At 58.0% G+C, this 137,830-nt stretch overlaps 3 protein-coding genes across 23 annotated transcripts; 2 read left to right on the top strand and 1 right to left on the bottom strand.

Moving 5' to 3' along the window:
* Nucleotides 1-1,449: 1,449 nt before the first annotated feature.
* AGXT (alanine--glyoxylate aminotransferase) lies at nt 1,450-11,515 on the bottom strand. Its single transcript, XM_047722713.1, has 11 exons — nt 11,160-11,515; nt 10,870-11,062; nt 9,648-9,712; nt 8,940-9,040; nt 7,680-7,750; nt 6,080-6,164; nt 5,064-5,159; nt 4,371-4,440; nt 2,941-3,036; nt 2,242-2,370; nt 1,450-1,800 (listed from the first exon to the last, which is right to left on the bottom strand). Exons 1-11 carry the CDS (start codon nt 11,388-11,390, stop codon nt 1,693-1,695), a joined length of 1,245 nt encoding a protein of 414 aa, XP_047578669.1. The 5' UTR covers nt 11,391-11,515; the 3' UTR covers nt 1,450-1,692.
* Nucleotides 11,516-34,121: 22,606 nt separating this feature from the next.
* KIF1A (kinesin family member 1A) lies at nt 34,122-124,735 on the top strand. 21 transcript variants are annotated; one of them, XM_047721748.1, is made up of 51 exons: nt 34,122-34,242; nt 54,774-54,938; nt 62,364-62,440; nt 62,987-63,166; nt 63,844-63,909; nt 64,488-64,666; nt 65,254-65,365; nt 66,783-66,860; nt 67,574-67,639; nt 68,161-68,178; nt 73,567-73,642; nt 75,339-75,417; nt 76,175-76,317; nt 76,747-76,773; nt 78,005-78,138; nt 79,084-79,163; nt 79,475-79,550; nt 81,474-81,553; nt 81,855-81,961; nt 82,779-82,862; nt 83,384-83,564; nt 83,644-83,716; nt 83,890-83,983; nt 84,967-85,115; nt 85,450-85,628; nt 87,188-87,325; nt 87,897-88,163; nt 94,556-94,674; nt 96,852-96,937; nt 97,746-97,884; nt 98,074-98,245; nt 98,327-98,417; nt 99,759-99,877; nt 100,832-100,887; nt 101,021-101,129; nt 101,360-101,426; nt 101,519-101,603; nt 104,099-104,204; nt 106,670-106,696; nt 112,319-112,342; nt 113,601-113,715; nt 114,650-114,783; nt 115,804-115,865; nt 116,191-116,336; nt 116,602-116,802; nt 117,273-117,350; nt 118,089-118,213; nt 119,058-119,210; nt 119,775-119,967; nt 120,873-120,991; nt 121,297-124,735. In XM_047721748.1, the coding sequence occupies exons 2-51, from the start codon at nt 54,833-54,835 to the stop codon at nt 121,337-121,339; spliced, it is 5,418 nt and encodes a 1,805-aa protein (XP_047577704.1). In that variant the 5' UTR covers nt 34,122-34,242; nt 54,774-54,832; the 3' UTR covers nt 121,340-124,735. The 21 variants fall into 21 exon arrangements, with proteins under 21 accessions (XP_047577704.1, XP_047577700.1, XP_047577706.1 ...); XM_047721744.1 differs by having other exon boundaries at nt 77,927-78,138; XM_047721750.1 differs by lacking the exon at nt 76,747-76,773.
* A 6,108-nt stretch (nt 124,736-130,843) lies between these two features.
* LOC125096274 (aquaporin-12-like) lies at nt 130,844-136,813 on the top strand. The gene is made up of 3 exons (XM_047723080.1): nt 130,844-131,450; nt 133,407-133,523; nt 136,611-136,813. The coding sequence occupies exons 1-3, from the start codon at nt 130,844-130,846 to the stop codon at nt 136,811-136,813; spliced, it is 927 nt and encodes a 308-aa protein (XP_047579036.1).
* The last annotated feature ends 1,017 nt before the right edge of the window (nt 136,814-137,830 follow it).

The raw sequence follows: 137,830 nt of genomic DNA, 5'->3' as shown, positions 1-137,830 counted from the left end.
AAGATGAAAATCAAATAAAAGGAGCAAAATACTTAGGCCAACAAGTCAGAAAAGACCTACAGATGACCAGTCCCCACCCGGAAAGACGGTCCATCATGAGGCATCAGAGGAATGCAAGTTAAAACCAGATCAGACACGATCTCACCCCCGCTAGAAAAAAAGACACCCCAGGTGTTGGCGGGGATGGAGCAGCTGGGGCTCGAGGGCACCGCCGGTGGGGATGGCAAGGATCACAAGCCCCAGGGAGCGTCGTGGCATCTTCTAGCGCTAGAGCCGGACCTCCTGTGTGACCCCAGGACGCTCCAGAGCGGCACAAAAACAGATGCCAGGACCATGGAACAGCCCCGGAAGGGAGACAAAGCGCGTCCCTGCTTCTCGCAGCAGCATGTGTGACTGTCAGTGCCACACAGAAGTAGCAGACACACGACAGAATGTGCTGTGTGACTCCGTGGATATGACACGCAAACACCTGCAGGACTGGCCTAATCAGATGGGGGTAGGGGACGCTGCCTGGTGGGGGCACGGGGGACCTGCGCTGGGTTCTCCTCCCCATGTCTGCTCAGAAAGAGCCAACCTGGACAGGGCTGCTGTCAGCACGAAGGTGGCCCACAGGGCCCCGTCCGATTCTCTCTGGAAGAGCCGCCCTCCACCCAGTCTTCGACTTGGGGGTTTCAGACCCTCGGGCCCTCTCTGCTCCTGCACACGTCTCTCTTGGTGGCCGTGAGCACCCGGGGTGGGCTGAGTCCGTCGGCTCAAGGCTCTCCCCAGTGCCCGGTGGGCACCTGTCTGAGTGATGGGGGCCGAACCAGGCCAACCCAGGCCCTGCACAAAGACACGGGGCCCACTAGGCTCTGGGTGTCTGCCTCAACCTGGGAGAGGCCCTGCCCGGCCCCCGACCTGGGGATCTTAGGATGGGTGAGGACTTGGAGTATGGCTGTGGCTGTGACTGAGCCAAGGTGTATTCTGAGACTCCTATAAAGGGGGAGGAAGGGAGCCAGGCACAGGCAGAAACCCCAAGTGAGGGGGCAGTTAAGGGACAGAGGACCAGAGAGGGCCAAGCTGAGGGGGTGAGGGGCTGGGCTGGGGGCCACCTTGGCTGTCCAGCTGAGGCCCCTAGACTTCTGGCACCTGCCAACCTACACGCACGTGTGGTGACCTTTAGCCCTCTCGGCTTCTGTCCTGGCCCTGCGCCTGGGGTGTGTTGGTGCCATAACATGTGTGACTCAAGTCACGAGTCAGCTCGGGAGGCGTGTGTGCAGTTGTCCTTTGCAGGTGTGAGATCTGGGGCCACAGTGTACAGTGACAGGTCCCCCATCTGTCTTCCAGCCCCCCGGGGGGGGGCAGGCAAGGCTCTGTCCCCCAGCAGTCCCCGAGCCAAGGAGCCTTTGGCGGCCATGGTGACTCCCTGCCAGATATCTCTGCCACCCACCCTCCATGCAGTGAGGACAGTGCCCAGTGATTCTTTATTGAGTATTCTGGGTGGGCCAGGGACCTGGGGGCTGTGTCTCTCATGGGAGGTTCTGTGGGACCTGAGCCCACGTAGTCCCCTTATGGGAGGTGCCCCTTAGAGAGGAGAAGGACGTCTGGGGCTCCCGTGTGCCTCGCCTCTGCGGCCCGGCCATGTGGCGATATCTGTGTGCTCCGGGTCCCCCATCCCCACCCCTCTGGGAGGTTGGGCCACAGGCCTCCAGGTCACATCTTGCTCCGGGGGCAGTGCTTCAGGGCCTCCTGCAGGGCGTGGATTACATGATCCACGTTCTCCCGGGTGGCGTTGCAGCCCAGCAGGCCGATGCGAAGCACCTGTCGGAGGGGCGGGACGTGCAGATGTCAGGCAGGCCCTGAACCAGGTCCTCCAGTGGGGACGCCCCTGTCCCGGTCACACAAGGAGCCCCTGGCCCTCTGGCCATGCAGAGCTCAGGAGGAGAGGCCAGGATGGTGGTCAGTTAATGAGCACTCAGGATCGCCTGCTTGGAGGGCACAGCCGGACCCAGGCCTGGGGCCTCCAGCCTGGTCGGTCCACCCGCAGCAGAGGAAAGCCATTTCTGGGTGGGATTGGGGGTGCTGCACCCCATGACATCACTGAGCTGGGGTGAAAGGGGGCAGGAGCTGTCCCTCTGCCCGGATCCCCCCTAGGGACCCCATGACTGCCGGCCTCAGCTGGGTCCTGGTGTGCACTGTGCTCCATGTGGGGGATGGGGAAGGCCGCTTCTGTGGCAGGTGGCAAGCAGCCACTCCCCTTACCTTCCCCAGTGAGGGCCCAAGGCCGCCCGTGATCTCGATGTCAAAATGGTCCATGACATAGTTGACGATGTCTCTCCAGTTGTAGCCAGCGGGTGCAGCCACCGTGGTGACAGTGGGCAGCCGGATGGCCTGCAGGATATGCCTGACTCAGCCACCTTCCCCATGGCGTGTGGCCAGCACCAGTGGATCTGGCCCAGCCAGCCCTGGTCTCAGGGTCCAGGGGGGCCGGGCAGAGATGGGGATGTGCAGGGAGTGGGGGAGCAGGGACCAGAGGACAGTGAGGTCACCACCTCCCCAGCAGCCCGAGCACGCTGGGTGTGTCTGTGTGTCTGTTCCCTCCGACAGGTCACGACCCCCCTGGGGCTAAGGAGCTTCAGTTTCCTAAGAAGCCTGGGCTGACTGGCTGGTGACCCTACCCCCCCACCCCCCGCCTGGGGGACTGCCAGGGCTCTGGAGGCTGATGGGTGTGTTCTGGCTCAGAGATCACCCATAACTACTTCAAGTGGGGAGGCTCTCAGGGAGAGTGGGGGCGTCAAAGTGTCCTAAGATTCAGAGGTCAGGGAGCTGTGGCTGTGACAATGACCGCCCGGGTGACCACAGGACATTGTGTCCATTCATCAGGGACTGGGCAGAAGCTCTCCCTACCCCCCCACGACCTCTGCCCTCTGCCCTCTGCCCTCTGCCGTCCGCCCTCCTTACTGGATCCTTCACGAAGAGCTGCAGACCCAGTCCCTGCAGGCGCTCGTGTAGGTATGCAGTGACCTCCCGGTGCTGCCGCCAGCTGCTCTCCAGGCCCTGGGAGGGCAGAGGGTACCCAGTGGGCAGGGCCGGGGAGGGTGGGGGGGACACCTCCCTCGGTGGTGAGAGTGGAAGAAACTGGCTCTCATCCATGACTGGGAGGTGTGGGGGCAGCTTCAGACCATAGGGGGCTCCTGGGCCCCTTGCTTGGCCTGGACTCCCATCCCCATTGAGACCCCCTGAGTCCCCAGTCTGGTGGCCTGGTTCTGCCCCAGTAACCAGAGCTGGAGCCACCTCAGGACAGTGGACATAGTCTAGGTCTGGGGGACTTGGGAGGGGTCTGGCCAGTGGACGGACCTTGCAGCTCCTGGAAAATGTGAGGTGGGAGCCCCTTGCTCTCGGTGTGGAAGTGGCCATGGGGCAGGAAGGGGCTTCCGAGCTCCCCACTGTATCTTGTCTTCCCAGCACATGGACCCCCACAATCCCTAGTCCATGGGCCTCGCCCTCTCTCAGCCATACACCCCCGAACCCTTGGCTAGCCTGGGTGTAGGGACGACCCAGCTTCCAGAACACCTCAGCTTCTCCTCGCCCAGCCCCAGGGTGCAGCTCTGTGAGCAGACCCAGAAGGGCAGACCTCGGCGTGAGGCCGGCCACAACTCCAGTGCTCATTCCTGCCCCTGGGCTGGTGGCAGGCCGTGGCCCCTGGGAGATATTGGATGAGAAAGCCCTTTGTGCTGGGGGCAGTGTCTTCTGTCCTGTGTCCTGCAGAGCCAATACGCCCGGGGCCATGAGAGTGTGGTCGTGGCACTGGACAAAGTCACCACCCACCCCCAACCCCCACCCCCAACCCCCACCCCCAGTCACACACGCCTGTCCCTGCTCGGCCCCTGCCCAACCCTGGGAGCTGGCAGTGGCTCTAGGACAGCGCTGAGCCTGCTGGAGTCAGTCCCTCTGACACTCAGGACCACCAGCCAACTCCAGTCCCTCAAAGCCCCTCACGCTCAGCTGGGCCTTCATGGAGCACCTCACTAAGCAGCCCAGGGGGCAAACAATGGTCCACACCTGCCCCGTCACTGTGTCTGACCCCAGGGCTCTGTCGTCCTCGGCCCCCTCTGCTCGTAGCCAGCCCTCCCGCCCCTCTCCCAGTGCTCCTTCGTGGAGCCCAACCTGTCCAGCTCAGAGCCACTGTCCTGCGATGCTCTTCTCCATACACTCAAGCCTTGCTTCTCTGCAGGAAGCCCTCCCATCTGTTTCCTCAGAAGGGCTTGGGGGTCCAGAGAAGGGGCCTTCCTGGGGGAGCCGGCCTCATCACAGGGACTCCTGGAAGCTGCTGCCCCAAGATCTGCCCCTGCCCCTGCTCCACACTGCTCTCTGCCCCGTGCCCCCCTTACCTGTTCCGCAATGAGGGCCAGGCTCTCTCTCAGGCTGAACAGGCTGATGACTGGGGTGGTGTGATGGTATCTGGAAGACAGGACGGGGCTTGGTCCAGCGTCACTGGGCGGGGGGCAAGTCAGGCTCTCTGACAATGGGTCCAGCCTGCTTCCCAGGGGGCTGCTGCCCAGTTTTGGGCATGACAGACTCTGAGCTAGAGAAACAGCTGGGTCTGGAAAGAGCAAGGCTCAGAGCAAGGACATTGGCCAGATAGCTTAGGGCGCGCTCCCCCTCCACCTGGCCTTTCTTAGCCCCAGTGGCCCCAGAGTAGGGCACAGTTCCTGGAGCCCCTCAGCCCCACGTGTGTCATAAGGGATCTTAGGTTGTAGCCAAAGCTGCTTCACAAGGAGCCCCCAGCTCAGCTCCTCTTTTTGAGAGGTGGGTAAACTGAGACCCAGGAATGGGAAGATGTGGCTGGGCCAGGTCCAAAGGGCCCAGAGATGCATGGGGACTCTGAGAGGAGAGGGCCCAGTGGAAGGGTGATGGCGGTCGTGCTGCTGGACATGAGCCCCCAGGCCCAGGGGCATCGCTGGCCTGACCCTGGTGAATTCTGGGGCTCCAGCTGGGGTCTGGGCTTAGAGGCCGGTGTGAACAACTGGTGAGAGGCTGGGTGGTGAGAGGCCACCAGACGTGCGCCCCGCCACGGTCCTCACATCCTGGGTTGGTCGTCACAGCCCCAGATGTTGGCAAGCCACTTCATGTCCAGGTAGAAGGAGACAGGCTTCGTCTTCCGACTGTAGATCTTATTTCTGGGAAGGAAGGACCAGCCTGAGTGCGTGCCTGTCCGGATGGAGCGCCGGGAGCAGTCCCGTCAGGCTCTCCTATTTCGCAGAAGTGAGCCAGAGGTGCAGGGTCCCCCAGGACCCCTGTGGTTGTGCTCTGGCCCAGGGGGGCTCTGTGCCTCCCCAGACCCCGTGCCTTCCTGGGCCAGGCACAGCTGGGGACTTCGGCTCTCAGGCCCCCTGGTAATGCAGCGGGCCTCAAAGCCTTAAATTACATCAATTGTCCATATCGATGTGAACAGATGGGCCTCTAGCTGAGCTCTGAGCCCTGCACTCGGACCCAGCCACCTCCATGGCCCTCCCACAGGCAGCTCAGTCTTCCCACACCCATGTGCAAACCCTGACCACATCCGAGAGAGTCTCTGAGCTGGTAAATGGCCGAGGGCTGCCTACGGTAATCATCTTCTGGGGCCAATCCCCCGTCCCTGCCCGACCTGGCTCAGGGTCTGGACACTGGGGACGTGGGAGACACTGGGGCTGTCGGACAAAGCGGGTCCATGCCCACCCCATGAAGCATCAGCTCCTGGATGCTGAGCTGGGGGTAAGGGCACAGGGCATGGCCACGGAGCCCCCAGTCCTTGGCTTGAAACTGGGGAGCTTCTAGAAAACCAGCCCTGCATCCTCACACATCATGATGAGAATCTTCTGAGGCTACTAGGCTCATACCCGTGAGACCCTCACTGTGCCCCAGCTACCCGCTGCCCTGTGAGCTCAGAGCTTCAGTGCACCTGTCCAGGGTGTGCACCTGTCCCAGCTGAGTGGTGAGCATCGGTGTGTCTGAGCATGGCCCAAGGAACCCCTCCCTCCCTTGTTCTGACCTTCCCTCCTCAGGGGCCAACGGCCTCACTGCCCATCCAGCCCCAGGTGGGAGGTCCCGGGTCACTCACTTGGCCTTGTCACTGAAGGAGAGGAGCGAAGTCCCTGGAGGCGAGTTCAGGACTTTCTGGGAGCCTGAGTACAGGACGTCAATGCCTGTGGAGAGGAGGGGCGCGTGCTCCTGGGGGGCCGAGCTCCACCCAGGGCGGGCTCATTGCAGGTGCCGTCTGAAGCAAGGTGGACAGTCTTGTCGGACTCAGCCCTTGACCTCTGCGACCCGACGCTGTGTCCAGGGAGATGGAGTTAAATTTTAGGCCACCTGTTTGCGGTGGACTGGGTAGAGGAGAAGCCCACGCAGGTGGCATCAGGGGTGGTGGGCATGTGGGGGTGGCCGAGGGGATGGGGAAACAGGTTTTCTTGCTCCATCTCAAAGTAAGAGCCTTCTGACTTCTGCGAAAACCGAATTTTTTTTTTTAAAGATTTTATTTATTTATTTGAGAGAGAGAGATCACAAGTAGACAGAGAGGCAGGCAGAGAGAGAGAGAGAGAGGGAAGCAGGCTCCCCGCCGAGCAGAGAGCCCGATTCGGGGCTTGATCCCAGGACCCTGAGATCATGACCTGAACCGAAGGCAGCGGCTTAACCCACTGAGCCACCCAGGCGCCCCCGAAAACCGAATTTTATGTGAGAGGCTGTGAGTCTGAGCATCGCGCAGCCTGGCAGGGACAACTGTGGGCTGATGTGGGCTACTGGCTCACGTGGACAGCAGCACTGTCCACGGTTTACTCCTGAAAGTGCACAACTGGAAAGAACCCAAAGGTCTGCCACCTGGAGAGGGGGAGCTGTGGTACGTTCAGGGAGTCAGAGGACACTGACGGACAGACATGCCAAACGACATGACTAAAGCTCGCCGGCCTGAAACTGAGGTCCGCAGCCTCTGCTGAGGACGGGCTGGAGGGTTAGGGCAGATGTGTGGAGTGTGTCCTGGGTTCACCCCAGCTTCTCCGGGGACCTGGGCTGGAGCCTCCTCTCTCCCACGGTGGGCTGGCTGGCCTGGGGGGCACAGTGTGGGCATCCTGGATAGCCCTGCCACCTGCACTGTGTCCCCAGGGCCCCCTCCCTGAGCCCCTCCTTGCGCCCCTCCTTGCAGAGCAGCGATCTGAGGGTCAGCCCAGAAATCTCTCCCTCACCTGCCCAGAGCTCCCTGATGGAGATGGTTTTGGGGGAAGTGTGGCCAACCAAGCTGGGTGGGTGGCCGAAGACAGGCACCACCCATGTGGATCAGGACTTTCCTCTGGGGGGAAATGCTGGGCCTGGAAGGCTTCTCTGCAAACAGTGCTGGCTACACATGACAGGCTGGTGGGTTGCCGGCCAATGGGGAAACTGAGGCCCAGCCTGGCTGACAGGGGCCCTGGCACTTCTCCCACGCACACCTGAGGGGCTCTGAGCACCTCTCCAGATGCTGGAGGGGCTTCTCCCTCCCACTTGCTCCCCACATCGAGGCCTGACAGCTCAGCGGAAACACTGGGGTGTTGATTAGCTGGTGGAGGGGGAGGAGATGAAATTTCCCTGGTGCCCTAACCCACAGTGTGGGCTGACGGCGAGCTTGCGGGCACAGAGGGGCCTGCAGGCTCCGGGCCCCCCAGCAGCAGCGGTACAGGTGCGTGGCTTACCTTGCTGGTCCATGTAGATGGGGGCCCCGCCCAGGGATGCCACTGAATCGACCAGGAGCAGGCAGTTGTACCTGGGCGTGCAAGGCAGCAGAGTGAAGCCCGGGACATTTCGGACTCTCTGGGGTTTTGGGAGGGGCCTCGAGAACCCCCAGAAGGCCAGCAGGAAAGCTCAGGAGCCTTTGGCCTCCTCCAGGGTGCACCCTCCTGGACGGCCAGACCCCCAGGACCAGCTCTGTGTGGGAACCAGGGTGAGCAGAGGGGCGGAGCAGGTGTCCGTGAGGGGAACCCGGGGAGTGTGGCGGGCCCGGTTGGCCTGCACATAGGGCCCCCCCCACAGGTGTGTTTGAGGGCCGCCGCACTGAACTGTGATCCTGCTGGACCGCTGGGGCTCTGAGCGGGGCCCGGGGACCAGAGCACACGAGGCTGGGCTTCCCTTCTGCCAGGGAAGGACACCCAGGGAGGACAGGGTTCAGAAACAGCTGAAAGCTTTGACTCTCCTCCTTTTCCATGTTTTCTCAGGAATTAAAAAAAAAAAAAAAAGGCATGAGGCCACCTGGCCAGCTCAGTCGGTGGAGCGTGCAACTCTTGACCTTGGGGTCATGAGTTTGAGTCCCACGTTGGGCATAGGGATTACTTAAATAAAAGTTTTAAAGGCATAGAACATAGCCCACGCTGGGCGCAGAGGGGACAGGTGGATGTCCTGGGGGGTCATAGCCCAAGCTTGATTTACTAGACAAGACCCCAAGGTACAGGCTGTCCTGGCTTAGGGTGGTGCCAGGTATCCCCCTCTCCCCCAGGGTGCATAGCAGCCCTGCCAGGGCAATCCTGTCTGGCTGGGTAGAGCTTCTTTTCTTGCACCCTGTGGTCAACTCTCTAGGACGGGCCTGCCGGTCCCACCTGACGACACCCTAGGTCCTGCCCATCCCGAGCAGGGGTGGGGAGGCTGCAGGAGGGTAGTGGAGGTAGGAGGCCGCTCTGGGGCCCTCGGATCTCAGGACAAGGTCGGGGCAGGCCCAGCAGCTCCTGGGACCCGGGGAGCAGAGGCCGCCTCAAGCCCTTCCTGGGTCCTCCTCTCTGGTGGGCAGAGGACCCCCAAGGGGCCTTATGCTCTGTGACAGAGGCTGGAGAGGGCGTAGAAGATCAGAATGGGATCTGGGTCTTGCCTGCTGCCTCCCAGACTGGAGGGACCTGCCAGCGGTCCCAGCCCCCAGCAGACTCCCATGCACTTGGCTCTGCCCCCAGCGCCTTGGATGGGCTCACCTGTGGCAGAGCTCCCCGTAACCGTCGAGGGGCTGCAGCACGCCGCTGGATGACTCCCCCTGGGTCAGAAACAGCAGCACTGGCTTGTGTCGGGCCAGGCCCTGCGAGGGACAGAGGTGACTGTCGTGGGCAGAGCCAGCAGGCTCGGACTCCCTCTGGGCCCAGAAAGATTTTTGCTGGGGACAGCAGGTCAGAATCCACCCCCCCACACTATCCTTTCCTCCCCATGGACGGTAGAGATCTGGGCATCGGCAGCAAGCCTCGTCTCCTATCTGCGTCCCTCCCTGCGCTGAGCCAGAGTCTGGGCTCTGGGAGGTGGGCTTGTCCAGGAAGACAAGGACTTTCTTCCAGAGACCAAGAAAGGATGGCGCCAGCTTCCCACCTCGTCCTGTTGGGGCTGCTGGGAGGTCCGCTGAGTCCCCAGGGTCTTGGCTGGTTGGGATGGACCTTTCCTGAAGGGGCGTCCTGAGCATCAGGGCATGTCCTGCCCCCCATATCCTGCCTTCAGCCCACAGGACCAGGATCCTGACTCAGCTTCCCTGCCAGGCAGAACCATCCCTATCCCTTTCCACCAGCTCCCAGGTACTAGAGTGCTCCTCCTGTCCTGGTCCCCCGGTGCTGGGAAGAGCTGAGGTTCTGCCACCAGCCCTGGTGTCCTAGCCCTGAGCCCCCTCTGTGGGCTGGCCCCTCTCCTCCCTGGGGCCCTACCTCTTCCAGCTCCTGCAGCGTGTAGTGGCCTCCAGGGTCCTTGATCATTGGGTGCACTCGGGCTCCTGGGGGAGGGCAAGGGCAGAGTGAGTGGCGAGTGCCTGGCCCCCCAGTATTGGAGACAGGGTCTGGCTGAGCCAGCAGGCCCTGTGAGTGCAGGAACCCACCCACCCCAGCCCAAAGAAGAAGCCGGAGGGAAGTGGAAGGTGGGTATGAGCATGTGGGGCCAGCTGCACTGCCCCTTCCTGGGGTGAGCCTCCCCGAGCCCAGCCAGGCTTCTCACCCAGGAAGCAAGCAGGCATTTGCACAGGCCCGGGTGCCCCGTGCCTTCCCAGCAACATTTGGGGACCGAATGGAGGAGGAATGGGTGAGTGGGGGCTCTGGGAAGGCAGGCCCCTGCTCCCTTTCTTGGACCGCTGCAACCCCCACAGTGCGCCCCCCACATAGCCAACCCCCAGAGAGCCATAGGTGGGCAGGAGGAGGTCCCAGGACCCCCAACCCCATGGGGGATCCCAAGGCCAAGGTGCGGGCTGTGGGCAGAGCATCTGCCCCTTGAAGCCTCCCTCTGAAAGCCAGTGTGTGCACTTAGGGGACCAGGTGAGAGGTGGGAAACCTTGGGCCACTGGGGGTTGTCCATTAATGAGGACCGAGTGAGGCCATGTGTGGAGCTGACCATGCAGGAGCTGCGAGATGGTTCCAAACACCAAGGTCAATCATTAAACCCACGGCACACTCCTGCTTTTGACTCTTGTCTCTCCAGAACATTGTACTCGGGAAATGAAAGCCTTGTCCGTGCTGCTCCAGAAAGAGGGTTGTTTCTGAGATATCGGTACTGGGAGGGGGTTTCAGCCTCTGGCACCTTGTCCTGTCATAGGGTGGAGGTGATGCCTGGGAGCCCAGGAGAGCTGCAGGGGCTCTCAGATTTGTGCTGAAATCCGTAGCTTCCCCCAGCGCCGTCTCCCCACGGAAACTTCTGTCCTCAAGCTCTGGGAGCCTGGGAGGTGGGAGTCTCTTAAGCACCCTGATGCCCGCTAGGAGAAGGCAGCCGCTGGCCCAGCAGGGATGTGGAGGCACAAGGGGGATGGGCACGCCTGGGGAAGGGCCACGATGGCTCAGTGGGGTGGGTGGGCTGGGTCTGCCAGCTTCACCTGGGAGGCAGGCTGGAGGTCGTGGGGAAGGGGGAGGCAAGGGCCCACACCGCACCCTGTGCCCCACATGTTACCGATGCGCTCCCCGATGTCCGCAGCCCGCTGCCCCCAGATGCCATTGGCCCCGACCAGGAAGGAGTCCCCCGGCTCCAGGAGGTTGAAGAGGGCTGCCTCCAGGGCACAGTGCCCTGAGCCGCTGATGGCCAGCGTGAGGGGGTTCTTGGTCTGGAACACGTACTGGATGCCCTGCTTGATCTCATCCATTATCTGGGGACAGAGGGCACATGGGTCAGGCCCTGCTCCCCTCCCTCGCCCAGCTGAGGAGGAGGCTTGGGGACTGGCCGCCGCCCCCTGCTCGGCCTACCTGGAACATCTCCTTGTGCATGTGTCCGATCATCTGCAGCCCCCCAGCCGCCAGCACGCGCGGGGCCAAGTTCGAAGGGCCGGGCCCCAGTAGAAGCCTGTTGGGGATGGACAAGGGCTTGAGCAGGGCCTTCGGGGGGTGCACCAGCAGCTGGTGGGAGGCCATGGTGCGCACCCGGCCCGCTGCCTGGGGCCCCAGTGCCGCAGTGGCCCTGGCCAGTGCTCGGAACATGTCCCAGGGCACCTCGAGCTGGTGTCTGGAGGCGAGGCCAGTCGATGGGCTCCCACTAGAGCTTTGGACTTTTGTTGTTTGCCGTCGTGACCTGACCCCCTATCGACGTGTTTCCCGCATGTCAGGGCCTGACAGCCGGGGTGTTGAACCCTTGCTAGGGAGGAGGAGCCTCTGGAGTCCAGTCAATGAGAAACAGAGCTTGGCGCATTGCCCTCTGCCCTCCCCGCACCCTCCCCCAGCTCCTCTCAGCTGTCAGGTGCCCAGCCCCAGCCAAATGCATCCTGCCAGGCTCAGGGGACCCTAAAGGTTTTCTTAAAGGACCAGTGAGCAGCTATTTCTGGCTTGGCAGAGCTCCTCGGTCCTGCTGTGATAGTGCAAAAGTGACAACAATGTGGTTGCTGAGTGCCAATAAAACTTTACTTATAAGACCAAATGGTGGGCCCAATTTGGCCCAAGGGCCATAGTTTGCTAAGCTAAGGGAAAGGCTCAGTTTAGAAAATATGTATGCCCTGTGTGTATAGACGCGTGCGTGTGCGCATGCACACACACACACACACACACACACACACACACACACACTGAGGACATGTTCCTTCCTCATCCTTCTAGAAATAAGTATTCCTGTGCCTCTTCTTTCCCAAGGGCCCTGAGGTTTGGTGTTCAGTCCCGTAACCAAGGGCACGCTTGCTTACGGAGCCGTCTCCGATTTGCTAAGCTGACAGGTGGGTAGAATAAATGCAGGTCACGAAGCAGGAAAAGGGGCCAGACCCAGACAAGCCAGGGACATGGGCACAGAGAAGCTGCTCATGTCCCGGAAAGGAGGAGAAGCCCGTGTCACCAGCAGCCAGGAGAAGGAGGCGCCCAACTGGCTGTTCCCTGCGCAGCACCTGCTTACATTTTCGGGGGGCCTGGCTGGAGCAGGGACAGGACTTCCTGTGTTTAGGGCCCTGACCCCGTGGCCTTAGTAACCAGGGGAGCATCAGGGCTTCCTGTAGCATTCTTCACGGTCACCAAGGAGGCAGCACCCTCCCCCTGGGCCTGGCATGGGATCTTCCCACATGACAGCTCGGTCCCCAGCTCAGCAAAATCCCTTCATTCAGCTCTTGTTGCTGGGTCTGGGTTTGTCTGGCAGCTTAGGGGTGCAGGGACCCGAAGAGCCTTAGCCGGGCTGGACAGGCATGGTCTGGGCCCCTGGGGACCTCCACAGCCTTGCGGAAGTGGTGGTGCTCTGTCCATCTGATGGCTGAAGAAACAGGCAGAGGGAATAAGCCCCACAGGCTACGCAGAGGGCAGCCCAGCTTAGCCCCAGGGCCCAGCCCCGGCCCCAGGGAAGATGCGGTTCTAGCTGGCCAAGGGCATCCACACCATGACCGTTAGCCTCAACTGCCCCAGCATAACAAGGCCTAGTGGGAGCTCCCTCCTTCCTCCTCCCCTCCTCTTCCTCTTCTCCCCCTTCCTTCCTTCTTTTCTTCCTTCCTTCCTTCCTTCCTTCCCTCCTCCCTCTTCCTTCCCTCCTTCCTCCTTCCCTCCCTCCCTCCTCCTTCCCTTTCTCTTTCCCTCCCTTCCTTCCTTCTCTCCATCCTCCCTTCCTTGCTTCCCTCCTTTTTTCCCTTCCTTTTCTTTCCCTTCCCCTCCCTCCCTTCCTTCCTTCCTTCCTTCCTTCCTTCCTTCCTTCCTCCTCTCCTTCCTTCCTTCCTCCAACCTCCCTCTTTTTCTCCCTCCCTCCTTCCCTTCCCTCCCGACCTCCCCTCCTTCCCTCCTTCCAGAGCCCTTGCTTTGGACCAGGAACAGGACCCTGCCGGCTGCTCCCACTGATGCAGTGTCATCAAGAAGAAAACCAGAAGCCTAACAGGTGAGGGAGGAGGGTGGGCCAGAGGAGTCCCAGGTTTGCATGGCCTCCAGGGAGATGAGAGCCTGGAAGGGAGGAGAAGCTCAGGGGGCTGCCAGGGGGAGGTCAAGGGGGAGTGGGAGGCATGGGAGCTGGGCCTGGAGAATGAAGTGGGCCCATGCCAGGGCCCGGAATGCAGGAAGTACCCAGAGGAATCTGCAGGGGCCAGGGAATAAAGGGGGGCAATCTCCCTAGCTAGAGACCCATGTGTGGGGTGCCTGGGCAGAGCCCCCCTAAGAGAGCTGGCGGCCTTGGGTCCTGCCCTACCATGGCCTATGGGGCCTGGTGGTGATCTGGGGACATCTGTGTGACCCCAGGCTTCTGGAGTCATAGTGTGGAGTCAGCCAGGCCCAGCCCTGGCGAACCCTTCCTCCAACCCGAGCTGATCACCATGGGCACTTCCTGCCTGCAAGAAACCAGGGCCCCACTCTCCCCCAGGACCAGCCCCCTCACTCAGCTGCCGACCTGGCTCCTTGTCTAGAGCCCCATGGGCCCTGGGCTCCTTCCTTCAGTGACAACCCTCCCAGCTGGGGGGCTGTACCCCCCACCCCCAGGCACACGGACCCTTCATTCCAGGCTAACAAGTGCATCTGTGCCTTTGCATGTGTTGTTCCCTTTGCCTGGAATGCTTGTCCCTTTCTTCAGCTTGGCTTGCTCTCCTCTCAGGGCTATGGCCAAGCCTCCTGTCTAGGAAGTCCTCTCAACTGTGCGGAGCTCCTTGGATGCCCTTCCATCATGTCACATGGGTCATGCTGTTTATGGTCTGCCCCCCGCCCCTCAGGGCAGGACCCACTCCAGGCAGCACCACATGTGCGGCACGGCACGTGGGAGGGCGGGAGAAGCCGGGGCCCAGGGTTGGATGTCCAGTCCTGGCAGGTGGGTGGGCGTGTGCTGCCCAGGGAAGCTGGGGAGGGGTGTGGGCCTTGTTCCCAAACAGGAAGATGCCCTGTGTTCGCATACCTGGGAGGAGGCTGTTGCAATCCCGAGAGGCGTTTCCTCAGGCCAAGAGCCGATTGGGAGCCGAGGAAGCCTGCGAGGACAGCCAGCGGAGGGGCAGGTACCCGACCTCTGTCTCTGGAGTCCCAGAGATAAAGGCCACCTGGGCAGGTGGGCCAGGCAGGTTTAAGCCTGGATGCCAAGACCAGTGGCAGTCCCTGCTCCCCGGGGGTGGGTGTCCCATGCTTCCTGTGCATCCGCCAGGGCTCTGGGTGGGGCATGAAGTCCTCCGCCTTGCTCCTGGGCCAGCTCCCTGCAGACTCAAGGGGGTCTTCCTTCTCCGTTCAGTTGTGGGCCCCTCGACCACCACCTGCCATGATACAGTTGGTTTTTTAAATTTAACTCCTGGTTTTCCATAACTGATGTGAAAAGGACAAATGACTGCTTTGCCCATGGGCCTGACACCTGCCAAGCCCCAGTGCAGTGTCAGGAAGGCAGGGTACGGGCTGTCTGTCCCCTTGGTGCTCCAGCAAACGATGAGCTCGTCTATGGGTGGCACAGGCCCGTTGCCCCTCTGCCAGCGGCCTGCTCCTGCCGGGTATCCAGGGGTGCTCTGTTTTAAATCTACAACTAGAGCCAGGCTGTTGTGGAAAGGCCAAGAGAGGGCCTCATACTCCCCTTTCCACCGACAACCTGCCTGGTCCCAGATCAGTGGGGGAGGGAGGGATTGGCCAGGAACCAGCCATCTCAGTCTGCTTGGCCTGCCTGGTGTGCCATGCAGCTCCGGCTCAGGGTGTCCAGGCCACAAGCAAGTAGCAGGGTGGGGTCTCTCCCCGTGGGTGTTGTGCAGAACCTATCCCACTGACGGGTCCCTGAAGAGCATGGTGTCCCTGGATAAGTGCTTAGTGGCCATGGGCAAACGTTCCTGACATCATCTGTCATCGTCAGTGCCCCTGCTGCCTGCTGAGCTGCCCCTGGGGGCTCAGGGAGTCCTGGGGTGCAGGATACAAGGGTCTGCATGTGAAAAGCCTGGCCCCAGGCAAGCAGCAGCTCAGAGCGCATCCCAGGGCAGCTGTCACACCGCTCGGGTGCTGACCGTGGCCTTTGGTTGCAGCTGCTTCTGTCCTGCGCAGCCCTGTGGGCCGGGCACCGAGCAGGCAGTGGGGAGGCTGGCCCCTGGCCACACCGTAGGACCCATGGCTGCTCGGTCACGATGGCATGTGTGCTGGATGAGACTGAGTGGCTCCACCGACAGTGACTCTGTGTCCCTGGGCCACCCAAGGTGCCTGCTCGGTGCATCTCGGGCCTCGTGGGGGCTCTGCCCCTTCCCATCTGGGGCTCCCCGGGAAGCTATTTTTTCATCATGTGACAGTTGTGGCAAAGCAGGGAGGATGCAGGCTGACATCTGTCCCAGTCCGGAACCTGGGCCTGCCTGTGATGTGGGGGCTGTGGCCAGACTGCGTCCAAGGGCCCCCTCACACCCCCCCAAACTCCCGCGTCCCAGCCCCTCCTTGTGGGGCAGCTGCAAGACCGGCTTGGCTGGATTTACCAAAAACAGAAACATTTAAGGAGTTTCATATTTCACGCCTGAGAGATGTTTTTCGCTGACATTTGGATTTAAATACTGCTTTTAACAGAGGAGCAACCTGGGCCAGGATCACCCAAGTGCCCCACCCTCTCACACCCCAAAACCTGGGAGAGCGGCGTTTTGCATCCTCACAGAGAAATGGTGAGAGCTGGCTCAGGCCGGCTTTCATGTACGTGGAGCAAGCAGGCCAGGCATCCTGGAGCCCGAACTGGATGGGTCCCTCACAAGCCTTAATTCCAAAATTCAACTGGAGGATTGTAGAAACCCTGGACACGAGATTTTCTGGAGAAGTCTGATGGAACTCTGGCACCTAGATGCGCATGTCTGCCCCGCCCCCCAGCTCCACAGTGCGGACACCAGCCCCCTCTGGCCATTCTCCTGCAAGCGGCAGGTGGCATCCTAAATGTGTGGTGAAGTGAGGGTGCCACCCTCGGGCATCCCCAGGTCTCAAGACTCCTCCTGAGGGATGGGGGCCTGGCTCCTCATCCCCTCCGCCGAGGGTTCGTCCAGCTGGTCCTCACGGAGGTGGTGAACTCGGGTCCCAGGGAGGGGACGCTGGCCCAGGCCCCATAGTGGGACCGGCGGGACCAGCTACACACACACACGCATTACATAAGGGAGTTCCTAAGGCCTGGGAGTTCCTCGGGGGTCTTATGGGCACCTGCTGAACCACAGGCCGGACTGCTGAGCACACATACAGCCCTCGCCGGCCTCCTCTTCCTTCAGGACCTGCTGCCTGGCCCCTGGCCCCGAGGCAGGCATCTCTTCCACAGCTTCTCCTGGCTCCTGCCCTTCCCACACCCTAAGGGTTTGACACTTCAGGTCAGCAAACATACAGAAGGGGAAGCGATCCTTGGCTATGTCTCTTGTGTCCGGGCCCGGCTGGCGGAGGCTGGGGCACCCCCGACCCAGGCTGCCTCGTAGAAACACAGCCCAGCGCTTATGGGAAGAGGCTCCGACGGACCCCTCACAGCTGTGAGGACTGACCCCCTGGCCCTGAACTTTCGTCCTGTTCCCACAGCCCTTCCACATCTGACACTCAATGAGAGCTTCATGAATGTCCATTCCCCTGAACTTGGTCATTTTCTAGAGGGAGACTGCGTGTGGACGATGTTGGAGGAGCAGAATGGACAGATTCTTCTTGGGTCTGGGTCCTGGTCCTGATCCAGGCTCGGACGCCCTCAGAGCTCTGTCTCCCTCAGAGTCTCAGGGCTCTGTCTGTGGTGGTGTGGGCCCTCGCCCTCCCCTGCAGCTCTGCAGATGATCGCCCTGAACCCCTTATCCGGATGCTCTCCAAACCCAGTGGGCTCTGCTGTTCTGGGGAAATGAATCCCATGCGTTCCTGAGATATGCTTTTACAGATGAATTTAAAATAAAGGTCTTTATGCACTCACTGTAAATAATTTTGAAAAGGAACAAAATAAACTTAAAACAAATTAAATGCCTAGAAACCCTCTATTTACACGAGGCCACTTTCATAACAGGAGGAGGTCACTTTCTTGTGCCCATTTTGCCAGATGTTTGCCCAGGTCACAGCAATCACTCGGTGTAGACTGGTGTTTGAGCAGAGTCAGTGCCATTCTTGGGTCCCTGACAGAAGGACACAACAGGCCAGAGCCACAGGCTATCACGTGTTCTTCTAAGTGCTCCCGGACACTCGGAGTTTGGCCCCCATTCCAATTTCTTTTTTAAAAGATTTAATTTTTTTAAAGTCCCTCTACATCCAACATGGGTTCAAACTCATAACACCAAGATCAAGAGTCGAATGCTCTACCGACAGAGCCAGCCAGGCGCCCCTCAAAGCATTTGAGCTTTGACATATAGCAAGCTATGGCCTCCTTCATCAGCTTGGCCTGGTTGCAGGTGTGTTTGGTTTAGCTGCAGCTTCAATTGAGTATGTTCCACAGTGTTTCTACAGCAGATTTCTTTTCATCGGCTTTGCCTGACATTGGGAGCTGTTTGTCACCTGCTGTGCAGAAAAGGGTCAAGGATCAGGCCCCACTGCCCTCCTGGGGGGCCCTTGGCAGGAGTTCCCGGCAGAGTTCCCTGCACCCTTGTTCATGAGAGGACCTCGCTGCCCCCACACCTCTGTGCAACCTGGTTCATGCTAAGCACCCATTTCCTCCTGGGTACTCCAAATCGTCAGCAGGTGGGGGTGCCCCGTGCCTAGTCCCCAATAAAAACCCTGGGTGCTGCGTCTCTCACAGGCTCCCCTGAAGACAGCACCTCACACATCGTCATGCCTGCTGGTGGCCTGTGTGACTCCAGGGGGAAGGGCCCTGGAAGCTCACCCCTGGTCCCCCCACTTCTCCCTTCCTGTGCGTTGCACTGTTTCTCTGTTGTGAATCCCAGCAGGGAGCACAGCTGAGTGTGGAGGGCGGGGCGCTAGTGAGTCACCGAGCCGGGTGGCCCTGGGGACCCTGGCTAGCGTGCACAGTTGGCTTTATAAAACTGAGGAAATTGAATGTTTTCCCCTAGCACAACAAGTCCGTGAGCAGACCCACATTCCTGTGCCTCATTTGTGTCCCATTCTGGGAGAGGTGCGGACATTTGGCTCGTTAATTCATGCTTTCGTTTAGGTGTCTTCTCTGTGTCAACCGTATGAGGCCAGACTTCTCAGTGGACCCACAGGAGGGGAAGGTTCAGAGCGGGTATGTCTGGGGTCGGAGGTCACCCAACTCCAAAAGCCTGTGCTTGGACCCCACCTCCCAGGGAGTGGCGGGCCTGGGAGACCTGACGGAGAAGGTGGGACCGCCAGGCGCCACCCCGCGGGGAAACAGTGACCCCCAGTGGCCAGATGGAGGCCCGGCGGGAGCTGCTCCTTCTCCCTCAGAACAAAGCTTTCTAGTTCTTCTGCAGGTGAAAGCCGCCCAGGATGCTTGCTGCGGGTAGGGCAGAGATGGGGATAGGGGTCTTTGCGCAAGGCTGCCAGCAGGCAGGAAGTCCCAGGAGGTAGCTGGATACTCACTGTGCTGCACGAGGAATTTTGAGCTTGGCTGTGCTCTGGGCATGAGCAAGGACACATCAACCTCCTGTGTCCCGTGTCTGTGGGGCCCCTTGGGGGCAGTGAGGGGGACACAGGGAAGGGCAGGGTGATTATCTTTACATTACCTTCAGTGGGAGTCCCGATGGAAATCCCCAGGCGCCGGGGCAGAGCACCGTCACCCGCCTTTGTCTCTTTGACCTGGGCCCTGGGCCCCCACTCCCACTTGTCTAATTTCGCTGGACAGTTTTTTTTTTTTTAAAGAGTTTATTGATTTATTTATTTGAGAGATAGAAAGACAGCACAAGCAGGGGGAGGGGCAGAGAGAGAGGGAGAAGCAGGCTCCCCGCTGAGCAGGGAGCCCAATGTGGGGCTTGATCCCAGGACCCCGAAACCATGACCTGAGGTGAAGACAGACCCTTGACTGACTGAGCCCCCCAGGTGCCCCTTGTGGAGAGGTGTTTTTTTTTTTTTTAACATTTTATTTATTTATTTGACAGACAGAGATCACAAGTAGACAGAGAGGCAGGCAGAGAGAGAGAGAGAGGAGAAAGCAGGCTCTCCGATAAGCAGGGAGCCCGATGCGGGGCTCAATCCCAGGACCCTGGGATCATGACCTGAGCTGAAGGCAGAGGCTTTAACCCACTGAGCCACCCAGGTGCCCCCCTTGTGGAGAATTTTAAAGCAAATCCTACACTGCGTCACTTCACCACCATCTTGCGGAGTGAGTGCATCTAAACAAACAGACATTTTCTGAAACACATCCCTTGGTCGCATCTGGCTCGCCCAAGGTGTCTAGACAATGTCTCTCCAAAGGTAATTTGTTCGAGTTGGATGCAGATGAGGTCCCGGTACTGTGATGAGAGCAAGCCCGCCCTCTCATATGCACATACATGTGCACATGTACATATGTGTGTACCTATGTGTACACGTGTGCATGTCTGTACGTACCTGTGTAGGGATCCCACCCCACCTCCTTTTATTTTTCCGCACCACTGACGTCTTAAAGAACCCAGATCTTGGGGTGCCTGGGGGGCTCAGTCAGTCAAGTGTCTGCCTTTAGCTCAGGTCATGATCCCAGGGTCTTGGGATCGAGACCCACATTGGGCTCCCCACTCAGCAGGGGAGCAGGGGCTCCCCTCTCATCCTCCCCCTGCTTGTGTTCTCTCTCTCGCTCAAATAAATAAATTCTTTAGAAAGAAAAAAGAACCCAAGTCTTGGCTCGGGAGTATTCTTCCTTCAGAGCTCAGCACTGCCCTCTGTCCCCTGGGCCTGGAGGTATCTGCGGACCTCTGCCAGCTTCATTCCATCCTGGTTCTGTTTTTGTCTTTTATAGATTTCACCCCAGGATCGGGACCCGGTGGGTCTGGGGGCTTTCTGATGCACGGCTCTGGACATGCGGGTCAGGAGGTGTCCCCTCGGTGATGCTGAGGTGAGGGGGTTGTGGGGACAACCTGTCACCCCTTATTTTCCAACTGTGTCATAGAACGGACAGTTTTGAGGGCAAGGGGGACAACTGGGACAGGTGAATGAAGGGGCTCCTGATTCTATTTGAATCGGGGCATGAGATCCTTAAAGGGTCCCATAGTCTTCTGGCCCAAGGGAGGGAACTGAACCCACCAGGGGGAGGCGATTACCCAGAGGCCCTGGAGTGAGGGGCAGCTCAGCTCAAGGACAGAAGCCAGCTCTTTGCCCCAGCCACCTGGCCAGCCTCTGCTCTGAGTTTCTCTCCTGTGCCCCGGGCACAGACCTCCTGTCCCTGGAGCCTCTGGGCAGAGGGGAGGGGGGCCGAGGGTACAGGGCAGCAGGGACACTTCCCCCAGGGTGTGAGGCTTGGGGCCCAAGGCCAGGTGTGGTTTCCTGGTGGGAAAGGTCAAAGCACTACAAGAAGTGTCACCCCAGAGCAGGAGACATCCCCTTCCTCAGAACAGAGCCCTCCCTCCAGGCTCAGACTTTCACTCCATCACCCTGGAAGACCTGAGGGTCAGCTCCTGGCCCTCCTTGTCCCCCTGCCTCTGCTCTGCTTTGGTGGGGGGGGGGCTGGGAGCTTCTGCACACCCCTCTGGGCTGCCCCTGCCCCTCAGACCCAGTGTGGGCGGAGGGGTGCCCTGCAGTTAAGAGCATCTTGCTGACCTCTCCGTGGGTACCCACTCCCAGGGAGCCATTGCCAGTGGGGCTACTGAGCTCCTGAGACTCCAGACATGGCCCAGGAGGTGGCAGCCAAGGCCCAGGGAGACATCGGGGAGATGTCGGGACCCCTGACAGGAAGCTTGCTCTCCCCACCTGGCCGGGAGCACAGGTCACAGGGAGTGCTGGGGGTCCTGGGACACCCTCTTCTGCCAGATCCAGCTGAGGCGGGGGCTGAATCCCAGAGCCCAGGTGGGAAGTAGGCTCCCGTGTATTCTAGAAGCCCAGGGGGTAGCGAGTGGGCCCTCGGTGCACTCTGTCCTTGTACTTTACAGAACTTAACTCAGCCAATCTTTGACTCCCCTAGAGGGAAGTCTGGTGTTATTCTCATTTACGGATGAGGCGAATGAGGCATGAGGCGGGTCATCAGCCTGGACCTATCTCTACCGGGCCAGCGGGCCACCATGGGATTCCATCAGTGGTGACCAGCTTTGGGCTGTTCTGAGGTAGGTGCTGGCCGACAGGGACCTGGCTGGTGTCTCCCTAGGAGGGAGGCAGTTCTGCTCTGCTGGGACAGGGTGTGGGGCCCCCCAGAGAGAGACTGGGCCAGGCAGAGGCTGCTCCTGGAGGCAGATGGGGGCCTTGTGCTGCTTGTGGCTGATGCAGAGCCCTTACCTGTCACTTCTCATTGTATTCTGGGCTCTCCCTCTTTTTCTCCTTGCTCCCAGACAGTGGCTTAGACCTCGAGGTCACTGGGATCCCATTCCCAGCTGCTCTATCCGAGGCAGCATGCTCGTTAGGGCTGGCACAGGCCATGCCCCAGTCCCTGAACACCCCGCTGGACCCCTGCCTCTGCTTCACCATTGCCTGGGGTGCCCCTCCACACGGCCCCTCCAGAGCTCACACCTGGGGTGGGGGCGTGTGGACCCCTCTTGAGGAGGCCCAAAGCCCTGGGGAGAGCAATCAGCTCACTCTAGCTCCCAGTGAAGTTTTGCAAACAGCACTGTCACCGTCCCTGGGACTTGCACTGGGCTCCTGGCTCCCGCACACAGCCTCTCAAATAACCAATGAGAGAGGAATTGATCCCCAAACTCCTTCCTCCAAGGTCAGACTCTCTCCTGCCAAGATCTAAGAAAAGATTTAATTTCAGTCACTTTTGCTGCCAGTTTCAATTTTGCGATGTCATCCTCTGCCCTCTGAGGCTGAATTCTGCCCTCCGCATGCCGTGTTTCCTGGGCTGAGGCAGAACTGAAGACCCTCCCGGGGTCTCTTTCCACTGAGCCTCCCCGGGAAGGCTGTGGAGCATGCACGTGCGGTTCCGGTGTGCAGAAGGGGTCCCGAATGATTGCCTGAGTCCTTGGGAAGATGACAGGCACATTATCCTGTGGGAAGAAACACAGATTTGGGTAGGGGGACACAGACGGGAAGATCCCAACACAAGCGTGTGAAGGAGAATGGATGACCCCTGAGAAGGAGAACTGTGTGTGTCGGGGATGTGGCCTCAGGCTGTCACAGGGTTGCCTCCAGGGGAGGGGGCTTCTGGTGGCCCGCGTGTAGCTGGCCGTGCCCATGCTCACGACCCTCACAACCAGCGACACAATGTTGGTTGGATGAACGTGGGACATGCACGCAGGGGCGGCCACTGGACCTGAGACACTCACATGATACCAGAGGAGAAGGAAGTCTGTTCACACTTCAGTGGAACAGAAGCCAAAGAACTTTGCCAATGCAGCCGCCCCCTGCAGAAATCAGTGCGGGGAAGCCAGATGCCTCCACCACTGTCCGGTGAGGCTCAGGCCCGGGTATTCCTCGGAGCCCCTCACGGTGGTCTCAGTGCAGCCATGAAAGTGACCCCTGATTTTACAGTATGTGTCAGTGTCACCAGCACTGCTTCTGGTGGGTGACACCCGTCTGGTGGTCCCTCATGCCATCACAAGGTCCTCAGAGGAGGGAGATGGAAGGAGAGCAGACACACAGAGAAGGCAGGGACATCGTGGTGACCGTGTGTCAGGCCACACGACAGAGGCAGGAGCTGCGAGAGGACCATGTGGCCCTGGAGCTGAGAAGGAAGTTTCTCCCGGAGCCTCTGGAGGGACTCCATCAACCCCCAAACTCTGTGGGGAGTCCTTACACCAGCCCCGTGGCTCAGGAGCAGTCAGCAGAAATGAAGGATGCCAGTGCGCGCTCAGACACGGGTCCTGGCGCGGGGGACTGGCCCTGGAGCCCCCGCCTGACTCGGGGTGCGGCCCCCCAGCCGAGGCCGCCCTCGCCGTCCTGAGTCCTCACGAACCGTTTCTCAGCGTCATCCTTCTTCATAGTTTTTCAACATTTGGTTCCTCATTTTCCAAAACATCAAAGTTAATACCTTCTTTTATAAACAGCCAAACACACTGAAGCCTGGACTGAAGCTCTAGAGAGAACTCGATATTGGGGGTACAGGTCCGTGATCTTTCACCGACGTCATAAACCTTTCTTCCTTGCTGAATTTTTTTTTTTTTTTTTTTTTGTCCTTTAACTCTGTCACTGTCATTTTTGTCACGGTCTTATTCCAGAGTTTGGCCTGGCAACATGGGCTGTGCTCATTAAGTGTGGCTTCTGGAACCCCTGTACCCCCTAGACAGGTCTTCTGCCCTCATGACCGGCTCGCTTATCAGAATTCTTGCTTCCGAACCCCGGCCCACAGGGGGCTGGGATTTCACCAGTACATAACCATGCAGCTATCAGCACCCTGTGAGAAAATCTTGGCGATTCACATTTTCTTGGAAAGTTGTCCACTTTTTTAGATTCCTCACGTTTTGTATAAATATTTAACGTGTTTATTTCCATAGCTCTATCTCCTCCTTTTCAAGTCACGCATCCTTTTGCTCTCCGTCAGAGGAGTGTTTCTTTTCTGTTCCATCACTTCAAGGCTTAGCTCCTTCCTTCGACTCCCCGCGGCTGCGGTTTATTGTTGTTATTGCTTATTATCTGAGCTCAGAAGCTGAATAGAGAGGTCCATTGTTTTCAGTCTTTCTCAAAGCTTCTTGCCTCTGCCTCTTGGAATGTGGCCGTGCCCCCCACTGGCAATAGGGACCATCTCCCTCATCTCCAAGTACAGTGCGGCTTCCCCTTTTCTTCCTCCTTAAACCAAACACATGTTTAGTTTCCAAGGTGCTTGGTGTTTTGGTGTTTTGTCCTTGGACTATCCTTCTCTGGTTCATTTTCCTTTTTATTACCTTGGACTCAGGAAAAGACGGTGTGTACGATTTCTTCGATTGACTGGTATTTGCGGGAGGGGCCTGAGGCCTAATTAAAATGACGTCAGTGTCCACGGGCCGTTGTGAAGGGCCGGCATGCATCGGTGGCGGTCCCCTCAGGAAACTCGCTAGCACACTGAAGTGGGGTATCGCAGAGTCCACGGGGGGCATCTACTCAAGGTGGCTCCAGGCTTGAGCAGGGCTGAAGCCTAGAAGTCAGCTGAAGCCTAGAAGTCAGCTGCACTCGGGATCCTCACCGGTGCTGGAGGGCACAGGGAGGGGACCATACTGGAACCGGAGTAGGCCGTGGAGGGGCCAAAGCCCTCCACAAGCGTGGCAATCCACCAGGGGTGCTCTGAAAAGGGAGGAACTGGGGAAACCTGCTCCTACCTGCACCCCGGCCTCTCCTCCTGCCTCTCATCTCCTGCTGGAGCCTCCCACTGCCTGAAACCAGCCCAGACCAGGGGAGGCCAGCCTCCAGGGACAGAGTAGACAGAGGCTGACCGGGGAGGGGGAGCCAGGTCTGGAGGGGGTCCCACCCTGCAGACTCCTAGGCATTGCCACGGCATAATGTCCCCCCTGCCTTCACTGTAAGTCCTTGTGGAAGGTGATTCTGGCCATCAGTCCCGGGCAGCAGCTGGCTGTGTGCTGGATGGCCTCCGCACACAGAACCCCAAGGAGCCTCTAGTTCCCAGTGCTTTCCCCCAGCTTTATGTGCAGGCTGACCCAGAGTCCCTCCAGGAGTCACTGGGGAATGTTATATCTTCTTCCTTTCCACCCTCACTCTAGCTCAGGGGGGCAGTGGGAGGGTCCTGACTTAGCTCCCACCTAACAAAGAGCATGTTAAGGACATAGAGACAGTCCCTCCTGTTCCCTCACCCTACATGTCCCACACCCAGCCCAGAACTTGTAGGGTCTTTGTGGATGCGCGGAGGAGGGCAAACTATGGCAGGGTCTTCAGGGGTGAAGGAGAGCTCCATGTGGGGACTCTGATTGACTTTTAAGAAGCCAGTGACTTCCTTCTGGCTGGGTCACCGCAGGAGCCCCCAGAAGCTGCTGCTCTGTGGTCCCAGCCCCCCACAATGGGCTCTGGCCTCAGCCCAGCTGCTGAGCTGCCAGCTGCTGTTATTCAGACACTGAGTCAGCAACTGGCTGGTGAGCAGAGCCCCACAGAGCTGTCCACACACAGTGCAGATCCCCTCTGGGCCTCCCAGGCCAGAAGCTCGGGGCCTGCCAGTCTCTACCCTGCTCTGCTCTGTCCCACCCACTGCTCCAGGTTCCTGAGTTTGAGTCCCAGCAATGCAGCTCTCCTGCAGGTCTGTTCACTCCTTCATAAAGGAGTACAGAACATTGGTCGTACCTCCTAGGTGATTCGGCAGTGACGTGACATTAGGTACTGATGAGAGGCAGGTGTGTTCTTACAGAGATTTCCCCGGCCTCATCCCAGCCCCGCCAGCTCTCCCAGGAGGGGCTGGGAGGCTGCTGCCAACCAGGGCTTCTGTTAATTAAAGCCTGGCCTGGGAAACCGGAACCTGCTTTCCCCCTCCCAGGGTCTGCCTCACCCTCCATGGCTCTGGCCCTTGAGAAGCTCCTAGAGTCTAGATGTGAGTTTTTAGTCAAGGTTCTGACTGAGACTGACTTCATGTACCCTGATCCTCTGGGGCCTTTTCAAGTCTCTTAGCCTCAGTTTCCTCATGCACAAAATGGGGTTGAAAACTGCCTCCTTGTGCAAGAGAGCATGTGTAAACCAAGCTCAGTTATTCAAAGGTAAGCACTTTGGAAGTTCTGCTTTCTGATGCAGGTGCTGGGAGGGCCCGGGTTCCTGGTGAGAATCCGGAGCAGGGCTCTGGAGGCTGGGCCTGAGGCTCTCTGCTGGCTGTCCCTCTGTGGTCCTACATGCCCAATGTCAGGCAGCCCTCAGGTCACCCCGGTCGACAGTCCCAGACCCTAGGACCTGAGTCTGTGGTCAGCTCCAGGGCCCCAGCTCTACCGAGTCTCCTGAGCCAGCGTGTGGGGCTCTGTGGGGCCTCCCTCCACTGCACCCAGACCCACAGCACCCCATCTCTGCAGCCCCATGAGCTGCAGGAAACCTGTCCACAGCATTACCGAGGTCCCTGAATGCTCTGCACAGGGGCTGGCCTCCCAGCCTGGGGAGTCTGGGCCCTGACAGCCTGGTTCTCAGCTTACACAATGCCTGTTGACTCCTTTGTTTTACTTTTCCCCAAACCCAAACAAGGGCATTGTCCCCACTCTAAACACAAGGACCTGAGGCTCTTAAGAGTTGGAACAGATGAGAACTCAGGATGGGAATGTTCCATCCAGTGGTGGAGGCAGAAAGGCTGCATGGAGGAGGTATCCTAGGAGGGCTTTGGAGGGTAGGAATTCTCAGTGCTGAGGGAAGTCTGCAGAAGCTAAAAGAGAAAGTGTGACCTACAGAGTGGGCGAGGCCTGCAGTGGTGCAGCTGGGCAGGAGTCTGGAGGGAGAAAGTGAGGGCCGGTGGGCAAGGGAGCTTCCGCCAGTTAGAGGAGCTCTATGGCCACAGGGAACTGGGAAACTGTCCTACCGAGGCTGCCCATAGGGCCTGGACCTGCAAGAGTGAGCTGAGCAAAGTTGGGGAGAAAAGGGTCCCTGCTGGGCTGGGTGGATCCTGCCCAGACACCAACTGCATGGCCTTGGAGCAAGTCCTCCCCTGGCTTTCCCATCATGGCCTCAGCTTCCCTATCTGGAAGAGGCAGCTGAGGGCCTTCCAGCGCAGGTCTGGAAGCCGGTGGCAATGCAGGTCTAGCCCAGAGTCCCCGCGGCTCTGGACCCCAGCAGCAGGAGAGCCCCAGGAAGGCCAGCGGCCCGCAGGTGCGCAGGGGTCCACGGGGGACCGCTGATCCCTGCTCTGCAGCGCAGGCTGGACACGCCCGCTCAGCCTGGTTGCTGTGGCAGCCTGGTCCCCCCAGCGGCAGTGCGGAGCCCGAACCGGCTGCCCGGGTTGCTGAGGCAACCAGGGGCTCCTCCTCTGGGCGAGGCCTGCACGGGGCTGGGCCTCCAGGGCCGGGCTCCTGTCCCCCAGGCGCTGGAGGCAGATCACCGGTGGTCCCTGCACAGCCCGGCGCGGGCCGGGGTTCGAGGCCTTGCAGCATCTTCTGAATTGCACCTGTCCCCTCAGACACCCCTGCGTCCCCTGCTCCTGGGACTCCCACCCAAGGGGAAGGGTAGCCAAGGTCTCCCTATTTGGGGCAAGGACAGCTGTCTCAGCACTTCCCCAGCTGTCCAATGTCGCTTCTTTTCGGGTCACCTGTCTTGTCACTCTGCTTTCTATTTATTATTATTATTATTATTATTATTATTATATTTCTGGTGTTCTGCAGCTTTGGTTTTATTTTTCTTATTCTGGATCATGTTGATTTTCCACTGAGCGTTTTCTTTCTGCATTTCTGGAAAATTCTAAGCCAATATCTATTCACATATTTTTTCAATGTCTTTCTATTCCTCCTTCTGGAATTTCAAGAATCTTTCCCAAGCTCAGGTCACAGGCTAGCACCCGGTTTCCCGCTGTCCCCATGAACCCCACTCCCCTCCTCTGCTTTTCTGCTGTGTGCTGGCCTGACCCAGACTCCCTGGACCCACAGGGCAGGAGGATTGTGGCTCAATTTTCTTTCCAGTTTGCTTGGACAAGGGTGACCCCAGTGGGACAGTCACTTTCCTGACCTGGTCCTTCCATCCTGGTGCCTACAGAGCTCTCCCAGCCGACGGGGAACCTCCTTCCCCACTTTATTCTCCATGTCCCCTCTGCACCTGCCAAGTTGCTGTCCAGACATTACAATCCCTCCTCATCCTGAGTGGCTCGACTTGGCTGTGGCCATCACCATAGTTTTGAATTTCCTCTTGGCACGTGGCACTTAGGGGGATGATCTTTTCCGTTTGCAAGCCTGGCTTGTGTGTTTTGAATTTAGTGACAGATTTTTCCACAGGTTATTTTTATTAAGTTAAACCATTTGAAATTACCATTTTTCATGTAGGTCAAAAATAGCTGAACATTAGCGATTTCATGATTAAACCTAATATTTGGAGTGCCTGGGGGGTCTTTCCAGATTGTTTGTCTATACAGAAGTCTACAGCTCAGATAGGATTCTAAAAACTTTTTATTTCTAATATTTATTAATATTGTCAATTCAGAATGGTAAAAAAAAAAAGAAAGTAAAACTGAAAATGGGTCTTAGTCTCCACTTTTAGAGACATTGAAATAAAAGAATACACCCAACTAAGATTAGAAAATTCAACCTGGGCATACAGAAAAACAATATATAAATTTTTAATAGTGAAGGCCTCCCCAGCCCCTTTCCCCCAATGGCAGCCCCAGCCTTGGCAAATACTGTCTCCAGTTTTTTGTGCTTCCTTTCAGGAAAACAAAGGTGGGGGCAGATTTGATGCACACGCTTCTGTGCCCCTTTTAAATAATTTAACATCCTGGTGATCTTTGCATAGCCACACATAACTTTTGAGACTCACTGATTTTTAGTAGCTTCAGAACAATCTGTCCTGTATTTATCCCAGTTCGTTCAACCAGGACCCATGGGGGAACACCTGGATTATCTCCAGCTTTGGGGGACAATCTTTGTGTGTAGAAACTGCAAGTCCAGGCTTACTGAACCCAGGATAGGAGCAGTTTTGGGGCACCTGGCTTGCTCAGTTTATAGAGGAAGCAATTCTCGATCTGGGGGTGGTGAATTCGAGCCCCACATTAAAAAGGACAGGAGGACTTTAAATGGGGAACCATTTTGACAAACTGCCCTGCCGAAAAATAGTGCCTCTGGCCCTGGCCATTGCCACATTGTGGAGGGGCACTTTTCCCCACAGCCTGGTCTCACTGGATCTCTCCTGGCATTTTGCACGGTCTGATAGGTCAACAAAAAAACTCACTATTTCAATCTGCATTCCTTTAAAGGTGATGACCTTTGCTTGGTGAGCCATTGTTTCTCTGTAAAGTGTCCCTTCATAGTATGTGGCCATTTCTCTGGTGGTTACTTACATTTTTTGCTATTAGTTCGCACAGGCTTTTTATAGTTCTAGAAATTTCCCTCCACCTTCCCATGTTCTGAAATATTTTTTCTGTATGAGGTTGGTGTTTCAATCTTGCTTAGGATGTTTGGGCTATACAGATGCCTAGTTTTTCTGCGGTCCATCGGGTTTCTCTAGTGTTTTCAGGTTATGGGTCCTGATTTCTCCATACCGAGATACTGAATATGTCCAATCACACTTCATTCTACTTTCCTAAAGTTTCATTTTTTTTTCACAGATAAATGTTTACTCCATCAGAAATTTTTCTTGATGCCATGTCAGGTGGGAGCTTTGTGTGTCTCTCACAGTGGCCTATACCTGTTACTATTTTCCCCACATTATTTGACATGATGCCATAAACTTTTGATCTATTTCTTTCAGAATTTAGAATTTTTAGCGTTTCATCACATGTTTTAAGGTCTAACAGGGCAAATCTTCCTCATTTGTCTCCTTTTAAACACATTTCCTGGCTGGTCTTGCATGTTTGCTTTTTCCATGTAAACTTTTGGTGCTATTTTAATTAAGACGGCATCAAATGTGTACTTTTAATTTAGGGAAAACTGGGCTTTTAACAATATTGCCTCTTCCTTTCCAAAAGTATGCTGTGCTTTTCCATTCCTTTACCTCTTTTCGGTGGATTTTAGTTTTTCTATTGACTTCTTTACAAATAAGAAACATGCACATTTCTTGTTGTTTCTGGATGTTTTACGTTTCTTAGTGTTATTGTGCTCAGACTCCTCCGTAAGAGGCTCCAGCCGGTTACTGTCTGCTTTACGGAAGCTGTTGTCCTCTCCATGATGATGCTTCCTAGGGCCCCTAACTTCCTGCTTCCTAACTGCCCCTTCCTACTGCCCCTAACTCACTGCTTTTCCCTCATTCCTAAAGTTTTCTAGGTAGACAATCAAGTTATCTGCAAATAATGATAATGTTGTTTCTTCCTTTCCAATATTTTTACCTTTTTTTCTCTCATTTGTCATTGCAGTGGCTGACACCTCTCAGAGGAATGGAGGTGACCGACAGTGCAAATCGCTCATTGTCACAGGAGTCCTCTTGGCGTCCCTCCCTTGTGGCACGTGGTTCGTTCGGGGCTCACCGCGTGCCCAGCCCTGCTGTTGGCATTTCACGTGTGAGGTCGGTCCTGCTCTTATCCCTTCTGAGGAGCCCGTGATGGACATAGCGGGTAAATGAACTTGCCCCGGGGTCACACAGCTGATGGAGACGGAGCCCAAAAAAGAGCAAAAGAAAGGGAATCCTCGTGTGGGTTGCAAGAACATAGGGGAGTGCGTGGGTGCAGAGCTAAGATGTGAAGGATCTGGTTGTTAGCCCCATCTTGTTGCTGGAGGGAGGGGCCCTGATTTCCACCATCATCTAGTGGAGAGTTAGAGAATAGAGAAAGAGAAAGACTTGCAGAGGATAAGAAGGGCTAGCATGCAGATGCTAGGTGTCCTAAGGTCAGAAAAATATTAAAACTGACAGGAGAAAATATTTGAAAAACAAGGGAGGTTAATTTTCCAGAATGAATAAAAAAATCAACCTCAGATTATAAGCTTACAGGAAAATCCACACCTTTAGAAAGTTCTAGAAGCATCCTGGGAGAAAGAACATGGAACAAGAAGCCAGTGGACATGGGAGTTCTCAACAGCATACAAAGAGACCACGAAGTCACTTTTTTTTAATGGAAGGAAATAAACTTTGTACCTAGAATTTTATTTCCAGCCAAGTGGAAAGTATAATAAAGGAATTCTCAGGAATCTAAGGCCTCAGAATGTTTTTCACCCCAAAACCCACATTAAAATATTTTCTATTTCCTAAACAACAGAAATGCAAGAGAATCTGTCAGCGGGATGGAAAATAAGACCAAGTTCCCCCGAATGAGTATTAATTATTTTAAATGAAAGCAAGGACCAAAGAAAAGGAAAAGTATATTCACAATAACTCAGACTGTAGTCCTAGACAGGATCAGTGCCTGGGAGTAAAGGATATGTGACCAGGCTAAAGAACTTAAATGTTAGGGAGAATATATGACTACCAAGGGGACATAGGTTACATTAAAATGGTGTTAAATTCAGGACAGTTCCCATAGAATAAAAATAAGAACAAGGATAAACCAGCAGAAGGATATTCACTGTACTCAATGAGAAATGGAAGTAGGTTAGAAAAACTAAGTCTCAATGTAACAGTAATTACTATAAAGGTATGTGCATTAAATTCCAATCAAAAGGCAGAAACCAAAAAAGAGGTATAAACTGATTAGATTTTAAAATTCTAACAATGGTAACTTAAAAGAAAAATGTTCGGGGTGTCTGGGTGCCTCAGTCAGTTAGGCGTAAGCCTTGGGCTCAGGTCACGATCCCAGGGTCCTTGGATTGAGCCCCATGTCCAGCTCCCTGCTCAGGAGACTGCTTATTCCTCTCCCTCTGCCCCTCTTCTTTCTGCTCTCTGTCAAATGAATAAATAAAATCTTTTTTTTTTTTAAAGATTTTATGCATCCACTTGACAGACAGAGATCACAAGTAGGCAGAGAGGCAGAGAGAGAGAGGAGGAAGCAGGCTCCCCGCTGAGCAGAGAGCCTGATGCGGGGCTTGATCCCAGGACCCCGGGATCATGACCTGAGCCGAAGGCAGAGGCTTTAACCCACTGAGCCACCCAGGTACCCCTGAATAAATAAAATCTTAAAAGAAAAAAAAAAAAAGAGAAACACTTTAAAAAAAAGATACAGAGGGGCGCCTGGATGATGGCCCTCCGGATGAGGGCTCAGCTGAGGCCTTGGCTCCTTCCAGGGTCTGCTCCCTCTCTCTCCCTCCCTTGCTCCCTCCCCCTTAGTCAGGCCACAGTGTCATCCTAGTGTTACTCAGTCCTGTGGTTTCCCTACTCCTACCTACTCGTTTGTAAATAGTCTTTTTATCAAACAGTCCTCAAATTACCCAATTGGAGTGTGCCATCTGCTTCCTGCCAGGATCCTGACTGAACACAGACTGTTCTTAGACAATAACATGATTAAATTAGAAATTGGTAACAACAAGTTATAATAAAAATACCAAAGCAAGCAAGCAAGCAAGCAAGAAATGCTGTTAGGAAGTAAGTAACATTATTAAAGAAGGCATGGGTTTGTAACCCATGAGTTTAAAAGAGATCATTAGGGACATTAAGGAATATTTAGCTCTGAATGATAGTGAAACACTGTATGTCCCAATTTGTGAGACCCAGTAAGTCAGTGCTGGAGGAGGAATTCTGCAGTTTTAAATATACCTATCAGAAAATTAAATAGTTCAAAAATAAATGAACCTAAGCACTTAGCTCAAGATGGAGCAACGTATTAGATCCGAAGAACCAGGAAGGAAGGAAATAATAGATAAGGGCAGGAGTAACTGAAATAAAGGGAAAGATGAGAAGATGAACAAAACTAAAAGTTGGTCCTTAGGAAATATTAAAAAGGAAAAATAAAGCAAATAAATAAAGTATAGAATAAAAAGTAGAAATAATTACAGAAGCAATTAATAGAAAAATGAATATATGCTAGTAATTTTAAAAGTTCGATGAAATTGATTAGTTCCTAGAAACACGTAAAATTTGGCTCCAGAAATAGAGAACTCGACCAGATCAATAAATATGATGAAAATGGAAATGATAAAGTTACCCCCCCATAGTTTTATTGTTTCTACCAAAAGCTTGTAAAAACAATAAATTCTCTTTCACGTAGGTAGTTCAAGGAAATAGAAAGGGAGAAATTGCTTGGGGGCCTTTGCCGGGCGGGGTGAGAGGGTGGTCTCCTTTGCAGAGTGGGTATGTGCCTATGCCCTTGTTACTTTGGGGGCATACGCCACACAGATGCTGCAGATCGAGGTGAAACCCCCCTCCCTCACTGGGTCGCATGAGGATTAGGGCAGCTCCTGGCAGGTGTCAGGCGCTGGGGGAGGCGGAGCCATGGGGATGCAGAGAACACTGGGAGAAGAGCTGGGGTGGAAAGGGACCCCAGCGTCCCGCTTTCACGATGGCATGACGTCACTGCACCCACCGCAGTTCCGGTGGGTGAGCTGGCCAGGGGCTTTGTCAAAGTTTCTACCCCTGGGGGGCGAATGGAGGTTGCAGGCAGCAGAGATGTCTGTCAGTCATTCACAGTGGCCCAAAAAGCGCCTGGGGAGGCTGACGAAGGCCGGGTTTGCCCGTGTGGCCCTGGAGCAGCGTGTGACTCGGTTCTGGGAAGTGAAGCTGGAGAGAAAGGCTGTGGGGACACTGGGGGCTGATGACCTGCAGAAGTGGGGCGGGCGGAGGGTGGGGGCTACACCCAAGGCATGATGGGAGGACAGGTGGCAGAAGAGATGTCATCCCCGCTGGAAGAGCGGTCTGCGATGCTCTGGTCCCCTCTAGTGCTCTGACCGAGACTCCAGATGCTACTGAAAATTCACCTGTTACACCCAGAGTCAGGGTCCCTCCCTGCCCCCACCCAGCGCCCCTCCCTGGTGCAAGGAGCCCACCGGGGCTTTGTCCCTCTGCGATTAAGCATTTGTGCTGCCAGCCTCTCGGGTGGGCGGGCAGGTGGAGATTTCACTGGAAAGGGGTCAGGGTGGGGGAAGGCCCAGCGCGGGATCCGTGGCAGGTTCTGGTGGGCGGGGGACTCGGGGCTGAGCGCCGCCCGGTCACTCTCCCCTGCGAGGAGGCTCCGGGACTGCGCCCGGCGGAGGGGGCGCCGCGTCTGAGCCCGCTGTGGGTTTGCCCCTCTGCACCTAGCAAACCGCTGTGTCGGCGGTGGTGATGTCACAGCTCGGCTCCGGCCCCCTCCGGCCCCAGCCCCCTCCCCGAGGCGGCCGCGACGCCCGTCCTTCTACCCGCGCGACAAACCAGCTGGCGGCTGGGTCTCTGGGCGCAGCGCGCAGCCAACCAGCGCGGCGGGAGGGGCGCGGGGCGGGCCGGGCCGGGGGCGCGCAGCCCGTCACGCGGTGCCGCCGTCACAGCGCCAGGCTCAGACCCGGAGCAGCAGCAGCTCCGCGCTCGGGGACCCGCGCCCATGCCCGTGCCCATGCCGGGCCGCCAGTGACGCCGGGAGGTAAGGCGGCCGCCCGCCTGGCCTCTGGCACCTGCGCTCGGCTTCCCGCACCTGCATCGACTGCGCGCGGCGTGGGGAGCTCACGCCCGGAGCCGCGTCCTTGTCGCCATCGAGGCGCTGGCGCCGCGCGCGCGGCCCCTTCCCTTCCCCCGACCCTCCCCCGTCCCCGAGAACAATGGGGCAAATTCAGGGGTGTCCCCTTTTCATTCGCGTCCCGGTAGGGCCTTCGGGAAAGGTTCCCATCGCTGCGGCCTCTGCTGTGGAGGGATTGTCGCTGGGAGGGGCAGGGTCGCCGCGGGGAGGGTGCGCGCCTCCGGTGGCCTCTCGAGACGACCCCTCCCTCGCTTCCGCGCTCTAGTCCTTTCCTGGAGAGGGGCCACCAAGCTAGACCGGCGGGCAGTGGAGAAGGGGAGAGCGCGCGGATGACGGCGCCGGGGAGAGCGCGGGGCATCTGCCCGAGTCCCCGGGGTGGGGGAGGGCGGATGCTGGAGCCCGGAGCATAACAGGCGGGCGGGGCGGGCGGGGGCTGCGGCGGGAGGCCAGCCTCGTGCGTACCTCCGGGACTGCCCTTCACCAACCCCCAGCCGTGTCCTCCTCCGGAGAGACCCTAGCTCCCTTCTAGAAAGGCCTGGGAGGGGCCGTCAGCGGAGGAGGCCTGTGTCTACGCAGCCAGCGCCCGAGTAACAGGTGTGGCCCGGCGGCGGGCGGGGAGGGGGGCTGCGGGACCGCCCGACTCGGATGACAGGGACGAGTATGCCGCGACGACCCCTGGACTCCCCTTTTAGGCTGCGGCTCACCCTCTCTCCTTCCACCCCAAACCAGCGGCGCTGGCTGTGCGTTGGGGAAAGGGTGGCGGCGGCATCCAGGCGCGGAGGGAGGGTCTGCAGTCGGCCGGGGGCTAGGTGGGCGGCGGGGGCGGGGGGAGGACTGCGGGCCGCAGGGGCGAGGGGGAGGGGAGGGAGGGAATGCCAAGTCATGGGGCCTGCTGGGCGCGGGCGCGACGTCGCCCCGGCGCGGACCCGATGCGCGTCCTCGTTCCCAGGAATAGCGACTTCCCCTGAGAGACTGGTGCCCCCTCCCCAAAAGGCAGCCCCCTCCAAGGGGTACCCGCATTGCTGGGATTAAAGGCCTATTAGGGCATCGCACCGGATCTTGCGGCTGCGGGAGTAGGTGTGGAGAGGTCCCTGACGCGCAGGGCTGCCCAGGTCCTAACCCTGGGGAGGACTCTGCAAGACCCAGAGCGCAGGCTCCCGCAGAGCGGTGCCACCGACCCGCCCTCCCTGCCCTGCTCTCGGTCTGGCTGAAGGGGTTTTACCAGGGCAGCAGTGCCCATCTGCCTCGCCTCGGCCTGAGAAGGCAGCTGCAGGTTTGCCGGGGAGCTCTGGGGTCCAGAGTGGGGGGTTGGGGCTCTACCTGCGGCGGCCATTTTGCAGGTGTGGTTGGCCACCCGCCTTACTGGGGCTGTAGGGTGAGGGTGGTCAGGTGTAGAGCAGCTGTGGCCCCTGCAGTGGGGTGCGGTGTCTGCGGTGTCTGCGGTGGAGGGTGAGGGATGCTGCTAGGGCCCGCCCATCTGCTTTCTGTTGGAGTGAAGATCCAAGAAGTGTTGATGGTGGCAAGGAAGCGACTGGCTGTGGAGGGGGACAGTCAGCCTCTATCTGGGTGGGAAGTCTGGGGAGGGTATTGGGTTCCAGATAGGGAGCAGATGAGCAACTCTGTCCCACATTAAGGGAGGATCTGAAGACAGGTGGTGTCGTCTGTGGGGTGTGGTCCAGGGGATAGAGATGGGGATCAGCTTTGGAGTCAGGGCTCCCCAACCCAAGATTCTCAGTGGGGAGGGGTTGTGAGGAGGGCCTGCTGAATGTCTGCTGTGTGCCCCCTTCCCCCACACTGGGATGCCCCCACAGACTGACCCCCCCAGGGGCCTCACCAGCCAGATGGAGACTGAGCAGAGCTAGAATTGATCCAGACTCCTAGGACAGAGGGCCCTGCCACCCTGCCTGGTCTCCCTTCAGGCCCCCCTGGTGTCACCACTGCTGACCCAGGCTAATGATGGCCTTTGAAAGTAGAGGAAGAAGGTCCTCCTGTGGGTTCTGTGGAGGGAGAGATGGGATTGGGAGAGGCACAGGGGTGGGGGAACAGAGATAGGTAGGAGGTGCTGATGGGAGCAACATAGCTTCAGGAGAAGACTCTGGGGGGGCTGGGGGGTCTGTGTAGTCTCACTCAATTTGCATAGGCCAGCCAAGGCAGGGGAGCTGGGTGTGGCAGGGGGAGGGGATGCTCTGATGGGGGCCTGCTACCACCTGACTGGGGACCGAGGAGGGGCTACCAGCTTTGGGAACTATGCCCTGGCCTTTAAGGATCAGGACACAGCCCTCCATGCCTGAGACCCCTACTTCTAAGAGTGGGGAGGGGTCTGAGCAGCCACCCCTGGGGTGGAGACTGGTGGGATAGGGGTCATGCAGCAGCTAGTGACCCCCAGGATGAGCCCATGCTCACCCTCCTGCCCAGTCCTGAATGCTTCCTGGAGCACTGTCCCATTTAGGGTTCTTAGATCAAAGGAGTGGACCCCACCACCTCCCACCTCTACTGCCCTCCTCTCCCCATCCACACCCAGGAGCATCATACAGCTCGGTTGGGGCTGGACCACACCCTGCCCCAAACCTCTTGGCTTGGCTGGGGTGCCGAGGGCAGAGCCAGGCAGGTGGGTCTGTTCAATACCCTGTTCTGTCCCGTTAGCTGTGGGCCTCACCCCATAGGCAGGGCTGGGGAAGCAGGCAGAGGGTAAGGGTCGGGGTTGTGGGCACGTGATTCACTGCCCCACCTGACCGAGCAGGTTTGCAGTTTAACTCCTGAACACCATGAGGATTCTGGCTTGGGACGCTACCCCCAGCTCAGGGACTCAGCAAAAGGGTCATTGCACTGGGAGTGGAGGGGATACTGGAAGAGTGGAGGGCACAGCAGAGGCTGAGCCCCCTGACCCCTCTGGGTTCCTCTCCAGCCCTTCCTGTGTGCCTCTGTGGTCATGTCCCCGGCCCCCAGCCAGCTTCCTCTGTGGTTTTGTAATCTGAGCCCCTCGTGAGCCCCTTGCCAGCCCCGGAGGCCTCACTAGATGCCATCCCTGGGATGGATCAGGATTTACGGGCCGCCTGGGTGGCTGGGCATCTGAGAGGAGGGGCTGTTGCTCTGGAGAGCCTCTGCCCCCTGCGTTTAATCTCCTAATAATCCTGACCTGCTGGGTGGCTGCCCCCCCCATTTGGAAGGGGTGGGGATGTGCCGGGTGCCAGGAGGGCCAGCCAGTCCCCCCGCCCCCGACCTCCTGCTCTTCCTTCTCAGCCGGCCTCACATCGGTCACCTGGGGCACACCCACACACATGCAGCCCCTTACACTCAGTCTCACACACTCCCCCACGCACACTTACAGACTCTTACCCCTCCAGTCTTACACACACTCATACGCATTGTTACACACGCACGCATGCTCATATCCACTCACCCAGCCTCACCCTCTCTCGCACTTACAACTAGCTTACACATACAGCCACACACCCACACACGTGCTCTCACACACACACACACAACCCCCCACATACTCTTACAGTTTTACACACTGACACGCTCGCATGCACCTCCATGTGCACCCCCTTCACACACGTGCCCTCATTGTTTTTGTTCCCACCTCATCCTCTTCCCTCTCTGAAGCCTTCCACCCAACCTCCACAGGAAGTCCCCACACCCCCCAGATTCTGCCACCTTGAAGCTGCCTGCAGCCCCCAAGGTGTTCCTCCAGCCCTGGTGGGCAGTGGCCTGGGGGAAGAAAGTCAACATTTATTGGCTGCAGAATTGGGAGACTTCCTGGGGTGCTCCTATGACCCCAGCCAGGCAGGTGGTGCCCCCCCACGGCTTCTCAGATCTGTAGGCGAAGGCTCCCTAGACCCCAGACTTTCTGCGGCCTCAGCAACCCCCACTCCAACCCTCAACCTGCCCTCCACCCTGCTCTACCCCCCACTCCTCCACCCCACCCCTCTATCCCATTCTCAACCTGCCCCCAACCTGCCCCTTACCCTACTCCTCTACCTCACCCTACTCCTGTATCCCCTCCCACCCTACCCTACTCCTGTACCCCACCTCACTCCTCTGCCTCATTCCTCTACCCTAACTCACTCCTCTACTTTCCTCCTGTACCTCCACTTCCAGTCTGCCCCCCACCCCACCCCTTCACTTCATTGCACCCCTCCAGCCCACCCTCTACCCCTAGCCCTGACCTGCCCCCTACCCTACCTTCCAGCCTGCTCGCTCCCTTACTCCTCTACTCCACACATCTCCGCCCCACAGCGGCACCTACCCCTGCTCCTTCACCTCCACCCACCCCCACTCCCTCCCCCTCTTCCACCCCTTGACCAAATCCTCTGCCCCACCTGCCCCTTCAAATCCCCGTTCTACCCCTCCATCCCCCCTGTCCCCGCCCACCCCAGCCAGCGCAGGGCCTCACACACAGTGGGTGCCCAGCCAAACCAGTTGCTTTAGCCCAAGCGGTTCATTTCCCATGGGCCCGGAGAGAGCGGCTGCCACCCTGGGCGTGTGCAGGTTGTCTGTGTGTCTGCACATCTCCCATTCAGGCCCCAGCAGGTCCTGGGGCAGGTGCCAGTCCTGAAATGCAGTGCTAGGGATGGGGTGGGAAGGGCCTTCGGGCCCCTGCAGGCCCCTCTCCCTAGAGTCTGGCCTTCGGCCTCTAGGAGGGAGGCTGATGGTGCCCAGGAGGAACTTGGAGGGGTGTCAGGAGCCCTGTTCCCGCTCTTGGGTCTCAGCCCTGCCAGGAGAGTTCAGGTGGGCCTCAGTTTCCTTCCCCATCTGTCATCAGATCGGCCGGGATGGTAAGGGGCAGGGCGGGGCCATCACTGTCCAAGGCCTATGGGTCTCTGGGGACAAAGCTTCTGAGGGGCCGTCGTGGGTGGGACTGGGGCCTGGGGTGACTCAGCTGCTCCGTGTCACCTGGTCCTCACTCTCTGCCACATGACCACAGGTCCCTGGTGCCCAGAGGGTGACAGGATGAGTAGGGACGTGGTCACCGGACCCAGACCCAAGGAGAGAACTTAGGGCCTGCTCTTCTTTGCGTGAGCTCTGACCTTAGGCAGGACAGACCTCTGGAACATTTGATTTCCCCAGCTCTCTGTCATGTGCTCTCTTCTGCCAAGTCCCCTCTTTCCTGGCACCCACACCCGGGAGCCTCTTCCAACCTGTGTCCCCCCCAGCTGCCCCCTGCTGTCCACAACCCCGGGCCGGATGGCTCTGTTTCTTGGACACAGAGCTTCTCCTTTTTTGGCTTCCTGGGCGACTTCCTGGAAATGGGGCTGAGTCCTTGGCTGTGGGATGGGGTCTCGGCTCGGTCCTTGCCCTGGGTCTGTGGTATGTCTGGTGGCACGTCTCGGTGTCGACGTCCTGGCCTGTGGGCCCACGTGTTACGAGCAGCCATCCACCCCTTACACTTTCTGTTTTCTTCCTTGATGTTAGGCGCTGGTTGTCTTGTCTTGGTCTTGTTTTTTTCCTCTCGTATGTCGTGTCTCCTTGTTTATGTCCTATTTTCTGGGCAAGTTCTGGGCTTCCTTTTTGAGTTCTTTTTGGGATCATGTGTTTCAGCACTTACGTGTCCATCTCTAAGAGCTCCCTCTTCCTTGTCCCTAACTGTTCCCATTTCACAGCATCCTCTTCCTGTTTTGGAAGCACACTATATTCTGAGTGTTCCTAGAGGTGTTTCCTGTTCATTTGCTTGTTTCTTCTTCTGCTCTGTGGTTTATTTCGAGCTCCCTGCTGGTTCCCTACAGTCTTCACCTTCGAGGCTTTTCACTCTCCTGGTGTATGTGGCAGGCCCTGAGGGCCCCTTCCTGCTGGGGATGCCTGTGGCAGGGGGTTGGGGGGTTGAGCACGCCACCCCTGGTTTCCCAGGGTCGGAGTGGGCTTCCAGGTGGAGCCTAGCACGGGGCGGGGGAGGTCTGGAGGGCTGGGTGCAGGGTCCATGTAGTCCCGTCCCGCTCCTCCAGGACGTGGGGTGCCAACGTCCACACTGGCGCTCTCACTCTCACCACACGTCTTCTCCCGTGCCTGGGGAGCCCGGGCCTGGGGGTGTGGCGGCCATGCCCTCTGTGGGGGTGGGCGGCTAGGAGCGGATGGAGGTCCCATGGGTCCGTCTGGTGGTTCTGCAGACTCACACCTGGGTCATCTTCTGTAGCCTTGCATCCTGGAATGTCTTCCCTCCACGGGCCCCACTGAGCCCACAAGCCCAGAAAACCCGGAGGGCCCTGCTATCATGCCGACCTCCTCCGGGCTGTTTCTGGGCCAACCCCCACCCCAGCCTCTAGAAGGATTGTTAGGGGCCTGAGGTCATTGGTGAGGCCTCTCCCCTGCCCTTCACCATGGGGGTGACCCACCAGCAGGCTATGTCCTCTGTTTCATGGGCCTCAAGAGCGAGCCTGCAGGGGCCCCGGGGCGGGCCCGGCATGGGCTCTAATGTACATCTCTTGTAAGACTAAGAAAGATGAGTTCTGTTTTTCCCCAACACTCGAGGGAAAATCAGTGTTTCAGGGAGAGGTGCCGTGTGGGTGCTCCGTTCCAGGCGGTGCTGCTGGCCTGGGGGGTAGATGGGCGCCAGGTGAGGGACGCTGGGGAAGCTGCGGTGCTTGGTGTGGGTTTGCGCGGGGGGCCAGTCCTGGGTCTCAGGCCGCCTTTGCCCATCCATGTGTCCGTAGAGGTTTGGCTTTTCCTTGAGCTTCCTGCCCACACTCCATGTTTACGCAGAAATGTGAAGTCGTCAGTATTCACTGAGGGGCCAGCCCCATCCCCTGTGTCCCCTGTGTCCCCTGTAACCTGCCCACGGCAGGTCCTCAGCACATCTTCACCGAGTGAATGGGCTCAACCCCCTCCTTCCCCGGAGGCCCTGACTCGTGGCTCCAGGTCTCCCTCTCCCGTGGTCCTTATTGACGGTTACTTCCTCATCCACGTGCATGACCACTGTAGCCTGGCTCCCTTGTCCTCTCTGTCCTTGCTGCATGTCTCACGGTTGCAGGCTGGGCCTTTTCACCCTCAGACATAACTTTTGGCTATTTTTTTGGTGTTCTTTTTTGTTGTTGTTTGATTTTTGTGTGTTCTTTGTGTGTTCTGCATATGAACCCTTGTCAGTTAGATGTGCTGCAGACATCTCCAGGGGGGTGAACTCTTCTTCACCTATTAATGGTATCTTGATGTCTGGACTTTTCCTTTTGGTACCTTCTGTGGGTTGAATCCTCGAAGGAGAATATGGAGATACCACTTTTCTTCATTATTTTATCTTCCAAAACTGTTGTTCACATTTAGGTCTTGAGTATGCATGGAATTTGATTTGGTTTGGAGGAGGAATCTAATTTTGTGTTTTTCCATATGGCTAGCCAGTTGTCTTCGTCTGTCTGGGTTGCTGTAACAGAATACCATAGACCGGGTGGCTTGTAAACAGACAGTGACTTCTCATAGTTCTGAGACTGGAAGTCCAAGATCAGGGTGCTGGCAGGGCCAGGTTCTGGCAAGAGCCTACTTCTAGGTTGCAGACAGCCAACTCTGCATTGGAGAGAGGAAGCATGCTCTCTTGGGACCTTTATAAGGGCACTAATCCCATTCATGAGGCCCACCCTCTGAGCTCATTTATGCCTGACCATATACCAGTGTTCCCCACTTCCTAATCCCTTCCCACTGCGGGTAGGGTTTGGGTTAGGAATATGGGGTCCCAAAATTCAGGCCATCACAGGTTTTCTCAGTAACATAGCTTCAGTACTCCTTCCCCTTCCAACAGACCTGCAAAGCCCCCTTTGCCCACTCTCAGAAGGGCTGTGTCTGTGTAAGTCTCTTTTGGGGTCCCTTCTATTACACGGGTGGTGACTTACCTTGTCCTGGCCACCCCATATTAGTTACTGTACCTTTATGTTAAGTCTTGATTCCAGGAGGACATGTTGTCTTCTACCCTCTTGTGTTTCTTCAGATGGGTCATTGGTATTCATAGCATCTCACTCTTCCAAAGGAATTTTCAACATTTTCATAAAAAATCTGGTTGAGATTTCATTTGACCATACATTGAATTTTTTATTCATTTGAGTGAAAATAAACATTTTAAAGATATCGAAATTTTTCCATGTGTAGGTTATAGTTCATTTATTTAGGTTTTCTATATATTTGTGAAGGCTAAAAATTTCCTCATAAAAGTTATATGAATCTGTTGTGACATTTATTATGATAAAGGTACTATATGCTTTGGATTATCTTTTAAATGCACCTTAAAATTTTTTTTTAACTATTTATCTCTCGTGTATTCCAACATGGTTTGTATCTAGCAACTTTGTGTTACCTTCCTACTAAGTTGAATAATTTATCTGTGGATCCTCTTGATTTCTGTGTAGATAAGCAAATAGACTGCAAGTGATGACAAATTGGGTTTCTTCATTTCCAATCCATATTTTGTCATTGTTGTTTTTTTTTCCTGCCTTATCACTCTGGCTAGCACCACTGTTCCAATGTGAAATAGAAGTGATGACAGGCATCCTAAACTTGTTTCTGAATTTAAAGAAAGTGTTCCTAATATTTTACGATTAAGTATGATATTTGGGCAGGCTTTTAGTAGGTGCCTGTTATGAGAGTAAAGATTTCTTTTATTTCTCATTATTGCCAAGAGTTTTATCATAAACAGATTTTGAGAATTATTGAATGCCTTTTCAGCAACTATTGAGAACCTCATTTGGCTATTTCTCCTTTAATCTGATATGTGGTGAATTATATTAATAGAGGTCCTATGTTAAATCGCATATATATCCATATTGGTATTTTTAGAATAAGCCTACTGCATTAACCTTTTTATTTGCTGCTAGGCCTTCTTGCTAATGTTTTGGACTTTTATATCTATGTTCATTAGTGAGATTAATGTCTGATCTTCATTTCTCCAATTTTTTTGTCTGATTTGATGCCAAGGTCGTAATCTCTCTACCCCTGTCTCCCTCTTTCCTGTTCTCTTAAAGAGTTTGTATAAGATTGGAATTAACTGGGTTTTTTGAGTATATGTTAGGGCTCACTTGTGAAAAGTCTCCTGCTTTTTTTGGTAAGTAGATTCTTAAACTATTAAATCAGCTTCTTTAACTGTTGTAAGAAAACTCAAGTTCCGACTGACTAATTTTTCTCCTGGTTATAGATCATCTTTTCCTGCTTCTTGGCATGTGTAGTAATTTCTTAAAAAAGACTATTTATTTGAGAGAGAGAGTGCACACAAGGCAGGGGAGGGGTAGGGGGAGAGGGAAAAGCAGACTCCTCTGCTGAGCAGGGAGCCTGACACGGGGCTCCATCCCAGGATCCTAAGATCATGACCTGAGCTGAAGGCAGATGCTTAATGGACCGAGTCACCCAGGTGCCCCAATTTTTTTTTTAATTGGGTTCTAGACACTTCTACATTGTGGAGTGTCTAAATTATGCTTTCTTCTCTGAAAGCATGTTGGGCTTTGTTTTGGCAGGTAGTAAATTACTTGAGCTCATTTGATCCTTGAAGTCCTGATTTTAAGAGTTTCTCTGGAGCAGATGTCAGAGGGATGGTTAAGCCCACTACATAAGTGTGATTTCTTTGGGATATCCACTGAATGTCTGGAATGGAGGATCAAGAGAACTATTATGGTACAGATAACCTTCTTATTTGATGTGAGCTTTGGGAATCCCTGTGTCTTCCTTGCCTGCACTACATGGGGATGGACGCATCCTCTACAAAGACTCAAGGCACTCCTATGCTTGACCTTTGCTACTTAGCCGCTCTTTCCCTTCCAGAACTCTGACCCACAATTTCCAGCTGCCTCAAACTACTCAAACTCTAGCCTCCATCTCCTCAACTCATCAAAGCTGCTGAGCTATTGGCATCCTACCGTCCAAACCCTGAGGTCTGGAAATTGCCTCTGGGCGGATTTGGAGTGATTGTAGGGTTTCCCTTGTATATTTCCCTTCTCTCAGGGATCACAGTTCTGCATGGCCTGCTGTCCAGTGTCTAAAGACAGTTATTTTCATACATTTTGTCCAGGTTTGCTAGTTTATTGTTTATAGGAGGAGTTTAAGTGTGGTCCTATAACTCCCATCATGGCTGAACATGGAAATGCTCCAAGTGTTGCTTGTAGTCTTTTCATTATCATTCACTACTAAGTTTATTTATATCTCCATCATGATTTCTTCTTTGTGTATTAGTTATTTAGAAGTTTATTTTTAATTTTTATAAACACAGGTTTTTTTAATGGTCTTTTATTGATTTTTAATTATCTTCAAATTACAAGATGCATTTGGTACAGAGTCTTTGACATTTATTAGGAGTTGTTTTGTGACCTACAAAATGGTAGAATATTGTAGATTTTCCATATGTGTTAGAAAAGAATGTGTTTCTCTAATTTACAAGAAGAAGAGAGCACATGTGTTCATTAGTTCATGATTATCGTGTTTAGACCATCTACATCCTTGTTAATTATGTCTGTTTGGGCTGTCAATTAGTGAGCAATGTGTTAAAATTTCTGCCATGATGAATTAGTGAATTCTTTCATGGTGCATGACTCTTAATTTTGGTTTTATGTTTTTATCATGTTGTCTCTGTGGGACCATTCTGAGTAATTTTTTCCAATACGTTTTCCAGTTCATTAATTCTCTGCTCAGCTTCATTTAATTTGCTGATTAACATGTCTGCTAAGTTTTAAAGTTTGAATGGTCACATTTTTATTTCTGAACGTTCTACATGGTTCCCCCCTCCATATTTTACAGCATTATTTCTCATTCCTGTTTATTTCTCTAAGCATTTTAGGCATGCATATTTTATGATCTGTATCTGATGATTTCAGTATCTGAAATCCTTGATTGTCCAGGATTAGGATCTAATTCTAGTTCTCTTTTCTTTTCCTTTTCCCAACTCTTGCTCACAGTGAATTGCTTCTGTGGTGTTTGGGTAATATGTTTTGTGAGCTCACCTTTGACTGATCTTCATCTGTGGGGATCTGAGAAGAGGAAGCTGTTTCTAAGGAGGATTTGTATTTGTGTTTGTGATGATGTCCTATAGTTGCAAACAGCCGAGACACACTCCGAGCTGACTTCTCAAACTCGGGTTTCACTGATCATGCAGGTATTGCAAATTTGAAACACAAAGCTGCATGAAGACAGGTCTATGGCCTCGAGTTCTCAGAAACACTGGCTTTTTCACCACATGAGGCTGAGATCCTTCAGAGTAAGTCCCCTGTGTCCCTCTGATGACAGATGGCTTTCTCCCAGCCGTCCATGCTCCGGGGTTCTAGCGTTAAAGGATTGAACTCTTTGTGGTGGTTTGGTTCAAGTTCCAACCTTGTGCTTGAGGCCATGCCTCGGTCCTCCATTCAGCAGGTGAGATCCGCTTCACCATGTTTCTGGTGTCAAGATATGCCTGCAGCTTTCTCCCTGGTGGGCTTGCCTCTTGGATTCAGCTCTTCCTGATGCTTTTTCTCCCCTTCCTCAGACATTCTCTTATTTTATTCTGAAGTTTGTTATTTATCCTAAGTTTCTCAGTGATTTCTAATGGGAGGGAGTTCCGTCCACCATGTTGCCAAAAGTGGAGGTCTCTCATTCACCTGTTTTTCTGTTGGTTTGACAAATGTTAATTTTAATGAGCAAACTGAAGGTCTTTTTATTTATTTACTTATTTACCCGAACCATTTGGTAATTTTTTATTTTTATTTTTTTAAGATTTTATTTATTTGAGACACAGCAAGAGAGGAAACACAAGCAGGGTGAGTGGGAAAGGGAGAAGCAGGGTTCCCGCTGAGCAGGGAGCCTGATGCGGGGCTTGATCCCAAGACTCTAGGATCATGACCCCAGCCAAAGGTAGCCGCTTAATGACTGAGCCACCCAGGTGCCTCCATTTGGTAATTTTTTTAAAAAAATCTTTAAATATGAGCACAGTTTCAAAGAGTCAGATCTATGTACAAAACTTATTTAGGAAATCAGCAGGTTTTCCTCTCCATCCCCAACCTCTTCCAGCTCTCTTAGCTGTTTTTTGCTATTTGATACTTTTGGCTCTATCTTGCTAAGTAATGTGCTTATTCTGCCAGTTTTGGGGCTCCTGTTTAAGAAGTTGCATAAGTAGGATTATAAAAAGTGTACCCACTTTTATCTTTGGACCATCTTTTCTCAGCGTTCTGTCTGTGAGGTTCATGCATTTATCTTTTCTTCCTTCTGAAATGGCACTAACATAACGGTAAAGGTAAATGAAAGAGACCTAAGCCCTTCTGGAATGGTGGAAGACAGAGAAATCATGGCAACGCATTTGGGAAAATGAAAAGCAGAACCCTCATTCTAACTGACGGCAGATTCAGGAAGGTGAATGCCGAGGAGGCTGGTGGGGAATTGGGAAGTGCCCTGTGGTGTCCCCACAAGGCTCAGGACCTGGGTCTCCCACTGCCTCTGGCAGTGAGGGCAGGATTCTAGAGGGCCTGTCCAGAGTTCCAGACTTCTCTCCCACTCCTCCATCTCCTTCTCCCCCTTTCTATCCAGCCTGTTGATCTCCTCCATTTTCATGACTTTGTGTTCACAAGTGATGCATTCATTTTTCTTGCCTGACCCCTCTTCAGATGCACACATCCAACCACCTCCCTGAGTTTTCCATGTCTCTCCAACCCCCTGGTGCTGCTGGATTGAACCAGGGTTCAGGGGTCAACAGGAGACAGCCCTGCTCTGGCAGAGCCTCGGATGCTGGCTCACATCCACTGGGCTGGTCTCCAGGCAAACGTGAGTCCTGAGGGTCAGCCTGGCGAACCTGCAGCTTGCTGAGGGACGTTGGGCCTGAATCTACCCAAGAAACATGTGAAGACCCCCTGATCCCTGCAGGCTTGTGAGTCCTGCTTTAGCTGCCTCCCACAGTTTTGATATGTTCTATCTGCATTAGCGTTCAGTTCAAAATATTTTCTAATGTCTGATGAGATGTTTTTCTTTGTCCCATGGGTTATTTAGAATCCTATTGCTTAATGTCCAAGCAGTTGGGGGATTTTGTAGGGTTTTGTTGTTGTTGTTTTGTTTTTTTGGTATTGATGTCTAGCTCAATTCTACTGTGGTCAGAGAACATACACATTAGGATTTTAATTTTAAATTGAAATTTGTTAGAGTTTGATTTATGACTAGTGTATGACCAATTTTAGTACATCTTTATGTGCAATTTATCTATCTATCTATCTATCTATCTATCTATCTATCTATCTATCTATCTATTTAGTAGGCTTCATGCCCAGAGTGGAGCCCAGCATGGGGCTTGAACTCACAACCTGGAGATCCAGACCTGAGAGCTGAGATCAAGAGTCAGTCATGTAACCAGCTGAGCCACACAAGTGCCCCTTTATGTGCACTTTAAAAGAACGTGTATGATGTATAGTTTCCCTTCTCAGTATCTGATAGAAGAAGCAAACCAAAAATGTTTATCTTTTTATTTTCAACCTTTCTGTCTGTTTATTTAAAGGTGTCTCCTGGGGGTGCCTGGGTGGCCCAGTCAGTTAAGTGTCCTACTCTTGATTTTGGCTCAGGTCGTGATCCCACTTGGTGAGATGGACCCCATGTCAGGCTCTATGCTCAGCAGGGACTCTGCTTGAGATTCTCTCTTTCCCTCTGCCCCTCCCCCAATGCAGGCTTGTGTGCGCACGCACTCTCTCTCTCAAATAAATAACATCTTTTTTTAAAAAGTTGTCTCTTGGCAACAGAATAGATTTTTTAAAAAATCTGTTTTGATGGTTATGATGTTTTGCCAGGAGAGTTCAGGCCATACTAATTGGGTTTTTTTTTTTTTTTAAAGATTTTATTTATTTATTTGACAGAGAGAGATCACAAGTAGATGGAGAGGCAGGCAGAGAGAGAGAGAGAGGGAAGCAGGCTCCCTGCTGAGCAGAGAGCCCGATGCGGGACTTGATCCCAGGACCCTGAGATCATGACCTGAGCCGAAGGCAGCGGCTTAACCCACTGAGCCACCCAGGCGCCCCTAATTGGGTTTTTATCTGCAGTTTTAAGTCTTCATCTTCCATTCAACCTAGGTTTTTTTTTGCTGTTGTTCTGTTCTTCCTCCTTGGTTGCCTTCTATTGGATTAATAAAACGACATACCTTTTTTTCTGTTCTTGCTACTAACTTGTTAGTTATACATTTTTTTCCTGCTTTCTTGATGATTACCTTAGCAGTTGAAACATGTATCCTGGAAAGTCTAATATAAATTGTTCCTTTTCCACTTATCTGATGATGCTGAAACCTGACCTTGTTTTATGGCTTCCATCATTGCTGTTGAGAGGTCACTTGTCAGTTCAATTTTTGTTCCTTTAGAGGTTATCTGTCTCTTCTTTTCTGGCTGCTTTTAGGACTCTTCCTCTTTGGCACTCAGTCTTATTATGATGTGCCTTTGTGTAGCGTTCTTTGTATTTATCCTACTTTGTGTTTGTAAGACTTCTTGAATCTGTGGGTTGATGTAGTTTAGCAATTTTAGACAATGGTCATTATCTTCTTCTTCTTCTTCTTCTTCTTTTTTTTTTTTTTACAATTTTATTTATTTATTTGACAGAGGGAGACAGCAAGAGAGGGAACACAAGTAAGGGCAGTGGGAGAGGGAGAAGCAGGCTTCCCGCTGAGCAGGGAGCCTGCTGTGGGGCTTGATCCCAGGACTCTGGGATCATGACCTGAGCCAAAGGTAGACACTTCATGACTGAGCCGCCAGGCTCCCCTGTTCATTATCTTCTTAAGTATTCCATTTCTTCTTTTAGCTTGCAGTTACTTGCATGTTAGGCCATTTCACTGTGTCCTATATTACTCTGACTCTACTTTCTATATTTTCCATTCATTTTTTTCCTGTTCTTTAATTCCTCCAGTTCATGAACACTGCTTTCAGCTGTGTGTAATTTCTTGAGTTCTTAATATCAGTTATTGTGTTTTCAGTTCTAGAATTTTCACTAGAAATTCTTTTTCATAGTTTTAGATCTTGCAAAAGTCTCCGTTTTTCCATTTATTTTCTCTTTATTTTGAATATATACGTCATGGTTATTATAAAGTCCTTGTTTGATAACTCCTAGATCTGGATCATGTGTAGATATGTTTCTTTTCTTCTTTTCGTGGTTTTTTTTCTCCCCCCAATTTGTTTTGAATCCTATAGTCCTGTCTTTTTTCGTGCCCTGTGACTTTTGATTTAATAATCTTGCCTATTGTAACACAGAAGAGGCTCTGGATGGCTCACCTTTTTCTTTCCAAGTGGATAGAGTGGACAGTCATCCCTAATTCAGGCAAAGACTTAGTTGACTGAGTCAGGGAGGCATCGCAGTTTTGCTAAGCCTTGCCCTCCCTGTGGTTCTGCTTTTAGACTCTGTGCCTCTCAGGGCTTTCAAATCAGGCCCTGGTATGATTACTGGAGCCCCTCCTCCCATTGGATCTTGAATGCTAATCCTTGTCTCCTTAGCACCTGACAATGCAGAAGACTCCTCTTTGATTTGCAGAGGATTTCTGTTTGGATTTTTAAACTCCTGACCCTCATACCTTTGCACTTAAGAGGAGAACTGTCTGAGTGAAGCTCCCTACTTCTTTCTCCTGGGATTTTGACCTCTCAAGTTTGCTTCTCTTGACCAAAAACTCAGTGTGTTTCTCCATCCCTCAGCAACAGCTCCCTGCCTGGGAAGACTCCAGATTCCCAGCCTCTTGCCCCGTGCCCAGAATGCAAATGCATTTAGGGAGAAAGTGCTGTGGCGTGTTGGAATGTTGTCTCCTCTCCCAGCAGCCCCCATCTCTAGAATCTTGGCCTGCTAGTCCGAGTGGCTTCCGTAGCTCTTTGATTCACATTGTGAGATTTTACCCAGCTTCTCTAGCCAGACACAGTGGGAGGGAGCATGGCTGTGTCTCCAGCCCTTCTGCCTAGAAGGGCTCTGCTTTCCATACTCTGCGCTCACACCCGCTGTCCACCCTGGAGCCATAGCATAGTGTCCATGTGTTCTTGTAATCCTCTCACAGGTGAGGTTCTAGCTCTTTTTAAATATGGGAGAGCCAGTTGCTCCAATGCCAGTCTCACCCAGTTACCTGAAATGCTGCCTTATCATCCATTAGTTGTGTCTGTCTGTCCGACTGTGTGGTCATGCTTCATCTTTTCTGTTGGTTTCTATTCATCTGTCATTGCTGGACTTTGGAAGTCATGACAGCTTTATAGTAAGTCTGATAGCTGGTAGGGTATGTTCTTTGTTCTTATTTTTCACTGGTCTCTTTGGAACGCTTGCATAATTCCACTGAAATCTGTTGGAATATTTTGCTTACTGGACTAGCACTGAATTAACATATCTAAATTTGGGGAGAACTGAAAATTGTGCAATATTGAATTGAACATCTGCTTTCATAAATATTTTCTTTATTCCTAATTATTTCCTATTTCAGCACTGAGCATTGCTCACTCAACAGATATAGCCTCCTTTTTTTTTTTTTTTTTTAAAGACACGAAGGCATGTTGCTAAATGCTAGAAATCTCATTTCAATTTACATTCACACCAGGAATTCATGACCTTGCTCTTGCCCTTCCCGCCCAGCTGAATAGCCTAATACTTTTCTCCATCTGGAGTGCGGGGAGATTTCGCTGCCTAAGGAAATGCAGATTCCCAGGGAGCCACGTCCCTCCAGTCCCCTCCTGGGTGGCCGTATTTGGAGGTGAGAGAGGGTGAAACTGTTAAAAAAACCCTTAACTTACAATGTGTGGGTAAGGGTGTGTGCCATGGCTGCAGGGGCTCTGGCATGTGGCCGGTGTGACTGCAGCCCCCAGTTTTGCCCCCACCCACCTGGGCTTTGGCTCACGTCTTACACTTGTCCGCCCTCAGTGGCCGGCTGCTCTGGGGGCATCCCTCTCTCCCTGCGGCCTTTGGATGGCTGTGCTTTCCCATGGGGTGGTTCTTTTTTTTTTTTTTTAAGATTTATTTATTTATTTATTAGACAGAGATCACAAGTAGGCAGAAAGGCAGGCAGAGAGAGAGGAGGAAGCAGGCTCCCTGCTGAGCAGAGAGCCCCACGGGGTGGTTCTGCTCCACATCTAGCCTGTGCTGGGGGGTCCTGACCCTGGGTGGGGACTGGGAGTTTAAAGCCTGAAGTCTGCATTGATCCCAGCCCCTGTGGGGCTCCCTCCATCTGCAAAGAGAGACAGGCCCCAGGATCTTTGTCAGGATCCTTCTGCTCTTGAGAGTCTCAAGCCCTCTCCCCTAAGCCTTTGCTCTCCTTGGATGCCTCTAGTGATAGGGGTTCACAGCTGAATGGGCACCTCGGTTCATTTTAGGTGGCAGCTGGTCTTCATGTCAGGCTGAGTTCTGTTTTCTGGAGCTCCTGGCCATTTCTGGATGGCCCACATCTCTCTGCCTGAGCTTGTCCTCCTCCATGTTCCCAGGGGTCCTGTCCTGCAAGCCCCCAAGCCCCCTTGGGTGGCCGGCTACAACATTAGGCTAGCAGCCTGTTGGAGGCCTGTGGAAAGGGCTTTCAGAGTAGCCAGAGCAGCACCGTAATTCCCCAGGGAGCTGTTTGCTGGCTTTCCTCAGGGTCCCGGGCCCTGGAGGTGAAATCGCTTTGGGGTCATCAAATGGCCTCAACCCTGTCATTTCACAGATGGGTAAACCAAGGCTCAGGGGTTAAGTCACACGGTGGAGACAAAGGCAGGAACGGGACTGGGTCCCTGGTCCCTGGCTTGCACCTCCTCCACGTGAGGTCGATGCCAGGAATATCCCCGGTGGCTGCAGCCCGAGTTGGGGGCTGTGGGACAGGGTACTGAAATGCAGCGTCTGTCCACTTGCTTAGGACTGTCTGTCCCATCGTTTGGATTTGCTGAGCGAACCATTTCCTTCCCTGCTCATCTGGACACCAGGTTATTGCTGGATCCAGCTGCCAGTGAGAGCCCCAGGATGTAGGGTATGGGAGGACATTCTGGAACCCTGTTCTATTTGAAAACACCCTTGACAGGTTTAAAGGCCCAGCCTATGTCAAGGTCAGGCTTTTGGGGGGATGATCTCCACCATGACTGCTGTCCCCACTGCTGGTGGAAACCCACACACCGCTCGTTCCCACAGGGGGATGGAGATTGGTGTGTCCACCAGGTCCCTGGCCAGCGGGCTGGGCCAGGGTCCCACAGGGGGATGGAGGTTGGTGTGCCCACCAGGTCCCTGGCCAGTGGGCTGGGCCAGGGCACAGAACCGCAAGTCAGAGCATGGTGGGCTTCTGTGGCTCCCGCTGAGCACACCTGGCACAGCCCCTAGTGCTGGGCTGCCCGACCCTCTTCATCCTGGGCCTCAGGGTCTGGATGTCGCTTCGTTGTGGTGGGGAGACCACAGGGCCCCAGGTGCTCTGAAGAGGCCCGGCCTCAGAGATGTGTTTGGCAGCATTTTTCTGTGGAAACAGATGCTTGAAGGTGGTTCTGTTCCTGGGACCCCCTAGAAGTTTCCCTGGGAAGGCAAGGCTGGACTCTGGCCCTGCCGGGACCTGTGCCTGTCCACTGATCCCAGCTGCTGGCCTCACAGTGGCCCCGGAGCCTTGGCGTGGAGTCAGAAGGAGAAGGACTGGGTCAGGGGCCAGGTAAGGGGCCGTGTCGCATCTCCCTGTCAGCCACCTGCCAGAGAGGGCGGCTCAGCCTCAGCCTCAGGAGACTCACCTGTGTATCATCAGGACTTCAGCAGCTCTAGCTTTGGTACAAACAAGATTTTTCTGTCGCTTTGTGGTTCCTCTGAATATTTGCCTGCCCGCCAGGTGGGGCAGGAGGCTCTGCATTGCCCCAGCACCATGGGACTGTCCCCCAATGCCTGTTACTATACTCCTGCCCACAGGGACACTTGGCCCTGCCTTGGAGCCCGGGGCAGCTCTGTGCCGTGCCTCCCTCCCTGCCCCTCCCTGGCCTCCCCAGGGTCCCTCGGGCTGCTTCCCTTCCCTGCCATCCCGCACACCCCAGCAGAGACCCCCACCATTCCCCATGCTCCAGCAAAGACTGTCCCCCCACCACTGTCCCCACTGCTCCTCAGCAGTTTGGATGTGTTTCTCTATAATCTCTGGGGTCTGTGTGAGATGCCCGTGCCATTTCCATTCTCCACTGTTTGTGGTCTGTCGTTCTCTCCGGAAGCTTCCGGAATCTTCCCGTTAGCCTCAGTTTGCTTGGTGTGTGACTTTCTCCTGCCGGCCGGGTGAGTGGTGAGTGCTTGAGTTTGGAGACTCGCGACTGGTGGTCCTGGGAGGTTTCCTTGAGTTCTCTCTCAGTGGCTCCTTTTCCCTGATCCTCAAATCTTATCTCTTCCCTTTCATGGAAAATTACTTAATTTCAACCTTTTGGTTTACTTTCAAAGTTTGTGGTTTCATATTTTTAATTTCCAAAAACTCTCATATTCATTAGACAGCCCTTTTGAAAATAGCATTCTCCACCCATTCGTGGGCATAGCAATTTTTCTCTCTGAGAATATTAATTATAAGGAATTTAGAAAATACTTTTCTTCTCTTTCCTGCACTGTTCCTTGCTGCTTGCTCCTTTCCTAGTGGTTTCAGCGTCTATATTTCTTGCTGGAGGGTGTGGTCCTGGCAGGTCCCCCCGGCCATGAACTCCGCACGGGGATCTCAGGGCTAGGCATCTTGGGGGTGCCTCAGCCCTGTCCCTTCAGCAGGTGCTCCATGCCTGCCCTCATCTGGGCCTCGGGTCCCCAGGCTGGGCAGGGCTCTCTCCTGCCAGGTGGTGGGGGAAGTCCAAGCCCTGGATGGCCACAGGGGAGGGTGGGGCCCTGGGGGTCTTCCCTAGTCTGCCAGGGCCTCTGAACCACAATTCCACAGAGTGGTGGCCTAGAGAAGAGAGACATATTGTCTCCCAGTCTAGAGGCCGAAAGTCAGAGGTCAGGTGTGGACAGGGTGGCTTCCTTCTGGGCTTTGTCTGCTGTCACCTTAGCCATTCCTTGGCTTGTAGAAGCATCGCCCGGATCTTTGCCTCTGTCTTCACCTGACACTGTCCTGGTGTGTGTCTGTCCAGTTGTTCTCTTTCGTAAGGACTCCATGTTGACTCCAGGGCTTACCAGACTCTTGCGTGACCTCATCTTTACCAGTCACATCTGCAAGGACCCCATCTCCAAGGACCCCATCTCCAAATAAGGTCACATTCTGAGGTCCTGGGGTTTAGGACTTCAACACAGGGATTTTGAGGGGACAGAATTCAACCCATGGGAGGTTTAATGCTGGCTTTCCACCAACACCCATTTTGGTCCCACCCGGACGCCACTTTCAGAGGCACCAGGAGCCTTTCTGGGTCCCACTGAGTGCATTGGCTTGTTTCTTGTTAGGCTCCGGATTTCCAGGCTTGCTAAGCCAGGCTATATTTGTGGTGTTTCTCATCTGTAGCCACCCCCACCGCAGCCCCCCGTCCCTCTGGATTGGCACCACACGCAAGCCTCCTTTAGCGGGATTTTGGAAGGGAGAAGTTTGCCGGCCCCCAGAAGTAGCTGTTCTGCCTTGCTGGGTATTGTTTCTAATTCATGTCTCCCTTTTTCTCAAGGTCTCCACGCTCACTTGGGCTCCCAGCACTGCTAAGGGTGACCCACAAAGGCCGGCACGATGGCCGGGGCCTCGGTGAAGGTGGCGGTACGCGTCCGCCCCTTCAATTCCCGGGAGATGAGCCGAGACTCCAAGTGCATCATCCAGATGTCCGGAAGCACCACCAGTGAGTACTGGTCATGGGTGGCCATGGGCGGTTCGTCACTGGGACCTGGGCACCCCCCCCACCCCGGCTCCCTCATCGACACATGGGGTACCGATTCTCTGAGCTGGTGGCAACAGATGACCACCAGTGGGGGTGGGTGGTGGCTCCTACAACAGTTCTGAAGGCCAGTGTCTAAAGTCAAGGTATTGACAGGGTCTTGCTGCCTCTGACCTTCTAGACCAGACTCCTTCCTGCCTCCTGTGGCTTCAGCTGGTTCGGCTGTCTGGGCCTGTGGCCTGCGGTGGCCGGTGGCCTTCACAGGTGGAGGGCGGGTGGGCTAGGTGGGTGCTGGGCCCTCAGGAGGACACTTGCTGTCAGCACTGGGCCTTGTGGGTAGAGTGGACAGTCACTGAAACCAGTCCTCCACAGTATGTGACCTAAGTAGCATTTAAGTAACGACTTGAAACGCAAAAAGAGAACAGAATGCTGATCCCCGGATGTAGGATCCACCCTGATCTGGGGTGATCTCACTGTGACAGCTAATTCCATCTCCAAAGACCCCGTTTCCAAAGAAGGTCACCTTCTGAGGCTCAGGATAACATGAATTGGGGGCCCACTTCCCACCAGCACGTGAGGTTCTGGATCTCATCTCACTTCAGCTGCCCCCCACTTATACATATATATGTCAGTTCATTCCAGCCTGTTCTTTTCCCTTGTTTATGACCGTAAGTTGTCTCAAACATTCCTGAGGAGAGGAGGCCTGCAGTCCCCATGCTAACAGGCAGGAGTTAGGGAGGGAATGACAGTGTGGTGCTCAGGAAGGCAGGTGGGCCCTGACAGCTTCGTTAGCACACAGGCTGCTGGAGGGAAACAGCACCCACTCCCTGCCTGGCCTTTGCTCCCTGGCCTTGAACTTATGGATCCTGTTGTCCCCGCATGCAGACGAGTGGAGAGATTCTTCCAACCCAAGCAGAACCCAGGCCGAGAAGTGGAGCGTGGCCAGACTCCGGGAGACCCTCCTGCCCCCCATCCACCTTTGCTTCTAACACAGAAGTTGGGGGGACTTGTTTTGGTCCCATGAAAACTGAGGCAGTGTCTGGGTTATGTCTCCAGCTGACTAACAGTTTGCCCCCAGGCCTGTGACTTAGAACGAGAATTCCAGGCTCAGCCAAGTGGTTAGCCCCTGGTGTCCCTCGAGCAGTGACCACGACTGTCACCGTAGGCTCAGGGGCCACAAGCCGTACCGTTTGCTGGCTGTCATTTCCCCCAGAGGCTGTGGGATGGATGGCAGGCCTCACCCCCCACACACCCATACTCCACCAGCTCTCCAGGTGTTTAGGGAGGGGCTGGCCAAGGGGAGAGGCACTCAGAGAGGAAGGCAGCTGCCTCCCTAGGCCTATTTAGGGGGTGAAGATTCAGGGGTCTTTAGAATGTTCTGGGTACCTTAGGCTCTGTGGGAAGGTGTGGGGGGAGGGAGGTGGTCTTTTCAGACTCCTTCATCCTGGGTGGGCAGGTTGTGGAGGTCCTGCTCAGAGCTCGCTCAGGGGCCACTGGGCACAGTGTGGCCATGTGCATCTGAGGTTTTGTCACAGTGCTTAGGAATGGTGTTGCCTCCACTGGGTCCTTGGAAGCAGACCCTGATGTGAGGATTTGGGTGCCAAAGGTTTATTGAGGAGGTGGTCTCAAGCTATGTGGGGAGAGAATGTGGACATGGGGAGAAGCTGTGGAGGATGCTGATGCATAGGGTGGCTGCCCCAGACAGCAGGTTTGGGTCACTGGGACCCTCTGGCATAGAGAATGTATCTCCACGTTGTCCTCCCCCAGCATGAGCCGAGGGTCAGTCCAGGGGCTTGGTTTCCTTATGACCTGAGCAGGTGCTCAGGGGGTGAAACTCATGCCTAAAGGTTGGAAGCCAAGGGCTACACAGGAACTGTGAACTCTGGGTAGGACCCACGGCATCCTGGGTGAGAACAGTGACCCCTGGATACAAACTATGACCTCGGGTGAGAACTATTACCCCAGGTTGGAACTGTGACCCCTAGTGAGAACCATGACCTCTGATGGGAAATATGACTACTGGTGGGAACTGCGACTCCTTATGGGAACTGCAACCTCTGGTGGGAACTGTGACCCCTGGTTGGAGCCATGACCTTTGGTGGGATTTGTGATCTCTTGTGGGAACTGTGACCCGCTGGTGGGAACTGTGACCTCTGATGGGATTTATGATCTCTGGTGGGAATTGTGACCCCTGGTGAGAACCATGACCTCTGGTGGGAACTGTGACCCCTGGTGGGAACTGTGACTTCTGGTGAGAAGTGACCCCAGGCTAGGAACCATGACCTTTGCTGGGAGCTGTGACCCTGGGTGGGCAGAGGACATGTGCCCAAGGAGCCGACAGGGTCTGCCATGTCACTGTCAGACGATCCCAGACGTCAAGAGTGATGGTGGGGACCCCTGTTCCCTCCTCGGCCAGGCCCTGGCAGCACCACCCTCACCTTAGACAGTAGCTGAGAGTCCGGGCAGGAGTGGCTCACAGGTGACCACACCCCCTGGGAGCTGGCAGGATATAGAACAACACATCAGAGTCAGACCCTCTCCCATGGAGCTTGGGAGTGGTCTCAGATGGGTGGGACAGGTGCCAGGGAAGCAGACAGCTGGAGGAGACGATGGGCTGTGGGGTTGAAAGCTTTGACTGGCCTCTGGCCCGAAAGACAGAGACGCAGAGACACAGACAGACAGGAAAGAAGTGTCAGAAGAATGGATAATTGAGATAGTCATTCGGGAAGCTGTATTCATCTGGGAGAAATCAGAGCAGTGATGGTACTGGTAGAAAGTGCTAGAAGCCATGTCAGAAGTGTGGGTGAAGGCTGGGGGAGCCCAGAGGAGAGGGATGCCCTCCATCCCTTGGTGCAGGAAAGCTTATCTGTGGAATGGGGTCAGCGGCCAGGATGGGTTTTCTTCCTGGCGACGCTGGGGCACAGTTGTGGGGGGGTCCAGGCTGAGGTGGGAGTGCATGGAGCTATTTGGGCGGCAGCTCACAGCCACGTTTTCAGTGTAGGTGGGGCCCATTAGAAGGGGTGGGGATGGTGCTCTGTGTGGAGGCTATGCAAGGCCTTAAGGCCAGCTCGTGTTTTCAGCAGGGAGCACTTGCCCAGCAATATGGAGACGCCGGGGAGCGGACCGCGTGACTGCTCTGGCCACGCACGCACTGGCTCGTCAGGGCCCCGTGCCAGGCCGTGAGTGTCAGGGTGGGAGGCCATCCAGCCTTCCCCGCTCCACCCCCTGGGATGTTGACACAGTTCTTGGATCTCAGATCCAGGTGCTCACAGGAGATGCCGGGTCCCTGAATGGGCCGCTCAAAGCTCCGTGCTGACACATACACATTAGAAATGTTCACTGCTAAACATCCTTTGTCCTCCTGTATTTATCACCTGAATGAACAATGACCTTCCCTTGAATGGGCCAAATCTGCTGGTTTTGTGAGCCCGGCAAACTGCATGGCAAACACTTCCGTCCACCCCTTGGCAGGCCAGTGGAGGTTACCGAGGGGTGCAGACGTCCTGTGTGTCTCCCCACGTTCCCACTGTGCAAGACAGCAGATGTGGGGACATCTGGCAGGGTTTCCCGTCTTCTGAGTCCTTCTGGTCCCACAGAGGAAGGCTCTGGATGGGGATCTTTCTGCCCCTGCACCACTGAGGCCCTGTAGGCAAGGCTGGACCTGCGTCTCCTGCCTTCTGTGTCCCCCATGGGCCAGCCAACACCCCAAGGCCCTCTGCACCGGGGGGAAGTCCGTTTCCGGGGACAGATGAACTGAGACAGAAGTGATTTTGCCAAGGTGTCCATAGGTTTGGTTCCCTCTGAGACTCTGAGAGAATGTGCTCCTGACCTGTCTCCTGCTTGTGGCAGCTGCAACAGGCCTGGGCTGGCCTCTGTCCTCACGGGGGCTTTACCCTGTGCATGTCTGTCTGTCTGTCTCTGGTGGACCCTACTTCTTATATACAGACCGCCCTAATTGGCATGATCTCATCATTACTAATCTCATCTGCCAGGACTGTATTTCCAAAGAAGGTCACGTGCTGAGGTTCCCAGTGGATGTGAATTTGGGGAGGACACTCCTTACCCAGGACAGTGCCTATGGAGCAGAGGGGACAGACCAAGGCCACAGGGCCAATACATCCAGGGCCTGCCCCTAGCCCAGCCAGGCTCCCCAGGCCCATGCTCAGCCTGGCCTTCCTGCCTCCAGCCCTCCTCCTGGATCCTGGCAAGCTGGTCCCAGTGTGATTTCAGACAGTGACCACCATTCTAGAACATTCCAGACCCTTCTCCTCTGCTCTGGGATCTTTCTCCCAAAGGCCCTTGTCAATCAGCAGCCCTCTGCACAGACCCAGGTGTTGCAAACACCTAACTCATCTAAGCCTCCATTTGCTGTCACTGTTCTAGAATGTTCTAGGCTCCAGATAGAGTGAGCCTGGGAATGGAAGGCCACAGAAGGGAGCTCGGCGGTGGCACCACTGCAGGACTGTTCACGGTGTCCACAGAGGAGCCCTGGAGGCTGGGAGCTGAGGCACCAGCCTCAGCCCAGAGGGCAGGTGCCTGTCTCTCCTGCCAGCCCCATCCAGGGAGGTGCTACACAGCCCGGAGCCGTCTTCTCCCCTGGAATTGCTCCCTTAGAATTCTTCTCCCTTAGAATTGCAGTGGGTGTCCTGCTCACAGAGTCGCAGTGGTGGCTGTGTGTGTTGTCCCCGTCGTCCAGCATGGATGAGGACAGTTCCCGAGGCATGGATGGGGAGACCAAGGCTCTGTGATGTGTGTCATCATGTGTGGCTGCATGGGAAGAGCAGGGTGGACATGAGGCCCCTTCAGGTCATCAGTAAACATTTTCTGGGCACGGGCCTTAGGAGGCTGCCCTCTGGAACCCCAGGGCAGCAGGACTGAGGCTCTTAGTGCCCTTGGTGACATGCCAGTGGGGAGGCAGGCAACGCACACATCAGTGCCCGATGGAGCCGGACCAGCAGGGACAAAGGCATTGTCTTGCAGCATTAAGAAAGGGTGCAGTGACGGGGCGGGGGGGGGTGTGTGTTTGGGGGGGGGTGTGGGGGCTGGGAGCCACATCTGGTGGAGGGAGCTGACCCAGTGGGTTGGGAGAGGGGAGGAGGTGAGCGCTCCTGTGCACGAGGGATGCTGGTGCTGAGGGGTTGGACTCTATTCCCTGAGAGCCCAGTAGTGTTCTGGTCTGCTGCAGTGGACCGTCTCCCCAGTCCTGCGAGTGTGCCACGGTGGGCTGCTGGTAAACCAGCTCGCCCGTGCATGGGCTTACATGAACACACATGCACACACACACTCTTGCATGTGCACACACATGCGCAACATGCTCTCACATGCACACATACACACATGCGCACACATGCTCTCTCACACACTCACATGCACATACACTCTTGCACCACACATGTGCACACACTGACATTCTTGCACGTGCACACACTGGCTTCCATCAGTCCCTCCCTGCCTCCCTTCCCTGTCCAAGCTGGGGCCCCCACCAGCCACATCTCCATCCCTGGCAGGTGCCTGTGCCTTGTGCACCCTCTATTGTGCACTCTCTGGAGGGGCCCTGCCCATCCCCCCCTTCCTCCCCCCCCCGCCACCGCCCCGGCCTGGCGGGAGCACACCCCAGGAGGACCCTTCCTTCCTCCTTAGTGCCACACAAGGAGAAACTCAAGCCCCTGAAGGGAGGGCCTTGCTCTAGCGGAGCGGCCCTGTCCCAGTGTGCCTGGTGAGGGTTTGGAGGTGAGGAGCCAGGCCCAGGTGGATCCTGGCTTCCAGTCTCACTGCGTCTGGCTCAGATCCCATCTGTAAAGGTCCCAAGATCCCATGGGACCCCCAGGAGGGAATGGGGAGAGGTGACAGGCAGTCTTGAGTGCCAGAAGACCTCTGCCTGATGGTCCTCGTGGCCGACTCTCCTGTGGCCAGCTCCTGCCCTTTGTCCTTCACTGTTGGCTGTCCCCGGTCACTCGGTACTCCTTGAGCACAGCTGTGCTCTGTTCCTAGGAGCCCCCCGCCACTGCTGCAGGGAGCCCGCAGTCTAGGAGAGGTACATAGCAAACTTCCCAGCACCAGGACACGGTCAGAGCGAGGTCGGCACCCAGAACCGGGCAAGGGTCTCACGGGACAAAGGAGAGCAGGCTGGACAGGGTGGGGGCCATCGGGGGCCTGGCCCGGGCTTGGGTTAGGAGGTGCTGTGATTGTTGTGATTGTTGTTTCCACGGCACTGGCATTACCTGCGCTTGGGGTTCCAGTGGCTGCGTCCCCAGGTCCCCTCAGGAATTGGAAGCAGGGCGGCTTTCTGTCCTTGGCCTTGCTCCTGGAGGCAGCATGGATGTGAGCTGCGCTTGGCTCCAAGGACAGCACTGTGACAGTCAGTCACCTGCTCCATCTGCTTGCTTCCCAAAAGTGCTGGGTGATCTCCCAGAACTCCTCAAACCTGGGGTCTGGGGCCCAAAACTGAGTCATCCCTGGGGACAGGCTGCAGGCAAACCCCGTGCCGGGAGTGGGGCACTCAGGCCAAGCAAATGGCTGTGAGGCCTGCCTATAGGGCAGTTGCAGGTTTGGATGTTGGCCCAGCAGGCAGTGGGTGGGTGGCCTGATGGGGTTGGGGGCCTCGGTGGCTCCTGCCTGACCCCCAGATGCATGTGGCCTGTGGCTCTGGCACGTGGGAAACACTGACTGGAGCAGGGTTCCTTGCCGGCCTGGGGCAAAGCAGCCTGGGGTGGGGGCCTGCCAGGTTCTGTGGATGGCACCAGCTGGTGGCTGATGGCACCACCACGCTTTTGTGGCTTGAAAAAATGACATTCTGGGTGTGGTACCTCTGGCCAGTGTCACATGCCACTCACTGGGGGCGGGGGTAGGGGACTGTGCAGAAGATGGTGCCAGGGAAGCCTGTGAGAGCAGTCCCGCAAGGCACCAGCAGCATGGGGCAGGAGGGCCGAGCTGTGTGACTGCGATGGAATCCCATGGTGCACGGATGAGCCATGCAGTAATGGTGGGCACACAGGGAGCAGAGCTCGACCCCGCCCACGGTCTCCAGCCTCTGTGTGTGTCTCGGACACGTGTGTGCAGAGCAGAGGAATGGGGTGGGGAGCAGGGCTGGACCGAGGCATGGAGGTGGGCTGGGGGGGTCTCCTGCTGACCCAGCGTCTGCAGGAAGGAACCCGTCTGGGTGCCATGAGGAGGCATGTATGGGCAGCAGGGTCCACCTGATGGAGGAAAGGGGCACACATGGCCTGTCTGCCTGGAATTGGAGCCCTGGTCCTGTCCCCCTGGTGGACTGGCTTCTCTGGGGACAGAGGCCTCCCTCTCTTGGGGTACCTGTCTGGGGGGTATGTACCACATGCTGATGGCCTGTCCCCCCAGCAGAGGGTTAACTGCCATGCCTGTCCCCCTCTGCAGCTATCATTAACCCCAAACAGCCCAAGGAGACCCCCAAAAGCTTCAGCTTTGACTACTCCTACTGGTCACACACCTCGGTAAGCCCAGGGCTGGGGCTCGCGGGAGGTGGGGGGTGGGCCGCAGCCGTGTGGATACTCGACCTATCCCCTGACCACTCTGAGATGTATGTGTCTCTAAACAAGGCTGCCATTGGGGCAGGGGAAGGAGGGACAGGTGTGAGGCCCAGGGCGGGGTGGGGAGGGGGCTACTTTCCCAAGTTGTGTATGGAAGGTCACCCTCAGTGGTGACATGCGTTGTTAGGGTAACCCCCTGGGGCCTGCGTAAAGTAGTTCTGTTAGGAGAGCATTCCACATGGTAGCCTGGACCCTGGGCTCCCTGGGCCTCCCGTCCTGCCCTCCCAGTCCCAAGGCTGCCGGCCATGCCTTCATTTTGAGTATTCTGTCTCCTGTTCCTGCCTCTGACCCTGGTACAGCCCGTTCACTCTGCAGAAATGCCCTCTGGCCTTCCCCTGGGGAGTGCACCCTGCCAGGCAGGGTTAGGGCCCCTGTGCAGGGAGTGTGCGAGGGGTGGGGGTGCAGGGGTACATCTGGCCTCCTACATTCATGTGGCCTCCTGTCTTCCAGCCCGAGGACATCAACTACGCCTCCCAGAAGCAGGTATATCGGGACATTGGGGAGGAGATGCTGCAGCACGCCTTTGAGGGCTACAATGTGTGCATCTTCGCCTACGGGCAGACCGGGGCCGGCAAGTCCTACACCATGATGGGCAAGCAGGAGAAGGACCAGCAGGGCATCATCCCACAGGCATGCGGGGGTTAGGGAAGGCGGCAAAGGGCCTCATAAGGGCAAACCAGATGGGTCTGCACCCACCGAGGTGGAAGGACCCCGCAGGGTGCCCTGGGAGAGTAGCCACAGGAGGACAGGAGCCAGGAGGGAAGGTAAACCGGGAGGGCAGAGGGCAGTGCGGAGCAGCAAGGGGCAGACCTGCTCTGAAGAGGCTGGAGCCCTAGGCCCTAGTGCAGGGTGCTGTAAGGCCTGGTCGTCTGGGCAGAGAGTTGCCTGGATGAGGGGTGGCCTTTGGGTAACTTAAGGCTGAGGCAGATGCCTCAGTACTGCTGGGACCCTGGCCCCCACCCCACCAGCTCCCCTGGGCAGGCCTCGGGATCTGCGCTGGTTAGCGCTTGACTTGGCCTGGGCAGGGGAGAATGCCAGGTAGTCTGTAGCATGAGAGACCCTGCCCACCCTGTGTAGACAAGGATGGCACGCAGAGAGTGGGAAAGGATCAGATATCATCCGAGAGGACTCCAGGACTTAAGCAGAAGACAGCTGCTCTTAGGGTGCAGGCCTTCTCAGTTTTGAGATGGACTATTGGGGAGCAGGAGGGGCCTGGAGAGCTCAGGCTGCCCACAGCACCTGGGGGCAGGCCTGCAGGAACAGCACCATTATCCCCATCGTCTGACACTGTGTCCTCGGCCCCGCAGCTCTGTGAGGACCTGTTCTCCCGAATCAACGACACGACCAATGACAACATGTCCTACTCCGTGGAGGTAGGGCTCCCCGAGTGTCTGTGACTCCAGCACGGAGGGGGAGGTGGTCCAGGCAGGGACAGCAATGCTTTTCTGGTTTAAAGCAAGTCCCTGCCCCTGGTTGGTCCCTGAGCTTGTCACTTGTGCATGCATGTAGCAACCCACTCAGGGTACCCACTCAGAGCATGGGGACATGCTGGGCACAGAGATGTGAGGGGTGGTCCCCTGCTCAGTGAGTGTTGATTAAGTACCACTCTGTGCCAGGTGTGAGGACAGGTGTCTCCGCGCTGCATAGCCTGGTTCTGCTGTGGCCACAGTGCCCCTGGGGTGTTTCCACTGGACGGGCCCCCAGGATGGGGGGTGGGTAGGAGGGGGAGGCCAGCTGGAGGGGATGGGCTGACAGCCCAGCTCCTGCACTCACACGGGCTGGGGGTCCTTTGCGTGCCTCCCCCTACCCAGCAGGCGGCCCCCTACCCCCTACCCCTGTCCCTGATGACAGCCAACCCTGTATCCCCACCTTGGGGGCGTTCCCTGCTGGTGGCCCCCACACCCCCGGCTCCCTGCCTGGGGGTCCCTGAGGGAATGTCCCTGCCCTGCAGGTCAGCTACATGGAGATTTACTGTGAGCGCGTCCGCGACCTCCTGAATCCCAAGAACAAGGGCAACCTGCGCGTGAGGGAGCACCCACTGCTGGGGCCGTACGTGGAGGACCTCTCCAAGCTGGCCGTCACCTCTTACAATGACATCCAGGATCTCATGGACTCAGGGAACAAGGCCAGGTGCGTGCCGGGTGGCTGGTCTGTCCTCCCCGTGCCTGCTGCTGCATGCCCCTGTGGAAGGCCTGGTCCCTGGGGCACCTGTTGGTCTGTCCAAAACCTCCCCCCTCTCTGCCGTGGCGGGGTGGGCCCCGGGGGCCTGAGGCCATGGAGGGCACATGCCAGCCTGGGAGGGGTCTCCAGATCCCCACCCCGTCACCTATGCAAGGGCTTTTCCTCTGGGGGGGGTGTTGGTTTGTTCCCTGGGGGGCACTGGTGTCATCTGTGGTGGCTCCCCAGGGGCCCTCCCCGTGGGCAGCTGCCCTGTCAGGCTCCATGGTCAGGAGGGCCAATCTTGCCTTCTCCGAGGGCAAATGGCTCTCTGGATAGGGCACAGGGTAGGGGCTCTCAGCGAAGGGCCGAAGGAAAGGCATCGCAGGGTGCCTTCGCAGGGTGGGGCCCTGCTCTGCCGTGATAGGAGTTAGGGCCAGCTTGTGGCTGGGCAGGGCAACCCGGGGAGCCAAGGGGAGCAGGCCCAGCTGGGTCATCAGCCACTCTCACTCCCGACCACGGGATGACAGGTAACCCTGTGTGGCTTCTGTTCCCCCCAGGACCGTGGCAGCCACAAACATGAACGAAACCAGCAGCCGCTCCCACGCGGTCTTCAACATCATTTTCACCCAGAAGCGCCACGATGCAGAGACCGACATCACCACGGAGAAAGTGAGTGTGGCCTTGGCAGACGGCAGCCGTCTGGGCAGGGGGCGGGGCTCAGTCCCGTCAGGCAGGACAAGGAGGCCAGGGCAACCGCCGACCCACAGGGCATGCGCCGCGTCCCCCACCCTGGGCGCCAGGCCCTCACCACCACCAGCCTGTGGCTAGGCCTGCAAGGCCAGCTTATCTCGACGTTGCGCCCTACCCAGCATCTACCCCAGTCCACCTCCTGCCTGGTAGTTGTGGTGGGGACAGGGGGCCCAGGAGGGCTGGCCCCAGAGCTGCACCGCAGTGGGTGCTGGGAGCCCTCGAGGGCTGGAGGCCGTGGGTGGGATGAGCGCCTGTCACAGGGGTGACCGTGGGGCCTGACCAACGGGCGGGAGCGGGGGCCCTGGCATCCATAGGCACAAAGCTGAGGCTGTGCTGGCCGGCGCCACCCCGCCTGCGGCTCCAAATGCCTTTCCCACACGTCTTGGCCTGTGTGGTGGCCCCGGACCGACACCTTGTCCAGACATGTGGTCTCTCTGCTCCCCAAGGGGCAGCCTGGCTGGCTCACAGCTTCTTCCTGTCCCTTGGTGGCTCTGTCTCTGGGTGTCAGGTTTTCTCCGTGTCATCTCCCCTGACCCATGGTCCAGGCCTCTTCCTGGGGGTGTCCCAGTCCCCTCCTGACTGGCAGCACCCCAGGGACTGCAGGGTGTCTGGGAGAAGTTAGCCCCACTTAGGCCCCGGCCATGCCAGGGTCACCTCAGCCTGGTGCCCTCCTCCCAGAGAGTCACGATGGCCCAGTGGGGCCTGGGTGGGCAGAGTGTGGAACTGGAATAGGGTGGACTGGGCTGGGGACCACCTGCTGTGACACCCTCCCACCCCCTGCCACCCAGCATGGGCTCTGGGCACCAAGAGGGTCTCTGGCTGTTAAAGTCTGGGCAAGTCCTGTCTGCATCTGCAGTGGCCATGGATCGGGAGGGCCTGGGTTTTTCTGGAACCCACGTGGCAGCATAGCCCAGGCCGTGGCAGTGTCCCCTCTCCCCCCCCCACTGCGCGGTCACTGGGCCAGCCAACTGTGCCCTTGTGAGGCAGTTGAGCCACTGGGGCTCTGGAAGTGGATTCAGATCCCACCATAGATAATGAGCCCATCTGTGGAAATAGGTGACAGGACACCCTGGGGAGCTCTATGGGGAATTCCGTGCTGACAGATGAAGAGCGCCCTGTGTGCTGAGAGCAGCACAGCAGCAGCAGCAGCAATTTTAGGGGCCAGGGGCACACAGCCTCTCAGGGATGTGGGCTTTGACCTCAGGCAGAGCCTCAGACAAGCTGTGAAGGGAGGGAAAGTGCAGGGTCAGAGACCATCAGGCCCAGGGAAGGGCTTGGCCATGTCCCCACAGTGGCCTTGCGGCCTCTCCTGCATCTGACACAGTTGCTGTTTCAGGTGAGCAAGATTAGCCTGGTGGACCTGGCTGGGAGTGAGCGGGCCGACTCCACAGGAGCCAAGGGCACACGTCTCAAGGTAGGGGCCGGACTGGCGTGTCTGTGACCCTGCGCCTCGCTCACCTGGCGGGCCGTGTCTTTGAGGCTGGCTTGCTCCAGGGTGGGCTGGGCAGGAGGGCTCGTCTTGGGGCTGGAGGGGGTTGGGGCCACCCCCACGCAGGGTGAGCCTGGGCAGGGAGAGTAGGGGGCACAGGAGGAGGTGAGAGGAGGCCAGGAGTCAGAGGGCTGCGCCCGGCACACTGGCTAGGGGCCAACAAAGACAGAGACCCCAGCAGGAAAGCTGGGCCTTTCGTGGGTCCTCACAGTGACTTGGGCACTGGTGTGTGGCTTTTGCTCCAGAACACAGGCTGTGAGGCAAACAGTCTCTTGTCAAAGACGTCTTCGGTGTCGGGAAGGAGAGCCTTCATGTTCCAGCCTCGCTTTGGTGCCACATTACCCAGTGGGTGGGAAGAGGCTCTGGAAATTGTACAAGCTGGGCCCCAGGGCTTGTGTGAGATGTTACGAGGACCCCCAGGGAGCCTGGAAGAAGCTGGGCAAGTGTACTCCCCTGGCCAGGGTGGGCCTCTGCCTGGCTTCTTGCCAGAGCCCCCTGTGCTCCAAGGAGTCCCGGATGAACAGTCAGGGCTTGGCGGCCTTAGCCCCTTGTCTCATGGTGTGAGGCCCCAGGGGATCACTCTGGAGCGAGAGGGTCCTGAGGCTTCCTGATGTCCTGACTGTCTTCTCCCCAAATAGGAGGGAGCCAACATCAATAAGTCTTTGACCACGCTGGGGAAGGTGATCTCTGCTCTGGCTGAAATGGTGAGCTAGCTTTGGGTTTCTAGAACTAGATGGATGGGATGGGTTATGGCTCCCTGTCCTTCCTTCTGGAAAGATGCTTGTCATACCTGTGCCAAGTGCTATCTCTATCAGGGTGCCTGGGTTCAAGGGAAATCTCGGAGATGTGAAGGGTGTGTGTCCCTAGGCTACAGATGGTGTCAAAATTTCCCCACCAGTACTGGCCATTCACCAAGACACCTAGGCTTTTGTCCAGAGAAGGACAATTCTTACAAGGCCCCAACCTTTTTCTTAAATAGTTTGGGGTGAGGGAAGAGCTGCTGGGTGACAGCAGCCTGAGAGATTGCTCTGTTGTTTGGCCTGTCAGGACCAGGGTGGCCAGCGATGGCCAGGTGGTGAGTGATGGGCCTTTCGCGGGCTCTCACGGTGACTTGGCTCACCCAGCAGATTCCTTTGCTCTCTGGAGCCCACTAGTCCTTCCCTCCCCACACACCCTGGGTCCCCAGCCTCACTCCAGGTCCTCAGATTCTACCTTTCTTTTCCAGGACTCTGGGCCCAATAAGGTAAGCTGCTTTCTTCAGTTCTAGGGGGAGGAGTCTTCAGCCATTGCACTGGGGCTAGAAGCAAGGAGTGCCTTTAGCCCTAGTTGTTCTGCAAAGGTCTTGGCAGTAAAAGTACCTTTTGTTTGTGCACCTAGCAGACAAGCACAGTGAGCCTAATTCTGAGTGAAGCTGTGTGTTAGAACAACACAGCCCTGCAGGGGCCACAGCACGATGGGGGACATAGATGATAGACATAGAAACAGAATAATGAATTGGTATAAATCTCACAAAGGAAAAAAATGGACTGTGAGCATGACCCATACACAAGGTAGCCTTTAGTCAGTACGGCCACATAAGCTTTATAGGACAGGTAGCTTTAGGGCTAAGACCTGAGGAGTGGGGAAGAGCCACCCAGGTAGAGGGGTACTCAGCTGTGCCATGTAGTTGGAAAGCCCAGTGTGGGGAGCTGAAATGGAAAAATGCTGATTTATGTAAGGAATTGCGTGGGAAGAAATGTGAGGAACCATGTGGGGAAGCATGAGGAATTACGTAAGGAAATGAGAGGAAGAGTGTGACCAACTATGTGGGGAACTGTATGAGGAAATGTATTAGGAACTGTGAGGAAACGTGGGAGGAACTAAGCAAGGATCTTAAGAGGAACTAACTGTAGGAACAGTGTGAGTATTTGTAAGGAACTATGTGAATGATTTTGTGAGAAACTGTATGGGAAATATGTGTGGAATTGTGAACAGTGTGAGGAATTATGAAGTATTGTGTAAGAAACTGTGAAAACTGAGGAACTGTGAGAGGAAGTATCTGAAATGGTGTGGGACAAATGGAATTGTATGAAGAATTGTAAGGAACTACGTGGGCAACTGTGAAATACTGTGCATAGGATTGTGTAAAGGATGTGAGGAAGTGTGAGAAATGGGTAAAATGCACATGGAACTGTAAAGGACTGTATTGTGGACCACAGAAAATTGGAATTGCGTATGGCACTCTGTGAAGAATTGTAACTGTGACAAAATGCATGTGAAAGTGTATGAAGAACTATGAGTAATTGTGTGGACTGTCTGAGGAACTGCGGAGAATGGTATGGGGAGCTAAATAGGTAACTGTGTGAGGAAACCAAGGAACTGTGTGGGAACTGTGAGGAACCATGTAAAGACTATATGAGGAACTCTGAGGGAATGTGAGAGGAAGTGTATGAGATGGGGTGGGAATTGTGTGTGGGAACTGTGAGGAACTGTGGAACCATGTGGAGAACTAGGCAGGAAACACGAAGAATTGTGAGGAACTGTGGCGGTATAGGGAATAGTTGGAATGGTGTGGGAAAATATGTGGTAATTGTGTGTGGGGGGGAACCTCGAGGAACTGTGTGTGGACCTGTGAGCAACAGTGAGTGACCATGTGAGGAGCTGTGTGGGGAACTGTCTAGGGCAAGTGTGAGGTACTAGGAGGGGGAACCATGCAAGAGTTCTGGCATTGTATCAAGTATTGTGAGGAACTGTGTGGAATGTGTGAGGAACCACTGAGTGGAACTGAAATGGGAGAGGAAGTATGTGAAACGGTGCGGGGAACTTTGTGAATTTGGAGGAGTTCTATGTGGAACTGTATGAAAAACTGGTGACTTATGAGAGGAATTGTGAAGGATTATGTGAGGAAGTGTATAGAGAGAACTGTGTGGAATTTTATGAGGAACTCAATGAGGAACCTGTGGGAACTGTGAGGAACTATGAGATAAACTGTGTGGCAAACTGAGGTACTAGGAGGAACTGCAAAGAAATGTATCAAGAAATGTGAGAAAATGAGAGGAACTCTTTGAGGACCAAAAAGAAACTGTGTGGGAAGAGTATGAGGCAACTTTCTGTGGAAGTGTGTGAGGAAGTGTGTAGGGAACTGTGTAAGATTGTGTGGAACTGTGAGAGGAAGTGTGTGAAACTGTATGAGGGAACTGTGGTGAACTGTATGTGGCTGTGAGGAACTGAGTGGGAAACTATGAAGAAACTATGTGGGGGAACTGTATGGGGAACAGTTTGAGGAACTGTGAGGAATAGTTTGAGGAAATAGATGAGGAACTGCATGACTCTGAGGATTTCCATGAAGAATTATAGGAACTGTGGGAGAAACTATGTGAGGAACTGTGAGAGAAACTCTGTGTAAAGAATCGTGAGGCACTTTGCAGAACTGTAACAAGTGTGTGAAACTGTGTGGGTGGACTGTGTGGGAATTGTGTGACTGACTTTTGAGGAAATTTTTGGAGAACTGTGACGAACTCTGGACTGATGGGGGGAAATTTGTGGTGAAGTGTGAGGAACTGGGTAGAACTGTGTGGGGAACTATGTGGAGAATTGTGAGGAACATATGTGAACTCTGTGAGAAACTGTGGAACTGTGAGAGGAAGTATGTGAAATGGTGTGGGGAAGTATGGGGGTTGTGAGGGAACTATATGGAAAACTATGTGAGGGACAGTGCGCAGTCCCTCACACAGTTCTTCTCAGTTACTTACAGAGTTCCCCACACAGTCTCAGTGCAGTTCTTCACACTGTTCCTGGCACAGTTATACACACACACTTCCCACATAGTCAGTGGGAAAAGGAATGTGAGGAACTGTGAGAAACTTTCTGGGGAAATGTATGCAGAACTGTGTAATGGACTATGTCAGGGATTTATGTGGAAAAGTGTAAGAAACTTTGAGGGAATCTGTGTGAAAGTGTGTGGAAAATTGTGTAGGATCTGTGTGAAAATATGTGTGTGGAACTGTATGTGGCACTGTGTGGACTGTTGGTAATTGTGAAGAACGGTATGAACTATGAGAAAGTGTGTGGAACTGGGTGAGAAACTCTGAAGAATAGTGAGGAACTGTAGGTGGACTTTGTGGAACTGTGAGAGGAAAAAATTGTGTGGGGGAGCTGAGTGAGGACCTGAGAGGATCTGAGATGAAAACCATGTAAAGCACCAGGTGACTCCTGTGGAGAACTGTGAGGAATTGTGAGGAACTGTAAGGAAATAGATGTAGACTTTATGAAGAATTGTGAGGAACTCTGTGTGCACTGCGTAAGGAAACATGTGGAATGCTGTGGGGAAACTGAGGAACTGAGAAGAATTGGGGGAAGAACCGTTTGAAGAACTGTGTGAGAAGTATGCATGGAACTGTGTTAGGGGTGGTGTGAAGGATTATGTCAGGAACTAAGAGGAATTATGTGAGGATCTGAGAGGAACTATATGAGGAACCGTGTAAGAAACTGTGAGAAAATCTGTTTGAGAAACCATGTGGAACTGTATATAGAGTTGTGCAGTACTGTGGAATTGGAAGAATTGTGAGGAACTGTGTGAGGAATTGTGTAAAGTTTGTGTGAAGAAATGTGGGGCAAATGTGAGAAACTAGATGAGGAACTGAGGAACTGTTGGGAACTATATGAATTGTGAGAAACTATGTGGAACTGTGAGAGGAAGAATGCAAAATGGTGTGGGGACAGTGTGAAAGTGCTGAGGACGTTTTCAGGAATTATGAGGGATTGTGGGATTATGGGTGGAAGTGTCAGGAGCTGCCTTGGGACCGTGTAGGGAACTCTTTAAAAAACAGAATTATGTGAGGGACTTTGGGGGGTATCTATGTTAGGAGCTGTGAGAAGCCCTTTGGGGAAATGTGTGAAGAACTGTGAAAGACTATGTCAGGGACTGTAAGGAATAGTGTGGAACTATGCAAGGAACTCAGAGATCTTTGTGAGGATCTAGGTGGAACTATGCAAAGAACAATATAAGGAACCAAGAGAGAGGAACTGTGTCATGAATTGTGGGAGGCATTGTGTGACAAATGGTGCAGAATTGTGTGATGGACCTGAAACTGTGTAGGGTGCTGTGGGGAACCGCGTGAGGAAAGAAGGGACTGTGAGAGAACATGTGAGGCACTGTGGGAACTGCGTGAAGTGCCGTGGGAGGGGTTGCAGTAGAAACTTCTTCAGGATTGAGTGTGAAAGGTTTTGAGTCTCAGGGCCTGGAGCAGGGAGCATGGAGGCATGTAGATGATGAGGCCAGAGAAGGGCAGGGGCCTGATCCATTGTCAGGAAGTAACTGACTGTGGTTGGATGGGGAGCAGCGGAGGGGTTTCCAGCACCACTCACAGTCTGATCTAACCTGGCATGTGCTGCTCAGGCTGTTGCCTGGAGAATGACTGGGGAGCCGGGTGGCCTGGTGTGGCAGTCAGGAGAATGGAAGTCAGTGTCGCAAAAATCTGGGTGTGAAGTGACAGAGGCTGGGAAGGCAGAGGAGAAGGGAGAGCAGCGGCTAGTTCTGGGAGGGGCAGGAGCATGACTGAACAACTGCTGATGGTGGATGGACAGAGCGGCGGAAATGAAGGTGACTCCTGGTCATCGCGGAAGGGACTGCGTGATTATGGGGCATTTATTGTGAAAACGAGGACTATGACGGATGTGGCAGAGGATTGAGCCTCAGGAATGAAGTAATCCAAAGGTCACATAGAAGCACAGTTTTCACCCACCAAGTCTCAACGGAGAGAAAAAGGCCATCAGTCCTGAGGAGCTGTGAGGAGAGGGACACTCAAGCCCCACCGACAGCGAAGCCAGCGCAGGATTTCGGGAAGCCATCCTGACCTCGTGTCTCAGGAGCTTTCACAAGTTATGTTCTCTGAGAACCAAGGGAGTGCCCATCGGAAATCATCCTGAGGAACAATGATGGAAGAGCTTCTGCCCAGAGAAGTGACTCAGCCCTCATGGAAGCCCCTGTGTGCGTCGCCCCAGGTGGGGAGTCTGGGGGGCAGGCGCCATGTCTGCTGCCCCTGCGGGTGCTCAACAAATACTTTTAAGCAACTGTCTACAAGAACTAGGTGACACTGGAAGTTGAGTATCCATGATCAGCGGACTCCTTCGGTCAGTCAATTAGTCGTGTCTGTAAGGAGCAATGGTTCCTAGCAGCCAGCAGAGGCTGCTTCATCCTGAGGGGAGGGGTGGGGGAGCAGGTTCTAACGAAGGGGTCTGTGCCTGGACTGCAGGGGAGGGAAGGTGAGTTCCATGTGGAGAGAGAGAGGTGAGGTGGGACCTTTTCTTTTTAGTCAGCAGAACCAACAGTGCTGCTTGAGGAGGGGGCGATGGGCTCAGGTCCATTCTTCTGACAGAGTGGAGGGAAGGCAATGGCTCTGTCCGGCTGTGTGGCCCAGACATGCGACGGGATGGGCTAGGGAGAACCTGAGGGGATGGGACAGCAAGTCTGGTTCTGGCCCTGAGTGTGGGCGGCTGGGGGTAGCACCGAATGGGGCAGGTGGGGAGAGGCCTTGAGGACTGGCCTAGCCCTGCCCTCCACAGCAGCCTTTGGCTTTGGGGGCCCACCCCACAGACCCTGGCTTCCCCTCCAGCGGGCTCAGGGTTGACCTGGAATGTTCTTCCCTCACAGAACAAGAAAAAGAAGAAGACAGATTTCATTCCATACAGAGATTCTGTGCTGACCTGGCTCCTCCGAGAAAACCTGGGTGAGGACTCTTCGGGTTCACCTGTCCCTGGGGTTCTAACTTCTGCCCTGAGCCATTGTCCTGCCTTCCCTCCCAAGAAGGGGTGTCTGACCAGCAGGAGGCCTCTCACTCTTTCTGGGCCTAGGCTGAGGCAAACCTGGGGGATCCTTCTGGAGGGCCAGGGCTGGTGGCCAGCAAAGGGCTAACGAGAGCAAGTGCGGGGAAGCAGGATGGCCCAGAGGGCCACAGAACACATACACCTATGTTGGGGCTCCTGCTTCAAGCCTGTGACACCCAGACCAAGTGCTACTCCTTGCTGGGACTCAGTGATTCCGGGAGCCCTGCTTGCTTGCTGGGTTTTTGGTTGGTGGCATCTGTCACCCTGTCTCCCTGAGTTCTGAGCCCCTAAGACACAGATAGGGAGATGGAGCCTGAAGGATCCCAATACTGATCCCTTTCCTCCCAAGAATAACCTCGGGGGTCCTCCCTGGCTATGTTCACAGATTGGGAGGCTGATGCCCAGGAAGGTAAACTGAGTCTTGGGCTGACCTGGTGAGCGTAAGGCAGACCAGGTGGGCCCCATAGCCTTCCTCAGCTTCGTGGCCATGGTATAGGAGCCCCAGCTGGCTGACCCAGCACCCCAGAACCAGCCTGGCTGATCTCTGCTCAGGCTAGCGATGGGTGCCATGTCAGGCCTCCTGAAGGCTCCTGGGGTCCCCCTGAGGGTGGATGGGAGTGTCTTAGGAATGTGGTCCTTCACTGGGGACGTGGACCGGATGGACGCTTCTGCCAAGAGCCACAACCAGGCCCAGCTCCAGGGTAGGGCTGGGGGAACCCCCCGTGTAGTCCAGTCTGGCACCTTGGTGTGGCATTGCACCCCAAGCCCTTCACACTGTCACCTCGCAGTTCGTGTGGGGGCCACACCCTGGGAACATGGCTCCTAGGACACACGTCCCTGAGGGGTGCCCTGGCTGCTGACCAGCCCGCAGCCCCTGCCCAGGGCTCCCCACATTCTGAGCCTTCGAGTGATCCATCAACCTTAGAGCTGAAGCTGAAATGCCCATTTCCTCACTCAGTGCGCTACCGGACACCAGGCTCCGTGCTGCCCTGGGCCAGGACTTGGACATGAAATATTAAAAAATATATTCCGAACGAGGAAGATAAAAATGAAAGAAATCGTTGCATCTTGAATTGAAATGAATGTTAAATTTCTAAAGAAATTATCCCGACAGGGGCGCCTGGGTGGCTCAGTGGGTTAAAGCCTCTGCCTTCGGCTCAGGTCATGATCCCAGGGTCCTGGGATCGAGCCCCACATCGGGCTCTCTACTCAGCGGGAGCCTGCTTCCCTTCCTCTCTCTCCCTGCCTGCCTCTCTGCCTACTTGTGATCTCTGTCTGTCAAATAAATAAATAAAATCTTAAAAAAAAGAAAAAAAAGGAAATTATCCCGACATTGCAGGAAATGCCATAAAGTCGGCCCCAGTCTCCTCTCGTTATGGGGAGGGGGCCTGGCTGTTGTGAAGTAGCCACAAATGTGAGAAAAGCACACTCTAGGAGAAAAATGACTGGGCTCCCCTCTGCAGTGGTGCAGGCCAGATCCCCTGTTCACACAGTGGACCATGGCTTGGTTTACCCATCTGGGCCTTGGCTTCCCCAGCTGCAAAGGTAGGAGCGGACGGGGGAGAGAGGCCCCCTCACGACCTGGCCTTCTTTCCACAGGCGGGAACTCAAGGACAGCGATGGTCGCGGCTCTGAGCCCCGCAGACATCAACTACGACGAGACCCTGAGCACGCTGAGGTGTGTTCTGGAGTGAGTGGGCCCTGGACCCGGCCTGGCTCCAGGAGGGCATGGATCCCTCTCTCCCTGAGTCAGAGGCACCACTTCGGGGGGTCACCTCATCTGGGGCTCCTTGAGGCTCCAGTGGCTGCTGGGGGCACCTGGGTCTTCATGGGCCGTTCCCTTCCCACCACCCGTGGGTCCGAGGGCCCAGGACCAGGTACCAAACTAGGTCTTTAAGGAGCAAAGGCGCAAGGGTGTGTTCCAAGGGTCCCTCTGGCAGCAGGGCGGGCAGCTTGGGCGCTGGCCCTGAAGGAGGCTGCTTGGCTGACTGGGTCACATGCCACCAACTGTAAAAGGATGAAGGGGTGTGGGTCCCTATGTAGGTACTTGCACACATTGGTGACACTTTGGAGTGCACGAGCAAAACACACACACACGTGGGTGTCGTCACATTCCCCCAGCTGTCAGACTTGCCCCCTCTGCCCCGGGGAGAACAGGTCCAGGTGCGAAGGCTCCGCCTCACAGAGAGGTACCCCCCATCTCTGTTCCTCCTGGTGACTCAGTCCCCCCAAATGTGGGGCAGGGCTAGGTGACCCCCCTGTAGGGCTCTGGCCAATGGCCCCACTGGCTCCAGGTGGGGTGACCTGCTCTGTGTCCGGCCCCTGGGCCCCAGCTGCTGAGGTCCTCCCCACCGTGGCTCTGCCCTGGGTAGGGCTCTGGGCCCCCTTGGGCCTGCCGGCCGCGGGCATAGCCCACAGCTCCCTTGGCCGTCCAGGTATGCCGACCGGGCCAAACAGATCCGCTGTAACGCCGTCATCAATGAGGACCCGAACAACAAGCTGATCCGTGAGCTGAAGGACGAGGTGACGCGGCTGCGGGACCTGCTGTACGCCCAGGGTCTCGGGGACATCACCGACAGTGAGTGTCTGGACCACCTGTCCTAGGCAGGGCGGGCAGGCCGGGGTGGCCTCCCTCCTCAGGACAGCCACCTGTTGGCTGGCTGGGGGCCAGTCCGGCTGCCCTCATGGCATGGATCTGAATCCCAGCCCAGCTCTGAGTCCCTGGGCAAGCCACCTTGGGGGGAGGCTGCGGTTTTGGCCTCGGCCAGGGTGGACAGCATGGTTTGGGTCTGGTGCTGGCCCAAGCAGGCCGCAGACGGTTTTCCTGGAAGCCACATTGGCGTATTGGGGGTGCTGGGGAGGCTGCGGTCCCCGGGTGTCTGCTGAAGACCCCTGCCTCCCAGCCTGGTGCCTGGCCTGTGATGGGTGGGCCTCAGGCCCTCTGGAGACAAACCTGTTTTCTGTTTCTCTGTCTTTCCTCCCTCCCCGACTCCTCCCCTCCCCGTAGCCAACACTGTGCCCGGAGGACCCAAATGTGTGTATCCCCCTTGCTGCTCCCTGTTTCCTTGCTTCTGTCCCTGCTCCGCGGGGTGTAGGGCAGCACGGCGGGGAGGCAGCTGCCCAGCCCTCCTCTGCCATTCCCCCTTTCAGGGGCTGGGCAATAGGTGTCTTGGTAGATGCGGGCACCCTGCCTGGTGCACCTAGGCTCCTGTCTCAGCCCATGTCTGTATGGAAAACCGAGGCCACAGGGAGGCCTAAGTGGCTGAGCCCAGCCTGTCCTCCCAGAGGCCTGGGAAACTCAGCCTGGTAGCTAGTGCCTGAGGGTGGGGAGCCCTGAGGGGCCTCAGGAGACCGGATCTGCCCCCTGGCTCCCAGCTCCAGACTCCCTCGAGCCCCCCACACCACAAAGCCCCTTCCCCCGGAAGTGCCAAATGAGAATGCTGCCAGAGCCTCCCAACCTGTGTCCCTTTGGCCTTGGGTCTGGTTCCCTGTGGCATGGTCCTGCGGTTTGTGGCCTCCCTGACCCAGGGGCACAGGACACCTTCGTTCTCCCTAGCGCCCCGTGCTGTCCTACGTTTGCTGCTGCTCTGTTGCGTGCCTGCTTCTGCCGGGGGGGTTGTTCTAACCCCAAGTCCCAGGTCTTGGAGGGGGCATGGAACCCTGGGGCAGCCAGAGCAGGCTCTCCAGGGTGGAGGAGCAGGGGCCCTTTTGGAGTCCCACAGTGCATCTCTCCTCCAAGGTGTCCTTGGGGCCAATCCCTGTGCTCAGTGGGGCCAGACAGCTAGCGCAGCATGGTCCCCGAAGCATGGCAGAGAGGATGAGGCCAAGTGTCAGGGCCTGGGTGCAGGAGGGCCACAGGGCAGCGACAGCCAAGGGAAGGAGACCCGGTGGGGGTGCAGAGACTGCTGGAAGGCCACCGGTCTGGGCAGGGTGGGGAGGTAGAGAGGAGCTAGAGGGGGTGCCCTGCTGCCGCCAGGGTGCTGGGAGGGCTCTGGGGGCTGGGTCCTCTGGCGGGGAGGCGGCGGCAGCCCCGCATGTGCTTGTCCGGCGCTGGGCCCCCGGCTGCACCTGCTGTTGCTTTCTGTTTCCTGCCTCTCTTCACCCACCTCTGGCTTTTTCCCAACTTGGTCTTTCTTTTCTCTCCCTCCCATATGTCTGCCCGCCCTCCCCTCCCCTTCCTCCCGTAGACATGTCCGACCTTGAGAACAATAACCGTAACCGTGGCGGGGCGGAGTTGAGTCCAGCCCCTGACAATCTCTCCACAGTGACCAACGCCCTGGTGGGCATGAGCCCCTCGTCCTCGCTCTCGGCCCTGTCCAGCCGTGCCGCCTCCGTGTCCAGCCTGCACGAGCGCATCTTGTTTGCCCCGGGCAGTGAGGAGGCCATCGAGAGGCTGAAGGTGAGGGCGTGGCCAGCGGGGGTGGGGAGGAGGCAGTGTCCCTTCCTGAGGGGCCTGGGATCCCGGAAGGGGTGTGCTGACAGCGCCGGGTAGGCTTGCTTGGAGGCGCAGTGGGCTGTGCCGGTGGGAGCAGAGCGCATGTGGGTCTGCCATCCAGCACCAAGAGGCTGCATGTGCTGAGAAGGGCAGATGGGTCCCAGGGGCTTCTGTGCTCCCTCCCTGTGCTCTGTGCTCACACCTGTGGCCCTGCGGGCGGCCGGCTGGCTTTTAGTCGAGGGGCTTGTCATTCCTTTAGTAAATGACTGCGGGGTGCTGGGCTGTACGGGGCTGGGGCTGACTTAGCAGGCAGACACACAGAGGCTGGACTGTGGCTTGGTGGGGGGTACTGGGTGTGTGGGGGACCCTGGGGTGCAGGACCCACTGGGGTGTGGGGCTGGGAAGGAAACCAGGAGCTGGGGCTGATGTTGGAAGTGCTTGTCGTCTGTGTCCCGGCAGTGGCCAAGGGACATCTGTGCCTCAGAACCAGTCTCAGTGTCCCATGTGTCTCTCTGTGTCTCTGAGTGTCTCTCAGTGTCCCACACGTCTGTCAGTGTCCTGTGTGTCTCTCTGTGTCCCCGCATGTCTCTCAATGTCCTGTGTGTCTCTCTATGGCCCCACGTGTGTCTCAGTGTCTTACATGTCTCTCAGGGTCCTTACATGTATATGTGTTTCTTTTTCTCCAGGTTTATTTTGCCTTTTTTCTTTATTGTCTGGCTGTGTCCACAGAAGAGACTTGTGTCTGCGGATACATTAGTCCTTCAGCCCTTGACATTTCAGGCATTGTGCTGGCTAGACAGACCTGGGAATTGGGGCCCCGGTGCCCTGCAGACCTTTGCCTGGCAGCCGGGCCTCTGTCTGCTCCCACCCCAGACCACCAGCCTCACTCTGCTCTGTCCTACTGCCTAGGAGACAGAGAAGATCATCGCCGAGCTCAATGAGACATGGGAGGAGAAGCTGCGGCGCACGGAAGCCATCCGGATGGAGAGGTGGGCAGTGGGGAAACTGAGGACTCCAGCACCCCAGCCCTGGGCTCCTGCTCCTGGGGGTGGCTGTGTCCCAGCGGGGGACAGGCTTGTGTCCTCTCACCAGAGACTCCCCCCGATGCCCTCATCGCTGATGGCCCTATTGACCTGATCCCTGGTCAGGTAACAGTTTTCTCCAGGCGATCATGGACCAATGGGGTGCCCCTGGGCCAAAGGGCCAGAGCCTCACCAGCTCCTGCTCAGCGGATGGGTCAGTTGGGAGTGAGGATCCTGCAGCCTCGAGGCTCAGGCTGACCCAGACACTGTCCCTTCAGGGAAGCCCTGCTGGCCGAGATGGGCGTGGCCATGAGGGAGGACGGCGGCACCCTGGGGGTGTTCTCTCCCAAAAAGGTAAGTGCCGGTACTAGTTCTGGGGTGCGGTCCTAACTCGGACAGGCCAGGGTTGGGACCCACCCCGCTCAGCCCAGGAGGGTGCCACTGGAAGGATGGGGGGTGCAGACCTGCCGGAGCCTGTGCTAGCCAGGACGGTGGGCAGCACTGCCCTCTTGGAGCTCAGCCAGAGTGGGGTCTGGCTGTCCCAGCTGGGACTCTTCCTCTCCCGTCCCAGCTCGCTCTGCAGACCTGGCGCTGTCAGTGGGGCCTCACGTGGAGCCGAGAGCCAACCCCTTTGGCAGTTCAGATGGCTGTAGCATGAGCATTTGGGGAAAAGTCTCTTTGATAATTCTAGGACCCAGGACCCCCATTCCCCCAAAGAGTGCCAGACCCTTAGACCTCTTAGGAGCCAAGTTTCAAGCTGGGAAGCCTCCAAGGAGGTGGTGATAGCCTACTCTGACCGTAGCTCGGCTCTCTGGGCCTGCCTGCCCTAGAGCAGCTTTGTTGTGGCTGGCTTTCCCCCCAGGTGTTGTTTGGGACAGAGGGCTTCTGTGTTGCCAGGACCTGAAGCCAGAGGCATGTGGAGTGCCCTCCGTGCCGCTGGAGACACCGTGGGGAGGGAAGCGCGCGTGCTGGGTGATACATTCATCAGCCCGGTGGCCACTCCCTAGGTGCGGGGCTGGGCTCCTCAGGCTGCTTCTGCCCTGTGAGCTCCAGGCCATGGAGCTAAGGCCCGGGGACAGTAGGGGGCCGTGTGGGCAGGCTCCACACTTGGGGCAGGCTGGGGGGCAGGTGATAGGCTGCTTCATAGCCCTTTGGGATCGGCCTGTAGTTTTCACTTGGGATGGACTCTTCCTGGGCTCTCAGCCCCTGCCCCTTCCTGGAGGGCGTACCCCAGGGCTGGTGTACAGAGCTGTTGGGGCACATGGCCTCGGGACATCTGCACCCTGGAGGCTTGCCGTTGGTGGCAGAGGCAATAGTATTCCCTCTTGGGTCGGTTGGCCCTGGTCTGGGCACTGCCCTGGGGGCATCTGAGGATACCTCTTCCTTAGAGGGCATTCTTGGGACTCTGGCGAGCACAGCTCTCATTGCTTAGGAGAAGGGGTGGCTGGGATGGTTGTCCCCAGTGTCCGATAACATGGGGACGGTCACAGTCCTGCAGACTGGTGGTGGGGCGCACTGGGGGACTTGGAGCTTGGTGTGGAGGCTGCTTATTCTAAGGTGCCCAATGGGAAGCCAAGAAAGCTGTCCTAGCTTCCACTGGGTTGCAGGACCCCGGCCTGGGACACAGTGTGGGGTGGCATTCCTGAGTTCAGGAAGTGTGTCTAGGGCCCCAGTGGGTGAAGCCTGTGGGGTTGCCCAGGAAGGGGCAGGTGACTGAGGGCAGTGCTCAGACAGGTTGGTCATCTTGGGTACACCCGTGGATGGGAGGGGGCCTGAGCTGGGGGGCTGGTGGATGGGAGGGGGCTGAGCTGGGGGGTCTGAAGGGACTTCTTTCATAGCCTCTGCTCCTCGGCCTGCAGGTCAGATCCCTCCCCAGCAGCACCCTAATCCTTCTGGACTCACAGATCACTGGGGCTCTCAGCTGCTGGGTGCTTCAGTTTGAATGGAGTCCCATAGCTCCCTTTAGGGTGGAGGAACAGACCCAGAGCCTGATGCCTTTGTCCCTGCGGGACCCAGCATGCACCCTACAGACCCAAGAGCCCCCCACAGCCCCCAGCACCTCCCTGGGCTCCCAACTCCCCCTGAGTGCCTCCCACATAGATTCTGAGCTCCCCGGGCCCCTCCTCAGGGAAGTCAGGCTAGGAGGACACTGTGTCCCCATGAGGCAACTTCGGGCTGGTGGTGGTCTGGCCCCCGAGGAGAGAGAGGTCAGGTGGGTGGTCAGTGCTGGGCCCCCATGCCTCCCCAGGAGAGGTAACTGGGCTCCTCTCTCCCCAGACACCACATCTGGTCAACCTGAACGAGGACCCACTGATGTCTGAGTGCCTCTTGTACTACATCAAGGACGGGATAACCAGGTGGGGCTCGCGGGGCTCAGACTTCCCCCACAGAGGGGCTGCCGAGCCTGGTGTCTTCTGGAACGCTACTGTCTGCCCATGCTAACAAGCATGGACACAAGGCTGGGGCCACTCTGTGCCACGGGGCTCTCCAGGCCGGGCTGTGTCTGGGGCGTCCCCTGTGGCCTGCTCGCATGCACCCTGGGCATTTCCCGACGGAGTCCAGCCAGGCTCCCCTGTGGGGGGGCAGGGGTGGGCCCGGGGGTGGCTGCCTGGATGCACTGGGTCTGGCCAGTGCTGACTGCGCCCCCCTCCTCTGCAGAGTGGGCCGTGAGGATGCAGAGAGACGGCAGGACATTGTCCTGAGTGGGCATTTCATCAAGGAGGAGCACTGCATCTTCCGGAGCGACTCCCGAGGGGGCAGTGAAGGTATCTCGGCCCTGGGGAAGTGGCTCCAGGGAACTGAGGCTCTGAGTGCTGAGCTGTAGACCCAGGAGCCCCCTCCCTGCCCCCAGAGTGGGCTGGGGGTCTCCCTGGGCAGGAGGATAGTAAGCTGTGGGAATGAGCCTAGATCTAGTGTGGAGAGCTACTTCTAGACCCCACTTTCCTGTTGGGCTTGGAGCTGCCGTCTGTCCACTACCCAGCTGGCCTGCCCACCTCTGTCCCCACTGCCTGTCTTGGACATGGTCCTCTTGGGGAGGCCCCTGCTGTGTCCCTGTGCCATCACAGGCCCCATGCTTCCCCAGCACCAGGTGTGCTCCCTGACAAGCATCTGGCCCGAAGCCCACTGTGACCAGGACACTTCAGGGTCACTGCCTTAATCAGTGTTGGGGACATTGGCTCTCCCAGAATGCTGTCCCCAAAGCCTGCCCTCCTCTGGGTGGGTGGACTCTAAGCTCCAGGGGGCTCTGGGACTCCTGGGGACAGGCCAGCCATTGTCTCCCATCCATGCCCACCTGGAGACCCTGATGGCCCCCCGGTTCTCTGACTTGGGCACACGTGCCCCCTCCATCGGGTGTCTCCTTCCTCGTCTGTGTGGGAGGTGCGGCCCTCCTGTGGGGCCCAAACAAGGTATTGTCTGCCAGCTGTCGGGCTTTGCAGCTAGCAGGGAGGGGACAGGCCTGATGGGGGCCGCACCTGGGTGGTTGGGTGAGCCAAGCCGTGCGTGTGGTCAGAGAGGGCATAACCACCCGGAATGACAGTCCCTCACAGTCCTCCTCTTAGTCTTCCCCTGTCTGTCCTATAGCCGTGGTGACCCTGGAGCCCTGTGAGGGTGCAGACACTTATGTCAATGGCAAGAAAGTCACGGAGCCCAGTATCCTGCGGTCAGGTATGGCTATGCTGCTGACCTAGTGAACACATCTATTCTGAGGGGCCCCGGGCACACACAGGCTGGCTCCTGTCATGCTCCAGCAGTTGGGGAGGCAGGTGGGCAGGGAAGGACCCTCGAACCCACGCTGCAGGAGGGGCCTGAGCACAGCCCCCGGGGGTGGAGGAATGTCCACGGACAGGGCACGGGGTCAGGATGGCCAGGGCAGTGGCCCCTATCGGGTAGGGAAAGGACTGTCTGTTAGAAAAGTGCCAGGACTGTTTAGCAGACATCTCTGGCTGCTGTATGGGGAGGCACAGAGGACGTGGATTTGGGGAGACAGCAAGGTCTTGGGCCACGGGGCAGGTGGCTGGAGGGTCCAGAGTGGGGACCTGGGTGGCTCCCAGCAGCGCCCTGGGGTGGGCCAGCCGGAGGAAGCGCGTGTGCCCCGCTATCCCCTCTTCCTCCCTGCCCCCATCCCTGGAAGCCTCCCCCAGGGCACAGCCCCCTGCCCCATTGCCAACCTGGCTTCTGTCCCCCAGGAAACCGCATCATCATGGGAAAGAGCCACGTGTTCCGGTTCAACCACCCTGAGCAGGCGAGGCAGGAGCGGGAGCGCACGCCCTGTGCGGAGACGCCCGCCGAGCCCGTGGACTGGGCCTTCGCGCAGCGAGAGCTGCTGGAGAAGCAGGGCATTGACATGAAGCAGGAGATGGAGCAGAGGTGAGGCCCAGGCCAGGGTCCCTGCACCCATCCTGCCGCTCATCCCCCTGTGCGCGCTCACCCCAGCCTGCTCTTGCAGACTCCAGGAGCTGGAGGACCAGTACCGCCGGGAGCGGGAGGAGGCCACGTACCTGCTAGAGCAGCAGAGGCTGGTGAGGGCGGCTGCTGGGCCCTGGGCCAGGGGCAGGGTGGGGAGCCGGGGTCCCCGCTCAGCCAGCCGTCATTGTGGTGCAGGCCCTGGGGCCCACAGAGGGAGGCCCAGGCGGGAGGGGCGGGGACGGGGTCCGGTCCCCGCGTGGGTCCACAGGGCTTCTCCCGTGGCCAGGACTACGAGAGCAAGCTGGAGGCCCTGCAGAGGCAGATGGACTCCAGGTACTACCCCGAGGTGAACGAGGAGGAGGAGGAGCCCGAGGATGAAGGTGAGAGGCTCTCAGTGGATGGGGCGAGGGCCTTGGGCTGGGGAGTGGTCTTGGACAAGAGGAGCCCCCACGCTGCTCCACACCTTCACCCTGGGCCCCCTGGCCCAACCTGAGGAGAGGCCTCCTTGTCGCTGGGAGGTGCCCATGGCAGCAGGATTGGGGAGCAGAGGCTGGGCTGCGGCAGGGAGGCAGCTGGGCCCTGGCACTCAGGCCAGTCTCGGCGGGAACAGCCTGGATGGTGGGGAGGTGGTGTGGACAGGGTGAGGCTTCTGCTCTCCCATCCTGCCAGCACGAGGCTGGTGCTCTTATCCGGGACCCAGTCACTGCTCCTCACCTCAGGACCCCCTTTCTGAGCGTTAACTCCGGTAGCCCACCTGCTGACCTCAGCCGCTATGGGCATGAGGGGGGCCACCGGCGGGGCAGAAGGGGCAGAAAAAGACCCGGGGTTCATGTCCAGCTTGGCCCGCGGTCAGCTGGTCAGTACCTTTGTGCAGACGTGACCTTGGCATGCCCTTGTGTGGAGCCGTTTATCCGATGAGGCTTCTTCCCTCGGGGCAGGGGCACTGGGTGAGAGGGGCCGAGCCTGGGAGCCCAGACAGGCCCGTCCCGGTGTCCCCGCGTCTTTCCTCCTGTGGGCCTGGGGGGCAGAAACATGTGAGCTGAGACAGGGCATGAGGCTGAGCCCCGGTTAGCCCTCCTGCCGTCCTCCCACGGGCACCTACACCTGCCAGGGGCCCCCCATGTCTGTAAGGGCGCTGCCACGGCCCTCTCTGAGCTTGACGGCCTCTCCTAGTGCTCTGGCTCTGGGGCCCATTGGGCCTTTCAGGCCATTCCCTGGGGCAGACCTTCCCACCGGTTTCCTTCTTTCTGAGCGCTGGGAACAGTCAGTGTGACACTGGGGGTCCAGACACAGAACCCCGGGTTGTGGCCAGAGTGGGGTATTGTGGCCTTTCTGCAACGATTGCCCACACCTCTCCCCACAGTCCAGTGGACTGAGAGAGAATGTGAGCTGGCGCTTTGGGCTTTCCGCAAGTGGAAGTGGTACCAGTTCACATCACTGAGGGACCTGCTGTGGGGCAACGCCATCTTCCTCAAGGAGGCCAATGCCATCAGTGTTGAGCTCAAGAAGAAGGTGGGCTCCTGCCCCACTCCCCGCTCGCCATGGCCACACGCACACAGGGGGGACCCAGTGCTGGGCATCCCTGCCCCCTGGGGGAGGGTACAGCTCCTACTCCTGACCTGGGGCCCTGAGAGCGGGGGTGGGGGGCAGGGAGAGGGAGGCCCCAGGACAGACCCCGGCGGGTGTGTGGCCTCAGGCTCAGGGAGCACTGAGGAGCAGGAGCAGCTTTCTCTCCGACTGCTGTTCAGAAGGCTCCAGTGCAGCCTAGAGGTGGGAAGGAAGCGCTCTGGGGCCTGGCCTCCATCCACTGAAGGGCTGACGTCCGCCATCCTCCCCCCTGGTGCAGGTCCAGTTCCAATTCGTCCTCCTCACGGACACTCTCTACTCCCCGCTGCCACCGGATCTGCTGCCTCCGGAGGCCGCCAAAGACCGGGAGACTCGCCCCTTCCCCCGCACCATTGTGGCCGTGGAGGTTCAGGACCAGAAGAATGGGGCCACCCACTACTGGACGCTGGAGAAGCTCAGGTGTGGGGGGGGCACACCCTCTGAGCTCCTATGTCGAGGGAGATGTTTCTCCTGCTGCAATGGCTTTTACAATCTGAAGGAAAAGTGTGGTTATAGAAGCTGCCTTTTCCCTTTGCCGACGCAGTGGTGAGGTTCAGTGGGCTTTCATGGAGGAAATGGGGGATGAGGCTCACGATGCTGCAGTGGGGGCTGCGTGGGGCCAGCACCGTCAAAGCAGGCCCCGAGAGGGGGGTGGGGAGTCTCCAGAGCCAAGCTGGGCTCTCAGAAGAGTTCAGCAGGGTGCCTCTCCACCTCAGGACCCAAGGGATCCCAGGCAGGATGGCAGAGGGGCTCGGAGGGACCTGGAGGGGTCAGACGGGGTGGGTGCAGCTGTCGCTGTGAGAGGCGTCTTTCACAGCCACACCTCCGTGCTCCCCACGTGCTCGCTGTAATGTGCGACTCGATCTGGAGAGAGACTGAGCAAGACAGAGGTCGATGCCATCAGAGGAAAGTCTGATGCTGCTGTGGTCCCCTGGGTGTGGGGGCTCCGCACAGAGGCAGGGGCCGTGCCGGTGGGAGGGCTCGGGGCATAAGGAGGGAGAAGGAGCAGAGTTGGGCGAGGCCTCGGTGGGCAGGGCCATCCACGGGAACTGGCCACTTGGAGCTATCCTGGTGGGGTCTGGGCACAGGGCTGCCCAGGCTGCCATGTGCCTGACCGTCGGGAGATTTCGGGCAAGGGTGCTGCTCTGGTGTGTGAGCGAGGTAAGGGCGGGTGGGTTGGTTTGTGTGTGACAGGTTGGCTCACCCATGTGTTGTTCGCGGGCTGACCCAACTGGCAGGCCCCAGGGATATCACGACGTTGTCAGCTACGGAGAACAGAAGATGTCATTAATCCATGCTCTCAGTCCTCCCCAGACCCAACCACATGCACCCCTCCATATTCACACTCGCACACCTTCCTCTCTGGTATGGCTTGTTCACATGCGGACACACGCAGGGACATGTGCTCCCCTGACTCGTGCGAGCCAGGGCCCATGCTCACGGCCCCTTCCCACCGTCCTTGGGGCCATGCTGGGACTCGCGTGAGGACGAGCACCACATTCCTGTCACTCCTGAGTTCTAGGGGGAAATGACTGCATTCTCTTTCTTCTACAATGTGTTAGTTTTCCTGGGGATAATCATTTTAAAAATATTTTCTATGACTACATCCGATCACCAATCTGCCCTTCGTTCCCTTGGGTTCTAAGGGCCTGGCGACACGATCCCCCACCCCAAGCTGCCCTACCTGGGCTTTGGCGGGCCTTCTCAGTCCCCTTGCCTCCCATTCCAGACCCGGTCTGCCTACTCACATTGCCTCGCTGTCCCTGGGTCAGCGTCGAGGCCATTTAGTGGTGCCTCGCGTGCTCACTTGGAATTTGCTCATGGTTGACTGAGTTTGAGGAGTGAGGAGGCTCCGTCACCAAATCACACTGAGCCTTGAGCTGCGGCCAGAGCTGGGCGGAGCCTGCTGGCCCGGCGGGAGGCATGGCCTGCCCCACGCTCCACCCATGGTGACCTCTGTTACCCCCTCCCCCCCGCAGGCAGCGCCTGGACCTGATGCGGGAGATGTACGACCGGGCGGCGGAGGTACCCTCCAGTGTCATCGAGGACTGTGACAACGTGGTGACTGGCGGAGACCCCTTCTATGACCGCTTTCCCTGGTTCCGGCTGGTGGGCAGGTGGGCGCCTCCTTCCCTCCCTGGGCTGAGAGAGAGAGAGAGAGAGAAGGTGGTGGGGGCAGGGAATGGGCCTCCTCCCAAGGCCGAGACCCCTGGCTGGGGGACCCCAGCAAGAGGCCCTTTTCTACCCTGACTCCCCTGTCCTCGTCCTTCCTGGGTCTGAGGCACCTCCCCAGCCATTCTTGTCCACAGGCCAGTGGGCCCTGTAATTTGGGAGACCAGGAGGGGAGGGGATCTCGGCATTGCCACCAAGGGCTATGGCCGCCAGGTTGCATGTGTCCACGGGTGTGAATGTGAGTCACCCGGTCCTCACACAACCTCAGCCACACCTGGCCAGGATCATGCCAGCAGGTGCTTTCCAGAACTTTCCGTAGCCTTCCACTGACCACATGTGCGGTTTCTCTCCAAGCCTGGGGACGGGGTGCACTTTGGTTCTCTTGTCTTTTGAAGCAACATTCCAGATGGTTTGTGTGTTTGGTTTTGAACAGAAGCCCCCCCCACCCCCCGCCCCCCGTCCGTCCCTGCGAGTAGCTGGTGTTAACTTCTCTCTGTCTTGTCGTACTAACCTCAGTTCAGTCATCTCTGGCTGCAACAGCTACCCTCTTCTCAACACATGCATGAGCGAGCGCATGGCTGCTCTCACCCCCTCCCCCACCTTCTCGAGCCCCGACTCCGACGCCACCGAGCCTGCCGAGGAGCAGAGCGTGGGGGAGGAGGAGGAGGAGGAGGAGGAGGAGGAGGAGGAGGACCTGGAGGACGACGTCTTTCCGGAGCACGCGCTGTGCGACGGCCGGGACCCGTTTTACGACCGGCCCCCCCTGTTCAGTTTAGTAGGAAGGTTGGTGAGGTCGAGGACGGCATGCTGGGAAGGAACCAGCTCTTTTACGCAGGAGCACTGCTGCGGGCACAATTCGACCGCCTCCAGGGCAGCTCCCCGGACCCCCAGGCCAAGGCAGGCCGCGGGGCTGGCCTCCCCGAGCAGAGTGCGTGAGGGAGCGAGAGGGCTCCTGGCCATCCTGGAGTATGCCCAGCGGGGACAGTTAGGGTCCCAGTCACGGAAGGGGCCATGCACCCAGAGCACGGCCCTCTGGCTCCAAGTGGGCGGAGCTCCTCCAGCAGACAGGCTGTAGAACCCTGGGAGGGAGTCCGTGGGGGCATCTGGGAGAGTGGGGGTTTGCGTCTCTGCACGCACCTCCCGCTGAGGCGGCTTCACCCCCCTCAGTCTCCTTCTGCTGTTGCCCCAGAGGGGGTGGCTCCCAGTTTGCTCTCCCTGCCACACCCTCTGGGAGAAGGAGCAGAAGCCGGAGGAGACCTTCCTGGAGGGCAGGAAGGAAGAGCTGGCGCTCAGGCAGGGGCCGGTCTACTTCGCAAGCCTGGGGCCCAGTGGACCCTGCCTCTGCCCGAGCCTTTCTCCGTCCAAAGGTGAGGACATTTCGTTCCTCCTCACCTCCAGGCTATCCTGGAGAGACACAGCACACAGGGCCCACACTTCTTGGGAAGTGCCCTTTACAGAGACAGCCCGTTACAGTTTCTGGACAGAAGAGGGAAGCCAAGGTCAGGAGATGGAGCAGAGGCCCCAGGGCACCCCAGACCTTGCTGGCAGATTGGGCAGAGGCAGCTGCCATTAATGGTTTTATGACCGTGGAATGGGAGCAAAACAGGAGAAGGAAAACTCTAGAAACCCAGCTGCAGTGGTAGGATGTTTGGCTCACGGGACAACTGCATTTAGATTTGAGGAACATATGAAAAGCGTAAGATGGTTTCAACAGTGACCTTCTCTGAGTCTGAGATCGTTTCCTTGGGCTAAGCCAGTGGGAGCCTTTGCAGGTCTTGACCTTGGAGCACCAGGCCTGGAAACTGAAGGCTGAGGCTGGCCCCAGATTAGGAGGTTCACACAGGGAGCCCTTGGGTGCAGACCCCAGAGCGAAAGCCCCCACCACCCCGACTTCTCTTGGAAGGAAGAAGGTTCCCGTGGGTGTATGTCAGATTTATTCTGACCGGTTTTCCGTGGGAGTGACATGCTGGCCTCCTGGATGCAAATGTGGGCTCTCTCCCTCAGAGATGCCCCGCGTCTGGGCCTTCCTGAGCCTGACAGGGGGCTGAAGCCCCGGGGGCCCGATCCACGCAGGCCTCTAGAAAGCCCTGGGTTGTGGGCCCGGGGGTCGCTCCACTGTCAGATATAGGAGTGGGCTCAGGGCGCAGGGGAGCGAGGGCACCGGGAGAAACGGGGTGTGGGCTCTGCAGTCTCAGCCAGAAAGAGCTGGGTCCTTCCAACGTTTCCCCCTCTGTGGATCTGAGATGTTACAAAACAAGCAAACCAAACGAAAGTCATCAGTGAGAGGCCAGCCCCCACGGCGGGCGGTCTGTGAGGGGCTTCATTTGGAAACGTCCCCATCTTTTTGGTTTGGCAAGAATTGGCTTCTCCCGCGCGGCAGCTGTGCAGGCCAGGCCCTGAGAAGGACCCCATCTTTGGTTCCCTTTAATCCTTCTGGTAGCTGCTGGCTCTCTCGCCAAAGCTTAAGCAGAATTGGGGTGCCCACTCTTGTCTCCCTTCGGAAAGGCTTTCCTGGCCCCAGCATGCGTCTCTGCACCTCACCAGCCTCGTGGTTAGCCCCGCCTCCTCCCCTCCCGCCACACGCAGCCCTGGCTCTGTGCTCTGCCGCCTCCTCTCTCTCCGGGCGGGTTTCAGCCTGCTTCAAGGTGCCCTCCCCCCGTGGATGAGCGCCCCCCTCCGGCGTGGGCCTCCCACATCTGAACCCTGGGCTCCTCGCCCGTGGCCAGGGTTAGTCCCCCAGTGGCCTCTCCCTCTGGTGGTCTGGGGTGTCAGGTGAAGTGGGGAGGTGGGATGGGCTGACCCAGGCAGAGGAAGGGGGTCTGGGGACTCTGGTCCACCCCCCACCACTGATAATCCTCCTGGCCAGGAGCACTGCTTGCAGAAGCTGGACACCGGGAGCTGCAGGGAGGAGGGTGAGGGGCTGGCTGCCAGGGATGGAGGGTGCAGGGAAGGAGGGCAGGGGAGTAGGAGGGGGACCACCCAAGGGAAGCATTCCAGACTCTGTGGAACAATGCTGACCTGTTTTGGGTCCACACTGTGTCCCCTGGGCTGGTGTGGCCAGTCCCTCAGCTCCCAGCTCAGTGCCTTGTGCACAGGGCCGATCAGCCAGAACTGTCACCGGTGAAGCTATGAGCCCCTCTGTGTGCAGTGGGTGGGCTCTGACTGGCAGGGGCCCTCTGGACAGCACTGGGCAGTTCTGGCCCTTGGTGGCTGAGGCTGATGTCAGACTTTCTGGCACTTATGGGGCAGTGCAGGGGAGGCCAGCGTCTGGGCTGTGGGCTGCATTTCCTCATGTCCTGGCTTCTGTGGGTCAGGCTGATCTCTTCCTGGACTGTGGGGTCTTTCAGGCTTCCAGCCCTGGGGATGGTGGCTGCTGGACCCCCAAGGTCCCTTCTGGGTGATGTGCTCACCACCATCTCATGATTAGATCCTGGGGATTTGGGGGAGAGGGACAGGAAGGAGAGCAGGACCAGCATCCAGCACCAGATGCTCTCTTGCCTCCTGGGGGTGTCCCCCCAGCCCACACGTGTGCCCCAGGGGAGCGTGTGCACACGCATTCACTCATTGCTGGGTTAGGACCTTCAGAGCCGGGGAACGGGGTCGGCCATGGGCCACAGGGGTCTTTTCATTGGGTAATCCCCCACTTCCCACCACAGGGTCCCTCAAGGCCCTAGTCCTGGGAGGCCCGGCCTCTGGGAGCACAGATAGGATGGGTCTTGTGTAAGGATCTGAACTCAGGCTTTGCCGTGCTCAGTGTCATGAGGGCTCAGAATTTCCTTCTCATCTGACAGAAGGAAATCCTAAAAGATCAGGAAAGAACTGGTCTCCTAATTAGCAGGTGGGCACTGCACCCGCCGGAGCCGGAGAGCAGCCAGGCTGTGGGTTTAAACCCCAGTCCCCAGTGCCTTCCTCTCTGTTCTTGAGCCTGATGTACAGATCTGCAAAGGGGGCACTAACACCCTCATGCACCAGCTCTGACACACACCTGGGAGAGGAAGGTGCAGGCACCTGAACTAAGAGGATTGAGGGTCAGGGCAGCTCCGCGTCCGCTGCCAGCATGTGAGGAGTGGGCGTCTGGGAAGTGACTGGTGTAGGTAGGCTGCTGCCCAGGGTGGGTGGCCCTGTTGCCCAGGGTCAGCCCCCAGCCAGCTCAGGGTGCAGTGAACAGCTAGGACTCCATCACGGCTTTTTCATCCACGATTTGGGCCTTGGAGTCACGAGTGGCCCAGCCCCCATCTGGTTTGTGGGAACCTCAGATCTGCACAGTGATGCAGGTTCTCGGGCCCACGGTTGGCAATGGGACAGAAAGAGTCATTCGGGACGAGCCCAGCAGGTTTTGTGATGCAAGGTCTCAAGGAGAGAACCAGGTCAGGGCTGGCCTGGACTGGGCTCTGCCCTCCGCCTCCGTCTCTCTCTTTCCTGGGCTTGGGGAGGGACGGGGAGGAGCATCAGGAAGTGGGTGGACATGGACCTGTGAGCTCAGAGAGGGGTAGGGGTTACCTCTGGGGTGCTGTGGGTCGCAGTCTGGATAACCCCTGGGCCCTGATGCCCAGATCCAACCCCTGAGGTATCAGCCCCTGAGCCTTCTAGGAAGGCAGCCCTGGCCAGGGGCTCTTCGGCGGCCTGACTCTGGCTCACCTGGCTGGGGGCTCTGCATGGCCCAGGAGGCTGTCCTGATTAAGGACCCTCGTGCCAGTCACGGTGCCCTCACTTGCCCCCAGTGGGAGGTGTCCCCCTGCTTCTCAGGGCCCTCCTGCTGGTTCTCTGCAGACTATAGATGGGGGTGGGCACCCATCTGTGCCTGGGAGGCCCTGGGAGCCTCCTCAGCGCCTCCCTGCCTCCTGACACGGGGCCTCCCATGGTGGGCCCTGCCCTGGGCCCGAGGCCTGCAGCTCGGGGCTGTCCTGCTCGGTCCTGTTAGCTCTGCAATGTGGTGGATGGCCGGGGCCCCAAGGGGGCAGAGCAGGGTCCGGGCCTATTCCTCAGCCAGGATGCCAGGGGCTCAGGGAGGGCAGGCCACATCGTGTCCGTGCCAAGGTGGGTGCTGGCCGGCCTTGGCCAGTCCCTGTCAGCGGGGTGCCCTGGGCTGCTGCAGCAAGGGGCTTCTGCTCCCTGGGCCTTGGGCTCCTCTGTGAGTGGGGCCAGCGCTGGCTTCTGCCAGCCGTGCCCATGCCTTGTCTTGGTGGGTTGTCAGGGGCAGCAGAGCCCCCACGCTGGTCATTCATCAACACTGCTGCTCCCTTGGAGCAGTCCTTCTCTGGGGTGTTCCCGGAGAGGGCTCTTTGCCAGGGAGGAGAGGGGCTCCGGGAAGCCATCGGGCATAGACACTCAGGGTGACACTGAGCCCCTGAAGCAGCACAGCCTTTCCCTTTCACTGGCGCTTATCTCGGTCTGGGGGTGCCCAGCAAGTAAGGGAACGTTGGCAGAGACCGACCCACTGCTGAGTCAGACAAACAGATGGCTATAAGGGGTTACACGATGGGGGTGCTGGGAGCAGAGAGTGCCTGGGGTGTCCTGGGACGGGGGTGCTGAGTGGCGGGCTCGGCCAGCACTGAGGGTGTGTGGAAGTCTGGTTGGAGCCCTGAGCCTTCTCTGGCTGCCGTGGGGGCCGCGGGGGAAGCACAGGTGTGGCTGGCCCTCGGCGGGGACGTTTGGGGTGGAACAAGAGCCAAGTGGTGCCCAGCTTTCTAACCTGTGGGTGGAGGCCCCACAATGGAGTGGGGTACCAGGGCCTGGAATTGGGGCCCTTGGGGAATGGCCTCCTTTATGTCTACAGCCGTAGGGAGTCCTTTGGGAGCTCAGGTGTAGGGTGAGGCCGGTGGCTCAGCCTAGGTGGTGTCTGAGCTCTGAGCAAGCCGAGAGGGGCAGTGGGTGGGGTGACATCTCTCTCCCTTCTCCTCCCAGCACCCACCTGGCCTGTGCACTGTGACCTTCCCTCCCTCACCTCCCCTTCACCCCCCACTCCCACTGTTGCTCTTGCTTCTGTACCTCCTTGGTTCTCCCTGACTGAGGCTGTAGGCCTCCCTCCCCCACCTCTGGTCCTCCTTCCCTTCTGTGTCCAAATCCTTCCCATCTTTGCCCAAGCTGGACCTCTCCCCTGGGACCCCCCAGCCGCCTCAAGATCCTCCTGGGAGCTCGGGGCTGTTGAAGGCTGTGCCCCCACCTGTAACTCTGTGCTTGGATGGGAGGGCAGGTTGTGGACAGGTCCTGTGGTGAAGGATGAGCAGAGCGGCGGGGTTTTGCCAGGGTTGGGCTCACTAGGCCCGCCTGTCCTGTGCCCGGAGTCCCCCTAGGCAGGGTACCCCTGACCAGGGAGGAGATGTGCTCCACACCAGCCTGCACACCTGGCCCAATGGCCCAGGTATTCCTCTTGGCTATCCGAGTGACCTCTGTACATGGACTAGCTCAAGGAGCTGGGCAGACTCCTCGGTGACACGGCCCCTACCCAGCCGGTCCTGCCACTCGCCAGGGGCACAGCTGGGCCGGTCGGATGGGAAGGGCCTCGGGTACTCTGTGAGTGGCTGATGGGGACTCACTGGGCAGTGCCGGGCAGTCTAGGGGGTCCTCAGGGCTCTGTTCAGCCCACTTCCCTGGCACAGAGGTGGGGGTAGTGCCCCATTGGCCAACTCTGTGAGCTCCTGCCTTCTGTGTTTCTGGAAGGGTCTGAGAAGGAATTGACCTCTGTTCTGCCATGGGAGCCCTCTGTGGGGTGCTGAGGCCAGGGGTCACTGGGAAAGGGGTGGGAGGCAGAGGGACTGCGGGCATCGTTGCCAGTGTGAGGGTCATAGCTCGGCGTGGCCGGGTCCCCCGGTCCTCCTCCTCCTTGAAGCAGGCTGAAACCTCCCTCCTCAGCTCTCAGACAGCGGGTATGGCCCTGCGGGCTCAGCCCTGTGCCAGCCCCACTCGCACTTCCTCTCTGCCTGCCCCGCGCACGCCCTCCTCCTCCTCTGTCCCTGTGCCTCCTCCTGTCTCCTGCGCAGCCCACGGACTGCCTCCCCCGCCACCGCCTCACCCCACCCAGCACAGCCCCCGCCCACCCTGCCTGCCCGTTGCCCTGGCTGCTTGGCTCCTCGCTCTGCTTCGCCGTGTTGTGTCGTGAGCCCGGGCCGTGCTGCCGCCAGCGCTGCTCCCAGCCCGCACCGGGAAGGCCCTGACCTTGGCCTCTGCTCCCCCAGGGCCTTCGTGTACCTGAGTAACTTGCTGTACCCCGTGCCCCTGGTGCACCGTGTGGCTGTCGTCAGTGAGAAGGGAGAGGTGAAGGGTTTCCTTCGCGTGGCCGTCCAGGCCACCTCAGGTGCGTGTGGGGCAGCCCTGGGTGGGAGGTCCCCGTGGGCACCACACCATGGCCAGCACGCCGCTGACCTCCTCTGTTTGTCCTGCCCCCCGGCTAGCATGCAGGCTGCTGGCACCCAGGAGGGCCTCCGGGAGCAGCTCCTGCTGCCCAACTCCAGGTTCTGTCCTTTCGGACTCTCCTGGGTCGGGTCTGACGGGTCAGGGGCAGGGTGCTGATACTGTGCAGGCTGAGCCCACTGTACCTCAGGGGCCCCTTGTCTCCCATCGGGTAGTCCCAGGTGGACCCAGGCCCCAGCGTGGGGCAGAGTGCTGCTCTGTCCTAGCTCCCTGCTGTGTCTGAGCACAGCACAGGTGTGCAGACTCCTGACCACTGCCACCTCCACAGCAGCAGCTCTCAGAGCCTCTTTCCAGGCTCCCCACTGGGTCAGTCCTTCAGACCCCTTGGCCTCTCTGGAGCTGGCTTTTCTGCCCAGAGGCCATGGACCCTCCACAGTGGGCCACAGGCCAAACCCCCTGGCTGCAGAAGCAGGTACCTCCTGCTGCTGAGCCCCCTCCGCCTGGCAGGGTCCCAGGACCCTGAGCCACAGAGTGAATGCCTTTGAGCCTGGGTGTGCTTCCCTGTAAGTGGCATCCCATGGGAAGCTTCCCACCCAACAGATGTGTTGAAAGACCATTTCAGAACATAGCTGTGAACATGCTTATCTGAGCAGAAGCCGCAGACCCGAGGGCCTGTGCTCACGCTCTAATGGCCTTTATGGCCTTCGTGGCCCTCGGGTCCTCGGTCCCCGCCCCGTGGTCTCGCCCTGTGGCTTTGCTCTGCCCCGTCCCCACGGCCTTGGCAGCCTGGATGCCCTGGGGAGTCCGACGGCAAAGCATCTCCAGTACAAGATGGGGCCGGGCTGCTCAGAGCATGAGCCCCCCACCTGCATAGCCCTGTGCCACCCACCTCCAGCTGGATAACGCAGCCACTAAAGGGGGCTCTGGTTGTACTTTTGGGACCCTTTTACCAAATTCTCACTGGCCCACAGTTTCCAGGTGCTCTTCATAGTGTGTCCTAGTCATGTCACTGCCGTGCCAAGACCTCCGGGACCCCCTGAGTAGGGGGAGGACAGAAACAGGGATACTCAGGACATCCAGGGCCATCCTCATTCCTCGCAGGGAACCCTGTCCCTGTAATCCTAGGGGTGCTCTGTCCCCTGGCTCTTAGCCTTCTGCGACCAAGCTGAGCCTCAGTGAAGTTGGTCCCACCAAGCGGCCTGCTTTACGGGCCGGTGCTGTCTGTTTGGACACACGGCACTCTCACTGTCTAACGCTATGGCGGACAAGCAGCAACTTCAAAAAGCTCCAGTGCTCACAGAAGTCCCACCTGGCCTGCGAGGGTCTGCTTGTTGGACCCTTGAGCGCCAAGATCTGCTGTGCTCAGGTCCTAGACCAGCCCCGGGGCCCCTGGGAAGTTGGGGTCAAGAGCACAGCAGGGCTTGTCCCCCCCGAAGGCCCCAGAAGAGGAGGTTGGAGCCCCTGGAGGGTCCGAGAGGCCTCCCAGGGTGAGGTCTAGCCAGAGTGGCTGGAGTCGGGGGTGGGGAGGAGATGGAAGCCAGGTGTCCCTGGGGCAGCAGGACAAGGGGTGGGAAACAACGGGAAATCCGGGACTCTGTGAAGGGAGGGGATTGGGGGGCATGTGGGGAGCAGGTATGGAAGCTGAGTGAGGGGTGTGTGGGTGCTGTTGAGGGTCCAGATGGAGGACAGTGCGGGCCTGCAAGGGTGGTGGCAGAGGGACAGTTGTGATTCTGGGGGTGAAGCGAGGAGGGCCCTGTGGTGTGGGCTCAGCTGGAGCATCTAAGTCTGCAGTGGGTGGTGGCGGCCGGGACTCAGTAGAGGGGCAGGGGTCATACATAGCTCGGTTTTGAGAATGAGGAGTCTGTAGCCCCGTCAGGGCTGGCTGTGCTGAGGAGGTGGCCCCCTCTTGGGTCCAGAGGCACACAGGCTGGCAGGCCATGTGCCCGAGACGGCGCCCTGGGTGTTCTGGAACCATGGTTGGCAGCCCTGGGGGACCCCAGTCCTGGGTCAGAGCCCGTCTCAGTTCCTGTGCCTTGCCCCTGCCTGGTGGCTCCGACTGACTTTGCCAAGCCCTCCTGGGGACCAGCAGGGCCCTGACCATGCACTCGGTTCCCATTGCAGCTGACGAGGAGGCCCCTGACTATGGCTCTGGCGTCCGGCAGTCAGGGACGGCCAGAATCTCCTTTGATGACCAGCACTTTGAAAAGGTAGGCGCAAAGGTTGGCCTGGCCTTCCAACACCAACGACCCTCTTCCTGCTTGACCCCAGAGGGCCTGGGCATGCCTGCACTGCTCAGGACCAGCCTGGCAGGCCCTGGGTCCTCCTCAGCCTGGTTCCTCTCTTCCCAGGCCTCGGTCTCGGTGCCTCTCTTACTGTCTGACTTGACCTGACCCATGGGGTCCATCTATCTCCTCACCTTGGCCTCCCCTGGGTCTGTGCCTGCTTTCCCCACCGGCCTTTGGCTGTATGGGCCTCCACACGCCAAGATGCCCCCACTGACCCGCCCTGACCCAGCTTGCTGTCCTGGACAGTTTCCATCTTTGCCCTCCCCTGACACTGCAGCAAGAGCTAGAGGGGCCCCTCCACACAGTCCTGGGCTGGCCCTGCGCTGGTGCCAAAGGACAGGCACTGCCCCCTGCCGGGTCCTCACTCAGAGGAGACGGTGTTTTCCAGCTGCGCCCCCTGTTCTGCTCTCAGGCCCAGAGTAGAGGAGGGGAGGGTCCTGCCCGGTGCCCCCAGACTGGGCTTCACTCACAGGAGGCTCTTGCCCTCTCCATCTTAAGGCTCTTTCCTAACCCATCCCCACCAGGCTGCCCGGCACTCCACCTGAGTCATTCCCCACCTTCCTCTGCAGCCCACGCAAACTGAGGCTGAGGGCGGTGGGCACCCACTAGGCAGGGGCAGGTCTAGATCACAGGTCTGCAAAGGCCCTGGCCTGGCTCTGGGGTCCTCAGTGGGCTGTCGTGGCCTCATCCTGAGCTGGTTTCCTCTGACTCTGGCCCCCAACCCACCCAGTTCCAGTCTGAATCCTGCCCAGTGGTGGGGATGTCCCGCTCAGGGACCTCCCAGGAAGAGCTGCGCATTGTGGAAGGTCAGGGCCAGGGCGCAGACGCTGGGCCCTCAGCCGACGAGGTCAACAATAACACCTGCTCAGGTAGGGGGCCACCCCACCCACCATGGTCCAGAGGGCCCACCCCCTCTTGGCTCAGCTCCCACTGCCAGGGTCCCCCAGGGAGGCCGTAGGACGTTCCCGGGACAGTAGCCGTGTGGGCTCCTCGCCCGATCCCGGGCTTTAAGCCCTGCGGAGGTCCCGCCACATCGCTCTGCCCTCGGCCCCCCACAGCCGTGTCTCCGGAAGGCCTCCTCCTGGACAGCCCCGAGAAGGCCCCCCTGGACGGGCCGCTGGACGCCGCCCTGGACCATCTGCACCTGGGCAACACCTTCACCTTCCGTGTGACCGTCCTGCAGGCGTCCAGCATCTCTGCTGAATATGCCGACATCTTCTGCCAGTTCAAGTGAGCCCCGTGCCCCGTGCCAGCTGCCGGTCCCCACCCCGCGGCCCCTGTGCCTAGCCAGTGTCTCCTCTCCTTTTACAGCTTCATCCATCGCCACGATGAGGCCTTCTCCACGGAGCCCCTCAAGAACACAGGGAGGGGCCCCCCACTCGGCTTCTACCATGTCCAAAACGTACGTCCTGAGGGCCCCCTCTCCCCTCCATTGCAGCCGCCCCAAAGTTGAGCCTGGCAATAGTCACTGCGTCAGACCTTGTCCCGGTCCCGAACCCCGGCCATGAGCTGGGCAGGGCCCGGGTGTGAGGGCACAGGGACTCAGGTGCCAGGCGGGAGCGCATGCTGTCGCTGGGCAGTGGGGGCCTCAGTGGGCTTAAGCCTGGGGCTGGGGGCCCCTTGGGCAGGTATGAACATGAGGTGTCTAGGGTACCCAGCGTGGCGCTGGCTAGTGTGGGGAAAAAGCAGAGAGACAGAGCACACAGAGGGCCCCGGGGTGTTTGGGCACAGTCTGGAGAGGTCGGGGAAGCCTTAGGCAGCACGTGTCCCCAGCCTGGCAGTCAGGAGAGCAGGGGCTTCCGAGTGGAGTCGCTCTGTGAGGCCGGAGAACAGGGCTCACCGGCTGCTGGGGATCACCTGGCCGTAATGGTGCCTTCAAGGGGTGAGGCCTCGCGTGCCCGCCGAGGAGTGTGAAACAGACCATGGCCAGTACATCTTGTGGGTGTGTGGCCTGAGTGGTCCCGGGCCCACACTCAAAAGGGCCCCCCAGACCAGCCCGTCCTGAGCCTCGGGTTCTCAGCCAGAGAAGCAAAGTCAGGCGTGAAGGTGTGCACACCTGGTGGGCTCATTTCCTGGGCGCCCTGAACAGAGCCCATTGACTGAGCAACCTTAACAAAGCCACGGCCCCTCCAGGCAGGAGGCCAGAAGCCTGAGATCAAAACCTGGATAGGGTCGTTCTGTGGAGACTGTGAAGGAGACTCCGTGCCAGGCCTCTGCTGGGCAGGCAAACGCCCTCTTCTCCCTATCCTCCTGTGGTCATGCCTTTGTGTCTGTCTGTGTGTCCTGATATCCCCTTTCCATGAGGACACAGCTACATTGGCTTAGGACCCCCCGGTGCCCTTGTTCTAACTTGGGATTACCTCTACAAACCTCCTATCTCTGAATACAGATCTGGGCGTCAGAACTGCAACACAGGAATGGGGAGTGGCGGGAACACAATTTCACCCATACCCCTCGATGAGCAGGCAAGGGCCCAGGAAGGGTCCCTGCAGGCCACAGAGGTGCCCTCTGCCCTCTGTCCCCTCTTGAGCTCCGTGTTCTGAAAGGGCACTCTCGGGAGGTTGGCCTTTGGCAGGGCTAGCAGGACGAGGGAGGAGCATCACCCCCTTGTGGGCAGAGGTCAGGCCCAGCCAGGGTCTCCAGTCTGGCTCTCCGGGGAGGCCGAGCTGTTAACCTCTGCGACCCTCCTTCCCCTCCCCCGTGTCATGGCCTCACCCTCCTGCCTGCCTTCCTTACCCGCCAGATCGCGGTGGAGGTGACCAAGTCCTTCATCGAGTATATCAAGAGCCAGCCCATCGTGTTCGAGGTCTTTGGTCACTACCAGCAGCACCCGTTCCCACCCCTCTGCAAGGACGTGCTCAGGTCAGCACCCCCAGGTTGGGGTGGGTCGGAGGGCCCTTCTCAAGGGTGCAGGCCCTCTCCCTTCCTTACCAGTGAAGCTGCCCTGACCCAGGCAGGCCTCCCAATGCCCACCTTCCCCATCGCCAGGGCAGCCGGTCACCCAAGGTCAGCAGGATCCAGGGGAAATGAGAGATGTCCCTCCAGGACTGAGCAGCAAGGTTCTTAAAGAGGACTGCTGTCTAGACTTTGCCCTCGTAGCTGGGGGCTGTGTATTGGGGCCAGGAAAGCAGGGGCTGGGTGGGGGAATGGCCAGGGAGGCGCATGAGGCAGACTGCTCCTGTCGCCTGCAGAGAAAGCCACCCCGGGCCCAGTTATTCCAGGCTCCTGGAGTCATTGGACCCCAGACAGCATGAGGGAACATCCTTCCATCTCCTTCATCTCCTGTGACCTCCCCTGGGCTCTGTGGGTGGGTCAGGTGTCCCTTCTGCTGTTCCCACCCCTGACCTGGTGCAGGGAGAGCTGCAGACAGGCTTCTGGGGCTAGGGGAGCCTCTTGCCACTCCCATTGCGCTCTCTGCTGTCCTGCGGGACCCGGAGCTATGCAGGGGGTCCAGAGTGTTGGAGAAAGAGAAAGGCCGTGAGGGGTGCTATTTCCCAGGCATTTGGCCCCACAAAGCTCATCTGTCCTTGGGGTGCTGAGGGAGGCTCTGTCCTGGAAGCCCTGGACGGAGAACCAGAGTCCGATCTCACCCAGTTCTCACGGGCTTGGTCTGGGGTCCCCATGGGCCTCCTCCCACATCCAGGCTGGTGAAGGCCTAAGCCTGGGGCCTTTCCTGGGACCTGGGAGGCAAACGGGGCCCTGGATCAGGCAGTGCTGTGAGCTCCTGCTGCTGCTCCTGCCCTTGGCTCCAGCACTGGCTTGGGGGCCTGGAGACCTGCCCACAGCTGCCTCACCCCGGCGCCTCTCTCTCCACAGCCCCCTGAGGCCCTCACGCCGCCACTTCCCAAGGGTCATGCCGCTGTCCAAGCCAGGTACCCGGGGCTCTCCTGCGTCCACCCCTGGGGGAGCGAGGGGCTCTTGCTGCCCTGATGCGTCCCCACACCTCGCCGGGATATGGCAGGCCGAGTTTTCCACCCGTGGTGCCTCTCTCCTGTCATCCCGCAGTGCCTGCCACCAAGCTCAGCACGCTAGCGCGGCCCTGCCCTGGGCCCTGTCACTGCAAGTACGACCTCCTGGTCTACTTTGAGATCTGCGAGCTGGAGGCCAATGGCGAGTGAGTACCCTCACCGGCTATGGCCAGGCTGCCCGGGCCATAGCCTCGGGCTGGTGTGCATGGCTGTCCTTGCCTGGCTGACTCTGTCCTCCCTGGACTGGACTGCCTCCTCTTGGCCAGAGGCGGGAGCTGCTTTTCCTGTTCCCACCCTTCATCTCCTCTGGGCGCACAGGTATGTGTTGGGGAGTGTGGGGGGTGGGGGGTTTGCCTCACGCATCTCTTTTTTGCAGTTACATTCCTGCAGTCGTGGACCACCGTGGCGGGATGCCATGCATGGGGACCTTCCTGCTTCACCAGGTGCGAGGTGCTCCCTGCCCCTGCCAGCCTGTGTTCCCTGCCGTGGGGGCCCCAGGCCATCTGAACATGTCCTCTCTCCTGGTGCTGGGCAGGGCATCCAGAGACGGATTACTGTGACCCTGCTGCATGAGACAGGCAGCCACATCCGCTGGAAGGAAGTTCGAGAGCTGGTCGTGGGTGAGTGAGATGGGTGCGGGCTGCCTTAGGGGCTGGTGCTGGGTTGGCAGGAAGACCCCTGTCCAGGCCAGAGGTCTGAGCTCTAACCACAGCTCTGCCCCGAGGCTGTGTGACTTTGGCCAAGTCGCTGAACCTCTCTGTGCCTCAGTCCCTCCCCTGGAGAGGAAAGTTCGGGCCAGGGTGATGCTGCCCCATTTCTGTGGAGTCCCCTGCTGTCAGCTACGCTGGTGCGGATGGCAGAGCTGGGCCCTCCCACAGACCTGCAGGCATGAGGCTGAGGGCACTCACCCTCTGAAGCCTGTAGGGGAGCGCCGGTCCTTGCCTCTTCCTGCTGTCAGCGGTGTGTGGGGACTACCTGGCCCTCCTCGGCTTAGGGACCCATCAGGTGGCCTCTTCTTGGGAGGACCTGGATTAGGGCCCACCCCCTCCAGTGTAACCACAGCTCAGCTAAGTATATCCACCAAGACCTTGGCTCCAAATAAAGTCACATTCTCAGGTCCTGGGGGTCAGCACGACGCATCCTTTGTGGTGGTGGTGGGGGAAACACAGGGAGAGGACACACAGTTCAACTCATAGTGGTCGCCATGGACCTTGGACATTTTCCTTCAAGTTTCTTTTGCCAAGCTGTGAAGAGTTTGTTTTCCAGTTTCCCTTCAAGGGCTCAGACGATTATCCGTCTTTCCCCTCCCCTGGAGCTGATGGGTCCCCCCGGAAGCCCCTTCCTGGGCCTTTCTGTGGTCAGGAGGGCTGCCGCTGGAGGGTGCTGTCCTGGGTCTCATGGGGGGCCGAGGGCGCGGTCGCAGGGATGCCACTGCCAGAAGCCATATGCTGGGCCCCAAGGTGCAGGACTCTGAGCTTCTGGGGGCCCAAGACAAATGCTTTTATTTTAGCCATTGGTATCTGTGTTCACACAAATCCTAAAAGGCTGGACAGAGCTAGCAAATCCTCCTCTGAGATGTTTAGGGCAAGTTTAGGGAATCAACCTAAAGAATGAGATGCAGCATGTACCCCGCCGGCGCCCAGACCTCGTGCAGACGGGAGGGCTCGCCCCATGTGTGGACAGAGGAGGGGTGCTGCTGAGAGGAGGGGGGATAACTGTGAACACCAAGGCCCCACTCCAGGTTAAGGGCTCTGGGCGCTGTCTCTCTGGGCCTCTTAAACGAGATAGACCTGGGAAGGGGCGCCTCTGCCCAACAGGGGCCCCCAGGCATCACGCTTGCCAGCAGGGCGCCTGACCACACAAATGGGCAGAGAGCTGCTGATGTTGTGCCCTAGGGGCCGAGGAGGTCGGGGGCCAGCCCTGGAATGAGCTTTTTGGCTCTAGTCAAGCCACAGGGCACTCCACCTCCCACTATGGGGGTCACACCTTGGGAGCACTTTTGGGGGACCCCACACCTGCCTTCTCCCAGAACCCAAATGCTGCAAGAAGATTCCAGGAGGTGGGGCAAGCAACTCCAGCATACATGGCCACAGACCCCTGGCCAGGGCCTGGGCTCCGCCTCACCCATGCGTACGGGGGACAGAAAGCCAGTCTTCCTGCATGGCTTAATGGAGAAAATTCAGTGTCTGTTTCTGCCCTGAAGAAGCGGAGTGTTCTGGTATCTAACACTACTGGGGCAAGAAACGACTCACAAAGCCACCAGCAGGGTTCTTGACTCACAGCCATTGTGGCACCTCCCCCAGACAGGACCCCCATCCCAGGGGGCGTCTTAGGGGGCTCAGCAGGAAGTGTGCCCTGCAGAGAGATTAACAACCCAGATGGTCCTTCCTTCCCCCCTTTCCTTTCCTTTCCTTTCCTTTCCTTTCCTTTCCTTTCCTTTCCTTTCCTTTCCTTTCCTTTCCTTTCCTTTCCTCTCCTCTCCTCTCCTCTCCTCTCCTCTCCTCTCCTCTCCTCTCCTTTCCTTCCATCCATCCATTCATCCCTCCCTCCTTCCCTCCCTTCCTTCTGTCTGTCCATCCATTCATCCTTCCCTCCTTCCCTTCCTTCCTTCCCTCCTTTCCTTCCTCCCCTCCCTCCCTCTCTCCCTTCCTTCCTTCTATTCCTTCCCTCTTTCCTTCATTCTCTCCTTCCTTTCCTTTCCTCTTCCTTCCTTTCCTCCTTCATTCTCTCTTCCTTCTAGTATAAAGAGAAGAAGGATCATTTTTCTTTTTCTTGCTAAGATTTCCTTTCCTAACAAGGGCCTGTGCATTCTGGGCTGAGTGGTTAGAACCTATCAGTTGGGTGCGAGAGAGACCGACATTGAGAGAGAGAGTTATTTATGGTTGATAAACTAGAAACTGAGATTGTGGGAGGACGGAGGGCAGGATGGTACGCTGAGTGCCGGCGCCCGGGATTGGCAGAGACGCTGCCGTGGCCTCGCTGTCTGGTGCTCCTGTGGGCCCATGGGGAGTCGGTTCCCTGATGTGGCCGCAAGGTTCCGGAGTGCTGGTCCAGGCAGGGACCCAGCACCCGCCTGTCCTCCTGGGAGGTGACTGTACTGTGGCCTTTCCTGTAGGTCGAATCCGAAACACACCAGAAACTGATGAATCCCTGATCGACCCCAACATCTTGTCTCTCAACATCCTGTCCTCTGATTACATCCATCCGGCCCAGGATGACCGGTGAGTGCCCTCAGGGCAACAGTGGATTCTGTTCCCAGCTCCCTGGAGACAGGGTCCAGGTCAGGACCCGGGGGTTGTCCTCAGCCCGCCACAACTGCAGTGGACCGGGCTATATGAGGTCTTGAGCCTGTCCAGCCACAGAACTTTCAGGCCTTCCTTTCTGACACCTGCAGAATGGGTGCTGGGAGGGGAGGCCTGGCCTCCGAGTCCCTTGGTGTGTGTGTCTGCACGTTGTCCCATCACAGCTCACACATTCGTCCAGCCTGTTCATTTGGTCATCTGGCGGAGGGGCAGTGGGTGTTGAGGATGGCTGAGCTGGGTTCTGTCCTCAGGAGTTTCGGGGGGTGAGCGGGGACACCGGGGTTGCTGGGCAGACAAGTAGCCCCGAACATCCCCAGCCACGCTGCTGTGGATGGTCTGGGCCTCGGGCTGGGGGTTCCGGTGGCCGTTCCAGGGTGCACAGGTCAGTGGTTCGGCCTCCGGGCACGGCTTGGCACCTGCTCCTTGTCACTGGGCTGCTCCTTTCCCAGCTTGCGGTTAATGGCCAAGACCTGGCAGCTGGGGCAGCCCCAGCTCCCCCTGTATGTGAGGAGGGCAGGTGGGGTGTGCCAGCACCCCTGGGATGCCCTCATTCACCCCCAAAACACCAGCCTTGCTGGGCTTGGCTGGGGGGGTGTGAGGGGTGGCATCTGAGGACTGACGGGGGTGGGTAGCTCGTAGCTGTCAAGACCTGTCCTCTTGGTGGGGATGTGGGCTTGGCTGTGTCTGAGATGCTGCTCTCCAGGGGCTTGGGGAAATGACGAGAATATTCCAGCATCCCAGACGGCTCTCCCATGGGCAGACCTGGCCTGCAGAGAGACGCTGAGAGCTGACCCCGGGAGCTCGCACTCTGGCTGTCTTCACTGGTTCCTGTGGCAGTGTGTACAGGAAAAAATGTCTTTGAGGGCTGGGAGTGCTTGGAGGGGACCGGGGATCCTCCACTTGCTAGGAACGCTAGTACCCATGAGGGTAAATGTCCTGGGGCGTCAGGTCCTGCCCTTCTGACTCCTGAGCCCCAGTGGAACCTGGCTTTGTTGTGGACACCCCGGGGAGTGTGCTGTAAGGAAAGCATCCCCCGTGCAGGCAACTGGGAGGGCCAGCAGTCAGAGACTCCCAGAGGGGCAGCTGTGACTCTGGTTCCAGCCCTGCCCAGAAACCTTCCCGAGGGATCACCTGCACTCTTGTCCTGGGGTGCAGAACGCCGGGAGGTGTCACTATGATGAGCGGGTTGGGGGTCCCGCCTGGCAGAGTGGGAAGCTGGGGGGCACTGTGGGGCAAGCCGGCTCGGGGGCTCCTCTGACCACGAGAATGCAATCCCATGAGGGCTGCCTGCAGGGATGTGGGAGCTAGGACCCCAGAGCGGAGGGCAGGCCTGGAGGGCTCTGCCTGCTGAGTGAGCTCAGCATTCCCTCTGCCTCAGACCCTTCCTTTGGCCCAGCAACTTCTAGATTCTTGGGGCAGAAAGGGAGTGGGGAGCAAAACACAAGAGGACAGGGTTAAGGATTTTCCTTCCAAGCCTCCTGCCCCGGGTGGTCTCCCTACATGGAAGACCGTGTCTCTGAGGCTTCCCTCTGTCAGCTGCTGGGGAGGCCCTTGGGGGCCTCAGCTCTAGGCTGAGTTCTGGTAGTTAAGGGGGCTCTGGCTCCCGGCTGGACCTCAGGGCCTTAGCTAAGCAGGTCCAGCCCTGATCCTAGAGGCCTGAGGCCCCATTACTGATGGAGCTTTGGTTCTGCTTCCTGGGGGCTGTGGGAAGTGAGGCTGGCTGACAGGCAGCTCTGGGGCCATCGGCCCTGTGTCTGAGGTCAGGGCTGCCGTGGGTCAAATGTAGAGGAAGGCCCATCTGTGGGCTGGGACGATAGACCTTGCCCAGAGCTGCTTTGGCCTCAGGCTTGGCTCCTGCCCATGATGGTATGGCCCCAGGACCACTCCGACCCCCCAGCCTTCCTTCAGGAAAATCTGGGGAACCGTCCCCACCTGGGGGCCCCAGGCAGATGCCATTCGGAGGCTCAGCGGGCCAAGCCGGCAGGTTCCCCTTCCCTGGGACTTTTCTCTTCCTGGACCCTGGCTGATGTCCTCAGAGCCCTGTAATGGGCCACTTGAGTGGACCCTTCTCCCCCGAAAGGCGCTGAGGCTCAGAGACCCCCGAGGCTTGGGCTGAGGGGTGTGAGCTATCAACCCGCTTTGCCATGGCCTCAGCCTCCTCCCGCTCCAAGGCCCTGTGCTTCGTGGCCTCCCCAGCTCAGACTGGGCCTGTCACCACAGACAGCTTCTCTCTGCGCTGCCCCTCCCCTTGCTGCCGCTGTCCCGCTGCCCTGCCGTCCCGCTGCCCTGCCGTCCCGCCGCCCCGCAGCCCCGCCCCGCCGCCCCGCTGCCCTGCTGCCCTGCTCCGCCGGCCTCACTAACCTGTAATTGTTTGTGTTTTGCAGGCAGTTTCTTGATTCGGACATGCCTAGGTATCATTTGTGCCCCTTGGTTTTATTTTGGCCTCTTTCCTTCCCCAGCCCCACACCCTGACATTTATTTTCAGCTTTTTGGATTTCTTCTACACTTGCTCCCCTTTCCCTCCTGTTTCTCCATCTTCTTTAGTTTTATTTCCTTGGAATCCTTTTCTGATTTTCTTTGTTGCTTCCTCTCCTCACCCCACCCCTCCCTCTTGGCTGAGTTCCTTCTGCCCATCCTCTTGATTTTGGCTGCTTCAGTAGTTTCCTGCCCCTCCGGAGACCCTGGCTGGCCTCCTGCTCCTGCCCCCAGCCTTGCCCGCCGCCCCGTGCTGACCCCGCCCCCCGCTGGAGCCGGAGCAGGCGCCCCCCGCATGCAGGCTGGCCAGCACCAGCCCTACCCCTTGTAAGGTGAAAGAGAAAAGAGGGAGAGAGGGGCTGTGGTGGGCCCAGGACGGGAGGGCAGACGAGAACCAGCCCTGCCAGGGACCTCCACGCTCCACACCTTCCAGCCCTGAGCATCAGCCCCTCACCTGGCCGGGCTGGGGGCTCCAGCTGCGCTCTTGGCCTTGGCTGCCACACACCCCAGATGGCAGGGGGTGGGCAGTAAAGTAAGTTGTGAAGGGCCCATCCGGTCTCTGTCTGAACCCCCCGAGGCAGGGGCTCCTGGGCAGGGGGCTGCCTCCCCGACTTGAGTGAGGTCCCTGAGCAGGCCCACTGGGTGCAAGGATCAGTGAGGCCCCAGGGGCAGACAGCCTCAAAGTCCCTAATCAAGACCGTCCGTGAGACTCGAGTCTGTTCTGAGCAGAGGGTCAAGGTCATGTCCTTCTGGGTCCCGTGGATGGTGGTCAGGTGCTGTGGGGGTGGTCCTGCAGGTCAGCTGTTTTGAAAGATAAATGAGCATTTAGAAGGCTTTTAGCTTCTGGAGCCTTTAGAGCCTTTCAGCTGCCTGGGGGGGTGGTGCCTGTTCCTTCTGTGGGAGGAGCCCCAGGGTGGGGTGGGGGGCACCACAGGCCTGTCTGAGTCACGGCTGTGAGGGTCACTGTGAACGGGCCCTGGGCCCCACGGGCTGTGGCTCCTGCTGGCGTGACCCCGAAAGCATGCGCACACATGTATCTGTGTGGTAGACACAGTTTGTGGACACTCTGTGTTTCCAGAGGCTGTTGCTCGCCCTCCCTGGGGTCCCTGTCAAGGGAACACGTGTGGCGGTGGCTGCTTCTGAACAGGGGGCACAGACGTGCAGGCCCAGAGCAGGGAGGGGGCCTGGTAGGGACCTGGGCCGGCCAAGGCCGTCGTCCTGCTCTCAGAAAGCTCTGGGCCCGGAGCCCCTTGCTCGGACGCATCTGCTGGACAGGACCCACGTCAAGAGCTGTTTCCTTGATGAGTAGAAGGTTCCAATCCCCTCAGTGTGATTGCTTGGCACGGGGGGTGGGGGGATGTGCATGTTCTGTTCAAGTTTGCGTTTGCACAGCCAGTTCTGTAGGATAGAGGGGTGCTCACTGGTCCTCGACCCCCCAGCTGCACACCTGCAACTTATGCCTCCAGGAAACTCCTGGGTAAAGTGGGGACAATACTGCACGGCTAGGAGGGGGTACCAAGGAAGGAATGGGCACTGATTTTCTTTTTCAGCCCCCCAACTTCATGAGACCCTCACCCCTGCACCTGAGCAGAGAGTCCAGACCCCCAGTTCCAGATGAGGGCTCATCGGCCCCAGTGGGCTTGGCCTGAAAGAGGAGGCCCAGGGCACGAGGGGCAGTGGGGGTCAGAGCCCCTGCCTCCTTCACGGGGCCCAGCCCTGTGGGGCAGGAGCCACTGTGGGGGCGGTCCTGAGAATGAGTGGACAGTGGGGTGTGGTCCAGGGAGGGTCTCGCCCTAGATGTGTGGACTGGGGCAGCCTGGCTGTGCCCTTGGCTGGCAGTGCCCTTGACTGTCTATGTGAGTGTGGACAGGTGGCAGAAGCTTCTGGAACCTCGTTTTCCTTCCCCCCTCAGAAAGGGGATAATTTAACCCCTGCTTGAAGTTGCTGTGGCAGAAATGAGGTGACAAAAATCTGTTAGCTGGGAGGCTTCCACAGAACTGTGTAAACGTGGGTCACATGTTCATTCTGCCCCTCATCCCCTCACCCCTTATCCCCTCATCCCTCACCCCCTTAACCCCTCACCCCAGCTCCTCACCCTCATCCCCTCACCCGCTCATCCTCTTACCTAGCCACTTACCCCTCACCCCTTCATTCCCACACCTCCTGACCCCTCACCCTTTTATCCCCAGATCTCCTCATCCCACATCCCTCCTCTTCACCCCTCATCCCTGCACCCCATCCCTTTATCCCTTCACCCCTCATCCCCTTTTCCCCCTTATCCCCCTTATCTCCTCAGCCCTAACCACTCATCTCACCCCTTCCTTTCCTCATCCCCTTAGAACTCACACTTCATTCCCTCATCCGCTCGTCCCCTAACCCCCATCCCCACCCCTTCACCCCTTCATCCCCTACCCCTTTCATTCCCTCACCCATTAACCCCTTATCCCCTCACCCCTCCACCCCCTCCCTCCCTCATCCCCTCAGTCCCTTCATTCTTCCACCTCTCACCTCCATCCCTTCATTCCTTTATCCCCTCACCCCCATCCTTTCACCACTTCACCACTTCATCCCCTACCCCCTTCATTCCCTCAACCCTTTGCTTCTCACCCCCTCCTTCCCTCACCCCCTTACCCCTTCACCTCCTCACCTCCTCAGTCCCTCAATCCTGGACTCTGGAGTCTGAGGACTCTCCAGCTGCACAGTGCATGAGGCCGCTAAGCCGTGCACAGGGCTGCAGTGGGCACAACAGAATCCCATTCCCCTGCTCTTAGCTGTGGGGTCCTACTGAGCACAGGGTTTAATTTTCAGATTCTCCACAAACCTGTTCGCGTCAGCGTGCCCCCTTGCCTGCCCGTTAACCCACCGTGGCTGTGATGCTCGTCCCAAGTGCTGGGTACAAGTCACCACACAGTTGTCGGAAGGTGTATCAGTGGGCTGTGTTTCAGCTGGCATCCGTGAGGAACGACCAGGTGCCGCCGTTGGGTGGGTGAGGCGGGGGATGACCCTCTGCCTGCCCCTGGCAGCTGCTGCCCCACCTGTGCTCCGCGGGGATACGGCGGGCACACAGTCTGTTAGATCAGGTCAGGCCAACGCGGGGGGCCCCCATGTTACCCTCCAAGGGGACATGAAACACCCACCACTATTGTGGTGGCCGGGACGGCCACTGAAGCTTGCTGGGCAAGAATCAGCACGGAAAAAACATCTCACAGCCTATGACATATTCTTTGTCAACAGAACTTTGTAATGTGTTTTCAGGTTTCCCCCGTGTGTCCTCACTTGTTTGAGGATTGAACTCTAAGTCCTGGAGCTGAGTTGGGGGTGGTCCTGTTTCTGGCCCCCCGCTGTCCAAGCCCTGTGGCTGGGGGCGTCAACACAGACCCCCTCCCCACCCACCCCTGCTGGTCAGAGGGAGATATTGGCTGGCAGCTCCTGCAGGGGGCTCGGAGGAGGGGAGCCTCCGTCCTGCACTCTGCAGTCCACCATGGAAAGAGTTGTGCAAGTGGGCATTCTCCTTCCAGAAGAAGGGTCCTGCGGGAACTCCTAGGGCTCTGCCCTTGGGGAAGCGGAGCCCTGCCTGCTGCTGGGTGTCCTGGAGAAGGGCTCAGGCCTGGGAGCTGTGGGCAGGGCCTCCCTGGGTCAGGGACATTCGGGTCCCGGCCTGACATGGATCTGGATCCGAAGGGTCGGCAGGGTGGGCCAAGACTGTGGTGAGGCGCCAGAGGGAGCCCAGGCGCTCTGCTCACGAGGCGACCCTGCCCCGGTGTTTCCACCTCAGTGGGTCTGGGGTGGGGTCTGGGAATCCGCAGTGCTCTGACCCAGGGACCCCTCGTGTGACTGGCACATTTCTCCTGAGAGTGTATCTGCGGGACTGGCTGGGTGTCCAGTGGGGGTGGAGGGAGGGGTGCTCCCTTCCTGGGGTGACTTGATGCCCAGAGAGGTCCCGAGAGTCCTGTGTCTGCTCCCGAGTGGGGGTCCTGGTGTAGTAGCCCTGACTTCGTCTGGCTGTCTCGGTGATGGGGGACAGCGATCCCTGGTCCCGTGCTGTGTCCCACAGCCTCACACCCTCCAGGGCTGTGAAGGTCCCACGCAGGCAAGCTGGCTCTCGGCCACCCCTCTCCGCCCCAAGCATTCCTGGGGGTGTCCGGTGAGACCTCCCTCTGCAGAGGCCCCGGGGGCTCGTGAGTGCTGCTGATGACCCTTCCTGTCTGGGGCTCTAGGGTCTGACCCCCCTTACTGTGCAGATGCATGGCCGGCTGTAGGCCAGGGGCCGGTCTACAGGAGGGATGCCTGGGGTTGAAGGCTGACCAGGGTTTTGAGAACAGCCTGTGCGAAGCGTCATGGCTGTGCCAGGTCAGACCCCAGCCATCTTGGCGCCTGGGGAACGCCTGGGGGAAGGCACCTTCTTCAGCTGTGTACATGGGCCCAAGGGGATGCCCACCCATTGCCCGTCCCCACCTCAACACACAAGACCCACAGGTTCGGGTTTTCAGCGAGGTTTTGGGTCTCAGCAAGAGCCACATCCCAACTTGACTGAGGGCCTCTTGGCCAAGAGCATCTCCGAGGGGCCTTGGTGAGTGAGCCTCATGTGGAGGTGCACTCGTTTCTCCTATGGCCCCGGCCAGTTGTGGCAGAGTCCATCTGGTCCTGGGGTGAGGGCTGCTGCCAGGCCCTAGGGTTTTGGCCGCCCTCATTGGGCTGGCTCCGGTTCCATTGGTGTGTCCCACTCAAGGGTGAGGGGCTCCTGACGAGATGGGGGTCCAGCTCTTGGTGTCTGAGTAGGAGCCTGCCCTGGGAGCGCCACTTCTTCCTGAAGGACAAATAGAGAGTGCACATCAATGTAGGAGAGCCCTGCTGGTCCCCAGAGCACCGGCAGTGGGTCAGAAACGAGCAGCATCCTTTAATGACATTGAGGAAGGTGGACAGAGGGGACGGCAGCGAGGGTTTGGGGCTGGCTGGCCGCCCCGGGTAGGGGGCCCTCAGGCTGGCCTTTCCCCGTGTGTAGTCAGGGCCTCTTGGAGGCGAGGACTAGTAATAAGAATTAGTAAGAATAATCTGGGCCCTGCCCTTAGCACCTCGGATGAGCTCCTTCAACCCACAGGACATCTCCATGAGGCAGGGATGGTGACTGCCAGTGGCTGGTCCAGGAAGCAGGGTACAGAGGTGTCTGGTGATAGCCAGAGGTCACACAGCTGTGCCACGGCATTTGTCCAGTCTGGGCTGCATTGGACCTCTGGCTCTCCCTGAGGGCCTGGCCCACAGGGACTAGGGTGCTTGGGGGCCCCTGGGACGGAGGCGTCCCTCTAGGGGTCGGTCACGGGTCCATGGGTACCCGCCTGGTCCTGCTGGGCACAGACTCAAAGCTCTGGCTGCAGACGCGGGGACTGGGGGTCGGAGAGGGCCCCAGACGCTGCCCCGTGAGCCGCCTGGGCAGCTGGCGGATATGGCGCACTCCCCCGCTCACTGTGGGTTAGCTTGTACCCGGCCACGTGACGGGGCTCGTTCTGACGTGTCCATCTCTTCTGTGTGTACGTGTGTGTCCTGGCTGCCTCCACCTTTAGCATTTCATTCGGAAATGACACTAGGTACAGCTCACTTTTCTCTTCCGCACTCGCTTGGTCTGTCCTTTTCTGCTTTCCAATTTCCTTTCTCCCCGCGCTCTCCGCCAGTCTGGTCACCCCGCTGTCCTCACGGCCCTTCCTCTGGATCGTTGTCCTTGGTGACGTGTGTGTATGTGTGTGACAGCGGCCCTGCCCCATCCTGCTGCTTTGCCCCGTGTCCCTGGAGTGTGCCCTGGAGAGCCCAGGAGGCCGCAGGCACAGGATGCACGCTGGCGCGGCCTTGCCCCTCCTGGTGGCCGTCTGCTCCCAGGCCGGACCAGCCTTTCCAGGGGGGGTCTGGCTGCGCTGGGGCGTGTGCCGCTGTCTGTCCGCAGTCTGTGCTGAAGTGTATCTCAACTGTGTCTTTGAGGATGCTTGGATGGAAACGGGGCATGGCTGGGTGCTGAGTGGTGCTGGCCGGGGCTCGCAGAGTGGCCACACTCTGGATTGAGGCAAATTCCCTGCCTCACAGAGGATCCTCAGATGGGCACCCTGCCTAAATAGGAGTCTAGGAGCTCTGCCATCGGGCGGTTGACAAAGACAGCCTGCTCCGGAGTGGAGACACTGAAGACTAACGTCCTGGCCTCCTAGGGACTGCTTATGCTGCCCTCAGAGGGCATTCTGGGCCACGGGCGTCTGCTCTGCTCACTTTCTTCTGGGGTTAGAGATGGGGATGGGGGAAGAGCCCACTGCCTGCTCAGTGCTAAATGGAGAGGAGCCTGGCTGTGGGGGGTGTGTGGTGATGCCATCTGCCATGGGCCACCCCGGCTTCCACTCCAAGCATCCTCCCCCAAGGGGAGGAGGTGGGCCACAGGGTTTTGGCCAACATGGGCAGGTTGATCCCTCCTTACTCAGACAGGGCAGGAGGGGGCGGTCCCCATTCTGCCCTCTCCCCATCTCTCAGTCCTCTGTCTGCCTCCACCTCCCCTCTTCTCCCTCCCTCTCTTCCCCTTTGTTGCCATGACCCAGCCCACGTGCCTCCCTCCCTCCCTTCCTTCTCAGCCCTCTCTGGCCCCTACTCCCATTCCTGCCTTAGCGCCAGTGCTGTGGGCTGCCCCGCCCGTCCATGCACAGGGGAAAACCCCTCCAGCCCGAGTAAGGAGGAGCCTGTTCTCCACACCGCCCGGGCTGCTCTCCCTGTGGCAGCCCTCACGTCTCTGTCTGTCTGTCCATCTGCATGTCCCCAGCCCACGAGCCCAGCCTGTGGGCTGCCATGTTTTACCTTGTCTCCGCTTCCTTCCAGGACCTTCTACCAGTTCGAGGCTGCGTGGGACAGCTCCATGCACAACTCTCTCCTGCTCAACCGGGTCACCCCGTACCGAGAGAAGATCTACATGACTGTCTCAGCTTACATCGAGGTGAGAGATTCCTGAAGCTGCCGTCCCCCCAGCCGGAGCTGCTCGCCAAGGGGCAGGGAGGGTGCTCAGTGGCCCTGGACAAGCCCAGATGTCCCTATGTCTTCTCCGAGGACTTGTCAAGTCCTTGTTCCATTCCCTTACTTTCCACGTTGCCTCCCGCTCACCGCAGGGTGCGGCTTTGCGCTGGGGCTGCAGGATAGCTCCTTCCAGGCTCCACGTGGGCTGGAAACGGGCACCCCCAGAGTCTTGGGCTGCACCCTCCCTGTGAAGCACAGAGGTGGTGGGGCGGGGGAGAGGCCGAGAGCAGGGTTATTGCTAGGTGGGGGCACTATTGAGGAATAAGGAGGCTTGGGGAGGTAAAGGCACCCCCTCCCCTCTGGGCCTGAAACTCCAGCTATGATATGGGGACCCACTTGCCTATCTCTTGGGATGCTGGTTTGTTGGGGAGACGCTGCCGGTCTGGCCCAGCAAGGCCCCGGTGCACACGGGCTTTGTCGGGGTGCTGTTGAGCTTCAGGAAAACAGAAGAGCCAGCTGTATGAGACACAGCCTGTCGGCACCCGGGGAAGTCACGGAGAGGAGAACGTGGGTGCGGAGCTGGGATCTGCTTCGACCCTCACAGGGTTTTTGGGAGTGTGTTGCCTGATCCCATGGCCAGGCAGCTGGGGCCCATGTCTAGGATCCTCAGGGTCCCCGCCACCAACACCCAGCCACCTGCAGCCCAGGGAGGTGGGATCCTGGCTTTCTCCCAGGAGTCAGCTGGGGGGAGCAGAGACCTCCCGCCTGGGTCTGGCGCCATGCCAGGAGACCATGGAGGTCTGAGGCTGCCAACCAGTGGCTTGTGCGCCCCCCCAAAGATGGTTAGAGGGGGTCTGGTGCCTGGGTCCTGTGGGGATGCTCCTGTGCCTGAGCCCCTGCCCTGTGCCCCATGGCAGATGGAGAATTGCACCCAGCCAGCAGTCATCACCAAAGACTTCTGCATGGTCTTCTACTCTCGGGACGCCAAGCTGCCTGCTTCGCGCTCCATCCGCAACCTGTTTGGCAGTGGGAGCCTGCGGGCCTCGGAGAGGTGAGCCTTTGGTGGAAGTGGTGGGGGGTTGCACAGGGAGCAGCTAGGAGAGGCGAGCCTGCAGTGGGGGTGGTGGGGGGCTGCATGGGGAGTGGCTGGGAGAGGCGAGCCTGCGGTGGGGGTGGCGGGGGGCTGCACGGGGAGTGGCTGGGAGAGGCGAGCCTATGGTGGGGGTGGCGGGGGCTGGGGTGCTGCTGTGTGGACTCTGCATGGGGAGTGGCTGGGTGTGCCTGGCAGAGGCTCAAGTGACTGGCCCGCTGCAAACCATCCCAGATGAAAAGGTAGACCAGCCACTCTCCTAACCGTTCCCCTGCCCTGGGACCCTCTCGTGGGTGGTCCTGGGGCCCAACTCCACCCCCATGGCTGGGAGACCTCCTCCCCAGGGACCTCGGGGATCATGCCAGCAGGATGGGGGGCTGGGTTGGGAAAAGTGCACTCTGGACAGAACCTCTTGCCTCCTGGAGGCTGGCAGCACCCAAGGGAGTAGAATGTCAGACCCTGGACCAGCCATCCCCTCTTGCCCTCTGACCAGTACCTGCATTCCTGGGGTATGGGGGTGATGGACAGGAACGTCAAGGCAGTGAGGAGGGGGCTTTGTCCCAGAAGCGGAGACCACCACAGGTGCTAGGCCTCCTGTGCTCACCTCCTTCCCACGCTATCTTGTGGGCCCCAGTGTGCAGGACACCCGGGGCACAGACAGGAGGGTGGAGTGTGGGGTTCAGGACTTAGTGGCCTCAGGCTGGCTATGACCCAGGCATCCGGGGGTCCCCCAGAGGGGATGGGATACTGTCTGCCGGCTGGGCCTGCCTCCACGAAAGGTTGGCAGTGTGCACGCAGCAAAATGGGGCCTGGAGGGGTCTGGGATGCGGACTCCCCAACTAACCAGTCCATATGGGCTGCAGTCCAGGGACCCCATGTAAGGCCACCCAGCAGGGCATGCAGTTGGACTTGTCCCCAGTGTGCATTGGACAGGCCCTTGCTGGGCCTGGTGTCCACACGTCCTCTCTCTGCTCCCCGTAGCAACCGAGTGACGGGCGTCTATGAGCTCAGCCTGTGCCACGTGGCCGATGCAGGCAGCCCAGGTAGGCCTCTGCCCTGCTCTCTCTGACCGGGTGGGGGCACTTTGTCAGGGAGTCGGGGTTCTCTGGGGTCACACAGGTCACCTCAGCTAAACTGCCATTTTGGGGGGTCCTCCCTTTTGAGACTCAAGTGCTCACATTTGAACTTATGGGGTTGTCCCAAGAGGCCAGAGGACAGTGAGGGGAGAGGCAGCACTGGGGGCTGGATGACTTCTGTGGGCAAGGCGCTCCCAGGGGTACCAGACTCCCTCCGTGGATAAATCCCCACCCTAAGCCCAAGGCCTGGAGCCAGGGCGGGAACGTGGCCAGCCCAGGGTCCCCTTTCTAGGGATGCAGCGGCGGCGAAGGCGAGTGCTGGATACATCTGTGGCCTACGTCCGGGGCGAGGAGAACCTGGCTGGCTGGCGGCCCCGGAGCGACAGCCTCATCCTGGACCACCAATGGGAGCTGGAGAAGCTGAGCCTACTGCAGGAGGTGAGCTCGTGTGCCGTGGGCATGGACAGCCCAGGCCGCAGGTGCATGTGGAAAGCAGGGTGCTGGGAGGGTGCTGCGGCAGGGGTGGACTGTCCCTCCACTCACTGTGAGCACAGACGTGGGGGACGCGGATGCCGGACGGAGGGTGGCCGGGTGGCTGGGCTGAGTCCCAGCAGCAGCACAGCCCGTGGGGAGACAGTGGGTGGGCTCTCGGGTCCACATGACCCTGGGGTGCAGTGGCTGAGCCATGTCCCGCCTTCTGCAGGTGGAGAAGACCAGGCATTATCTGCTGCTGCGGGAGAAGCTGGAGACCACCCAGCGGCCTGGCCCCGAGGCGCCATCCCCTGCCTCCAGTGAGGACTCTGGGTCCCACGGCTCATCCAGCGCCTCCTCCCCACTCTCTGCTGAGGGCCGGCCGTCCCCTGTGGAGGCTCCCAACGAGAGGCAGCGGGAGCTGGCCGTCAAGGTAGCTCAGGCAGCACTGCCCTGACTGTGGTCCCTGCGGGGCTCTGGGGACTCAGCCTTGTCCTATTAGGGCAGGAGCTGGGACAAAGAGGGTCCATAGAGGCCTTTTGCCTGCCCCTCACTCCACATATTTTGGAATTTGGCAGTCTTTTACAGCTTTCTCCCCCAAGCAATGATCTGCTTCCTTGAATACCTGTGCTGATGGGGAGCTCACCCCCTATCTCCAGAGCTGGCTCTTTGGGCAGCTTGATGGGCCACTGGGAAGACCTCTTAGGCTGGGCAATGCTGTCCCCCCCATCTTTGCCCTGGGCCCGGGGCCTGCTCCCAGAGGCTTCCCTGGCTCACCCATCACCTTGGAGGCTGTAACCGCTGTGTCCAGGCCTTTAGCCAGTCCTCCACATCCAGGGGCCGTGCTACGGTGGAGCCAGGTCCGGGGCACCACCCCCAACTGGACATTTGCTCTCATTACAGTGTTTACGCCTTCTCACGCACACGTTCAACAGAGAGTACACCCACAGCCACGTCTGCGTCAGCGCCAGTGAGAGCAAGGTAGGCAGCAAGGGGCTGTCCGCAGGGCTTTCGTCTCCAAGAACAGTTCTCACCCCTGTCCAGAGAAGGAAATAAGGGTTTTCTTAGAAACATACTCTCACAGCCCAAAGGGGCACCTCCTAGCCAAGGGCCTGGTCTGGTCTGTGTGTGGGGTCCGTGGAGCCCTGGGGCCTTCAGGGCGAACCAGGGCTAGGCCCACCCAGGACCCTCCCTGCTGCCTCCAGCCCGGCCCTCAGCTGCCTCTGTCCTGGGTGCTTGGGCCCCAGCCTTGGAGCTGTCTTCCCCTACCAGAGGGCCACTCATGCCGCCTCACCCACCCTGGCACAGAGCCCACCATGCACAGCCCCCTTGCAGCCTAGACTTCCTGCTTTGCACTAGCCTCACCTTCTGCCTGGAAGGGCCTCTCCCTGAGGCTCCTGGATTGCCCATCCTATAGTCGGGGCTCCAAGACTGCACATTGGCAGAGCCTTCTCTGACCCCGCTGTGGTCCCTGCTCCCTCCTTGGAGTGTAGCTGTTACAAGTCCCTCCTGAGGCCAGACAGAGCCCACAGCCCGGGGAAGGGCAAGCCAGGGCCTCGTGGGGCTGGGAGAGGTTCGAGGGAGGCTGGGAAGGGGGTCTGGCCTGCCATTGGAATGGGGCGCCCTAAATGGAGGTAAAACATGAGCCGAGGTGCAGGAATTAGCCACTGCGGGGGCATCCACACCCCGTCTGCCCCACGAAAGGCTCGCTCTCCACAGCTCTCCGAGATGTCTGTCACCCTGCTCCGGGACCCGTCCATGTCACCTCTGGGCGCGGCCACGCTCACGCCCTCCTCCACCTGCCCCTCTCTGGTTGAAGGGCGGTATGGAGCCGCAGAGCTGAGGTGAGTGTGGACCCTGAAGAAGTTGGCAGCGCCACAAACCCGCCAAGGACGGTGTGGCTGCCGCTCTGGTGCAGAGCATGGGGATGAGGTGGGGCAACAGTGACCCGGGAGGGCCGCACACAGCTGGGCAGGGCAGGGGTGGGGGAAGGGGTCCACCCTGCACCCTGGCCGGCACGGCCCTTAGCTGCTCTCCAGTCATCTGACTCTCCCGAGGACGTTTTCTGCTGAAGCACTGATTTCCAGTGTCATGGGAACTAATGCCGGGAATGGATCAAATGGCACAAAACCAAAAACCCTTTTCAGGGGGATGGGCTCACACAATACTCAGTAGGATAGAAGGTGAGCCCTGTAGCAGTGGCCGCAATGCCCGGCCGTCTCTCCCGCCCCCCAGCCATGCTAGCACCGCCCACACCTGAGCCCTTACATTTTATATCCCTCAAGGTGTCCACATTTCGTCCAAGCCCTCTGGCCTTCCCCGGAGATGGGCCTTCCTGGCCATGGGTCAGGCTTTTCGGACCTGGCAGGCCCCAGTGCAGAGGGCCCCTGAAGACATGACAGCCTGGGCTCCGCGGGCCATCTGGGGAGAGGGGCTGCTTTCACGAGAGCGGGGGACAGAAGGTGCCATGGGACGGGGGCAGGGCACTCTGGTGCAGCCCTGGAATCTGGTGGCCTAGGCCCTCTAGCCCCAGCTGTGGGTGTGTCTGGGTGGACAGATCCTGAGAGGTACCCATGGCATCCTAGGGGGTGACGCAGGGGGTGGGAGGAAGCCCAGGCCAAGATGGTGGCCCGGCCTGGCCAGGGCATCTCCTTGCAGGAAGGCAGAGGCTTGGCTTTGTTTTCCCAGGACCCCTCAGCCCTGCTCCCGGCCGGCCAGCCCAGAACCCGAGCCTGTGCCAGAGGCAGATTCAAAGAAGCTTCCCTCCCCGGCTCGGGCAACAGAGGTAGACAAGGAGCCCCAGCGCCTGCTGGTTCCTGACATCCAGGAGATCCGGGTCAGGTATGTGGGGGGCCCCCAAACGGGGGCGCTTCTGAGGCCCCACCCAGCCAGCTCTGTCCCCATAGCTCCATGCGAGGGAGACAGGCTGGGCACCCCGACCTTGGGCGGTGGCAGAGAAAGAGCAGACAGCACAGAGAGGAGGCTGGACCAGGGCCAGGCCCGGGGCAGGGGACCCGACGGGTGCCCCTGCAGAACTACGGTTTCTGTGCATCTGTGCGTCACTAGTCTGACACCTGTGCAGCTCCAAGAAGGCCACACTCTATGGGTCACGCTCACGTGACAGGGAATGACTGCTTGGGGCAGTGTCCGCTCTGTTTCACTTTCTCTGTTGTACAGATGGGGAAACTGAGGCTCAGACTGGTGGTTCTGGTCTCCGACCTCCCAGGTTGGGGTTCTGCCAGGCATCTCCCAGCACTTCGGCCCTAGCTGTTCTTGGGGACCCCTGTCTGACCTTCCCAGTGGCCAGTACTGCCAGGGGCCTGGTGGTGGGTTGGGCGCCCACGTGGAGACCCCCCGCTCCCTGGGCCAGGAGCTCAGGAGCCAGCAGCTGTCCCTGCCCTGCAGCCCCATCGTGTCGAAGAAGGGCTACCTGCACTTCCTGGAGCCGCACACGGCAGGTTGGGCCAAGCGCTTTGTGGTCGTACGACGTCCCTATGCCTACCTATACAACAGCGACAAGGACTCCGTGGAGAGGTTCGTGCTCAACCTGTCCACTGCCCAGGTGGAGTACAGCGAGGACCAGCAGGCCATGCTCAAGGTGCGGCCCGGGAGACAGGATGGGGGTCCGGGCAGGCCGAGGCCTGCAAGCCTCCAGCAGGGCTCGGGGAGGGGGCTGGGCCTAGTTCCCGGTGGACCCTATTCCAGCTAGCTGCCAGACCACGGCCCTAGTGTTCTGTCTCGCACAGCATCCCTCTGCCTCTCAGGTTGGGGGTCCCCTCTGCCCACCTGTGGGGCTCCTCATCCCATGACAACCAGCTGTGATGGGCTGTGGTCCTGTGGGGACGGGGGAGCAGGCATTGATCCACTCCCATTCAGGAGAAGTCAATACCCAGTCCCCTTCTCCTGGGGCCACCCAACCCCATGGGGTAGGTCATGTAGTGGGCCTGGGAGTCCGGCTTTCCTGTCCCCTGGCTTTTCTCCTCTCCGAGTCAGCAGTGGCGCTGGATGTGTGTGCCGGGGACCTCAACCCCTTCCGCTGGCAACCTCAGTGCCCACTGGCTGATCTTTGATTCCCTGTGGTGGGCTTTGGGGACACAATCTCAGCCTGCCTCCCCACACTGTTCCCCACCACAACGGCTCAGCCTTTAGCAGAGGAGGCCAGGCCCAGCAGCTGAGCCATGTCAAGGGGAAGGAACCTTGTTTGTGGGAGTAAACTTGTCTTCGGGGGGCACAGAGCAGTGGCAAGGTTGCCCTGGGACATGCGAGAGATAGGGTGTCCTGACCGCAGACCCTTCTGTTAGGAGGCCACACCTGTCTGCGTCCGAATGGGCTGTGCAGGCCACAGAGAGTGAGACAGCCTTCCCAGCTCTCTCCTGGGGGTCTTCTCTCCCGTGTCCTGCACCCCCCAAGCTGCTCCAGCCGGTCCCGGGGGAGCACGACCCTGCATGCTGACCGGGATGGTGGGGAGGCCTAGCGCCTTTTCACAGCCTCCTGCCTTCGCAGACACCCAACACATTCGCCGTGTGCACGGAGCACCGCGGCATCCTGCTGCAGGCCAACAGTGACAAGGACATGCACGACTGGCTGTACGCCTTCAACCCTCTCCTGGCCGGCACCATACGGTATGGGCTCTCTTGGCAGTGCCTGCCCTGCTCCTTGGGCGTGGGAGCAGGTTTTGAGGACCTTAATGGCTTGTTTGGCTGTTGCTGCTGGTAAAGTGTTGTACTGGGGGGCCGTCCTTGTGTGGCTGGAAACACAGCACACGGGCTCAGGGGAGCCCTGCTCCCCTACACCCCAGCCTTCCAGAAGGTGGGCGGGCTGAGTCCCAGGGACAGGAGCCGGTCTCCGGGTGAGGGGAAGCAGAGGGGATGTCAGCTACGTGGAAGCTGGCAGCCCAACCATGGCATGTCTCCCCACCCTCCCACAGGTCCAAGCTCTCCAGAAGGCGGTCTGCCCAGATGAGGGTGTGAGCCGGAGCCCTCCCGGACAGCCACAGGCCGGCCCCCCCAGCCCTCATCACCACCCATCATGTCACCGCGCCCAGCCTGCCCCTACCAGCCAGCCAACGAGTTCCCTCTTGGGGACCGCGTCGGGCCCCGTGAGCGCCACCTTTGGCCCGGGACCTGCACCATACGACCTGTCCTGCTCCCAGCAGAGGCCGTGTTTGTTCTTTGGTCTTTCCAAGCGTGCCCTGGGTGGGAAGAGCTGGGAGGTGCTGGAAAGGCAGAGGGCACAAGCCACAGGGGCATCGCTGCCGTTCTAATATTTTTTTAAGCATAGACAGACTTATAATTAATATACATTAGTTAGTGACATTGAAACGGTCCACTCAGAAATTAACTATAAGACTGTGTTCTATTTATAAGTATTTATTTCTAATGCCTTCACATAGACCTGTAGGATTCAGATGGACCCTGTCCCCCGCTTGCTCCCACTCACATCCCCCAGGGCTCATAGGGAAGTCCATGGTGAACGGGTGTCCGCACAGGCCAGGCGCCTCCTGGTTGGCACCATGGGGCACGCCGGGGCAGGCCTTCATCCCGGGTGGGGAGAGTGTGAGTTTCAGGGGACCTGGTGCCTGCCCCCCGAGCTGCGCGGAGGGGGGCGTGCAGTCTTCCAGCAGGAGGTGGCATCCTATCACTGGGACAACGGCCTCGGAGATGCAGTTTCTCCCTGGGAGCATGTGGAGCAGAGAGAGACCGGGCAGACAGGCCCCTGGGCTGTGGGGCTCTCCTGGCCGGGACTGCAGCTGGCGTCATGTGTCCTGGCCGCCGGGGTGCAGGTGGCTGGGGTTCAAGGTGGTCCGGGCAGTGAGGGGTTCGGGTGCCGCTTCTGCAGCTGCGGTGAGAAATGGGGTGAGCTCCAGGTCGTTCCTGGGAAGGAAGTGTGTGACCTCCCCCTTTACCGCAAGAGAAGAGTTTCTGAGAGTCCCGGGGTCAGGTGAGGGCAGCCGGCCGGCCACTGTCCTCAGGGAGGTGCTCCTGTCCTGCCCCCAGGGGCTGTCCTTGCGCTGTTGGGAGCTCTTGTTCCAAAATCTACTTCCTTCTCTGTGCAGACGCCACACCCGAGGCCCAGCCCCCACAGGGCAAGGGTCAGCCCCAGGCTGAGAGTCTGGTCAGGCATCACACCCAGACCAGAAACACGTCAAAGAGACTGCAGGGCCCGGGGGTCTTCAATGACCTGTTCCCACACCCAGTTGGCCTCCTTCCAACTCAAGGAAAAACAGCAACCAAACCACAAAACCCCTGTCCTTGCCATGGCCCCCTGAGAGCAGGTTTTATTCAGAGTTCAAGGGGTTCCGGGCCCAAGTTCGCAGCCGGCCAGTCTGTCCACACTGTTTTCTGCTGTCTTTACAGGCCCTGCAGGGCGTGGCTCATAGACCCCTCACCTCTTCACCCAGTTTGGATTACCGTGTCACACCTGGTCAGGGGTTCCAAAGCCCGCCCCATCCAGCCCGGGCATCCCCGATAGACTCCCATGTGACATGTAGACCCAGCCCCCATTCTGTGCACCAAGGCTGGGAGGGTGTATAGCTGCATTCCTCCAGGGATGTGTGGGGTCGGCTCCCACACCGGGTGAGAAGGTTCCAGTCGGGGGCACTCCTTGGGGAAAGTTATTCAGGCCCCTTCAGCGCTGCCTCGGATGTGGGACTAGGCTGGTGGGCACCCGACCTGAGCGGCCACTGGCAGTGGGGTGTGGCCCGCCAGCCACCCCAGCCGCCCCAGCCCGGCCAGAAGCAGAGAGGCCAGCGTGCCTTCTCCACCCCCAGCCCCAGGCAGTGCCTCAGTGGCCCCCTTTGCTCTCTGCTCCCCGCCACCACCACCAGTGCTTGGGAGGCACCCCTGGAGTAGTAGCTACTTCACTAAGACGCGCGTCCTGGGAGGCCACATCTGCAAGGCACAGGGCTCCGTAGCCTTCCTTGGAGGCCCCGGATGAGTGCTCCCATCCCAGACTGAAATCACACGTCATCCAGAAACTGGATGTTCCCAGGCTGAGATGCAGAGAGCAGGGGTGCAGCATGGTCCAGAGCAGCACTTTTTCTGGCTTTTATGAGGGCCTGGAGGGCAGGGAGGAGGACCACAGAGGGCAGAGGCTGTGCTAAGGTGAGCTGGTTCCCAGGAGCCCCGCGTGCCCACAGGGAGCCCGGAGGTGCTGGGCCCTGGCCACAGCCCACTCAGGTCAGCCAGCCTGCAGCTGTGGCCTTGGAGGGTCTGAGGCGCTCGCACCCAGGACGCAGGTGTCTGAGGCCAGCCAACCTGCAGAGCACCTGCCTCGTGGGGTGGGCTGAAGGAAGGGGGCCTGCGCGAGGGTTTCTGGGAACCACCCTAAATTCGGGAGCCTCCACAGCCATGGAGGTTCTTCAAGGACTGTTTAATTTTGGCCTGATGCCCCTTGGTAGTTGCTGGGAGCCCTAGCCCTGTTGTCACAGCCAGACCCTCGGAGTGCTGGGGAGAGAAATCCGAGGCAGAAAAACTGGTCTCTTCACGTTGCCCTTGCCAGAAGCTACCCACATGTCACGTTAGGGAGCCAAGCATTTAGCAAACTGGGATGTGGGCTTCACCTCTGTGACCCCGGGGGGCTGATCTGGGGGCCCCTGAGGGTCTGCCCATTGTGGGGTGCAGGGAGGAAGGTCAGACCTGACAATTTCCCACTAAGTGGGGAGAGACGGAAAATCCAGAAAGCCACGTCTCTGGGAGGTTTTTTGTTTTACCGCTTGAGGCCACTCATTTTGGTTTGAGGGACAGCCATCCTCCACGAGAGAAGCTCTCTGCCTCCTCCAGGGGAGGGTGAGCCCAGGAAGTGGGGGGCGCTGGGCTCCACTGTGTCCAGGCCAGTCCCCGGGGGGTAGCTGAGAGGCTCCTGAGTTCGTTCCAAGTCATCACTCCTTCAGTGCCCGTGTCCCATTCACCCATCGCGCACACACACACACACACATGCTCCCGGGCCCCGGGGGGCTGCAGTGAGGGGCCCTCCCTGAGGGGCAGGTGTGGCGAACACTTGGGGAGAGTTCCTGAATGCTGCCGGTCCAGGTGTGAGCGGGGTCAAGCTGCTGGTCCTCTGTCAGCTCCCTCCCGCGCAGGACTCCAGAAGGCGCCCTCCTCTTATCCCCGGGATCAGCAGAGGCTGTGGCTTCCTGTGGGCCTGCGCTTCCTGCCGCTCGCCGTCCCCTCAGCTTCCCGTAGCTTGTACATATGTGGTTGTGGCACACCCTGGGCCCCCGCGCTGTAGCCACCATCCCGATGTAACGACTCTAGTTCCCTGACGTCCTAAACCTGAGTGTTAGGCTCTAGGTTCCTGTACTGTGTGTGTGCACTTAAGATTCTGTCCAATTAAGAAATAAATGTGGCTCCTTATGCAACACCAGACCTGCGGGCCTCCACAGTGGCTTTATTTGTGTGTGAAGTCTGTTGGATGGGGCTGGAAATGGCCGCTGGGGCCAGATGTCCAGCATTGCCCAGAGACAGCACCCACTGCTCACGGTGGGGAAGGGGGGGTGCTGACGAGAGCCCAAGGGGTGTGAGGGACAAGATGATGTTTATTGTGAGAGCACCCACCTGTGTCCCTTGGTCACTGGCCACACCCACCCGCGTCACTCACGCACCCTTGGGCGCGCTGGGCAGCCCCAAGCTTTCCATGTGGTCAGCATTACCCCCTACCTGAATCAGACGATGGTATTACAAGGAGATAAAACTACAGACCATTAGGCTACATCCACATAGAAAACAAGTATTTTCAAATCTTTCACTAAATGGAAGCTAATGATGCGTAAAAATGATAATACTGTCATGACCAAGCAGAGTTTGTCCTGAGAAGGCAAGGTTGGTTCAAAAATGAATCCGGTGAGTCATCATATTAAACAAACAAAAAATCATTCTCTCTGTGGATATAGAACAAGCAGCTGACAAAATGTAATGCCCACGGCTAACTACGCCTTTAACCAATAAGGTCGTAGAAAAGACCAATGGGACGATAAAAATGTACGTGATCAATCAGAAGAAATGAAAAGTAAGGGCACAAAGAGCAGTTGGACAAGAAGAACATAAATACTCGGATAAGAGACTTCTGTGCAAATTGGTCCTTAGCGATGCCAACTGGAAATGGACCAAACATCCTGCTTCAGTCCAGAGAGGCAACAGTGGTGTTTCGATAGAGAAATGTTCCACCAAGAACTGCTGACTGGAAATCCGAGGTATTTGGACAATATCTACCTCGTCATGGGACCACACAGTACAGGGCAAATGAACGAGAGCAGTTGACATCGATCGGGTTTCTGGATGAGCCGAGGAGGACCCCAGGGGGCTGCAATCGAGCACCAAGATCCAGGGTGTGAGGGGCATTTGTGAGGACCCCAGGGCCCCTTGAGTGCGACCCTGGCAAGGTTGTTCTGATCTCGGGGTGAAGGTGTTCACATTGCGGATGGTCAGTCGCAAATCCGGGTGGGCACATAGGGAAGAGGGACAACCACGGGTGGGCGTTTAAACTGCAAATATCAGAGCTTGTGAGGACTGGCCGCGAGCCTTCGGTCTGGCTAGGCCATCTTTGCTGATCTAAAGTGCTCTCCCAAGACCGGGGCACAGTCCTGCACGGTGAGGCAACTGGCGGCAGTGGTGGCAACACCCAAGACGGAGCTTCTTCCTTCCTTCCTTCCTTCCTGACACCGGCATTCCCTTATAGTGTGCTCGCCACAGGGAACCTGGGCTTCATGCCTGCGTGGACATCCGCTCTCGCTGGCTAAGCCGCCTCTTCCGAGAACCCACCCGCGGGAAGGTAGCTCTCAACTCAGTGGGATTTTCATTCTGTCCTCTCCCCTCTGCCTGGGACAACCGTGTGATCAATCAACTTGTCTGGAGAATGTTACTTATTGGTTCATCAGGAGACATTATTCTGTGTGCTATTGGCTTGGAAACTACCATCACTCTAAATTATAATTCCCACAGTGGTCCTGTGTTAAATAAATTATTGGCAAAGACGAAGATCTGTCTTTGAGCATAAATTTGCCTCAAAACATCCAGAACGTGGTAAAATTCATGTGAAAATGACCTCAGTTCTTCAACAAATAAACTGCAGGATAAGAGTAAAGGGAATCTGAGGAAGAGACATCCAAGAGTCTCCTTATAGATTCTGATTTTCCTAAATGTTGAAAACATTAGGTCATCAACTCAGACTGTAGAGATCTTAGCAGCTACCATGCCTCACCCTAACGGGAAAAGCTGAATAAAACCAGAAGCAAGTTTTCTCACACCCATCAGAGAACTGAGGTCACCGGGCCGAATGTCACCCAGAATCGAGAGCAAGGAGCGCAGACAGCCCCATCTGAGAGCTGCTTGTGGGTGCAGAAGCCGCTGGGGCCGGGGTGCGTGGGAACACTGGGATAGCGGCATTGACTCTACATTGCTGGAGGCCGAGTGTGGCCCAGCTGGAGGTGAGGAACTCCTGGGGCTCGGGCTTAGGGGGCCCTCACACTCCCGTAGCTTTTATCAGAAGGATCCTACGAAGTTCTCACTGAGGAGAGAAGAAAAATCCCCTCATGTCTCTATCAGGAGGAACAGAAGAGTAGTCCTTTTAGAATATGCACAGAGCTTTCTCCATGACAAAGTCTTGGGGGACAGGGGTCAGGCTAGGAATAGAGGGGAGCTTCCTCAACTAGGTAAAGAACATCTGTCAAAATCGTACAGCTGACGTCATACTTACTGGTGACAAACTGGAGGTTTCACCTCTTTGAGCAGGGCAAGGAGGTCCTCTCACCAGTCCTATTCGACACCATCCTAGAAATTCGATGTACAATAAGACAAGAGAAGAAGGGGCACGTAGATTGGGAAGGAAGAGAGAAAACTGTTTTTTTTTTGCAGATGACAAGATCATCTGGAAAAAATCCTAAAGAATTGGCCCAAAAACTCCTGGAACTAAGCAGAGATCATAGCAAGGTCACAGGACTCAGAGACAATACACGAAAGTCACTTGGTTTCCTATTAACCAGCAATGAACAATTGGAATTCAAAATTAAAAAACAAAACAAAACAGTAGGGGCGCCTCGGGTTCTCAGTGGGTTAATCCTCTGCCTTTGGCTCAGGTCATGATCTCAGGGTCCTGGGATCGAGCCCCGCATCAGGCTCTCTGCTCAGTGGGGAGCCTGTTTCCTCCTCTCTCTCTCTGCCTGCCTCTCTGCCTACTTGTGACCTCTCTATCTGTCAAATAAATAAATAAAATCTTAAAAAAAAAAGAGAGAGAGAGAGAGAGCATGTACATTTGAGCACGTAGGCAGTAAAGCTCAAACAGAAAGCACACAGAATCTGTACGTAGGACACTACAAAATTCTGACACAAGAAATCAAAGAAGACCTAAATAAATGGGGAGCATTCTGTGTTCCTGGACTGGAAGTCTCAGGATGGCTAAGATGTGAACTTTTCCCAATTGGAGCCATAGACTCAATGCATTCCCAATCAAAATCCCAGAGAACTATTCAGATATTGACCAACTGATCCTAAAATTGATAGGAAAAGGCAAAAAAAAAAAAAAAAAAAAAAAGACTCGGAATAGCCTGTCCCGTACCTAAGAACAACGTAGCAGGACTCCTGTTACCTGACTGCAAGCCTTATGATAAGCTCTCAAAAATCAGGACAGCAGGGTTTTGGCGAAAGAACAGACCGGTTGATAGAGTGGAATAGACCCGCGCAGACAGAGTCAGCTCCTGTTGACAAAGGAGCAATGGCAACTCCATGGGAGGAGGACCATCTTTGTAACAACGCGCCGGAGCCATGGGGCGCCTCAGTGCAAAAAACAAACAAAACCATCTTATACTTTCACAGAAGTTAAGAATTTAAGTCAAAATAGACTTTAGACCTAACTGTGAAACATGGACTGTAAAACTTCTAGAAGTACTTCTCAAAAGACATCATTAAGAAAACGGAATTGAAAGGCGCCTGGTGGGGCTCAGTTGGTGAAGCCTCTGCCTTCGGCTCAGGTCATGATCCCGGGGTCCTGGGATCAAACCCCACATCGGGCCCCTGCTTAGCAGGGAGCCTGCCTCGCACCTCCCCCTTAGCCCCCTCCCCCTCTCTCTTAGCCCCTCCCCCCTCACTCTTGCTCTCTCTCTCTCAAATAAATAAAATCTTTAAAAAAAAAAAAAGAAAATGGAATTGGATGAAAATATGTGTGAAACAATTACAGGACAAGGGGCTTTATCCATAGTATATATGGAATATGTGAAAAATCATTAGAACTCAATCAGAAAAAGTTGGAATAAAATACAGAGGAGCAGAATGTGGCCATATTCAGTCGCCGTTGGGGAGATGCAGCAGGGGGCCACAGGGAGAAATGAGCAGTGGGCAGAAGCCGTGCTTCAGGCTTCACGGCCCAACTGCTGAAGATAATATGCGTTATCCACACCCCCACCCTGGGCTCCTGGGCCACCGCCACCTTGGGGAGCTAAGCCATACCCTGCCCTTGGCCCGAGCTCTCTGGCCGTGTGTCTGTGAAGACTCGTGCATGAGTGCTCGCGACAGCTTGCTTCATGGTAGGCAGAAACCAAGAATACCTGAAGTTAGTCACCAGGAAAGTGGATGGACGAGCTACGGTTTGTCCACAAAACGGACCTCCATCCAGCAGTTAGAAGGAATGAGCACAGCCCACAGGCCCACACGGGGCCGCCAGACTCAGCAGCGTGACCAAGGCATGCGACGGCCTGTGAGAACGCGGTGACAACAGACATCCAAGGAGTGGGTGCCCCAGCCAGCGGTGGGCTCAGCAGGAGGCCTGGGTGTGGACTGTCCCTCTCCGCAATGGCCTCAGTTTTCTGGCTCTGTCCCTCTGTTGCACGGCACGGAAGGGCGCTCCTAGGGCCCACTTTATCTAAGTTTTCGTTGAAAGTTACAAAGTACGTGGAATTATGAAATCAGTTCCCTTGATCACCCAGCATGAGGCACTGCCACACTCTAGCTGGGAGGCTCGCGTGTTCGCGGAGACACAGTTGTTGTGTCTGAAACCACATCCCTGTGTTCTCACTGGGCTGGGCCCCACCTGCGGGGGGGCCGTGGGGGTCCTCTCGGTGGCACAGGTGAAGGTGGAGGGGCAGAGGTGTCTCCTATACCCCTGGTGGTGTCTAGACAGTGGGGTCTTTGCCGTGCAGAGCCCAGCCACTGTGTTCAGAGCCCACGTCCATGGCTCTACCCGGCCAACTGCAGGCCTCAGGCATTGGGACACGGGGGAGAGGGATGAGGCACCTGTCCCCCACAGCTATCTCGGCACCTCACTGTGCCCACCGCCTCAGGCTGGCCCCCTGTGGCCCTTGGCGGTGCTGCACCCAGCGGCTCTCTCCCCTCCCCTCCCCTCTGCTCCCTTCCTTTCTCCTTCCTCCCCTGGCAGTACCACTCCTCTCCCAGCCTCTTTCCCTCTCTCCTCCCAGTCCTGGGGGACGGGGCTCAGGGCACAAGGCCCTCCCCAGCCTGGCAGCCCCTTCCCCTTGCAAGATCCCCTCCACACCCCTTCCCGGAGTGGCCTTTGTGCTGTCCTCAGCCATTTCCCTGGGCCCATATGACCCCTCCACCAGGGCTTGGCTGCCCTTGATGACCCAGTATTGCTGCTTGATGTCTGCTCTTCCCTGAGCAGACTGCGGTCACTGTGGTGTGCCACAGACCTCCAGGCCCTGAGACCACGACCCCTAGGCTTGTGTCCCTGAAGCCCGGTCAGTGTTGGGGACAGTCTCTGACGGTGTCTCTGCCCTCAAGAGCCATGCCCCACAGGGTGTCCCCAGGAGGTCTATGCACAGGGAATCACTGCTCACGGAGGGAACAGGGAACGAGTCTTTTTTTCCAAGGCCAACGCATTTGTGCATCTGTCAGGAGACACCTGAGCTGCTCACTTAGAGATGCATTTTTATTTGTCTCTATTGCCAGTCAGAAAAACTAACCTGTGTGGTGTGGTGGGGCCGCCTCTGCAGGTTCAGCTCCCCGAGGCGTCCCCAGCAGCCAGGCTGGAGCACCCAGGGCTCCCTCCCTCCCTCGCATGGGAAGGCCCAGCCCAGCAGACAGCTGCCCACAGCACGGCAGAGCCGGAGATCCTCACCTGCCTGGGTGGGGGGGGGGGTTGTGGGGGACAGAGAGCAGGTGCGGGGAGCTGCCCAGCTGCATCCCAGGAGCCAAGAGCCCCAAGGGCTGAGTCACGGAGCTCCAGTCATGGCTTTGAAGTTCTGGCCCGTGTCCAGTCCCTGCAGCTGGGCAGGCAGGGGCCTGGTGTGTCTCTTGCCCCAGGGAGGACGCCTGGCCATGGGGCATCTGCTGTGGAAGTTCCCGGTTCGGCTCCCAGGCCAGCAGCAGGTGTGGCAGGAGGTAGGGGCACAGGTGTGGCATTCGCAGGGCTGTCTGCCCAGGTGGCGTCTCCCACAGCTGCCCTGTCCTTGGGGCTGGGGCTGGGCCGGGCCCTGACACGTCAGTTCAGGCGTCCTGCTGGGCCCTGCTCCTCAGGGAGCCCCCAGGCCAATGGCCGGTCTGAACGTGTCCCTTTCCTTCTTCTTCGTCACCTTCGCCCTCTGCCAGGCAGCCAGGAGGCTGTCCAAGGCCCTGCTCCCGGAGGGCACCTACGCCAGCTTCGCCCGGGAGGTGGTGGGCGCCGCCCAGCTGGGGGCTTGCTGCCTGGAGATGCGGGTGTTGGTGGAGCTGGGCCCCTGGGCTGGGGGCTTCGGCCCCGACCTGCTGCTGACACTGCTCTTCCTGCTCCTGCTGGCACACGGGGCAACCTGCGATGGGGCAGCAGCCAACCCCACCGTGTCGCTGCAGGAACTGCTCTTGGCCGAGGCCTCTGTGCCCTGCACGCTGCTGGCGCTGGTGGCCCAGGGGCTGGGCATGCAGGTGGCCCGTGTGCTGACCCGGCGCTACTGGGCCTGGGAGCTCAGCGACCTGCATGTCCTCCAGAGCCTCATGGATGCACACTGCAGCTCAGCACTGCGCACATCCGTGCCCCATGGCACGCTGGTGGAAGGTGCCTGTGCCTTCTTCTTCCACCTGAGCCTCCTCCGCTTCCGGAACACTCTGCCTGTCTACAGGGTGCCCCTCATGGCCCTGCTGGTCACCTTCATGGCCTACACAGGTGAGACCTGGCTTCGCTCCCTGGGACATGTCAGAGCTTTTGCATCCGTCTGGACACCCAGGACAGAGGCGGCAGCTGAGGGGGACCGCTGGCCCCCAGGGACAGTGGACAGCCCTCTTCTGGGAACTTGGTGGTGGCAGAATGGGGTTCAGTAGGACTGGACATAGTGCACTGGGGTGGGACCCTCAGCCCTGGTCAGCGCCTTCCTTCCCAGCTGCGCTGCTCCATGCTCCGAAATGTTCCTGTCCATGTCAGGAGGTCTGCAGCCGGGGCAGGTGGGTTGCCCGTGCCATTTCTTTAAGACCCAGCCCACCTTCTGGTCTGGAAGCTCTGGAGTCCTCTGCTGCCCTTTCCAAGAGTCCCAGGTCCTGCTGTTTCTTCCTCCCCTCTCCATCCCTTCCCAAGTGGCTCCAAATGTCCCCAGAGAGGGCAGCATCCTCCCATCATCCCCCCATCCTCCCATCCCCATCCATCCTCCCATCATACCCCATCCTCTTCCTATCCTCCTCCCATCCTCCCATCCTCCTATCCTCCTCCCATTCTCTCCCATCCTCCCCCCATCCTCCCATCCTCCCCCATCCTTCCATCCTTCCAACCTCCTCCCATCATTCCCCATCCTCCCATCTTCCTCCTATCTTCCCATCCTCCTCCCATCCTCTTCCCATCCCCCCATCCTCCCATCTTCCCATCCTCCGATCCTCCCATTCTCCATGCCTATGCCTGGGTCCTCAGCCTCTGGACCAAGCTCTCCTGGGGTTGTTCAGCCACCATGGACACCACCTGTCCTTCCCACCTGCTGGAGAAGCGGAAAGCTGAGCTCAGCTGCAGGATGTCCAGGCTGCTGACCTCACATCGCAGCTATCCCTGGACATGGGGATGGAGCTGGGCCAGAACTTAAGGTGCCAGGTTGGGGCTGTTGTTAAATCCCCAGGGGACTCCACCATAGTTCTGTCTGTGGGATCTGCTCTACTAGGAGGGCTCTCCAGGCATGGATGCCTCCTCCACCCCAGAGGACTGGTGTGCTGGGAGGGACAGGAGGCTGGGAGTGGGCTCCCTGGGAAGGGTGTGCTGTGGGATGTGCCGCAGGTCACTCAGTGGGTGCCTCATGCTTGCTCAGGCCTAGGGCTACAACTGGAAGCCCACGTGTGCATTTGGGGCAGGCTAGGCCCAGTAGGGAAGAAACCAGCACTGAGGGTTGACTTCCTGAGACACTGTCCACATTCTGGCACAGGACAGACACTGTGTGCCCAGGAAGGTACCACTAGAGCCCACGTATAGGTGAGGAAACTGAGGCACAGGTGAGCAGAGACTTGCCAGCAAGGCTCTGTGTCCAGACTGCCTGGGCTCCAGCCCTGGGAGACACGGGAAGCTCCTGATTCAGCCCTGCAGCCATCCAGGACACCGCTCCCAGAGCCTGGTCTCCACCACCAGCTTTAGGCCCTACATGGCCCACTTGAGGCCGCTGCTCCTTGGCAGTGGTCTACCCGGTCCAGGGAGAAGGGATGCTTGTGCTCTCTCCATGTCTCTTCGTCCTCCCCATCCCTCCTCCCTTCTCTTGCTTCCTCTCTGGGCTCAGCCCTTCACTGCTGTTGCTCCGTCTCTGCCCTTGTCTGTCTCCCCATCTTACCATCTCTGTCTCTCTCTCTCCATCTCTGTCTCTGTCCCCCTTTCTCTCAAGGACAACCTCCCACAGGCGGGTGGCGGGGAAAGTGGTGGGAGAGGAGAGTTCATCAGGGGCGAGTGGTTGGGATGGGTGGTAGATGTTCGTGGAAAGACTCCGGTCCTGGCTGCTCCCTGATCCTGTGGAGCTGGCCTTGGCTGACAGCCCTCCCACCTGTGTCCCCATCAGCACAAGGGTCAGGAGGGCTGAGCTCCAGGCCCCCGGCACAGGGCTCTATCCCAAGGAGAGGCGGCTGCCGACAGGGCTCCACAAGGAATATCTGTTTCCTTCCACAGCAGGGCCTTTCACGTCCGCCTTCTTCAACCCCGCCCTGGCTGCCTCAGTCACCTTCCAGTGCTCAGGGTCCACCCTGCTGGAGTATGCCCAGGTGTACTGGCTGGGTCCTCTGACAGGTAAGGGTCACTGTGGACAGTTGGCAAGGCCATCCATGGATGGTGGCTTGGGAGGACACTCGAAGCATTCCTAGTGGACATGCCTGTGGTCCGGCTCACGGGTGGGGAGTCAATTCAGGGATGGCCGGCTCTGGGGTCCCTGATGTAGGTGAGGGAGATGCGGGGATCCTTCTCAGTTCCTGTTAGGGACATCAGGGCTGGGGCCGAGTGGCCCGTCTTGGTTTAGATGCGGTCATGAGGGTCTGGAACCAGGAAGGATGGGGGCGGGGCAGGGAGGGCAGCCTCATGGATGTGCCCAGGGGCGTCTCACAGATCCTGAGCTGGGGTGCCCGTGGCGGGAACTACCAGAGCCCGTCCAGGCCACCCTGGCCCTGGGGTCTGCCAGCACCTGGTCTTAGCCCCTGGGCTTCCCGCTCACTCTCCATACTTAGTGGATGGGTCTGTGGGGTCCATGGAGCTCTGGAAGGTTCCTCCACTTCCCTCTCAGGGAGCACAGCCCTGGTGTCCCCAGGGGCTCCCAGGCAGCCAGCGATCCCTGGAGTGATGAGAAGGCTGGGGTTACGATTGATAACTTCACGGTCCACTTGAGCGAGGTCTGAGACATAGCAGTCTCCCCCTGGGCCACACATCACCCCAGAGGTCCCTGAGAGCGGCCTGACTCGCCTCAATGTCTCTACATCGCGGGTAGGAGGAATGCGCTCTCCACCCTCCTTGTGGGGGAGCCACAAAGGTCTCTGCGCACACTGGATGAGAACGCGGGGGGTCTGAGAGTCCCACACAGCCCGCCCCCCACAGCTCTGTGGGCCTGGGGCCTCCTGGGGTCCCAAGGCTTGTTCTCCTGGTCAGGGACGTCCCCATCTCTTGTGCTCAGTCACAAATTCGACAGCAGGGTCTGCATGGTCCTAGGGGCGTAGACGACTCAGGAATTCCTGGACAGCTCCCTCTTGGGGGACATTTTCCGTTTCTGGTCCCGGGTGACTCCTCTGTGGTAGAGCACAGCTCTGGGGACCCTGAGAAGCGGTCCTGGCCGCAATCTTGGAGACCTCAGTGTCGGAAATACGTGTCTCTCTGATCCAGCTTGATGGCGTGTCGGGCCATGGATTAAAGTCAGGGTGGGGGTCCCTCTCCTGCATGTGGGGGCCTGTGGCCTCTGCATTTGTCTCCTGGTGCCCGTAGCCCCAAAGAGCTCAGCACGCAGTCCAGGTGAGCACTCAGACACACGGGTGTGGGGTCCTGCTCACTCTAAGGGCTAATGGGGCCCCTCCCTGACCTCCCGGTCTCTGGCAGTGGCCATTAGTCCTCTGTCCTGTGGCTGCACCTCTCCCCTCTCTGCCTGTCCTCACGTGGCATCTGCTGTGAGTCTGTCTCTGCGGCTCTTCGTGGTAGGACACCAACCACACTGGGGTTCGGTCCACGCTTCTCATCAGTTCAACCGCTTAAGGATACAAAGATGCTTCTTCTTCTTCTTTTTTTTTTAAGATTTTATTTATTTATTTGACACACAGAGAGAGAGAGATCACAAGTAGGCAGAGAGAGAGGGGGAAGCAGGCTCCCTGCCGAGTAGAGAGCCTAACGTGGGGCTCCATTCCAGAACCCTGGGGTAATTATCCGAGCCGAAGCCAGAGGCTTTAACCCACTGAGCCACCCAGGCGCCCCAAGATGCTGTTTTAAATAAGGTCAGATTTGGAGGCTTGGGGAAGGACATGAATTCGGGGGGGACGCCATTCAACCCAATAGAGCCTCAGACTCCATAACTGCCGCTGTGAAGTCCAAAGCCACGAGGGTTTCCTCTGGAGGCCTCGTGGGGGGAGCGGGGAGGAACCTGGGAGGGCAGCATCCTCTGGGCACATGCCTGCTTTGTCCTGTCTGGGGAGGGGACTCCCACGCTGGGGTGCTCCTGCTGCCCCAAGGCCACAGCCTCTCTCTGCCTCCCTCCAGGGTTGGGATGGGAACTGCCATAGGAACAGGGCTCCGGGCCACTGAGCTTGTTACACACCATACAGCATGCCCTGCAGGTCAGCATGGGGTGCGTCCACATCCAGGGTACCTGGGCCATGCCCTGCTGGAACTTGGGGGTTCTTTGGAATGAAGCGGGTGCCTTCCAGCCTTCTGCATTGCCGGCTGGGGATTCTGCTCCCTGGGTCCCACTCACGTGTTGTTGTCCCCTTGCTTTTCGACCTCCCCTGTGGCATTGGTCTTTCCCCGCTGGTGGGCTAATGCCCTTTACTGAATCCCTGTCTGTTTGGAGCAGCTGGGCCACCGGTGATGAGGCACGGGAAGTGGGGGTGGCTTCCTGGGCTGTGACTCTCCATGGACACGTGTGCCCAGGGGACCCTGAGCTCATCACTCACCTCCCTGGGCTGTCTCTCCTCCGTAGCAGGGGTGGTCCCAGCATCCCACTGAAGGTAAGAGAGGCTCGGCGAGTGAAGCATGGACGTTTGCGGGCCCGGGACCATTCTTGGGAGCCACGGTGGCTGGGCATCCATGGAGCCCTGTCCTGGCCAGGCCACCCCTGACCTTCTCAGGGCCCACACACCACAGTTTGTGTCCTTAAAGGACACGAACATGAAACTTCAAATGTGCTCCCCTCTCCTGCCATGGCCAACACCTTGCCCGTGACCGGGCCGGCCATTCGGGAATCCAGGATTCTCTGTCTGCAAGTTCTGGGAAGAACCTGGGAACCAGGGGCCAGGCCCTGCTCCTGTCCTCAGCCCCCCTGCTTTTCCCCTCCTTGGTCCTCACCTCCATCTTGCCCACACCCCCAAAACAGCCATCCCCACGGATGACAGATCACTCTCAGGAGGCAGTCCTGGGAGGAAGGAGGTCAAGCAGGCCGTGCATGTGGCTCAGGACATTGGTGCAGGGAATGCTGGGCCCGGGTCCCCAGAGGGTGGTCTGGAAGGACACAGGCTCCTGATGGGCTGTCCCCTCTGCTGGGGAAGAGCCAGAGCAGACCAGGGCTCCCAGATAGAGACATGCAGGCTGGCCGAGGTCCCGATCTGTAGGATCCCCTGTCACACGGACAGTCTGGCTGGGAGGCCCCAGTGAGCCTCCCGGGCCAGTGGTCTGACCCTCGGTTTCTTGCAGGGATGGTGCTGGCGGTCCTACTGCACCATGGCTGCCTTCCTCGCCTTTTCCAGAGGAACCTGTTGTATAGTCAGAAGAACAAGTACCGGACTCCTAGAGGGAAGTTGGCCCCGGGGCCGAGAGACACCCCGAAGCCTGCAGGGGGATGCAGAAGCAGGGGGACCACGCGTGAGGCAGGGCGGCAGCTACTAGGCTCCGGCTGAACCAGCATAGTTGACAGCGTCCCTGGTGGGACCCTGGGGCCCCTCTGAGCTGAGGGGCCCAGACCCACACACCCCTCCTCCCTGGAAACTGTTTGTCAATAAACCGTTCATGGAACCTGCCTGTCTCCCTAGTCTGACAGAGGCTTCTGGAAGGGCAAGCAGGGGCGAGACCAGTCCACAAGGGAGCCTGGGCTGAGTCACCTCCGTGTCCCACAGGGTGTCTCTTGTCTCTTTTTTTCAGAATTAGAACCAAAGGTAAAAGCCGGGAGGGTAGGCAAGAGGTCCGGGGTGCGTCCCCCAGAGCCTGGGAAGACCCGAGGGGAGAAGTTTGCACAGAAGGTGCTGGCTGTCCTGGACACACCCCAGATCCCGCTGCTGGGGGAGGCTGGAGCAGCCTCCTCCTGCTGAGGCTGCAGGCGAGTGGGCTGGACACCCACTAGCATGCCACACTCTCAGCAGCTTGGCCGTGGCTCTGCAAAGCCAGGCAGAGCCCTGCCCATGACGGGGGCTCCTTGCTAGGCTGAGAAGAGCCATCTCCTCTCTCAAAGACCAGGGCTAACCTGGAAATTTCCACCCCAAAAGGAGAACGTCCTCCTCAGCTAGGGGTTCCTGGAGCCCCATTCCGAAAGTGAGGCTGGCAGGGTCTCCAGCCCAAGGCTTCGCCCTCATCTCAGGACAAGAAGGGTGAGAGACAGAAAACAGGGAGGTCCTGGGTGAACTTTTCTCTCGTGAGGAGGCCATGTCTTCCTGCACTAGCTTCCCAGGGGATGGGAGAGAAAGAACCCCCTACTCCACTTCTTGTGGCTGCCCCTTTACCCCCTTTAAATCCTCTCCCCACCCACCCATCGGTCCGGACCCCAGCCTCCCCTGACCCTCCTCTGAGTGGCCACCCTGGGAGGGGTCAGTAGGCCCCCCGGGCTAATCCTGACCGCCAGCCCAGTGTAGCTTCTGCAGGGCTTGATGGGGCTGCATGGAGGCTTCTAGAAGAAGGACCATGAGCGCACAGGGGTGGTGCTG

This window comes from Lutra lutra, chromosome 3, assembly GCF_902655055.1.
Source record: "Lutra lutra chromosome 3, mLutLut1.2, whole genome shotgun sequence".
In the NCBI taxonomy this organism is placed as follows: Eukaryota; Metazoa; Chordata; class Mammalia; order Carnivora; family Mustelidae; genus Lutra; species Lutra lutra.
The sequence above is the reverse complement of the archived record's forward strand: the minus strand, read 5'-3'. Positions and strand labels throughout refer to the sequence as shown.

Bases quoted from the DNA above. Each gene is read 5' to 3' on its own strand.
- LOC125096274 (XM_047723080.1), top strand. From the start codon at position 130,844: ATGGCCGGTCTGAACGTGTCCCTTTCCTTCTTCTTCGTCACCTTCGCC. The intron at 131,451-133,406 runs GTGAGACCTGGC...TTCCTTCCACAG, and splicing joins CACCTTCATGGCCTACACAG to CAGGGCCTTTCACGTCCGCC. The intron at 133,524-136,610 runs GTAAGGGTCACT...GGTTTCTTGCAG, and splicing joins CTGGCTGGGTCCTCTGACAG to GGATGGTGCTGGCGGTCCTA.
- AGXT (XM_047722713.1), bottom strand. From the start codon at position 11,390: ATGTTCCGAGCACTGGCCAGGGCCACTGCGGCACTGGGGCCCCAGGCA. The intron at 6,165-7,679 runs GTAAGCCACGCA...TCCTCTCCACAG, and splicing joins CATCTACATGGACCAGCAAG to GCATTGACGTCCTGTACTCA. The intron at 1,801-2,241 runs GTAAGGGGAGTG...CCCCTCCGACAG, and splicing joins TTGGGCCCTCACTGGGGAAG to GTGCTTCGCATCGGCCTGCT.
- KIF1A (XM_047721744.1), top strand. From the start codon at position 54,833: ATGGCCGGGGCCTCGGTGAAGGTGGCGGTACGCGTCCGCCCCTTCAAT. The intron at 63,910-64,487 runs GTAGGGCTCCCC...CCTGCCCTGCAG, and splicing joins ACATGTCCTACTCCGTGGAG to GTCAGCTACATGGAGATTTA. The intron at 73,643-75,338 runs GTGAGGACTCTT...TTCTTTCCACAG, and splicing joins GCTCCTCCGAGAAAACCTGG to GCGGGAACTCAAGGACAGCG.